Below are 121,896 nucleotides of genomic sequence, written 5' to 3' on the forward strand. Positions count from 1 at the left end.
GGGTCAAGAATGAATGGATGCGGAATGAATGTGGATTGCAGAATTTTTGGTGCTTTCTGAGCTTGGTTGTTTTCTTGCAGATGTTTCATTACCCAACTAAGTAACATCATCAGTGCTGATGATGTACTGATGATGTTACCTAGTTGAGTAATGAAACATCTTCAAGTTCAAAGAGCACTAAGAATTCCACAGTTCAACCTTGAGCTACCTATATATTGTCTTCTATGGAATGTGGATTGGACACAAAAATGAGTGACCAGTATAAAAGAATGATATATTGTGGTAGTTTGGTCAAAGATAGAATGAATGAAGATATAATCACCAAGGAAATCAGGGAAGGGTGAGTAGATCAAGAGGAAGAGGAAAATTGACAACTGTAGTATTAGAGGGACGTCATAAGCAGAGAAGAGAGAAACTAAAGAAAGAACTAAAGGCAGTGTATGAATTGGTCCATGGGCATATTGAAAGCAAGGATGGCTTACAAGGGTAGAGATATAAATAGCCTTGATGGAAAGAATAATTTATTTATACAGATTATCTACCTCTTGAAACTAACGGACTTTAGTCTTATTTCCTTTTGTCTTATTTCTTGTCATTTCTTTTGCTCACTATTACTTACTTTTTTCCTGGGCTTTGCTTTATGTTGTTTGCATCAAAAAGGAATGGTGTGAAGGAGATGGGTGGGTGGGTGGGTGGATGGATGGATGGATGGATGGATGTTTGTTTCATCCAAAACCCTGTAACTGGCCAATAAATGTTTAGGGCTGAGTGTGGACTTGAATTTGATCCTTGCCCAATACTGTGACCATTATACTGCAGCAGTTAATTGGGAACTATATTTTGATATAGACTTTTATAAAGATATCTTCCTATGGAAGCATATGGGGAGGAGGTGGATATATGCATTTGGTCAGAGTATCAAAACTTGCAAAACATCAGGGACTTCAACTTTTGCTATAAATTTTTCCTGTGGGTACCCATCAAAATTGGAGTTAATATACAAGAAGCACTGCTTGCTTATCACCTCCTAGAGATTTTTGGCTGCGGAATCCTGGAAGCTGAAATCCACAGTGCTAAAATTTGTCAAGATTGAGAAACTGAATTAACAGGTAAAATCCCCAAACGTCCAGTATGTCATCAATCGGCATGCATTCCTGGCTCGGAGACTGGATTTTTCAGAATTTCCTCCTCTTTATATGTCACAGTGAGACTGAAATAATTGGGTTCTTTATTAATTACTTAGTTACTGGCTACTCCAATTTTTTATTTGGCATTGGCTGTACCTTAATTTCACTGTGCCTTAATTTCATATAACTATATCCAATATGTATCATGTATTGCTTTTCTTCATTTCTTTTCAGCATTGAAATGTTTGCTGCTTAATACTCAGGCTGGCTACTTCCTTGTTCTACCTACCTAGGAAAGAAAGAATAAAGTAAGGCATTTGCATTTTTAAAAAGTTTTCTCACAGGAGCAGCATTTGGTAAATTGCAAATGCGCAGGAGGATTAGCTGTAAATGGATGAGAATATTGCAAGCACTGCTGGAAGATGTCTGATAATTATGTGTAAAAATGGATCAACATTTCAGCGTTGCTTGCTCTGAGTCAATTCCATGTCATTTCTTTGACATCACGAACAATGGAAGGAAATGTAAAAGAATGGAACCACCCACAAAGTAATGGCATGTCTGAATGTAAGATCTCAGAATAGGTGACACATATTTCAAATAAACATATTGGATTTCCTTTGCATTTTGTATTGCAGATGCCTGAGAGCTAAGACTGGTTTTATATTTGGATTATGAAATCATTGACGTTAATGGTGTTTCATGATGATGATAGCAGAGCTGATATATTTCAGACTTGATCGGGAACAACCAACTGATATCCTAGACAGTCTTCCTTAGTCCCTGATAACCGTATCAGATGTTTATTATGTAGGCTAGAAAGTTTGCCTAAAGTGTCACTCATATATGTGTATAATATTCTAAACCTTAAGGCAGTATCCTTTTATATTTTATGTCAACTAAATGTTAATAATGCTCAAAGATACCTCTACCACTATATTATTCTTTACATTATTCTTTAAGAGAGGTGGCAACACCTGTGACCACATGTACAAGTGTTTGCATCTTTTTTTTCACAATGCTTCCTCAGAATTATGGCAACGGTGATCAAGTTTACTCTGAATTTATTTCCTATGCCACCATATTGTTGAATGTAATAGACTTATGATTTCACACATCCTCATGCTGGATTTGTGACTTCTAAGTGATTGCTAATAATGATGACATGGAAACAGCAAGAGGTATTGAACAGATGCATAGGGTAACATAAATAAACAACAGTTGGAGAAGGTATTCAAGGATATTAGAAGAGATGAAAGGAAAACCCTATTTCAGATGCATGTACTGTTTATTTTCAAACATGCTTTATTTGGCTTTTTTTCCACATGTATTTTTTCCACATGTATTTCTGAGGACTGTCACTTTTTCTGGCCATTGATGTCAATCCACCAAGTGGATGTCTATTGAAAACATATATGAAAAGTGTACACACACACACACACACACACACACACACACACACACAATCATATACTTTGGATTATTACTGTTTTATCAGTTCCTCACTCAACTTTTAGAATAGAATAGAATTTTTATTGGCCAAGTGTGATTGGACACACAAGGAATTTGTCTTGGTGCATATGCTCTCAGTGTACATAAAAGAAAAGATACGTTCATCAAGGTACAACATTTACAACACAATTGATGATCAATATATCAATATAAATCATAAGGATTGCCAGCAACAAGTTATAGTCATACAGTCATAAGTGGAAAGAGATTGGTGATGGGAATTATGAAACGATTAATAGTAGTGCAGATTCAGTAAATACTCTGACAGTGTTGAGGGAATTATTTGTTTAGCAGAGTGATGGCCTTCGGGAAAAAACTGTTCTTGTGTCTAGTTGTTCTGGTGTGCAGTGCTCTATAGCGTCGTTTTGAGGGTAGGAGTTGAAACAGTTTATGTCCAGGATGCGAGGGATCTGCAAATATTTTCACGGCCCTCTTCTTGATTCGTGCAGTATACAGGTCCTCAATGGAAGGCAAGTTGGTAGCAATTATTTTTTCTGCAGTTCTAATTATTTTGAATAATAAATATTTTGAATGTGAATTTTTAAATTTGAACCTCTAATGTGAAATGTTAGTTAAAATCTGAAGAGCTAACCACTTTTTTTAGTTTAAAGATTTGCTTATGTGTCTTAGAAACACTGATTCTTATTTTTAGATAAACCAACAATTTATGATTATACCATAAGGCAAGTTCCTTTTCAATTGAAATTTTTTTTAGAGTTTAAGGACTCTAATGTTTAAATAATAGACTTAAGAATCCAACAGAGCATGTTCAAATGTTTAGGTACATACAGAATTTCTAAAGTAAATACTCCTGATGTTTGCTTTTAACTGGTACAGTAAAAGTATTAAGTTCATAGGTTGTCCGAGGTCAAATATTGATTTTCATTCCTGTAAGATAGAACGTCTTATTCTATGTAATACATGTGATCCATCTTGGCTAGAATCTGTACATTTAACTTCATCTAAATCCTATGCTTTCTTAGCATTTCACTCTCTAGAAATGGCAGTTTATGCATTTGAGATAAGAACAATCCAATATGCTATTCAATATTGGGCCTTAAAATATTACAGTTGCCTTCCCAAGATGATGTTCTCCAAATATATTGGGATTGTAATTCACAGAATTCCCACCAACATGGTCATCTGACACTGGGTGCCCAAAACAGGCTGGAGAAAAACATATCATGATGACAATAGCTTGCTATTTTTTCCCCCACATAAATATTTCTTCACCAGTGATTTTATTAGTTGCTTGATATGCAGACCACGGCACCAAGGGGTGATTCAAAATTTAACCACTTTGCATTCTGCACAAGGAGACTGGTTCTCTGGAGTCTTATTACTGTGTGCTTTGAATTAAATAAGTGCAAAGAATGTATTCTTCTATCTTGAGTGACTCAACTTCCACAAGCATCTGAGTTGACCTGTCATCTAAATATAGATAGAACACCAAAATTAGAGTTGACTCAATATCAATAAGCAAGGAGAACTGTCCAAAAACTAATTTTGTTTTGTCCAAACAGTCATATCAAATTTGTGTGTGTGTGTGTGTGTGTGTGTGTGTGTGTGATACATATACATATACATATATACATACACATCCATACATATATACATCCATACATATCTGAAATCTATTCCCTTTCCTTGCTTTTGAAGAATCTACCAGTATGATATAAAGGACTGTTTAATTTTTCAGATTCTATTTCTTTCTGTCATTATTATTTTTTGCATCTAGCCTGTCTCTCCTTAGCTGTAACAACACTATCATGGTCTGCCACACTTGCAGTAAGTATTGTAAGCAAGCTTGACTTTGCTTCTGGGCAGCTGTTGCTCCTCATCCGTCATCTCTGCATACCTGGCTGAGTTATGTTCAGCTTTTAAGCAGTTAAGTACCATTTGTTTATCTAACTGGAACACTTCAGGAGAAGAGGAAGGCTGTTGGTTATATGCATCTCAAGAGGGGAGCTATGGGTTACAGCTCGATCCGCAGAGAATGCAATGGCACACCTATTCTGGTCTTTGTTGTTATTTTATTCATTTTGAAATGAACCTGTTTCATGTGAGGTATCACATTTCCCCCAAACAGAAGGAAGACCAAGAAGCACCAATTTAATGATTGGATCCCTTTCTGGGGAGAGAATTGAGTACAGTGTTTTTGAGTTACCTTTTTATTTACATATCTACAAGCAGCAAGAAGAGGCCATGCCTAGGCAGATGAAAAAGAGCTGCTACCCTTCAAAACAAACAGAAGATCCTTGGAGAGTCCCTTCCATTCACCCCAACTCTTTGTTGCCTGCCATCTGCAAAGAACCCACTTTTGTTATTGTTGTGGTGCAGTTAAAAGTAGCCTTACTGATCACCAAAATGGAACCCAACTTCCTTCCTGAAGCACTTCCATTGTCAGATCAGCTGAAGGTTTACAAAACAATACAAGATCAGACTTTCCAAGAACTTCCTGAGCAAGATTGTTAAAAATGTGAGGAGGAAAGTAAAATGTGACTGAAGTTTGTTCCAAAAGCTCTTTCTGTCTAGCCATAAGCCTGGTACCTAAGTCATCAGGGGTTGAGGTCAGCCACAGATGTTAATTCAGGAAGCATACTTCTGGGCAACAAAGCCATTGGGCATATTTTTCATCTTTTCCATTTCCTAATTCTGCAAAAGAGGTTTAAGATGATCAGTTGGAATCTTTGCTTTTGTTGGCCTCAAAATCTTGAAAACGAGGAGTAAAGGGCAAGGTTTAAATAGTTTCTTGTCCCAAAGTGCTACAGGCCTTAGGAAATGGGCAAGCATGCAACTCCTTTTCCCAACATGTTACCGCTAGCTGATTTTAATGGCAAGGATAGTATTGTCATGCTTTAGATTTGTCATTTTGTTTTAAACGTTGTAAATTGCCTTAAGTGTTACAAAAGGAGAAAGTCGACATTTAATAAAAGTGGGGAAAAAATGAGTAATTTCCCAGCTGTGAAGTAAGCACCCTAATTCCTAAGTCATGCAGTTGTGAGGTCTCACTCTGGTATTAACAGCTATCCAGAGTCCTCTGGAGTGGGTGGCAGTATTAAATTTAATAAACAAGCAGTAGCCACTGAAAAAACTGCTTCTGCATGATAGCATGTGGTAGTGTCATGTCCCACTCCTCTGCTGACGGCCGGGTCAGGGAAATCCGAATCAGGCGTGCCTCTGCAGCTCTGCCAAAGTCCTAGCAAAGTCCTCAGGGCAGGCAGGAGACCAGAAAGTGACTTCAGCAATATAAGGTAGACTTTGCCTGACTCAGAGAATGCCAGAAAGCAGGTACTTTATATAGACCATGGGGTGTAGCTCCATGACTCAGCACTTATCCAGGCCTGCCCCTCCCTTCCTTCTGTTGCCTCCGTCTATCTTCTGACGCGAGGGTCACTCCAGTCTGCAGCTGTTGGCAATTGACCTCCCTCAGGCTCACATGCTGTGGAGGAGGGGGAGGGGTCCAGTTGCTCCGTTTGCCTGGGCATGGAGCCAGAGCTGGGGGCTGGAGATACTTCCTCCTCTTCAGCCTGTCTGGGCATGGAGCCAGGGCTGGGGCCGGGAGGCATACTAGGACATTCCTCCGTGTTCGGAAGCAGATAAGAAGGCCCCGGTTGTGGTGAGATCGGACGAGACACAACAGATAGGATACTGATCTACCATGAATGGTGTGCTGCTATATTTCTCAAGACCTTTCCTCCTTGGGCTGTGCCACCAGTTCTGTGGGTGTGGCTTAATAGGCATGGTGTGGCTTGATGGGCATGGCTTGGTGGGTGTAGCAGAGGAAGGATACTGCAAAATCTCCATTCCTTCCCCACACCTGGGGGAAGGATATTGCAAAATCTCCATTCCCACCCCACTCTGGGGCCAGCCAGAGGTGGTATTTGCCGGTTCTCCAAACTACTCAAAATTTCTGCTACTGGTTCTCCAGAAACTGTCAGAACCTGCTGGATTTCACCTCTGGCAGATACCCAGCTTCTGAAATCGCCTTTGTTTTATTAGGCTTTTCAGGTTTATTAGTGAAAGCCCAAGTCTATAAAAGTGGTACAGATGGCATGGGACACACTTGTCATAAGAAGACTACCAAATGGGGCTTCAGGTTCATGGCAACTTCCATTCACATAAAACCTTACCAATGCAATGTAAAAAGCCTGGGTGACTACCCTGTTTCCCCCAAAATAAGACATCCCCTGATAATACTGGCCTTATTGCCATGGGCTTTTGAGCGCATGGCAATAAGGCCAAGCGCTTATTTCAGGGTTCAAAAAAAATATAAGACAGGGTCTTATTTTCGGGAAAACACGGTATGAACATATGTTCAACTAGACATATGGGATCAGGGACACTCATGACTCTTCTCAACAAATAGCCACTCTATTTTTGCTTCAAATTTTCTTTTTCACACTTAGGGAGAATAAAGCTTCTGAGTTGTTAGGATTCTATTACATGAAGTTAAAATCTTGCTAAATCTATTGAAAAATAGACATAGATTTATTTATCAGTCTGGTGTATCTTCTGTGCTATGAGCCGTTACAGGCATTGCTGATTATTTGCATTCACTGCCACCTTTTATTTTCTTTCATCTTCCCATTTTTATTTTTGTCTACAAATGCATACCTTTCATTGCTCATCTATGCTCACCTATGGTTAAGTTCACTTGCAGGATTGCAAGGTTTTTAAAACAGTGTCAAAAAATCAATAAAAGAGGGATAATTATAATTGATAATTTTCTGGATCATAGCAGGAATGAAAATTACATGGGAATCACAGGAAATTCCCTCCTTTGAAGCTGTAATTTATATCAGGAAGTAATTCCCCACTGGTGTTACATTTGTAAGACACAGCAGCTCTTATACGCTGTCCATACATGCCTATCATTGATTCCTACACCTTTCCTTAGCTTATGTTGTATTTGTACCATAGTTGGATTAAACAGGAATGATGGAGGAATAAATATTGTTGTTTTCCGTGGGGAAACCAGTGGTTTTCAGTCATGCTGAACGTGGTCAGTGATTCATGTTGCTGCAAAGGTTCTCAAAATCTCTTGTTGATAAGTGGGATGGAGGTGGGAGCAATTTTGCTCACAAGCCAAACCAAGGTGTAGATTTACTTTAAAGAACTGCTGGAGATGATATGCTCTTTCTTTTTTTAAACAAAGCTGTGCTTTGATTTTGTCTCTTAGAAACACACAAAGCCACCTGTAATCAGGAGGAAAATGTGACAGGATCACAGGAAGGACTGGACTAAGGGAAAGATACTTGAAATTAGTGTTAGTGTACTATTAGTGTAATTAGTGTACTATTAATTGAAAATAGACAAGTGAATCCTGAACAACTTTTGTTGATGTAAGAGTTGACAAGACCCCTTCTGACATTCTTGTTTCTTCAGAACAATCAAAGGTTTACAGTAACAGAGTTGGCAGGGACCTGGGAGGTCATCTAGTCCAACCCCCTGCTACGTGGGAGACCTGTACTAGAGATTCGAACCGCCAAACTGCCAACCTTTCTGATCAACAAGCTCAGTGTTTTAGTCACTGAGCCACCTTTGCTTCTGGCCTTTTGCGTGCTCTTACTGTATATAACTCTGTATAGAGTTCTTCAATATGGGCAGCAAATAAATAAATATGCAAATGTAAATAGGTCTCTTTTATTGTTATAGAAACATTTACACATTTTATTTAGTGATCTGGGGATCTCCTCTCCAGAAAAAAAAGTGATGGATGATCCCTGCTAAATAGTATGAGTGTGTGTGTGTGTGCTTGTGTCTGTTCTATCTGTCGCTGTATTTATGATTGTTTGGTACGGCTGCTGTATTTTATGCCTTGTGTCTTATTAATACTATGCCAAAAAAAGCACATAGAACTTTTAAAAACTGATATAAGGTACAGTGGTATCTCACTACTCATTGTTAAGGTGCGATGAGTACCAAAAAGCAATTTTTTCCCATAAGGAATAAAGTAGGGAGTCACAATGCAGCTGGCACTGACAAGTTCTAACTCGTGCGTTGAGTACCAAACAAATGATGAGTAGCGGGACAAAATGTTCACATCGAAATGCACTGAGTATCAAATTCAATGAGTTTCAAAGTAGTTGAGTACCAAGGTACCACTATATTTGAGGCAGCTAGCTCAGCCCAGGAAAGGCCTATTAAATAAACAAATGTCCCCTATTTATTTTTAGTATTTTCCTCCAATGATGGAAGGCTGATCAAAGTGTACAAGCCATTTCCAAACAAAATAACTTTCCTGAAGTTAATCGACTTATGCTATCACCTATTTACATCCAGCCCTCTGCTGCAAGTAGGTTAGAACTGAAGTTAAATCAGATTATATTTGCTTTCCTTATCTAATGGTTTGCTGCCTTTTTTCTCTTTTACACAAGCTCGGAGTCAGTCATAAACCACATAGTTCGCATGATTATTTCTCAATATTGTTATATAGTCAATCATCTCTGGATCAATGTGACATCACAAATCCAATTAAGAGTAAAGACAATATTTGACTTTAGGCTAATGCCATGAACATTTTCCTCAAATACACACACACACACACACAGACACCAAATGAAACTAAGATCTTTAAAAAGCTGAACAGTGCCTTTTCAAGAAAACCTACTCAAAGGAACTCAGTAAAAAAAAAACAAATTTAAAAATCTGCTGCCTTCAGGGTTTACCATCCAATACACTCCCAATTTATTTATTCGTTTATATCTATTGTGTACATTGCTTTTTTCTGAAACATGAAAAAGGATAAAGGAGGGTGGTGGTGAAACAAAAAAACCAAACAGTTTAATAGAATAGAATAGAATAGAATTTTATTGGCCAAGTGTGATTGGACACACAAGGAATTTGTCTTGGTGCATATGCTCTCAGTGTACATAAAAGAAAAGATACGTTCATCAAGGTACAACATTTACAACACAATTGATGATCAATATATCAATATAAATCATAAGGATTGCCAGCAACAAGTTATAGTCATACAATCGTAAGTGGAAAGAGATTGGTGATGGGAACTATGAAACGATTAATAGTAGTGCAGATTCAGTAAATAGTCTGACAGTGTTGAGGGAATTATTTGTTTAGCAGAGTGATGGCCTTCGGGAAAAAACTGTTCTTGTGTCTAGTTGTTCTGGTGTGCAGTGCTCTATAGCGTCGTTTTGAGGGTAGGAGTTGAAACAGTTTATGTCCAGGATGCGAGGGATCTGCAAATATTTTCACGGCCCTCTTCTTGATTCGTGCAGTATACAGGTCCTCAATGGAAGGCAAGTTGGTAGCAATTATTTTTTCTGCAGTTCTAATTATCCTCTGAAGTCTGTGTTTTTCTTGTTGGGTTGCAGAACCGAACCAGACAGTTATAGAGGTGCAAATGACAGACTCAATAATTCCTCTGTAGAACTGGATCAGCAGCTCCTTGGGCAGTTTGAGCTTACTGAGTTGGCGCAGAAAGAACATTCTTTGTTGTCCTTTTTAATGATGTTTTGATGTTAGCTGTCCATTTGAGATCTTGCGATATGATAGAACCCAGAAATTTGAAGGTTTCTACTGTTGATACTGTGTTGTCAAGTATTGTGAGAGGTGGAAGTATGGAAGGGTTTTCCTAAAGTCTACCACCATTTCTACGGTTTTGAGTGTGTTCAGTTCCAGATTGTTTTGGTTGCACCACAAGGCTAGTCGTTCGACCTCTCGTCTATATGCGGATTCGTCATTGTCTCGAATGAGACCAATCACTGTTGTGTCATCTGCGAACTTCAGTAGCTTAACAAATGGATCATTGGAGATGCAGTCATTGGTATACAGAGAAGAGAGAAGATGGGGGAGCACACAGCCTTGGGGGCCCTATGCTAATTGTACAGGTATTTGATGTGATCTTGCTTAGCTTCACCTGCTGCTTCCTGTTTGTTAGGAAGCTTGTGATCCACTTACAAGTCTGTTCCGGTACCTGTAGCTGGTTTAGCTTAGTTAGAAGAATGTCTGGAATGATGGTATTGAATGCTGAACTAAAGTCTACAAAAGGACCCTTGCATAGGTCTTTGGAGACTCAAGATGTTGTAGGATGTAGTGCAGAGCCATATTAACAGCATCATCTGTTGATCTATTTGCTCGGTATGCAAATTGCAAGGGGTCTAAGCGGATTCGTGATGGTTTTCAGGTAGGAAAGCACTAGCCTTTCAAAGGTTTTCATGACTACAGATGTTAGAGCAACTGGTCTGTAGTCATTCAGTTCCTTGATGGTGGGCTTCTTGGCACTGGGATGATGGTAGGCGTTTGAAGCAAGAAGGAACATAACACATCTCTAGTGATTTATTGAAAATATGGGTGAAGATGGGGGCCAATTGGTCAGCACAGACTTTTAAGCAAGAAGGAGTTATCTTGTCTGGGCCTGGAGCTTTTCCTGGCTTTTGTCTGTGAAATAGGTCCTGCACTTCCTTTTCTGTGATCACTAGGGGTCGTGAACCCAATGAAATGGGGTCAGTTGTAGGAGGCTTGGCTGTTGTTGGTGTGTCTGAGATGGGGGTTGTGGAGATAGGTGGCTGTAGTTTCCTTTCAAACCTGCAGTAAAACTCATTCAGGTCATCTGCCAGTTGTTGATTACCTTCAGCCTGGGAAGGGGGCTTGCCATAGCCGGTGATATTTTTAAGAGTTTTCCACATGTTTGCTGGTTCATTTGCTGAAAATTGATTCTTTAGCTTTTCAGAGTAGCTTCTTTTTGCTGCTCTTATCTCCCTTGTTAGTGCATTTCTGGCCTGACTGTACAGCATTTTATCACCTTTTCTGTAGGCTTCCTCTTTGGAATGTCGTAGCTGCTTAAGTTTAGGTGTAAACCAAGGTTTGTTATTACTGTGTATTTACAAGTTCCTTGTAGGTACACATAGGTCTTCACAGAAGCTGACATATGATGTTACAGTATCTGTGAGTTCATCCAGGTCTGCAGAGGTATCTTTAAAAATATTCCAATCAGTGCAGTCAAAACATGCCTGTAGCTTTACTTCTGATTCCTCCGTCCAGGTTTTCACTGATTTAATTATTGGTTTTATGGCTTTAAGTCTTTGCCTGTAAGCAGGTACAAGGTGAATCATGCAATGATCAGAGTGTCCTACAGCTGCACGTGGTAAGACTGATAGGCATCTTTTAGTGTTGTGTAGCAGTGGTCTAGAGTATTCTTGCCTCTGGTGGGACAATTGACATGCTGAAAGTATTTTGGTAGTTCTTTCCTTAAGTTTGCCTTGTTTAGATCTCCCAAAACAATGGCCAGTGAATCAGGGTGTTTGGCTTCAGCCTCCATGATTTGGTCAGCTAGAGTTCGTAATGCCTCGTTTACACAGGCTTGTGGTGGGACATAAACAGCAATTAGAAGAAATGAGGAAAATTCACGAGGCGAATAGTAAGGTTTGCAGTTGATAATTAGAGTCTCTAAATTGTTGTCACAGAATTTGTAAATTATGTTAAAATCTTGACACCAGGTTGAATTAATATATAGGCATAAGCCTCCTCCTTTCTTTTTACCAGATGTTTCTGGAATCCTGTCTGATCGTTCAATTTGAAATCCTGGAATGTTCAGGCTGCTATTTTCAATTGATTCATTTAACCAGGTTTCAGAGAAGCATAGGACTGCTGAATTGCGAAAATCAGAATAGTATTTGTTTAAGAGGAGTATTTCATCCATCTTATTTGCAAGTGAGCGTATATTTGTTAGGAAAATTGAAGGCAGAGGAGTTTTAGTGTGAGTTCTTAGCTTGATTAAGATCCCAGATCGTTTACCTCGTTTCCTTCGTTTCCGTCGTTTGGTTTTTTTAGTAATCCATGGCTCCGTGGGAATTGCCTCCTCCTGTGTTAGAATCTCCTCCGTGTTTGTAAAGACAGGCGGGGGTGAGATTAAAGAAAGCTGCTCCTTAAAGAAATGTTCCTTAATTTTTAGCAGATGGTCTCGTGAGTAGGAAATCCGTAGTGAGTCACAAATTAGAAATAAAGAAACAATTAGAGAGCATTTCACCGAGGCAGCCTTCGTCGGCGCCATCTTTATGTGATACGTTACAGTTCTTACATAACCCCAAACTGAGATGAATATTGTTCATGTAGTCTGTGGTAGTAGCATGAGGAAAAGCTTCTTGGATTTAGGCAAACAATTGTCAGAAGCGCTGAAGGAATATCTGAATTTCTTTCACTGGTTGGAAACTTAAAGGAATGGCATTGAGAAGGCTTGATTCAGCCTCACTGCTGTCTTCTGATGGGGTTCATCCACTGGCATCAGCCATCTCCTCTCAGCTCCAACATGAACAACCCTGAGTATCCCAAGAGGGCCTACACAAGTGCTTAACTACAAATCAGAGCATTGGGGGGATGGTAAAACCCAGATTCTTAGGCACTTAAGGACTCTAATGAACTTGCCAGGCCTGTTGCAATGCACAACGGGAAAAACCACATTCGTTTATTCTTTCATCCATCCATCCATTTTTTAAAACTCCATTTCCAGCAGACGAAAAGTGAATCTTGTAATTGTATAGAAATACAGCAGTGAAATCCACTCCATTGTTTCCCTCCAAGTCAGAAAAGGTCACCTATTGTTGATCAGATAAAAGGTGTGCCTGGATTGGAGAAAATGCACTGACAAGGGCTAGACCGATCCAGAAAAGAGGCAGGACAACCCTCCTCTTTATCTACAAACAAAGAGGGAAAACTTGTGGAGCATCAGAGGTCTATAGCAAAAACAATCTGATTTTTTAAAAAAAATTTTTTTATTTTTTTTTGGGTAGCCCTGGTGTTCTTTTCCGTGATGTCGTGACAAAGTGCTGCAGTGAATAATCCTCCTAAAATGCCTGTGGCAGATGCATAATGCCTATGGCTTTGAATGGGCTGGGTTGGTTTCAAGGCCTTTGCTTAATCCGTTATGTACTGCACAGTCTCCAGTCCCTACTTGTTGCCAGGAACATGAGAGCAAGGCGTGGCTGTACTAGCCATCCATCGCTCCTCTCAGCTTTGGCACCTGGTGAAATCTGATCAAGGTCACTCCGCAACCCATAAGGATACCTTAAGTATAAAAATTGAACTCCCTGTCAAGTGAACATCAGCTGGCAGATGCTCTTGTCTTCATTCTTGCCTGAGGTCTCATGGCTTACTCTATGTATATGGTGTGTTCCGAGTTTATGACTTTCAGGACTGTCTGGCTAGTTTTTTGTTTGTTTGTTTGTTTGTTTGTTTGTGTTTCAACTCTGTGTATATGTTTCAGCTTCCCCTACCTCTAAGAGATCCTTGTAAAGTTTATTCCTACCTTTGCTTTCACCTGTAAAACTACTTTTTTGGATCTCTTTCCCCTTCCCTCCCCCTCCAAAATTTTCCTTCTAGGTCGCTGTGGATTCTGCTTTTTTTTTGTTTCAGGTCTTTATGGCAGCCATTCAGTGTTTTGAGATCAGGCCAACCAACTGCAAGGTTAGGACCAGTGGTGGGATTCAAATAATTTAACAACCAGTTCTCTGCCCTAATGATTTCTTCCAACAACCAGTTCACCGAACTGCTCAGAAAGTTAACAACCGGTTCTCCTGAAGTGGCGTGAACTGGCTGAATCCCAGCACTGGTTAGGACAAATTTTTTTAAAAAAGATGTGCTTTCAGTATTGACTGCCTAGGCAAGTTCCTGAAGTTTTCTTGGCAAGGTTTTCAGGTTTGCCAATGCCTGCTTTCTAGGGCTGAGAGAGAGGTCACCCAGCTAGCTTTGTGCATAAGGTGGGACTAGAATTTACCATTTCCCGGTTTCTAGCCTGATGCCATAACAACTACACCAAATTGGCTTTCCAGGACAATATGGAGAATGGCAAGTAGTGATATTTAGAATCACTGTATCGGTATAATTCAGCTAGGCCTGACAGATCATTCCCATACTAGTACAGAAGCTCATAATAAGGGGACAGTGAGGTGGGATTTTAAAATATTTGTGTACTGGAAGGTCACAATTTGTGCAAATATGAAAAGTTCAATACTCAGTTTAGTATAAATTGTAAACTGATATAAACTGTAAAATGAAACTGAAAAAATAAAAAAGGTAACAGATTTATTAGGTGTTTGTTTGAGAAGGATTTCAGTGTAAAAAAGATTGATTCTCAGCATTTGCATAATACTTTTTAAAGTTTGCAAGGTGTCTCCTTAGTCATTCTTTATACTACCTGGAAAGTAGCTGTGTTTGGCTGAATTTCTATTCCTAATGAAGGGCAGAATGGGTAGAGAAATCAACCTATTTAAAATGTGATAGTGAGTTGAGAACTGTGGATGAAAGATATTGATGGCTCCAAAATGCATTGATAAATTCTCCAGAGGTTTAATTTTGAATTAAAAGCAGGGACACTGTCCGAATACATTTCATATTCACAACCATAAATTGGATCTGGCAAACTATCAACAATCAACAAAACGTCTGAGGTGAAACACCAACCTCTAAATAAATAATATTAGCATAATCAACGCCTCTCTTATTTACCTGCAAATTACTCTGAGCACATAAAAATTAATCAATATTAGCCAGGCTTTGGCTCTCGAGAATTAGGAAGACTCTTTTCAAAGTGGTTTTAAAGTGATAGTTATTTAACTTTGATCATATTATTTATAGTCTCCTTTATGAGAGAGTTACCACTTAGAGGTTGGGAAGTAGAGGAGCAGCAACAAAGACAATTCTCTTGTCAAGGATAAGATAGGCTGAAATAAGGAAAGGAGAAAGGAAAAGCAACTTAAAAATCCTTTTCAAATTTATCTGTCTTCTTAGTATCCTTAGTGAATACTCCACTTTGCATGCAGAATTACATTTTTCTCCTAATTAGTGGAAATGAAAAGTATAGGTAGATCTCAACTTATAAACATTTTGTTTAGTGACCATTCGAAGTTACAATGGCACTGAAAAAAGTGACATGACCGTTTTTCACACTTATGACCACTGCAGCGTTCCCCATGGTCACTAGATCAAAATTCAGATGCTTGCAACTGACTCATCTGTATGACAGTTGCAGTGTCTCGGGGGTCATGTGATCACCTTTTGCGACCTTCTGACAAGCAAAGCAGTAGTGGGATTCAAATCCCGTGGCTACCGGTTCGCTCATGGGCGCGTGTGTGTTTATGCGTGCATGAGCAGAGATGTCCGGGTGGGTAGGCAGAGCCTCCTACCACCGCTGCTACTAGTTCGCCCTAACCAGGGAGAACCAGTCAAGAAACCAGTAAGAAACAGTGCACAGTGTGTGTAATGCTGAATGAGAGCTTACTAGGGGTAAAGCAGTGTAAGAGCTGTCTTCCATCAACCCAAATCAATAAGTAAGTCCAAAGAATGAGTGAGACCAAATTGAGGAGAACTTGCAATTTATTATCCAGCTGCATTCTTAGAAGCTTATTTTCTTGCTTGCCAATATCTACAAGTAGCACCCTTTTCTCTGTGAATTAGACCATCACTAATGATCATTTAGTACAGTGGAATGAATTGAATTTGGAGACCATTTTCACACAGACATTATTTCTAATGCCCCACTAAGCATCATATGACCTGACTGTAATTTTCCTAAGTTTTTCATCTTAGTTTTATATTTTGCAACATTTTTTGTATATTAAGAAATAGAAAAATAGTTTTTCTGATTGAGTTTTCCAATTAAGTAATAAAACAAGTGGCAATCAATTAAAACATATCAGAGCTTCAGGTCCAGGCCCTTGTCTGGTTTCTGCCACCAAAGGAATGTACTAAATTGGTTCATAGCTTGATTTTCACTACCATTCTGATAACTATCTCATTGTCTACAACAAAATACCTTCTGCTAATATCATTTTTAAAATAATTTTATTAAATGTTGCAATAAAACTAATAGAAATTTAAAAAGAGGAGGAAGAAAAAATAGAAAGTGCACAAAAGGAAGAGGAATAGAAAAAAATAAAAAGAAAAGAAAAATAAGAATACAATAAAGAAAAAGGTATATATGAAGAAATAACTTCCGCTTTCTTCAAACTCCTTGACTAAACTGAATGTTCATACATTACAACTGTGAGGTTACTTGGAATCTCTCAACTCTCAGTTCTTGGTAAGACAAATGCAAAAACTCAATCCCTGCAGTCTACTTCCAAAGAGCAAATGTCCAGAATATGTGCGGGTGATCCCATGATCTCTCCTTTCTCCAGAGAGATTTTGTCAGTCAGATTCGTCCATTGACCACCGATCTCCACTGTAATTACATCCTATTCTTTCAGGGATGACCAGCTCACTATGACCTCATCTGAAATCCAACTACCTTAAGCTGTATGTAGGTGTGTAGCTATTACTAAATTTCTCAAGTTCAGAAAGCACCAAGGAACCCACAGTTCAATTAATTAAATTAATCATTAAATGGCTCGTATGATGTGTTATTGCCAGGGCAGGGGATGGGAGTTATTTTATTGTATTATTATATTTATTATATGAGTTTCTTTGATTAGTTTTATTGTTTTTTATATGATGTTTTTATATTCTTGTAAGCTGCCTTGAGTCACCATGTGCGAATAAGCGGCAAAATAAATAAAATCCTGAACTACAAATATTCTCTTCCATTGAAACTCCTGCAGCTAGTACAGTGTTCATACTTTCAGTGCCTTCAAATCATCATCTTCTTCTGGGCATCTACACTGGTCAGACAAATCTCATGCCATGTCATAGCCTTCCTTGCATAGAAATTTCTACCCTGATTCCGTTTCACTGCTCTTGAATCATGCTGGAACCAGCATTTCTTCAGCAGTCCAAAACTGCCCAGTTCCATCTTCGCCTGCTGCCTATTTACTTCTGCAACACCATTACCTTCCTACCAGCTCCTTAACCCCATTTCATCTTCCCCTCCCCATAGAAGAGTCTCTGTGAACGTATCAGGTCTCGTGGGGTTATCTCTCACCTCTTTCCAAGTCTCAGGTTATGATCATAAATACAATTTATATGCCTGAGAAATCACATGACAGGATGGCAAACAGTATTTATATCCCTCTTCTGTCACAGTAGGATTTGAGTAGAAAAAGATCGTGGTAAAGACTTCCTTGAGCTGCGTTTGATACCTAGAGAAATTGTGGACACAGATCTGCCCATTTAGCTTTCTTGGTGACATTACTGAAATAGTTTGCCAATGCCATTTTGCAGATGTTTTTTTTAAAAAAAACTTCTTAGTCTAGTTTCAAGCCCTGGTTTTTCTAAGGATTCATAAGAAGTAACCTTTCCAATACTGCTTACAGTAGTATTTTCTCCAGATCAGCCAAGGTCAACTATATGCTGCCACCTGCTGTATTTTAAAAGCATTTAAGGCCAACCCAAATATTTGGGGCCTTTTCAAATATGCAAAACATTCTGGATGATGAAGTTGCAGTGTGCTTGAGACCTTCCTGATAGTCTCAAGAGAAAATGAAATGTCCTTTCTAGCAAGTTCTCTTCTTTAGGATTTCCTTTTGCATGTTAACATAGATTTGTCATGTGAATCAAAGGAAAGCGTGTTACTAGAGTTGATAAACACTAAAATTTCTTACCATTTCATTTCTTCTATTGCAGGTTCTATTGCAATATATCTTCTCTTCTCTTCTCTTCTCTTCTCTTCTCTTCTCTTCTCTTCTCTTCTCTTCTCTTCTCTTCTCTTCTCTTCTCACCTCACTTCACCTCACCTCACCTCACCTCACATCATATTATATTATATTATAAAAAATCTTCAGAGACTGAGTTAGGGATATATCAAGAATACCATACTGAAAGTCAGGTCCACAAGCCATTCACAGTATATTTTACAATTAATATTTTTTTTTGGAGAAAACGTTACTGTGCTTAGGAAAGTTCAGTGGTCGTGTTTCAAATGAGTAAAGAAGTATTTAGAAGAAAATGGTCACCAATTCAAACATTTTATGACTTTTGATACACCCTGTATACAGGTCCTTTGTTTAGTGATCTTTTGAAGTTATAATGGCACTGAAAAAAGGACATGATGATTTTTCACTTATTATCGTTGCAGCATCCCCATGGTTACATGATAAAAATTCAGATGCTTGGCAATTGACTCACATTTATGATGGTTGCAGTGTCTCAGGGTCATGTGAGCCACTTTGAGAACCTCTGAGAAGTAAAGTCTATAGGGAAGCCAGGTTCACTTAACAACCATGTTACTAGCATAACTACTGCAGTGATTCACTTAACAACTGTGAAAAGAAAGGTGCAAAGTAGGGCAAAATTCACTTAATAACTGTCTCGCTTAGCAACAAAAAATTTGGCCTTGGCTGTGGTGATGTTCTGTTTCCCTCCCCCAATACTCCCAACAAAGAGTCAGTCAAAGGCCTTCTTTTCTAATTTATTTACATAGATAAATGTTCTGGCCATGTCTACCCACGGGCCTGCCAAGTCTCTGGAGATAACGAGAAAATTATAGATAAGGCCAGAATTACTCACGAATATATTCTTCCCTCCATTGATACAGTTTGCCCGCGGAAATTCACTGCTTTGTCCAAGACAAAAAACCAGGAAGTTCCGCCTCCTTTTTATAGTCTCTGCAGATGTCACTGCATGACCATCATTCTTTGGCTTTGCCCCAACGCTTCCTCTGCTGCACGCGCCGGTCATATCTGCGCAGTCTTGCATCACTCCAAAACTGTTCTTGGGGCGTTGCCAAATCAGAAGAAGGCCCGGGAGAATCAGGCTTTGCTGGCCCCTCCTCCTCCCTTTGGGTGGGTGCCAGGGATGGAGAGGGCCCAAGAGAAGCAGGCCTTGACAGGTCTTCTCCCTCACTTTCTGAATCATCCGAGCCCAGGAGTCTGGGTCCAGGAACCTGGGTCACAACAGGTGATAAGTCGAGGATTACTTGTATTTCATTGGCTCTGTAAATGTTTTCCTTATTTTCATGGCTTACTGTTGGTGGTTCCAAACAATTGAATCCTAGAAGAACTGAGAAGCTTCAGTGTGACAAGACTCTTGAGAAGAATTCACCATCCTTGTGAACAGACTTGTCGCACGGATCTAGTGATTGTTTTTTTTAATGATTAGAACTAAATACTTGCTCTCTTTCTCAATGTGGAAAGTTAGGTTAGCATTTCTCAACCATAGCAAGATCTTTAAGACCTGTGGACTTCATCTCGCAGAATTCCCAGCACGCTGTCCACTCATCTTAAAGTCGCCAAGATTGAGAAACACTGAATTAGGTAACCTCGTTGGTATGCACATTTTATAACTGTTTCATTGATGAAAAATATTCCGCCTGGTAAAATTGTCTTTCATACTGGTAGTCCTTGACTTACAACCACAACTGAGACTTAAATTTCCACGGCTAAGCAAGACAATTCTCAAGTGAATTTTTACCCAGTTTTACGACCTTTCTTGCCACAGTGGTTAAGTGAAGCACTGAACTTGTTAAGCTAATAACATGGTGGTTAAGTGAATTTGCCTTCCCCATTGATTTTGCTTGCCAGAAGAACACAAAAGGTGATTGCATGATCATGTGACACCTTCATAAATACATGCCAGTTGTCAAGCACCCAGATTTAGATTGTGTGATCATGGGGATGCTGCAGCAGTTGTAAGTGCAGAAATGGGTCCTAAATCACTATTTTCAGCGCCACTGTAACTTTGAACAGTCACTAAAAGAACGGTTGTAAACAGTGGTAGGATTCACCAAGAGTATCAGTGTATGGAAGCCTCCGGCCTAGTATGGCTTCCAAAGCTGACAGCCAGTTTGTACCACTTCGGGAGAACCAATTGTTAACTTTCTGAGCAGTTTGGCAAACTGGTTGTTGGAAGATATCTTTAGGGCAGAGAACCGGTTGTTAAATGACTTGAATCCCATCACTGGTTGTACGTCAAGTACAGCTGTACACCATAAGCTCTGCATTCACTGCTCCATCATTCTGTTATATTGCTTGAACCAAGAGCTCATCCAGGCTTGGAGAGTTTTGAAGTTTCATTTTGTTTGAGATTTTGAGCTTGAATGCTCCTGACATTTTGAATTTCCTTGTACTTGCCAGTATCTATAGGCCTCCATGGTGAAATACTGAAGAGCCACAAGCCCATGTTTTAGAAAAAGTCTGTCCTTTTCAAGATAGCTTTACCATGTACAGGAGGAATTGAATGTAGTTGTTTACACACACTCTCTTCCCTCGCTCTTTCTTTCCCTGCTTCTCAAATATCCCCAAATCTTGGCCACATCACGATACCGTATATTTACATTTTATATATATTCTTGGACATAGAAGGCCGCCAAATCAAGACACAAAGCAGCGTAACAAATGTCGTATAAATACAGTTGTAAAACTCAATACACAAACACAAAGCATTGGAGAGAAAAATACACATAAAACACCAGTTTCAGCCACTGTCCAACAAATAAAATCACAAATTTCCCTAGGCTAGAGTTCCCAGTCAGAGATTTCAGGGACTTGTAGTCCTGAAGGATGCTCAATTTTTAGAGGAAGATGGGCTACTGTTTCCTAGAATCCTCTTCCCCATCCACCAATGTATTTTTAATACTCAAAGCAAAATACTACTTCACATTATTGGAGCAACATCTTCATAATTAATGCAGCACACTGAGCTTTCGATCTTTTGGATAAAGAGTTGGCAAGCTGAAATTACATTCCAGGGATTAAGAAATAAAACCAGTTTGATCAAATACTTGCAACAGAAGGCAGCGTTCCGAACCACTGCACTTGTTTGGAGACTTTACTAAGTACACAAAAATGTGTATCCTACATTTCAGCAGCTGAAAAGTATTGACTACAAAAACCTGTAAGTGCAGCCATTTTGTCCACAGTTCCCTCTAATTAAATATTTTCTTTCCCCTCCACCTAAAAAGGTCTCAGAAAAAAAAAAAACCTGAAGCTTTCTTCTACCAGTCATTACATGTATACTGGGAACTTAGAATCTGGTGAATTGCCATTTTCACACTCCTCTTTTTCTACTCACGTAATAACTGTGTTCAGTTAAATGAATTACAAATTCAGGAAGAACCGCAATGGATTAAATAACCTCCTCGTTTGAAGGTATTGCATTTAAAAGTAAGTCATTTTTTAAAAGCAAGGAATGACTAATAGAGCAGCATGATTGTTGACATCTTTCCCACTATCTTATAACCTCCCAGCCCCATAGTTTTTTAAAAGCTCATTAAAAAAAACTTCAAAGTGTTTCGTGACAATAGTACAAAAACATCTAGAATTAACTATAAACCTTTGAATAGCATTGCTGATTCTTTGGGGCACATCTCATATAGAAAGGCTCTCATTGGTCTTTTGGACAGCAAGGATGTGTATTCATTGCTCAGGGGGAGAAGTGGAGTCAAAAATGAAAGAGGCTGCAGCCATGATTATGGAGTGTCGTGTGGTTGCAGCTGCAATTTGATTTTTTGACACACACCCCTTCATGAATACTCTTGTTATTTGTTCTATAATCACACTCAATAAATACCCCAGCATTCTACATCCAGTGAAATGGATGTGATTGTGTTTTGAATGTGCTGTATTTGAATGTAGGAATAGAAATAGTACATAATTTGTCTGTTCCACTCCAAATATGTTGAATTCCTGTCATGTTGACTGGAATGGTGGGGCTTGTTCTCAGAGAAGGAAATGCAGGTAGTCCTCAACTTATAATCACAACTGAGTCCAAAATTTCTCAAAAAGTTACTTTTTTCAGTGCCATTGTAACTTTGGATGATCACTAAAACAAATTGAGACTACCTGTGATGCTTATGTGTTAGGGTTTTGCTCCCTATCTTTGGTAAATCTGTTTCCCAATTTGTCTGTCTTGGACCTCAAGTTCAATTCCCCATTCAACATGGAACCTTAGTGAGATAAAGCATTGCAGCAATAGCTGCCTCTCAAAAGGGCTTGCCTTTCAGATTATTGACCAAATAAAAATAGAGAGGGGGAGATAGATAGATAGATAGATAGATAGATAGATAGATAGATAGATAGATAGATAGATAGATATAGAGATATATAGATAGATATATACAATGTAGATATATATACAAATCACTTTTATTATTTTTATAAATAACTCAAGGTGGTGAACATATCCAACACACCTCTTATTTTCCCCACAGTAACAATCTTGTGAGGTGAGTTGGGTTGAGAGATGACAGTTACCCAACTTATATAGAAATGGGTGCAATATAGAGCTCATTCTTAAAGGGCCTTGGCCCATTTGTTACATCCTTTACTTCTCAACTTCAAGATGGGCACAAACTGCTTGCAAGAGAAAAAGGAAACTTTATCTCATAAAATTAAAGAACCACATCTAGATACCCACATTCATTTTGCAAGAAAGAGTGCATGTAAGTCAAAGGGTTCCATTGAAAATTGATTGATATGTCTCTCCCATTATTTTTGTCCGGGTGGAGGAGGGGAGAATGGAAGCAGACTTTCTCTTGAATGATGTTACCAGGTTTATTCAGGAGGTCCTACTGCAGCCCTGCTGGTCAGAGAGGTGCTCAGTTTTCCAACGGGAGGGACTTTTAGCCTTGCCTTGCCTCCCATCTCAAGACAGTCATTATTCAGCAGCTGCAATAAAAAGCTTCTCTACAGCCCTAACCCTGAGATTCAGCAAGTTCTAGACATATAGAACCGATCAAGCCCAAAGTGCTTACTATAATGGCAAAATAAATCAACAAATAATGAAGACAATCTGCATAATCTTAGGTTTAATCTGGATTTAGGAAAAACACCTTCAGTCTCTAACATTAGCAAAAGAAATGTTCTTGTCCCAGGGAAAATATCTTCTGTATTTCAACAGTGGGAAAAGGTTTGGGCAATTCTTCCAAGAGCACATCTGGATTTATGAGAGAATATAAATGAGTATGCTTATAAAAAAATAATAATTCCTCGGGCAGACAGGGTCAGCCACAAAACAGCTGTTTGGAAGAGGCCACTCCAGTATAAAAAAAGTCTTACAGAACTACAGCCACTCTAACTCTGTAGAGTCTTCTCTGTCCACCCAGTTTTTCAGCTTTCTTCTGGATTAATGTTTACATTCTCAGTTAAAGCCCAGAGTTACTAACCAACCATAATTTTTAATTCATAAGAATGCCTGTGGGCATATGCCCAGATACATGGTTAGGCACGCAGATAGTCCTTGACTTAACCATTCATTTAGTGACCATTCAAAATTACAAAGGCACTGGAAAAGTGCCTTACGACTTGTGCTCCCACTTACAACCACTGCAGCATCCTCACGGTCACATGATCAAAATTTCGGTGCCGGCAACCGGCATGCATTTATGATGGTGGCAGCATCCTGAAGTCACATGACTGGCATTTGCAACCTTCCCAGCCAGCTTCTGGCAGGCAAAGTCAATGGGGAAGCTGGATCACTCAATGACCATGTGATTCGCTTAGCAACTTCGGTGATTCACTTGACAACTGTCTTGCTTAGCGACGGAAATTCTGGTCCCAATTGTGGTTGTAACTCAAGGACTGCCTGTGAAGTGATGCTAGAGGCTGGCATGCCACCTATTTGTTTTTTACGGAAAAGAATTAAAAAATAGTCTAGGAAAGAAGCAAGAGAGAAAGTTGGGCCAGTTGCTCCCTCAGCCCAACTCACCTCAAAGGGTATTGTGGGGAAAATAAGAGGTATGTTAGATATGTTCACTGCCTTGAGTTATTTGTAAAAATAATAAAGGTTGGATACAAATCAATTAATTAATCAATAGGATCCTTATGACTTATGACTGTATGATTGTAACTTTGTTGCTTATATCCTTACAATTTTTATTGATATTGTTTCCTGATTGCTTATTTGTACTCTATGACTATCATTAAGTGTTGTAAGTGTTGTACCTTGATGAATGTATCTTTTCTTTTATGTATTCTGTTCTGTTCTATTCTATTCTATTCTATTCTATTCTATTCTATTCTATCAGTTCAAGTCAACACTATTTATTAATTCTATTTATAGTCAGCTTTTCCTCCCAAGAAATCCTCCCATGGTTCCCTGTCTCTATTTTTATTTGGTCAATAATCTGAAAGATAAACCCTTTGGAGAGGCAACTATTGCTGTAATGCTCTAACCTTCCACGTAGAATGGGGAATTGAACTTGAGGTCCAAGACAAGTAAGAAACAGATTTAGGGAGAAAAACACTAACAATTGCAGAGAGAGATCTGGATAATATGGAAGAGCAAATGGAAGACTGAGTGAAAGAAGGTATATAAAGCTCATCAAATTTAAATTAGAAGTGTTGGTTGCAGTAAGAAGACCTCCGGTGGGATAAGAATATTCTAAATAAATTTGGAAACGATGCTTGCTATCTTGCCTTTTCTTGAGGTGCTTCTGTTGCTTTTAAAAGATTGCAATCAAATGCATACAATGCTCAGAACAAATATGTAGTCAATAACCTGATCTTTTAAAAGTCAGGTAATTAAGTTGGCCTGCTTTTGTACGCCCAAGCTGCTCCCTCTTTTGGGATGAATGGTGCTGAAACGATGGGAGCCTCAGAGAGGACCACCCAGAGGCAGGAGAAGGAATGCTTTCACCCAGCTGACAGTCTCTGGGGTTGGGTTTTTTTTTTCCACCTTCTTTTCAATCTGTCATTCAGAAAACAATAGATCTCAGGTACTAGTGGCAAAGTTCACTTTTCTGCTTATTCATGCTGTTGACAAAAAAAAAGTGAAAAAGAAAGGAAGACAGAAAAGAAAAATCCTACCACCTGACAAAAGAAAAAAAAACCTTACATCAAGATTAGGGGAGGGGCATCTTTTGCATGGCGTCCGTGAATGGGATGAGATTAGCTAGTGACTAATTTATTTTCTGAAAGCAGTCCACAGCTGTCCTCTTCAGAAGAGCAAACAAAGGCCACACTTCAGCCAATGCAGGGAATGAGAGGTCTGCTCTTGACAATGATAGATATGTCAGAGAGGCCCCGAAGTTGTCAAGAAGATGTGACTCTGCCACCCTTCCCAATTCATATAAAACTACTCTCTCTCCTTGTCTTTCAGGCTCAATTTTTACAATATCATGGGGGATGGTTGATGCTCTTCAACAGATGATGCCAGGTTTGCATTAATTGTGTCTTAAGCTACAACAGGGAAGCTATGATACCCTTCCAGCTAAAATTGGGGGAACAGTAAAAATGTCTGAACTGGAGAATCTTCTTGGATGATGTCAGAAGGAAAAACCACCTGGTTCAGTTCCAAGCTGTGAGAGAGGCGCTGGAAACAAAATGGAGGCTGGAGGCGGATTGAAAAGAAAGTTTATTGATGAAGCAGAACCACCAGGGTTCTGGGGCAGCTGACAAAATGGAGTTTAGTGTGGGTTGGCTTCTATACCTTCTGGATTCCTATGGGGGGTCATGTAGAGGTTATGTAGGGATCATAGCTGGCTCTGTAGGCAAAAGAGGAAATGTAAATCCTAGGTGTTTGTCTGAGCTAATTTTGTCAATTTTTTGTTTCTTGCTTCTCTGAGTTTCTGTCTTGACCCAGTCTTTCTGGATGGATTACCAAATCTGCATTTCTAAAAGCTGGCCTCCTCAGTTTCTGCTTGGGCCAGGGAAACTTGGGCTGGTTTCTGCCGCCCTTAAGATTTTTTTCATTTCTCCTTTAGGGGGAATATTTTATCTTTCCTTTTTTAATATTTCCCAAAATATTTCATTCTTCTGAGGGTGGGGTTTTCCCCCCCACAATGAGAAGTGAAATGTCTTCAAAAGAAAACAAGAAAGTCCAGTTGCCTCTTGAAAAAGCACCTTTAGGTCCCCTTCACTCCTTTAGCATTTTATCCATACATGCTTGTAAAACATGCTCTATTTTAATTCAGAAAACAGTTTTCATATTTGTGAAAATGCATCAGGCTTGGAGGTTTCTACCATGTGTACCAGAATGTGCCAATAGTTGGGGGTTGGGTGGTGGCTATGGTCACAGCCTACTTGCCTTGTAGCCACTAGATTAGAAACAAGCATTAGAATATAGATTAAACTCCCAAGTGAATGAATGAAATAATGAAAAGAATATGCATGGAACACTCCAGCTTCAAAAGAGAGAAAGAAAAAATAGACTGCAAAGTGTCACAGAAGTATAGTGTTATGCTAATGAGAAGCTTGGAAAAGAATGCTTAATGGAATGGATTGAAGGAGGCTGTGGATGAGAGGAAAATACATATAAGAGAGTGACTGCAGTCAAAATTAAAATGAGAGAAAGATAGCGTATATTATGTAGATAAAGAAAAATGATAGTTGCAAATAACATAGTCAAAGACAATAAAGCATGATTAAGATTAAAGGTGAAACAAACTTGCAGAACAATTTTAATATAAATAAAAAAGGCTTTAAGAAAAGGGTGAAGAGGCCTAAACAGGAAGTCTTGAATGGGATTAAGAATAAAAGCAACAACATTATTTGGGGTGAAATTTTTAAATGCTGAAAGAAGCTTTGGTGAGGTTTTGCATGGGGATGATAGCAATATTTCAAAAAGTGGAATTAACATAAAAACTGTTGTTAAAAAAAGGATAATGAAAACAGAGTTATCGGTGCTGAAAGAATGTTAAAAAGGGCAAGGTTGCACATGTAGAACAGTTATGAGAAATTTTAAAATATGAATGCTTATGGAGTTGGTTAAAGTGGGCAAAGATGCATCCATGCCTGATGATTGGAAGAATTTCATTATTCCTTTGCACAAAAGAATGATAATAAGCAAGTATGCAAGAACTACAGGTGGTGGCTCAGTTTGTTAAGCATGACATGAAGGGTATTTCTGGAAAGCTATTTTATAGGTCTGATTGAAAGAGCACAAGAGGTTACAATAAACAGAATTTGGGAAGTGCAATACAGCTTTTTCCTGAATGAATATTTGCCGCCTATATTATGGTTCAAGGCAACTCAAGATTATTGCTTTTTAGGAAGTAACTGAGAAATGTATGAATGAGGAAAGATAATTGATTGCACATTTGTTGATTTAGAAGAAACATATAATGAAAGGAATAGTCTGAATCGTGGAATGTTTTGTGCTAATATAGACTGAAGGTTAGTTACTGAGTGTAATCAAAGCAGTGCGCTGAAGGAAGTAAAATGTCCATAAAAATAAATAAAATGCCTACTAAATGTTTGCTCCAAGAGACCAGCTAATGCCCATAGTCCTTTCAGGAAGATAATTATGACACTTTCATTTTATGTGGAGCATAAGTAAGTGTGAGCCGATATTTATTGGCTGGTCTGTTGTCATTAAATTTTTGTTGATTCTATTATTTATTTTTCTTTGTTTGTTTGTTTTAGCATATTTATTTAAAACCCTTGCTATTAGATTCTGAGTTGTAAGGAGTTAAGGATTGTTTTAGTTATCTTTACTGATAATAAACCTGATTAGGACAGGATATACTGGCAAGCATGGTAAAAAGATAATTAAATGAGTTACATACAGAGACATTAAGAAAAACACTACTAATGAATTTTCATTTCACAATGACTGGACTGGAAATGGCTAGAGACTGTCCAAATAAGCAGGGCCTCTACTGTAGGAATTATAGGCAAATGTTTTTGTAAGTTCCTGTATTTAGAAAAACAAAAACTGTGCTTTTAAATGGTTAAAATGTGGAATGCTTTTTTAAAATGGTGAATATGTGGTGTTTTGTCATCATGCCCAAAGATATAGGGTATAGGGAGTCTGAAAAATGATCTTTGGCAGCAGAAAAAGGGTTTGACCAGTAAATTATAGCTTTTTAACTTTCTGGGTTATAAACTGACAAAGAAAGAAAGAAAGAAAGAAAGAAAGAAAGAAAGAAAGAAAGAAAGAAAGAAAGACGGGAGGGGGAGGGGAGGGGAGGGAAAGGGGGAGGAGAGGGAAAGGGGAAGGAAGGGAGGAAGGGAGAAAGGAAAAAAGGAAGAGGGTGGCAGACAACAAAAATATGTAGGAAGCAAAAAAGAAGACAGGTCTAGTTTTTACCTTCTGCCAATTTCTTGTCTAAAAGATAGCTTATGAATTTCCTGATAGGGCAAAAGTGACTGCACTGTGTTGTAAAATTCTGTTGAATAAGAGCTATGAAAGCCAGGCAAGTATTCCTTTTTAAAAGAAAAAGAACAACGCCCCCTCCCCCCAAAAAATTCACATCCTGTCATATCCTCCGTCTTTTGTGAGAATAACAAAAATAACAAACATGCATTAAGATTGCCTTTTAGGGAAGGGTGCCAATTTTCCCTTATATATTTGCATTTCAGATCTGTTCACATACCTGTACTTTTCAGGTTTAGGGCAGCAGCTTTCAACACTTACCGGTATATGCTTTAATAGTCTATCTCAGACAATAGGAGGCAACAAATGAAGCAGAAAGACAGCATAAACTACCAAAAATGTGTCCCTCACCAGCTGGCAAGCCAATATGAAAATGGTTAACGTCAGTTTAATGCATTTGGTAGTTTCTAATCTATATAGCTTTGAAGTTTTTTTTTTTAAAAAGACTATTATTTTTATTATTATCATTAATAGTTTTTTATTAAAAAAAACCAATTTTTAACACACTCTCCCAGTTGCTAAACTACTAGAATTTAGCCACAGAAAATGTCCACCACATAAAAGACATGTATTGCCACTATTTAGATGTTATACTGAAAATATGGAACTCAATCAATGAAATCCCACATACTGTAGTGTTCTATTTCTACAGACCGCGACTGCAAAGCTTGAAACAAACATTTTATTTTTCTCTTTTGAAATCTGTCAGTTGACTCATCCATATGAAAGATGGCCTAGGCTGGTGTTTGTAGACCTCGGTCATGTTTCACATATTCGGTTTCGTATATATAAAAAATTAAATTTCACTAGCCAGTTGCAATGTCACCAAGGGAAGGTTTATTTATTTATTTTTATTTTTATTTTATTTATTTGTCACAACAGTATATATAAGCATAAGCATAAAATAACTAGAATAGAATAGAATAGAATAGAATTTTATTGGCCAAGTGTGATTGGACACACAAGGAATTTGTCTTGGTGCATATGCTCTCAGTGTACATAAAAGAAAAGATACGTTCATCAAGGTACAACATTTACAACACAATTGATGGTCATATATATATAGGCTTGGGGCCTGGGTACTTACGGGACCGCCTGCTGCTACCTCATGCCTCCCACCGACCCGTACGCTCACACAGAGAGGGACTTCTCAGGGTGCCGTCCGCCAAACAATGTCGGCTGGCGGCCCCCAGGGGAAGATCCTTCTCTGTGGGGGCTCCTACTCTTTGGAATGAACTTCCCCCTGGTTTACGCCAAATATCGGACCTTCGGACCTTTCGCCGCGAACTGAAAACATATTTGTTTGTTCGCGCGGGGCTCTCTTAAATTGTCCAGATTTTAAATTTAAATTTTTAAAGTTTTAAATTGGGGTTTTTTAGATTTTATATATTTTAAATTTCTTGGCCAAACTGTATAATAAGTTTTTTAATTTATTTTTAAGTGTACATTGTTTATTTTTATTATGGCTGTACACCGCCCTGAGTCCTTCGGGAGAAGGGCGGTCTAGAAATCTAATAAAATAAATAAATAAATAAAAATAAATAAATAAATAAATAAATATAAGCATATATATAAGCATAAGTATGTAATAACTATACGAAATTGGATACAATCAAAGGGAACATTAGGACAGGAACGATAGGCATGCTGGTGCTCTTATGCACGCCCCTTACAGATCTCTTAGGAATGGGGTGAGGTCAATAGTAGATAGTTTTTGGTTAAAGCTTTGGGGATTTTGGGAAGAGACCACAGAGTCTGGTACTGCATTCCAAGCATTAACAACTCTGTTTCTGAAGTCATATTTTCTGCAATCAAGATTGGAGCAGTTCACATTAAGCTTAAATCTATTGTGTGCTCGTGTATTGTTGCAATTGAAGGTTGATAATTCTCATTTCATTTTTCTCTCTCCATAATGCTTATTTCCCACTCTCATATGACTACCAAAGGATCTGTGTAGATACAGATTTTGCTACATGGTAAGCCAATGCAAGTGGCTAGTTAGAAACATTGGTTTCTAACATCTTCCTTTTCTTTAACACTCTGGTGTTCCAGAAAGATATGGGAGGCTATTCTAAACACTATCTTTATTTCTCCAGAAGGCCTTAAGCACCGACTGAAAGCTGAGATGCAATCATTTCTCCCAGAGTGCCAAACTATCCTCTATATATTGCCACATCATTTTTAAAAATAAGGTTTCTTAAATTAAGCATTTTAGAAAAGAATAGAAAACATAAAACAGGGAAGTTATATGAAAAGAATAAAAGACTAAAATACAACAATTGAAATACAAGTAAGTAAATGTGCAATCTAAAATGTTGTGGATGTTACAAATAACTAATAATCCCTTCGTTATTTATAAAATTACATCATGTATTACTTTTGAATTGAATTCTATGTTAGATTTACTTTTTAAATATGTTTATTTTGAATACTGAACATAGTCCCATACCTTGATTAGCCATTCATCCAAAAAAGGAATCAGACATAGTTTTCAAGAAGTATATAGTATCCATGGTGAAATTAACATATACAGAGTTTTTTGAAGGAATATATAGTTTAACAAAATTTAATTAAAATATCTCCAACTGTAAACAAATTTTGAAATTCAATTTCAAAATGTGTTTTATTCTAGTATGAATCTTTTTACAAATTGTTGAGTTTTATTGCATTGCCACCAATGTGAAAAAACAATCTAATTTTCTCATTATAGAAGCAATAGTATAGCGGATTATAACTTTTAGCAATCAAGACTGGAGTAACATACCAGTGATAGAACATCTAATACCAATTTTCTCTGAATATAAATATATGGAGTAAATGTAATATTTTTCTTCCATTCTCCTTGTTGAACCTCTTTTACCATACTCAAATTCTGCATCCATTTAATCACACAGTTCTTGACCTGCTCAGTACTGAATTTCAGAATAATTTATTCTGAATGTATAAATTTGAATAACTTATAAATTATAAACCAAATACATCTGTAAAATAATCTGTTACAGGTAATCCTCATTTTATAATGGCAATTGGGAACAGAATAAGGGTGTGATACCGTGGTTAAGCAATCCCTGCAATCCTGGTTGCCACTGTTAACCGAGTCCCATTGCTGTTATTTATTTATTTATTTATTTATTTAGTCACAACAATATATATAAGCATCACATAAAAAGATTATATAGTATATAAACATATATATGAGGTAATATAAGGAAGTATAAGCATATATATATAAGAAGAAAAAAAAGAAACAAGCAAACAATGGGACAGGAACGGTAGGCACGTTTGTGCTCTTATGCACGCCCCTTATGGTCCTCTTAGGAATGGGGTGAGGTCAATAGTAGAAAGTTTTTGGTTAAAACTTTTGGGATTATGGGAAGAGACCACAGAGTCAGGTAGTGTGTTCCAAGCACTGATAACTCTGTTACAGAAGTCATATTTTCTGCAATCTAGATTAAAGCGGTTAACATTAAGTTTGAATCTATTGGTTGCTCTTGTATTATTGCAATTGAAGCTGAAGTAGTCTTTAACAGGAAGGACATTACAATAGATGATTCTGTGAGTTAAACACAGGTCTTGTCGAAGGCAACGGAGTTCTAAGTTTTCTAATCCTAGGATTTCAAGTCTGGTGGCATAAGGTATTTTGTTATTTTCAGAGGAGTCGAGAACTCTTCTTGTAAAATATTTCTGGACACGTTCAATTGTATTGATGTCAGAAATGTGGTGTGGGTTCCAGACAGGCGAGCTGTCTGGTAAAGCAACTCTCTGTCAGCTTCCTACAACCAAGTCAGGAGAGAAGCTGGCAGGAAGTTACTATTTTGACTCTTTTAATCAACAATAGACCACTCACCTTGTATCAGCATTTACATTCCTAAATATTTGCCATTTGTTTTCCATTTTTAATTAACTTTCAATCAACATATGCAAATTTTATTGCCATTTATATACAATGTGTTAATGTTCATTCCACTTTCCATACTATTACTTTGTCTTTGATACATTAGTCTTCAAATATATACTTCATATTATATGATACAATCTGTCTAATATTTTCTGCAAATCAAGGTCTGAAACAATAAAACAGCATCATCTGCATACAGAAGACATATGCACATTTATGTTCTTATCCAACAGACCTATAGTGTTACCATAAGTATTCTTTACATATTTATCCATAAATGCATTAAAGAATCATGGAGATATCATACATCCCTGTTTTTCTCCCTGCTCAGTGCTAAACCATTTCCTAATTTTGTCATTTATTTAAACACTTCTTTCATTTAACGCCACACTTATCATATTCAGCAACAAGCCTTGAAATAGAATAGAATAGAATAGAATTTTTTTATTGGCCAAGTGTGATTGGACACACAAGGAATTTGTTTTGGTGCATATGCTCTCAGTGTACATAAAAGAAAAAAAAAGAAAAAAAATACCTTCATCAAAGGTATAACATTTACAACACAAATGATGGTCATAGGTTGCAATTTAACCCTTAATGATAGCAACAAAAAGTTACAGTCATACAGTCATGTGGAAAGAGATTGGTGACGGAAACGATGAGAAGATTAATAGTATTAAATACATAATAAATAAATAAATAAATAAATAAATAAATAAATAAATAAATAAATAAATATAAATATAAAATAAATAAATATTTTTTTCATAAATACATATTTATGAAAAACATTCCATGCAGCAATTTGTGCCCACACATTTTATCAATCATTTTCTCTAAATCAAAAAGCATTCTCACTTGTGGTACATGCAAGGGCTGTCCACATATTGAATACACTGTCTCAGAAATGTATTTGGGAAATTCATGTACTTATTAACTTTATATCCCACATTTTGTACTGAAGCTCAAAGTAACATACACAGAGCTTCTGTTGCTATTTTTTCCTACAACAGCTACCCAGTCAGCTAGGTTGGGCTAAGAAAGAACAGCTGACCAAAGTCACCCACTGAGCTTCTATAAATGACACGGGACTAGACCGTGGGTCTCCCTCAGTGGTGAAATTCAATTTTTTTTTACTACCGGTTCTGTAGGTGTGGCTTGGTGAGTGCGGTGTGGCTTGGTGGGCATGGCAGGGGAAGGATACTGCAAAATCATCATTCCCTCTCCACTCCTGGGGGAAGGAAATTGCAAAATCTCCATTCCCTCTCCACTCTGGGGCCAGCCAGAGGGGGTATTTGCCAATTCTCCGAACTACTCAAAATTTCTGCTACTTGTTCTCCAGAACCTGTCAGAACCTGTGAATAGCACCTCTGGTCTCCCTGCTCCTGGCCAATACCTTAATCATCACACCACATGCCTCTTGAGAAAGCTTTGGCAGTCTCATAGTCTTATCTATAGTTTATTTATTGATATATACAGTACATACATACTTACATATGTTTGTATAGGGCACAAACAGATCCTTGACTTAGGATCACAATTGATCCCCAAATTTCTGTTGCTAAGTGGGACATTTTTAAAGTGAGTTTTGCCCCATTTTGCAACCTTTCTTGCCACAATGGGTAAGTGAATCCCTGTAGTTGTTAATTTAGTAACACGGGTGTTAAGTGAATCTGGTTTTCCTATTAACTTTGCTTGTCAGAAGGTTGCAAAAATGGGATCACATGACCCCCAGGACACTGCAACCGTCATAAATATGAGTCAAGCATCCGAATGTAAATCACATGACGATGGGGATGCTGCAATGGTCATAAGTACGAAAAATGGTATTAACTCACTTTTTTTTCAGTGCCGTTGTAACTTTGAACAGTCACTAAGTGAACTGTTGTAAGTTGAGGACTACTTTAAATGGATTTTCTCTGCATTTGCTAGGGCTAAAAGACTGATTATGCAGCACTAAAAAAATAAATGTATGGCTCCATTTATTCAATAGATCAAAGACCTAATTGCACTTGTCACCTATATGAGGATTCCCTATAGATGTATACTTTGTATAGACAAGTAAAATGAAATATGAGACTCATTTGTAGAGAATACAGTAGGTTAAAACAAAAGACAGCTGTATAAATGTTTTGGAAATATAATATTTCCATTAGCAAGTATGTATGGTCTTGAGAAAGTGACTGGGCCAGTCCAACCAATCTCACAGAGTTGTTATTGTGGGGAAAAGAAGAGAAAAATATGCTAGATATGTTATTTGTAAAATAATAAAGGCAGGAGACATATAAATAAATAAAAATAAATGTATGGCTCCATTTATTCAATAGATCAAAGACCTAATTGCACTTGTCACCTATATGAGGATTCCCTATAGATGTATACTTTGTATAGACAAGTAAAATGAAATATGAGACTCATTTGTAGAGAATACAGTAGGTTAAAACAAAAGACAGCTGTATAAATGTTTTGGAAATATAATATTTCCATTAGCAAGTATGTATGGTCTTGAGAAAGTGACTGGGCCAGTCCAACCAATCTCACAGAGTTGTTATTGTGGGGAAAAGAAGAGAAAAATATGCTAGATATGTTATTTGTAAAATAATAAAGGCAGGAGACATATAAATAAATAAAAATAAAATGTATAGAATTATAAAGTCTAATAATGGCATGCTTTTTGTTGTATTTTTTCACTTTTTTATTAGAGCAATTTTTTTTCTTCCCCCCCACAACACATATATTATCATTGCTATTATTTTTATATTTTGCTCTTTTTTCTTTTGGGTTATTAATTAAAAAGTAACAGAAATAAGTAAGGAAAGAAGATTTCTGATTGCGAAAGTAACAGATACCATGATATTGCAACATCAAGGCTTCAAACATCATCTTCTGATTTTGAATATTTAGTTAAAATAGGATTTGTTGCAATCTGCAGGATTAATTTTTAAAAATCCTTCATATGAGTTTCTGTGGTCCGAGATGTCTCATTCCCCAGTAAAATATACAGTTGAGACTTTTGAGGCTGTTTCCTGTCTCTAATTCTACCAGACCATTCTGATGGTCTTGAGGGAGGCATTGTTTTCTTGTTTGGAAGTTTTAATTACCAGTTTGCAGTTCTTCTTCCCGGTCAGTAGTTGAATGCAATGAACTTTCAATCAAGTAGTATATATACAATCAAGTAGTATATGTACAAATAATATATATAATATATATAAATATATATAAATAATATATATAATACAAATTATATATATATATATATATACTTATAATATAATATATAATATAATATATATAATTATATAATAATATATAATATATATAATAATATATAATAAATAATTATATATAATTATATAATATAATATATAATATATAAATTATATATAAATACAAATAATATATATAATATATACAAAGTAGTAAATATACAAATAGGATGAGACTATTGCCTTACACAATGTAAGCCGCCCTGAGTCTTCGGAGAAGGGCGGGATATAAATGAAAAAAAAAAAAAAGTAGTGCTGGTTAGGAATACATCATTACTCTTGCCAAAGCACAAATCCCTGATGGCAGGGATGCTTCAGTGTTTGTCATTGTGAGAAGTCCTGCCTTCCATACATACCTCTGTGATATTCAGCTAGCACATAGGCAGAGTCACTCACATGTCTCTTCAAGACCAAACTTATGAAAAGAAGTACAACCAATCTTAGAGCTGACATGGAGTATATTGAAATGGTAGGCACCTTCCACCTTTTGGGATAGGCCACCAATAGCACAGTAAAAGAATAAGCAGTCAAGAAATATAACCCTGCAGAGTAGACCTCAACAGGGCAGCCACGAAGGCCTTAGAAAGATATCCAGAGGTCATGATGTGATTACACCTACAAAGATCAGAATTACGTAAGCCATGGTCTTCTCAGTGACACTCTTATTGAAGTGAAACTTATTGAAGTGAAACTTGGACTTTAAGAAACAGGACAGGAAGAATATTGATGCATTTGAACTCTGGTATGGGAGAAGAAAGGGATGTGGTGGTTCAGTAGCTAAGATGCTGAGCTTGTCGATCAGAAGGTTGGCAGTTCAGCGGTTCAAATCCCTAATGCCACGTAATGGAGTGAGCTCCCGTTACTTTGTCCCAGCTTCTGCCAACCTAGCAGTTCGGAAGCACGTAAAAATGCAAGTAGAAAAATAGGGACCACTTTGGTGGGAAAGTAACAGTGCTCCATGTGGCTTCAGTGTTTAGTCATGCTGGCCACATAACCATGGAGATGTCTTTGGACAGCGCTGGCTTTTTGGCTTAGAAACGGAGATGAGCACCGCTTCCTAGAGCCGGAAACGACTAGCACACATGTCCGGGGGAACCTTTATCTTTACCTATGGGAGAAGAGAATCTTATGGACAGCCAAGAAAACTAAGAAATCACCAAATAAATCAATCCAGTTCTCACTCCAGACACAAATGACCACTCTCAAATAATCCTATTTTGAAGAATGGCAAGATTTAGCTTTCTGAGAAAGACTGTAATGCTGGGAAAGTTGGAAGGAAAGAGAAAAGGGTCATGGAGGAGCTGAAAGGATTCAGTTACAATGTAATGGGTGCACCATTGGGGGGAAATCTATTGGACTTGATGGCATGTAATTAATTATTTCAATGTTAAAATAAAATCAAAAGATTGAAGGTTATATGTCTGTAATGCTTATACTACCATAAGTCTGTATGTTTACGCCAACTAAGCAAGTCGTATAAAAGTAGAAGGTATTAATTTGCAAAGGTTTCAGCGCACTCTGCTGTCGGTTGTCAAAAGCCCACGTGCAACTTTCTGGGTTGGGCAATTTATACACCTGATGTGGCCGAACTACAACTCCCAGCAGTCCAGGCGGCTCGCCTCCAAACACATATTGGACAGCAGAAAATTTGGAGTGCTTGGTCTTTCGAAGTCGTCCTTCGTTTTTTGCAAATTTGAAATTGCCTCAATTTTTGAAGACCGCGGAGAAAGTGTCTTCTACTGAGACCTAAGAGATTGGCTTTGAACTTGGTTACAACCTGAATCAGTTGTATCAGTTACTCTCTTAGCGCAGCTACGAGTTGCGCTTGAGATCATACAACACCAAACTTATCTTTCTCATCCCGACTTTATATTGCACACTATAAAGATAATTGCATAGGACTTTTTTTTTAAAAAAAAATTGGGAATAATTAGAAAAAACATCTTCCTGTCTCCTTGAAAAGCCATTTTAAATCTCGCTATCTACGGACGGATGGTATTTTCTTTATTTTTAAGTCTATGGTCAAAAGCTCCCTATTACACTTCGCTGGGTGGGTGGGTGAGAGGGTGCCTTTTCCAGCGCATGCGCTCTGTTCAAGAAGCCAACTATACTACCTGTAAGTACTGGTCGTGGCGTCGGAGGGTCTTCTCGGATTTTCCTGCTTTTCCAAGGCGGGATGCGCGAAGTGAAGACTAAACATACGTGGGGCAGGGAGCCCCGTGCCGTGAATAACTGGCAGATAGTGATGATGGTGGTCAGAGGAGAGGGAACCCATTTCTTGTCCCTGCTTGCATCTGTCATCCTGTTTGACAGGCTGCACGGGTTAACCTTCGCGGGGAGGCGAGTTGCTAAATCTCCCTGGCTGATGCCAGCAAGGCAAAACGACAAAGAGTTGTGTGACATTTTCAGACCTCGGATGATTGATTGGGCACAAACGTTTGTGCGCTGAAGCTCACTTTTATCAGTCGTGCCGCCTCTTGGGGGAGGGGGGGATGCATCTCTGAAGTTTTCTTGGCAGCGTTGCAAAATGGATTGGGGGGAGGAGTTTCGAGTTCCAATAAAACAGCCCAAGAATCACCTATCCAAGTATGAGGAGAAGAGAGTTGGAAGGGCCTTTGAAGGTCTTCTAGTCCAGGGGTCTCCAACCTTGGTCACTTTAAGACTTGTGGACTTCAACTCCCAGAATTCCTCAGCCAGCTTTGCTCTGGGAACTCTGGGAGTTGAACTCTGGGAGTTGAGTTGAAGTCCCCAAGTCTTAAAGTGACCAAGGTTGGAGACCCCTGTTCTAGTTCAACCCGCTGCTCAGGCAGGAAACCCTACACCACTTCAAATGGTTGTTCAATCTCTTCTTAAAAACTTCCGGTGTTGGAACATTCACAACTTCTGCAGGCAAGTTGTTCCACTGATCAATTGTTCTAACTGTCAGGAAATTTCTCCTTAGTTCTAAGATGCTTCTCTCCTTGATTGGTTTCCACCCATTGCTTCTTGTTCTACCCTCAGGTGCTTTGGAGAATTGTTTGACTCCCTCTTCTTTGTGGCAACCCCTGAGATATTGGAACACTGCTATCGTGTCTCCCCTAGTCCTTCTTTTCATTAAACTAGACATACCGAGTTCCTGCAACCGTTCTTCATATGTTTTAGCCTCCAGTCCCCTAATCATCTTTCGTTGCTCTTCTCTGCACTTTTTCTATCAATGCCATCCCACCTCACTCCACGTTTTATTAAATACGTTCAAATTGGTATTTAGTAGTCCTTCGACTATTTCTTTTTTTGTTCTTTTCCCGTTTTTAGATGAGTGATTCTGATTCTGAATCTGGTCATGGATCCAAGTGCTGCCCAAGGAGAAAAAAATACACTCTCTGAGACCATGAAGGCAAAGATTGAAAGGAACCGTCAGCGGGCTTTGATGCTCAGGCAAGCTAGACTGGCGAACTGGCCCTACCCTTCTTCTGGCGAAGGTTTGCCGTATCCTGTTATTGTGCCATATATGGGGGCAACATGACAGAGCTCCTGTTAGTTTGTGTTCTTTATAAGGAAGTCATATGATGAAGATGATGTAGGGAAGTTCTTAAGACTTTCCGTAATAAGTTGTACATTCTGGGAAATTAAACAAGTTTATTGTAAAAAGGGTCACCACCTTCTCTGCCTTAACTAGGCCTTTCATTGGACGTATATTCACTGCCTGCACTCATTCATAATAATAAGGAAGAATGTTTTTGGAACAAACTATGGTGAAGGATATTTTATTCAAATCTAAAGAAAAAATGTGCATTGACATTATTGGCTTATTGCTAGGTAATACCAAGCCAGTCTCATTCTGTATTGTATTATTAGCAGGATGGGCCAAACCAGCCACTTGTGCTTCATTCAGTGAAGTGTAATTATATAAACAGTGGCTTAGTGAATATATGAACTCACTCATATCTTCCCAGTTTGTTTTATAAATTAGATCTGTTGCATCACAGTTTGAAGTGGATACGAGATGTGTAAATGTACGTATTTCTAGACTATGGTCTAAAAGTGTTGAAGTGTTGAAGTCTCTTCAGTGACTGAAAGTAGTTTATATAATGAATGTTATGGAGTCATTCCAAAACAAAGTCATTTTATTTGTACAGGTGCACAATTAAATTGTTACTTTATCTTTCCAGGCAGTTCAAAAGTTAAAATACCTTCAAAGACAATAGATACAGGAGGAGGTTTTTTTCTGGAGGAGGAAGAGGAAGAAGAGACAAATCGACACCAAACTGACAAAATTGTGCATCTCCCTGGTAATTTGTGCTTTATTTTAATAAGTGCCTGAATAAGTAAGACACAGGAAATTTTGGTGGAAAAGAGCCGTATGTTCTTGTTGGACACAGTATGGACACAGTATGGACACATACTGATGTAGGCAGTATTTTAGGTTCAACGTTGGTTAAATAAGAATATAAATTTGCTAATTTAATCCAAAATTGTCTGAGAATGAAAGTGAATGCGGATGGAGACAACACATCTAGAGGTCACCAGACTGGAAAAAATTGCACTATTGAGTCAATAATTTGTTTAAAATGATTCTCGGCAGCATTCAAAGATTGAAATCAAAGTTACAGAACAATAACCCAAGTTATCCAAGGTAAAGAGTATTATAAAACCACATCAACAGCACAACTTGCCTAACCTGGAAAAGCAAGTTAGTTAGAATTTATTAGTTCTAATAAGCAGTGCTTATTTTTTCTCAAGGTTTAGAGACAATAAAACACAATGAAATGTCATTTCCAAGATTCCAAAACTTTTGTGTGTGTGTGTGTTTTTATTTCTTGCTATTGTTACTTTACTATTTTGGATAAATTTAAGAGCCTAAATTATTGTTATTGTGCTTCTGTTCTTATTTTAATAGGTCCAGTATTAGAATTTGATTATCTAATCTGTGAAGAATGTGGGAAGGAATTCATGGACTCATATCTCATGAACCATTTTGACCTGGCAACATGTGATAATTGCAGGTACGGCAATTTTGTTTTTGTACTTTCAAGTCAGTTCTGACTCCTGGCAACTGTGGATTAAGAATGACTAAGTAAGTGGATTTAGTGTTTAATAAATGGTTTTATTTTGTTTGTACTGCAAAAATTTCTAGCTCGACGTAAAAAATAAATATTATAAACTTAATTTAAGCCCAGAGTCATTTGGAGTTGGGCAGCATCAAATCAAATCAATCAATTAAAAAATACAATGACATTTAACAAGTTTATTTTTGGATAATCAAAAATATGTTTAAATGTGTACCAGCCTCCTAAATGTTGGTCATATGCGTATTATGCAAATGAATAATTTGAAAACCATACATTTTAACAGAAACTGAATGTATGTTATATCTCCTTTTGCAAGAATATATTCAATTGAACACGACATTTATTTTATAAATGTGCATGTAGAAAAAGACTAAAAGGCTGAAATGTCAAATACATTTAACAGATTACATTATATATATAATGTAATCCATAAATGTATTTGAGATTAGTATATTGTGTATATTGTGTTGTCTTTATATGTCATTGTGGACATTTCCAATATTAGTTAAGTACAGATACATATAAAAGTTTGAGCATAATAATCCTGTTAATTTCTGTGGGCCTAATTAAAATATTTGGAAAATATTCCCAGAGAATCTTACTTTCTAGAAGTGTGTTTAGGAATCCATTTTAAACTGTCAAATTTGTGCTTATTTCTAGCAAGTGGAATGCTTAAAGATAAAATTCAGGTTACATTGTGGTTGCATTGATACTTAGTATTAATATTGTGCATGCTTAAAAAATGATTTGGAAGAAGTGTTTGACCTTACCTGAGCATAGTTTTTAATGTTCATTTAATGCACTCCTTTTTACAGGCTTCCACACAAGCTTGAAAAAAGAGGTGATTTAAAAGGTGATTTAAATATTCTGTTCATTAAAGTTCTTTTTTTTTGTTCAGTTTCATGTGGAAGTCAGAAAAGAGAATTGTATTTTTATGAAGTTTGAAGCTCTTTTTCCAAATCATTTTCAAAGCTTTTGTTGTTGTTGTTGCTTAGACCAACTTGATATTTGGTGTGCTTATAATATGTACCACTGAACATAAAAATACAAAGTTAAGAATTAGTTTAGTTGGTGCTGTAACATATATATATATATTATTTGATATACGCAAATACATAGAATGCATTTTCAGGTTGAATTGGGATCTCATTTCAGAGATGTTGAAAACAAGCATAAACTCTTAACAAGGACTGAAGCAAAGCAAGAGTATCTTCTCAAAGACTGTGATTTAGACAAGAGAGAGCCAGTGCTTAGATTCATTCTGAAGAAAAATCCTCATAATCCACACTGGGGTGATATGAAACTTTATTTAAAACTACAGGTAATTGAATCTTCTCCTCTTAATATTTTTCTTCCAAAGATATGACTTCTTTGCATTCGAACAGCATTTCACTTTTTCTCATGGTGAACGTTTAACTATCTGATTCAACTGTCTCGATTTTTGTTGTGGTGATAAATAGGTTATGTGGGAGCTGAATTATATCAGAATGTGCCTTTCTACTGAGGGAAGGCTTTTTGATTCAGTGTAGTTTTCTCTCAAAAGAGAAGGGGAAGGGGAAGGGGAAGGGGAAGGGGAAGGAGAAGGAGAAGGGGAAGGGGAAGGGAAGGGGAAAGGAGAGGAGAGGGGGGAGGGGGAGGGGGGGGGAGAGGAGAGGAGAAGAGAAGAGAAGAGAAGAGAAGAGAAGAGAAGAGAAGAGAAGAGAAGAGAAGAGAAGAGAAGAGAAGAGAAGAGAAGAGAAGAGAAGAGAAGAGAAGGTCTTTTTGTAACCTGCAAAATCTGTTCTAAAAATTTGGGGAATCCTTTGGAACAATGTAGCAAATGGTGCAAGTTGAGAGACATCATTACAGATAATCCTCTGTAACTACTTATTTACCATTAAACTACCAGTATAGTTTAATATATAGTAGGGAGGGATTCATTTACTATTTCCTTAAAAAAAAACCACAACACCCTTCAGCCTCTGTGGAACTAATCTCATTGCTACTTCCAGAAACTTTCTGAATCTGTTGCATGATTGCCATGCTGCCTCCCACAAGCACTGATTTCTATTGTGGTATTGCCAGGAGGAGTAAACAGGACCGCTTCTTTGTATGAATTGCTATTCTTCCATAAAAATAATGGCTTCTTAAATAAAACAACCCTTTCCCCAAAGATACTGAATGAAAACAGTACTAAGTGAAGATAGCACTATATCAGTGATGGCTAACCTTTTTGCCATCGCGTGCCAGGAGGGGCGGCGGGGGGAGGTATGCATGCACACATAATTCGATGCGCCCTGCCCTCACGCATGTGACCTCCCTGCTCCGCCCGCTCCTGGCATGCGATGGCCCAGTAGGCCCATTTTTGGCCCAATGGGACCGGAAGTTGGCAAATGGGCTGTTTTCAGCCTCCAGAGGACCTCTGGGGAGGAGGGGGGAGAGAGAAAAATGGGCCTTCCCCACCCACCCCTGAGGCCCTCTGGAGGCAGGAAACAGCCTGAAAATTTTCAGTGACCTGAAAATCAGCTGGCAGAGCTGAGCTCACATGCCCACTGATATGGCTACGCGTGCCACCTGTGGCACGCATGCCATAGGTTCGCCATCATGCACTATATTCTTTGCTAAAGACAGCTAGCTGAGAACAAGAGCCCTTGCTTGTTGTACAGCAGCCAGCACAAAGATGGGGCTGGGACATTACTTTGTATAAGGTTTGTCCAGGAAAAGCCTGCCTCTCAGGGTCCTCCAGGAGACCAGATACAGAAAACCCTTTGTTACCAGCTAGTCTCCCCAGGCTTTTGTAGCCCAGATACAGTAGCCCTGCCTGATTTAACAATTTTGTTTCGTCCCCTTAATTTTACTCAAATGATGCTTGGCATTTACAGGTAATTAAACGTTCCCTTGAAGTTTGGGGTAGTGAGGAAGCATTAGAAGAAGCTAAAGAAAACCGCCAAGATAACAGAGAGAAGATGAAACAGAAAAAGTTTGATAAAAAAGTTAAAGGTAGGTTACATGTCGTAGTTGAGTGATACCAGTAAACCTCCCTGTCCCTCTACTTTTAAGATCGAAGGACAGTGTGCCAGTCTACACAAATTAGTTTAAAAAAACACCACACACTATTCGTGGATTCCACTTAGACCCAGTATATTTGACTCAAAAGTGAAAATGGTGGGTTGATACAACTGTTTATAGTGCAGCTTTTTTAGGTGGTTTCCCGTCAATGTTTGGCTCAAATATTTCAGAAGTGGTTTGCCATGATCTGTTTCCCTTGGCTGAATGAGAGTGACCCAGCTAACTTTGTGCAGAAGTCAGTTCTCTTATTAGTGCTAACCTTCCAAGAAAGAAAGGGAAAGCTAACTGGGGGTGGGGAGGAAGGATTGACAGAACTGTCAGGGAAATTGGAATTCTGCAAGTGGCCAACCCCTACTGATAGCCAGTTATACTGCACTCATCATACTCTTGGTGGCTGATGCCCCACTGGCTGAAAGATTAAGGGGGCTTACATGCTTTTGTGACTGATTTTTATGATCCCCATTTTCTAATGGACTTTAAAATGCACTCTAGATTCATTCCAATTCCATCTGCACATTCTCTTTCAAAAACAACATTAATGAAGGATTTAGGATTTAGACTCTCATTCAGAGCACATACAGACTGTCATTGGGGTTAATTAATTTTATTTGTGTGTGACTGTGTTTTAATGATTGTGGTCCTTCTATCATATTAGAATTACGGCGAGCTGTAAGAAGTAGTTTATGGAAAAAAGACACAAGTATCCATCAACATGAGTATGGAGCTGAAGAAATGATAGACAATGATACGTACAGAAAGATCTGCAGCACGTGTGGTCATGAATTAACCTATGAAAAGATGTAGTGTGGCTTGGATTTACATTCAACGCATTTTTATATTCAAGCATTTATGTAATGGATCACATTCTTTGTGTCCTATTTTGCATACCCAAACCATTATCCAGAAATAACTGAAAATCTGGTAGAAAAGAGGCATAATAATCATCTTTTTATTAAAAAAATGTTACATTTATTGAATAATAAAAATATTTAACTGTCTAATACTTACACAGTTAAATGCTTATCTGTATCACTGCATGCATTCTTAACATTTTTCATATATATATCTACAGTAATTTGTGGGTTAGAAAAAACAGTTTCCAATTTTGAAGGTCATACACACATACATTATAGAATATAGAGAAGAGAAAACACACCCTTGCACTTGGTTCTTGCATCTTTATCACTGTGGAGATAGTAGCTGCATCAGAGAACATAATATACCAAAGTGTGGTTTGTGTGGTTTTGATTTAGTGTTATTTCAACACAGTCACAGACCTGTAAGCCCCCAAACTTCAGATTGAGCTATGGATTGCCATGGAGAATGCTACTGGGAGGGTTGAAGAGTTAGTAGGAATGTACAGCTGACCAAGTTAGTTTGAGGCCCTGTAGGCTAGAGCAGTATGTAATCTCCCTACCTCAGGGGTCAGCAACCTGCGGCTCTGGAGCAGCATGTGGCTCTTTCACCGCTCTGCTGTGGCTCCCTGTCACTCAAAATATGCGTCACAACCGCCAATGTGTGACACCCGCTGGCATGCGATTTATTGAGCTTTTCAACCCCTGATAGGCCAACCATGGATAAATCCAAGAAAAGAAAAGTTTCAGAAGAAAACAGAACATTTAATTCAACTACATATGCTAGTTTTGTGGCCGCTCAAGAAATAGTCTGGCACGGGAAGGGTTTTGTGGCTCCCGGTGTTTTCTTTTCTGTGGGAAACGGGTCCAAATGGCTCTTTGAGTGTTTGACACTGCAGACCCCTGCCCTACCTAGTTCTTCTTAAAGGAACACATAATATTTTGAGGGAAAACATCTGGGCCTTGCATATGTTGGTAAATGAGTAGACTTTAGCAGTCTGTGAACTTGCTTTTCATTAACTGGCTGGATGATATTAGCTGTTCATTGGGCTGTTTTGCCTAGTAACGATAAATGGGACTACTAAGAGTCCAGCAATTCAACGCTGAGCTATATATATTTTCTACTATTAAGAATAGGCTCTTAAGTAACTCTCAAATGTCTTACTCGCAAGACGTTGATAACCATATTGGCAAAACCAGCCTTGATCTAATGACTGGGCTTATCAAATTTATGAGTAAACACAAATAAATAAAAAGGAGCACAATAGCCCTGGTTGTCTTCTTAGTCTAGGCCAGAAGTCTTCAAACTTGGCAGCTTTAAGCATAGCTGGATGGAGAATTCTGGGAGTTGAAGTCGACAAGTCTTAAAGCTGCCAAGTTTGAAGACCTCTGGTCTAGGCCGATGAAACAAAAATATGCTTTCTCCAGAGTAATCAGACAATCTTGAGCTATGGAAGGCAGATCAGGCTAGTTGATAGCTTTTATTAAGTCTCTTAATGCAACTTATATCTGCATTACAAATGAGCAGCAAGGATTGTTGCTTCAGTAATTATGTTTGTTTCTATTCTGTGTGACCCAAAATAAGCACAGTAGACCAATATAAAAAAACGTGTTATAATTTCCAATTATGTTTCACATAACCATGATAATTCATTCTGATAGCAAACATACCCAAAAGTTGTTCGCAGGCTTGGCCATTTAAACATTCATATATTTGAGGCTTCTGTTTCTTATGAGCTTTGAGCATTACCACCAGAAAGGCCATCCTCAGACACATTCATATGTTTTGAGACTTGTTTCACATTATTATGGAACCCATTGCATGGTATGCAAGAGGTAAACGAAGAGCCACATCTATTTATTGTCTTCTAATTTTAACTTTTATACCAACAATCAGAGGGCACAAAAGGGATGCTATGGCAGAGTCAACATTCAATCCATTTCAAATTTAGAAATCCACACATTATTCCATCCCAAACATCCCAGAATCATAACTAGCATAAGGCCCCTACTGCTGAAAATTTGAGCACTGTGTAGCTTATCTAGCACAGCACACTTTCAGATTATTATTATTTTTCTTTTCTTTCCCATTGAAGTCTTAAGTTTAACAAAATGAAATTAAGTCCTATACAAAAAATAAAAGTTATTCAAGCCTGGAGTGCACAGAACTGCTGAAATACAACCAGTATGTGATGATCCAATTCTGCTGTAAATAGAAGGTTCTCCAAGGTCACCATGTACTGTTGGATGATTTGATGATGCTGCAGACACAAAACAGCATTTCAGTTAAGCTTGAAATGACGTAGCATGTTAAATAAACCATCTTTTAAAAAATTTAGTATCTTGTTTGCACTTGTCAGCTGTGGCTTAATATTGCAAGTTTGATTTGTATGATAGGCACAACACAACTATACTATACACTATATGCAACTCAAGTCAACCTAACTAAAATCAGAACCTGGTCTGAAACAATAAAAAAAAACCAGAGTGGACAATCCTAATTATGAAATCCAGTGTCATATGAAGCAGTAGGTTTATAACATGCTAACTGCTTTTATACAGAAATATAGGTGGATAAATATTAAGTAGATAATATTTTACCATGAATATTTCATGGTAAAATATTATCTACTTAATATTTATCAGCCTATCAATTTCAGAGCACTGTAAAACGAAGGCAATAAAAACACCATATGAAATAAACAGAAATTAGAAACAGAAATCATAAGATTCATGAACTCTAATTCCAGAAATCCATCTCCAAGTACAAGCCTGTACAAATAAAACAAAAAGTCTTAATTTAATCCCATGTGAAACTTTATCAAAGAGAGCTTTCCTTAACCATGCCAGTGAGGGGACACTATAATAGACACAAATTCGAGGACAGGACTTAGGTCCCTTTCTTTAGCATCAATGTAATTTCAAACGGTGACTGAATGAATGGTCATAAGTCAAAGACTACATCCTGGACATAAACTGTTTCAACTCCTACCCTCAAAACGACGCTATCGAGCACTGCACACCAGAACAACTAGACACAAGAACAGTTTTTTCCCGAAGGCCATCACTCTGCTAAACAAATAATTCCCTCAACACTGTCAGACTATTTACTGAATCTGCACTACTATTAATCGTTTCATAGTTCCCATCACCAATCTCTTTCCACTTATGACTGTATGACTATAACTTGTTGCTGGCAATCCTTATGATTTATATTGATATATTGATCATCAATTGTGTTGTAAATGTTGTACCTTGATGAACGTATCTTTTCTTTTATGTACACTGAGAGCATATGCACCAAGACAAATTCCTTGTGTGTCCAATCACACTTGGCCAATAAAATTCTATTCTATTCTATTCTATTCTATTCTATTATTGGGTTTGCTCTTGGCTACTATCATAGGTTTCTGATGTCTTGTTCTTTGTACTGTGGTGTATACTGTTCTTTGTATTCTTTTTAATATGTTAGTTGCATAGAGTCACATCTGTGAGGTGGGCAGCCATATAAATTGATTAAATAAATCAATATCAGCAAAATAAGATAATAAAAAGGTCCCAAATAACAGATATATTTTGCATTGACTGAATTTCTAATGAAGAAAAAAAACTAGTCTGATCTTAAGTACTAATATTGATCTAGAAAGTGCTATGACTTAATTAGTAACTGCATGTCAATGATGCAAAACCAGCTGGACACATAATTATACAATATATTTGACACATTCATCTCAGACAGGTATTCACTGTCTTCTCCTCCATGTCTGTGCGCAGCAAATAAGACTACAAATGATTTGACACATACACATAGCTTTACCGAAGAAAACAACAAAAATAATATACCGTATATACTCGAATATAAGCCGATCCGAGTATAAGCCGAGGTCCCCAATTTTACCCCAAAAACTGGGGTAAACTGGGGACTCGAGTATAAGCCGAGGGTGGGAAATGAGGCACCTACCGGTTGGGGAAACCCTCCCTCCCTCAGCTGAGAAGGCTGGCGGCTCCCCCGCCCCGCCCTCTCACTGCACCGGCAGGGCTTCCCCGCGCTAATGCAAAAGCCCGCCAAGTTTGCGCCGTCCGGTAAAATGTGAAAAAAAGAAGAAAAAAAAAACTCGAGTATAAGCCGTATATACTCGAGTATAAGCCGTATAGACCCGAGTATAAGCCGAGGGGACGTTTTTCAGCACAAAAAACGTGCTGAAAAACTCGGCTTATACTCGAGTATATACGGTAGCTAAAATCTAAGCTCAATTTGGGCCAATAATGAACAAAACATTACAATATGACAATACCCTGTTCAGGCTTTTGAATCAAGCTGCTATGGCGAAATTGCTAATTAACGATGCAAAGACTAATTTCTAGATAATCTCACTTTCAATAATCACATGCATTCTGACATCTACCTGTAGGAAGATTTGCTGCAGCCTCTCTATACAGTTCTTGTACCAAGGTGTAATTACATCAATCCCTCCTGCTTCACTTCGTGCTAAATGCTCTGTTAGGATCATAATAAAACGCTGGAAGGAATAAAAACAGTGAAATTGTTGGCTTTGGATTCATGGGCAAGATTACTTTTCTTTTGAGTAGGAGTTAAAAGCATCTCTGAATTAAGTAGGGAATAGTTTAGTACAGAATGACAGCAAACATGGATTCAGTACAGATGGCCCTTGATTTACAACCACAGTTAAGCCCAAAATTTATTAAGTGAATTTTGCCCCATTTTATGAACTTTCTTGCCACAGTGGTAAAGTGAACTACTGCAGTTGTTAAATTAATAACACAGTTGTTAAATGAATCATGCTTCCCCATTGACTTTGCTTGTCAGAAGGTTGCAAAAAGTGATTACATGATCTCAGGACACCGCAGCCGTCATAAATATGAACCAGTTGCCAAGCATCCAAATTTTGATCACGTGACTATGGAGATGCTGCAATGGTTGTAAGTATGAAAAATGGTCACGCATCACTTTTTCCAGTGATATTGTTACTTCGGTCACTCAGTGAACTGCTATAAGTCAAGGACTACCTGCTTGAGGTTGACTACCTGTTATTTTTAAGAACTTACTCTCAAATGTACAGAATTTTAATTTAGAACCTTATGAAGCTGAAACACTTATTTTAGAATTTTGCAGCCACACTAACATTTTAAGATTGTTTTCTTCACCAGTCCATTAATATATCTGCTTTTACCTGAAATATTACAAGGAAGAGGTTTTTTTGTTCACTTTGAGCCGATTCAACTTTTTCTTGCAAACGTTCAATCTGTTCTTCAAGGGGCCAATTTCCCCGCTCATTGCTTCGAACATCATCACGCTGAAGGGAAAGGATTGAAATGTAAATAGTAACCACAAAAGTAGAGAAAGCAAAAGCAAAAATAATAATAATAATAATAAAATCAAGGGTAGGACTTTAAAGAACTATAAATCAATCATACTCAATTATATGGGGGAGTTAAGAGCAATAGCACTTAGACATATACTGCTTGAAAGTGCTTTTACAGCCCTCTCTAACTTACAGGGTCAGCATATTGCCCCCAATAATCTGGGTCCTCATTTTACCGACCTCGGAAGGGTGGAAGGCTGAGAGACTCGAACTGCCAAACTGCAGGCAGACAGCAGTAAGCGGAAGTAGCCTGCAGTACTACATCCTAACCACTGTGCCACCACGGCTCTTATCACTGTGGTTTTATCATAGCATGGGGATGCCAAAAAAAAATAATTAAATTATCCAATGAAAAGTATTCAAAAATAACAACACCTGAGCCATGGACACAATAGAATGATGACCATCACCAACTTTCTGTCCTGCTGCCCATCTCTGCTTAGCTCAGCAAAGCAAACCAAATCTTATGTTCTTGTAGCTGATGAAATACATTTCAAGCCATATTACTTAATACCGGCATGAAAAAGGTACTTACTCTTTTGTGTTGCTTGGCTAATTTTTCCTTAGCTGCTTCTAGCTCCTTTTGGATCATCATCACATGCTTGTTCATCTTACGAATGGTGGAGTGTAAGATCTCCCAAATATAAAATCTAGCAAGAAAAGAAGCAAAGAAAACCCTGATAGTTGGAGAAAACGTTCAGATTGTTGTCAGCAATAAGGCTGATACACACTTGTAAACCTGAGCTTTTCTCAGATAACTGAAGTGGCCCAAAACATAAAATATAACTGTACGACTTGCAGTTATGACCTCCTAATCTTCCCTCTGAACAGAAATTTCAGAATCATAATTCTCTAGTTCTGCAAAATATCAATAAGAAGCAAAATTTCAATAAGATACATAAGTGTGTTTACTTTCAGCAAATATTTTTAACTTAAGCAAAATCCCCTTTATCAAGGTCATTCACTATGAAAGATAATTCGAAGCATAATCTGAAGATTATTTTTTTAAAAAAGTTATGAGGGGCTTGACATTTATTTACCTTGTAAAATCATGAGACAGCTCTGGAGAAAAAATCCAGTTTGCCACTGCAGCACAATCCACAATTTGTGTTCGAATCATCTTATCCACCAGTACAGCAATCATCTGTGCAAATGCAGAAACTTTGCTCAGTTCATCAGTAGTGTGTGTTGCCATCTGGGCACAATTTCACTACAAAATCACAGACTAAAGTCCCAGTTTACTGAAACTACACAGGATCCCTCAAAGCACAGCCTGTCTATAAGATTCAGCGCCTAAGCTGTGCAGACCATAATCGTTTATGTTAGGAGGGCCACTTATCATAACTCCCCATCAAGAATTACAGATTCCATCACATACACATTTTCTGGGGAAATCTGAACAATGGAGGACCTTTAAATAATTTACTTTTTAACTTTTTCTCATGGCAAAGCAGAGAAGAGGTGATTCCATCAGCTCAGGACTGCATCTCTCTACCAACACATGAGCAGGAAGACCATTCCTAAAGACACAAAGGACACTCTGGAACATTGGAATGCAACCTCCATTCCTGCTAAAAGGAACAGAGATTTCTGTCCACTCTTCCCTTGACTGAGCCTAGAGAATGACTGTCCATGACTGAGCTAGCTTTGGAAGGAGATTAAGAACTGCCATATAGATAGATGTAAACAATCTCTCTGGTTTTAATCTTATGAAACAATAGATAACAAAAAGAAAAAAGTGTCAGGCCTTGTTCAACAACATAAAGTAAATCTAACTCAACAAAGGAGGTTTAAATTAACAAAAGAGAACACACCTTTCACCTACCTAAAGCAGAAATTGGGGAGGGAGGGAGGGAAGGAGGGAGGGAGGAAGGAAGGAAGGAAGGAAGGAAGGAAGGAAGGAAGGAAGGAAGGAAGGAAGGAAGGAAGGAAGGAAGGGACTCTATAAATATTTTTACCTGAGGATGATTTTTCCATACTTCATACATAACTCTGAGAACATGAAGCTTCCCTTCATCACTTTCAGCCAGAGTTTTGAGGATTTCTCGAAATCTTATTAGAACAAAAATAAATAACCCAAGAATGTTAAGGAATACATGTCATTCATTCTTACAGATCAGTTCTTACGTAACCTCGTAATAGCAACATGGATTGAAATGGCAAAAGTGAGCGAAAGAGAAGTAGGTTGGTCTAGTCTCCCAAGATCATTCTGAGCGCTGGATTTTTAGACTGAGAAAGGAGCAGTATCAACATGTTGACAAAGAGCTCTGTAACCCAGCAGTTCTTCCTGTTACCTTGACTAGCTACATATTTATTGGGGATAAGGGTTTTATGGAACCCACCTCGTCCGCAAAATAAATACCACCATTAAACCCCTCACTGCAGCTGAGTTAGAGATAAGAGAATTTCCCCCCACAAAGCAATGAGGTGAAAAATCTGGCTTAATGCCCAAGTCTCACAACCCGTTTGTTCCAGCCCTTTGAGGTAGCCAAGATTTGAATGCAAGGTCATGAATCTTAATACGACTTTTGTTATAGGGTTAAAGTAACAGGATCTTGCACCTCTGAGTGTGTCTTCCCCACCTCCCTGCCTTTATCCTAAAGAGAGCTAGACACAGTAAAGTCTTGAGACACCTCCCTCAGTCACTGGAGGCTAAAAGGCAGAGGAGGTAAAGCACAATCAGACTTCCAAGGTTCTGTTACTATAACATACCTTAACAAAAGTAGTTTGGTCTTCTGGTTGAGTTGATTTCTTGGTCAGGTTTACATGGGGCTGACATTCTCTCCTTGTATAATTGGACCGGTCATTGGCTTTTTCTTCAGAGAGGTTGTTTTTGATTTTGCCAATGTCCAGGTTGACTACACCACTGCAAAATCTAATGCACAAAAGGGTTCTTCTTCTCCAACAGTAACCTTTTGGATTTCTCCTGGGCCTCCATTGGTCGTTCTTGTTAGGCTGTGTCTTGGGACTTAAATGTATACAGGGATAATGTTGTGCTGCAGATCATAAGGAGGTGAGAAAGGACCGGTGAAATGTTTGTTGATGCTGAAGTTTAAGAGGAAACTCCTGATAATGCAAAACTAGGCAGAAGGACCCAAGGATCAGAGATTGTACAGAAATTTGCCTGTTTAAAATTGCAAGTCAAAGAGAAGTAGTCCCAAAGGTGCTTTTTCAAAAGGCGATTGAGCTTTCTTTGTTTTTCCTTCAAGACGTTTCGCTTCTCATCCAAGAAACATCTTCAGTTTCAATTGAACCAGTCAGAACTGAAGACGTTTCTTGACTGAAAATGGGGGAAAAAATCAAGAAAGTCCACTTGCCTTTTGAAAAAGCACCTTTGGGACAACCATGATCTGGATCAGGGGTCTCCAACCCTGGCAATTTTAAGAAAAGTCTTAAAGTTGCCAAGTTTGGAGACCCCTGATCTGGATAACTGAGAATCTTCATAGCCATTTAAAGAGAAGTAGACAATATAGCTAATTTTTAAAACACACATTAAATAAAAATCGTATTTGCTCCTGGCCTCTTTTGTGTTAACTTTACAAAACAAATAAAAATAAAATGGCAACAATATGAATACATTAACAGAGTAATGTACATAATGATAAGTACTTACTTTCCCAGAGCGCTGAAAGAATGACTGAATGACTTTGAGGCTAAGTGCAATAGTGCTTGGACAAAAACTTCTATTTTTAAAGGATTGAATGAGAGGCCTTCATCTGGAAAACAAAGTTACAAATAAATTTGAAGTAGCACTTACTGAAGGCTGAGAAAGACTGAGAATTTTTAGTTGACTTTTCTGAGGGCAAAAGTAAAGTGGCGAGGAAATTTCATGAATTTTCTTTTCAAATGCATTTCTAAACAAAATCCAAATATCCCCTATTAAGGTTTAAGCTGAAAATGTTTGGTTAGCACAGTACTAATAACTGACCAAACAATAAGCACATTAATCAATACTGGTTAAAGATCATATCCATACTTGGATCCATTATGCAAGGACCTAGTCTTCTAGTTAAGACTCTAAGGCTAAGGAAAGATGGAAGGAAAGAGATGGACAGAAGTAACATGGATAGACTCAATTATAATGGTGATGGATGCACCATTTGAAGACTCTTAGGGACAAATCATCCTGAATAAAATCTCTCTATAGTATGTGCTCATTAAGACCACACTGACCTGATGCCCCATAATAAAAAATCAGAGTAAGATATAAATTCTATGCATATGAAAAGTTTGGATGTGGAACAAATCCATGTATGAAACCATAATCCAAGAATGGTTTCCAACTATAATTAAATTCTTCATCAATTCTACATAAGATTTACTTTTCAAATATGAGATTATTCTGGACATCAAGGCATACCCTCATAATTTATTTAGTGGTGTTTCTGTACTTTTCCAATAAAAACATATCAGACCCATTCAGCTGTTCAGCTGATTCAATATTTTTTTTTGAAAGGATATATAGTTTAGTTCGATTTAATATTAAGTCGAATTATGACTTTCAAAAGATGTTCCATTCTATTATAAACCATTTCCCAGAATTGTTATGTTTTAAAAAATTTCCACATTAAAAAGTGATCCAATTTGTTCATTACTTTCCAGCAGTCTTTTATTTATTTATATATTAAATTTTGATTAAAAATTTTGATTAAATTTTATTAAATTTTGAAAAAGAATTACCGTATTTTTCAGACTATAAGACACACCAAGATTTTGAAGCAGTAAACAAGAAAAAGGGGGCCTGCAGAAGGTTTGGGAGGCCTGCAGAGTGCTCCTGGGGACTGGGGAGGGCAAAAATGGGCCTGTTTTTCGCAGAGGGTCTGGTGCGCCTGCTCTTAGGGGCTGGGGAAGGCAAAAACACCCCAGTTTTTGCAAAAAATGGGCCCATTTTCATGAAAAACAGGCCCGTTTTTGGCCTCCCCAAACCCCAATGTATTGTGTTTTTCCCCTCCCAGCCCCCAGGAGCACTCTGCAGGCCTCCCAAACCCTCTGCATGTCCCATTTTTGCCAAAAAGGGCCCGTTTTTACAAAAAAAAGGGCCTGTTTTTGGCCTCCCAAACCCTCCACGCGTCACATTTTTGCCCTCCCCAGCCCCCAGGAGCACTCTGCAGGCCTCCCAAACTGTCTGCAAGCCCTGTTTTTGGCAAAAACGGGATGCATGGGGCGGGGTTTCGGGAGGCCAAAAATGGCTGTATTCGGGTGTATAAGATGCACCAACATTTCCACCCTCTTTTGGGGAGGGGAAACTGTGCCTTATACTCCAAAAAGTACGGTACTCAATTTAGCAATTTAAAAAAAGGTAAAGGTTTCTCTGTCAGTCTTGTTCCACTCTAGGACATGGTGCTCATCTCAGTTTCTTGGCGAGATAGTCAGCGTTGTCCGAAGACATTTTCCATGGTCATGTGGCCTGCATGGCTATATGCCAAAGGCGCACAGAATGCTGTTCCTTTCCCACTGAAGTGGTACCTACATTTATCTACTCACATCTGCATGCTTTCGAACTGCTAGGTGGACAAGAGCTGGAACAAGTAACAGGAGCTCACACACTGTGCGGAGCTCGAGTCTCAAACCCAGGCTGTCAACTCTTCAGGTGACAAGCTCAGGGTCTTTAACTGCTGACCCATTGTATCCCCTGGTTTAGCAATTAAGTCTGGAATAATATCAATTATTGTTATTTTTAATATAATATATTGATATAATTAATATTAATAAAATAATATTAATATCACATTTTACTCAAAACATTATACTTATATATAGAATTTTGTAAGATGCTTTACTACTGGTGTATTAAGCCAGTCTGGAATAATAAACAGTAAAGCATCTTACAGAAATTCTATATATAAGTATAATGTTTGGAGTAAAATGTGATATTAATATTATTAATATTAATAGAAATTCTGTCTATAAGTATGATGTTTGGAGTAAATTTTATATTAACAATATCAACAATAATGCCATCTCATATATGCCTACAATTTAGCCATACTGTATACCATTTTTAAACTAAAAGAATATTTGCTTGTTGGCATAAATGGGGTAGAGGTAGATGCTAAAAGTCAGGGACAAAAGAAATTCCACTGAGCTACTACATATTCCATGTGTTTGCCCAACAATCAAAACCTTGTACCAGATATGCTTAAAAATAGCTGATTTCTCTGAGGTTTTGCAACGTTTTCATAAATGAAAATTAGGAATGGGACACAGTAACTATTAGACAGGCTTACCATCATTATCCTGATTAGGATTGGGCACATCCTTCAGAATGGTGAAAATCTCATCATTACTCACTTTATTTTTGATGGCAATGTTTAAGCAGAGTGCAACGTTGTATCCAGGAAGAGATTCTAGAAAGATAGGAGGAAGCAAACTTACCATCTTTGAAGATTGGACATTGCTATACAAAAGTCTGCATGCAACACATTAGAGGGTTTTACATATTTGAGGAACGTTTCAGAAGATAAGAGGCCACACATCTTGAAGCAATATGTCATCTTGCCCACTAGGGTATTGGATGGTCCTTGGGTGACACCATGTTTCTCAAAACCACACGTTTATAGCAGTTTTCTTTAAAGGGATTTATTATTGCCTCCCCACACACACATACCATTTGCCACCAACAGCAGCAAATGCTTCTTTTATATTTTAAAATGTAAATTATACACTCTCAACATACCGTTACTTTCTTCTCCATATTTATAAATACAGGTTGGATTTGCAGGAGTCAAGACTGAAAAACTAGCAGGAACAATATCTATTATTCGCTGGTGGTAGGAAAGTCTGAAAAAAGAAGACAAGAAAAAGAGTATGTTGAAAAAGGCTGTTCTTGCCATGAAATAGGGCTACAGACACAACCAACCAACCATTCTTAACTCGTTGTTCAGTAAAAGATACACACACTGGTAAAGTACTTCAAAGCCGATGTCTGTTCACTGAACCTGAACAACATTCAGAAAAAGTTCCTCAGAAGGACAAGGGCCGGGCCTATGCTATAATTTGACTTTATAATTCTTGTAATTGCTCAGTATTGGGTTATTGGCTTTAATATGGCTACTGCATTTTGGCAACCCCTTCTTTTGGCAAACTCAAATTCTATTGGTCAATCTACCAGAAACAACTCACGCTGACTTTTGAAAGTCAGGAATTAACCCTGGTATCCTCCAAATCTCTCTTAAATTCCCAAGAGGGTGCATAAATATTATCTGAGCTGCTAGCTGCTGTGCTATGGCTGGCTGAGGCAACTCTTGTCCTAAATTCCAGGTTAGTTGTATCATGGTATTGGGCAGCTCAGTTCATTGTAAATCCACTTGGTGATATTTCAACAAAGGTGTAGACAGCGGAGTGCCCTGAGAGTTAGATGCCATTACTAGAATCCTAGGTAGGACTCTGTTCTCTTTATAAAGAGAAATAAGTTTTCAAGCTGATGTTTTTTGAATTAAACCGAGTTAAGAAGCCAGTTCCACAAGTTTGATTGATTTATTGATACAGTATATGCCAATGTTTCTGAACCTTGGCTGCTTGAAAACAAGCAGACTTCAATTCCAGAATTCCCCAGTCAGCTATGGGAAGCTATTCTGGGAATTCCATGCTGGCTGGGGAATGAGGAGCTAAATTGCCAAGGTTGAAAAACACTGATATAAGCTATAGTAGCAAACAATTGAGTATGTTTTCTCTTCTTACATGCCAGTGAATTAGAGTGGAATTAGTCTGCGCTTTTTTCACAGACATTGTTTCCCATGTTTAATACATTCCTTTGTTTTTGTAACTATTTCAGCATATGTTCTCCAAAATCACAACTCTATAAGTTATCAAGACACATGCACATTTTTAAAATAAGACTACATTTGTGTCAGATAATATCAAAACCTGTTTCAATGGCTTTGGCCCATTCAGGAGAAGCATAAAAATAAGTTGAATGCAGTGGAAATTGATTGTACAAGAAGTGTGTACGTCACAAAACAAGAAAAGGGTCACCAACGGCCATACGCTGAAGGAATGCAGAGAGACTACAAGGCAGAAAGAACACAAAACTAGCGATTGCAAAATAAATGTGTGGAGAGGGTTTGGACAAATGGAATTAATGAGTGAGGTATGAACTGCAAAACAATATAGGAAAGAAAAGTGAATGTGTCAACAGGAACAGAAAGACTGAATGACTGCAACTGGGTGAGACAGAACAAGCTGGAAGACTGAAAGTGGTCTCTGCAACATAGTGAAAATGGGTGTAAATAAGTTTAGGAACCTTTCTTCTTTTTATTCCTCGATGTCTTTAATTTCTTTTTTGCTTACTCTTTTTTAAAATTCATTTTTGGTTCCTGCTTATCCCAATGGGCACAGAATGGTGGATACACATGTACACAAATTCTGATATCTCTCACTCACCTCATGCATTTTTCCAGTACTTCCCTTACAAACCTAGGCCTGGCTCTCTCAAGATCCTCAGAAACACAATCTGACCTATAAAAAAGAGATGGTGCTCAGACAAACAGATTGTTAACATAAACAATATCTTTCATATTCATCAAGATAGTTCTTTAAATTTTTATAGCACCAATTTTGACACTAGGATACTAAGAAAAGGTGTATGACTGGAATTTCATTTATAATTCACAATAATTGCTTTTAAAAGGCATCTTCAACTATTTAAATGGGTCAGATTCTGCAAGATGTTTCACCATTTTTGGTGTCACTATTCTTTCTGTCTACCAGACTATTTCTTTTTCTGTTCATTCATCAGTTCCTTTAATCATTTATCCAGCTACAGATCTGACCATTGTATGTCAAGATTTAGACAGGACAAGCCTGGGTTAAGAAGCGAATTTCTAACATGTGCCTAAAATAGGAGACTCTGGAGGATGGACTGCAATACTGAAGGGCACCCATGAACAATTGTCAGATGGCACTCTACAGCCCTCAATACATGTAGCAGGACCTTCCTGATGATCTCAGTGACCAACCACGTAGAGACTTGCCTTGTTCTACAACAACAGAACAACAAATGGAGATCATAACCAAAGCCTGTCACAGAAGTTAACTGGAACCAGTGTAGCTTCAGCAAAGGAGTAGGATGTGCATGGTCAGATGCCCCACATAGCAATCTGTCAGCTGCGTTTAGATCAATGGCGGCAACCAGATCAGCTGCAAGAGTAGCCTCACATAGAGCACAATCAAAGGACTTTAAATATGAGATTCCCAGAGCATGAACATCTATAACTAGTTGAATGTGGTAGACCTCTGGGCTTTTCCAACCCCACACCTGAAAGCATAAGTATTGGCAGCTCAATCAGGGAGAAAGCTGGGAGGCAGTATTAGATACCAAGATGCCTTACCAACGCTTACTAAATAACATTGGTAAGGCAGACCACATAGTAGCTTCCTGAGATCAGAGAGGGATTTTTGTTTATTTTATTTTAACAAGATATTTAATAGGCAAACCAACAGCAAGGTTAAACTTCACAGTCCTCTGTTAATCATCTATTATTATATATCAGTCAGAGAAAGTCCACAATGGCTTGAAATCTATCATCTACCACCACCACCGTTGTCCTCTCTGGTTCATAAGGATCAAATGTCATTGACTGATTCTTAACGATAAAACTTTTGCTTAAAAATTTAATTTAACCAAGATCCTTCCCAACAATTGAGTCTCATTCACTAAAAATTTAAGTCACTATTATAAATATTTCCACAGCCTTTGTTGTTAAAAAAAAACCATTTTTCCAGTTGTATATAAATGAATCTGTTCTTCAGTCTCCATCTTATTGAGAAAGTCTGATTCATCCCTCATCAGTTCTGTCCATTTTAAGCCTTGAAAATGCATGTCTTCTCCAAAAAGGATAGTTTCAAGCCAAACTACTTCTCCTTCAAATCCACCAGCAATAAGTTGGATTTAATTGTAAATCAGGTTTAGCACCTGTTGCTTAGACTTGAGTATCTACCTTGGCCTGATTTAAAACCATTGTCATTTTATCAATCTTTTTATCTAAGTTTCCAACTTGTAAGTTGAAAACCATTTTTTCTGAAGGCTTTGTTTTTAAACAAAAACAAAATGTGTTGGGATTTTTTGGTTTGGTCCAGGACAGCCTGTAACTGAGCTTTCACAACAAAGCATAAACAATTTTTCTCAAGGATGGGGGAATTAGATATAGTATACCAAAATAACTGCAGAACAGCTGATACTATTCAGAGATAGTGTTTCCCATAATACAAACGAATGGGAGGAAAGGAAAGATTCCATCAAATTTTTTCCCCCAAAAATTAAGATCAGTGCAGTTAAAAATTAACAAGATGCAAAATCCCTGTAGCGAAAATCCAACTGTAAATATCAATCAAATCAGTACCCAGAACCCATTGGTTTCTATACGGAGAAAGTGAAAGTGCTTTTCGACAGCAAAATAAAGCAGGACACACACTAAAAACCACGAATTAATGAGACCTTAATGTGAATTGTGATGGCATATAGCACTGATTATCACAAGGGTGAAAATCAGAAGCTATGCCATCCAGGACAGCAAGCACAAGTGCTTTAAAGACTTACAGAGTGCTATAACATACTGTATTTTTCAGTGTATAAGACGCACTTCCTCCCCAACAAAAGTGGGTGAAAAAGTCTGTGCGTCTTATACAGCGAATGTTGCCAAAGCCCCGCCCATACACCAGTCCCCGCCCTTCGGCCTCTGCCTCCCAGCAATTTACCTCCTTGCAGCAAACACCTTGGTCAGCTTCAACACAGCCCAATTTAGCACAAGCAGCTGATTGGCGGTTGGACCGGCCTCCCAGAATACTGCCTATCAGCTGTTCTAGGCTGCAGGGATTACCATCACCTGTCACTGCCACCGCCTTTTGCTGCCTCCGTGCACCTCATTTTCAGCCTCCAAGTATCCTGTTTTTGGCCCATTCGAGGCAATGGGGATAGGTGGAGGCGGCAGCAGCGGCAGCAGCGGCAGCAGCACACTTTGCTGCCTGGAATGGGCCAAAAACGGGATGCGCAGAGGCCGAAAATGGGGTTCCCTGGTGCAGCGATAGGTGGCAGCAGCAATGGGCAGCGGCAATCCCTACTGGAACAGCTGATATATGGTATTTTGGGAGGCCAATCCAACCGCCAATCAGCTGCTTGTGCTAAATCAGGCTGTGCTGAAGATGACCATACTATTTGCTGTTCGTTGCAAAGAGGTAAATTGCTGGGAGGCAGAGGCAGATTTTTTCCCCCTTGTTTTCCTCCCCAAAAGCTAGGTGTGTCTTATAGTCTGAAAAATACGGTAAGCACTGCAGAATACTCCACTGAACAGTCCTAATACAAGTGCAGATAGCTAGACAGTCCTTGACTTACAATCATTTGTTTAGTGACCGTTCAAAGTTACAACAGCACTGAAAAAAGTCATTTATGCCCGTTTCTCACACTTATGACATAACCCAGCATTCCCGTGGTCACATGATCAAAATCTGGACATTTGGCAACCAGCTCATATTTATAACCGGTGTTGCAGTGTCCTGGGGTCACGTGAACCCCTTTTGCAACCTTTTGAAAAGCAAAGTCAATGGGGAAGCCAAATTCACTTAACCATTGTGTGACTAACTTAACAACTGCAGTGATTCACTTAACAACTGTGGCAAGGAAGGTTGTAAAATGAGGCAAAACTCAACTAAACAACTGTCTCACGTAGCAAGAGAAATGTTGGGCTCAAATGTTGGGCGGTTGTAATTCGAGGACTACCTGTTCAGAGGATCAAATACTTACCAATCTTCCCAGCTCCAACGGAACTCAAAATTACTAAGATGGTGGGAAAACCAATTAATGAACCTTGGTGGGGGGAAAAAAAAATCTGTAAATTTTTTTATATTTAAAACCTTTCATTTTGCACTGCTAGAATTGACGTTATATACAAATGGACAGAAACAAGACGATATAGCGGAGTTGTAAACTCTTTAAAAGTGGAGGACAGAAAATATGCAATTATTCTGTAGTAATTCAATCTTTTGAAGAGCCATTCCTAAGGTAACTGCATGCTTTGCAAAAGCTTTGACATACAGTAGATGCTGCAAAAGATTTGGGACCTAACAGTGGTGTGGCTGATTAAAGGATTGCTGAACTGAGACTCAGCATATTTTAAAGCAGGGGTCTCCAACCTTGGTCCCTTTAAGACTTGTGGACTTCAACTCCCAGAGTTCCTCAGCCAGCTTTGCTGGCTGAGGGACTCTGGGAGTTGAAATCCACAAGTCTTAAAGGGACCAAGATTGGAGACTCCTGCTTTAAAGTACCATTTTTGAAACATTTTTGAAGAATTCACAGCCTTACATCCAATACAGGGAATCCTCCACTTACGGCAGTTCATTTAGTGATTGTTCAAAATTACAATGGCATTGAAAAAAGTGACTTATGACCGTTTTTCAGAGTTACAACCTTTGCAGCATCCCCATGATCATGTGATCAAAATTCAGATTCTTGCCAACTGGTTCATATTTATGACCGTTGCAACATCCTGGGGTCATGTGACCTCCTTTTGCGACCTTCTAACAAGCAAAGTCAATGGGGAAACCAGATTAATTTAACAACCAAGTTACTAACTTATCAAGGCCGGAATAGCTCAGGCTGTTAGAGCCTGTTATTAGAACACAGTAGCCTGCAATTACTGCAGGTTCAAGCCCGGCCCAAGGTTGACTCAGCCTTCCATCCTTTATAAAGTAGGTAAAATGAGGACCCAGATTGTTGGGGGGGCAATAAGTTGACTTTGTAAAAATATACAAATAGAATGAGACTATTGCCTTATACACTGTAAGCCGCCCTGAGTCTTCGGAGAAGGGCGGGATATAAATGTAAACAAAACAAAAAAAAAATTGGAGTAATTCAACAGGGGCAAGAAATGTCGTAAAATGGGGAAAAACTCACTTAACAAATGTCTGATTTAACAACAGTAATTTTGGGCTCAGTTGTGGTCATAAATCGAGGACTACCTGTAATTGAGTAGCTCTCTCCTAGATTTTAATATGAAAATCATATTTTTTATTAACAATCTAACACTGCGGTCAGCATTCACTGGTTGATTATGAATGCAATATAAGAAAGATCCAGAAAGATCTAACGGAAGAAATCATTTATTCCTATACTAATTAAATGAGAGGCGTAAGCTAAACTATGAAGGCCTGTAAAAGCAGGACTATTTACAACTATCATAGATTCTGTTGTGTGGAAACATCTCAAGTCATTAGATGAAAATGTCTTTACTCACCGATCTATGCAGATAGTATTCATTGTATCTAAGCGCATGTACAGCATTTCTGTAGCTTGTGCAAGCTGTCATTTTTCAATTAAGGTTTAAATTGTTTATATCATCGTGTTTAATTGCAACATGGTTGAAAACAGACCATTCCTTTTGTTATCAAAAGGTATCAACTGCAACCAGAGATTTCTGGGGAAAAAGGATACAACTTGAGGTAAAGATCCGGGCTGAAGTTTACAGAGTTCAATAAAAAGCGTTGTGTACATGATTTCCATGTGAGGAGGAACAGGAAGCTGAAACAACTCAGCAAAGATCACCTGGGGAAAATGTGAAAGCAATATGATGAAGCACATTTGCAACAATAAAAGTGCACAGAGTATTTCATTGTCAGGAAATTCCAGTGTTAAAATGGCCAATCCCAATCCCACAATGGTGTACCAAAAATGGTTCAAATTCAAAATGGGTCATTTCAAGCTCCATTCTGAGGTGAAGAACTACAGTATTAGCAGAGAGGAAGATCCCTGGCTCTAAAAAAGAAAAGGTGACCTGATAAATACAGCGTTTACCTCAACAATGTGATAATTCAGAGGGATCTTGTGGTTTCCTGGATAGCTTGTTAACTGGACAGCACTACAGAAAAAGAAAGGCATGTGATTTACAATTAAAAGGCCAAGCGGGAAGTGCAAAAAAACCCACTTTTTGTGATATGTGCCAGGATTCGCTCCTTCAAAGAACCTCTTTCCAGCTGAGAGCAAGTCTTGGAAGTAGCTGCCCAAGGCTCTATCACCATGCAGTCTCTTTGGACAGATTGACATAGAAATTAATATATGTCCCTACCATGTCATTCTCTCTTTCCAAAACGATCTGATGATGCAGTGAAGATTTTCTTCGATCACAAATCTTTCAACAGAGTGGCTCCCAGGCATAATTGGACCCTGACAAAACAAGCAACAGAGATTAATTTATGGGTAGAGTCCAAAACTCCATCTTCATCTCCAAAAGGCATAATGGGATTACATCCCTGGCATCACAGCATTTCTCAAGAGTTTTAATACAGTGATTTGTAGGTATTTAACGTTTATAATACTTTTCAGCACAAAGTTCAGCTTCCCCAGAAATGTTTTCTTTTAGAAGCAGCTTTTTCTGCTCTGGAGGAAAAAAAAAAAGCCCCCAAAAGCAGTGGTGCACAGGGCAGATGGAGCTATTAGATAGACAAAGCAAATCCTGAACCACATTAATCCTGCTAAAAAATGTGAAGCAAATTCACAACTATTTTCAGGCCCAGGAACGAGCCAAACCAAAAGGTCAGAAGGCAAAGGGACATATGATGTGGATCCCACCAAAGACGAAAACATTTCATTTCCCAACAGACAACGCACTCCAAGGATGTTGCCCCAAAACACTGACTTACCTCAGGATCATCAGTGTAGTCAAACATCCGGAAGGTGACTCTCGGCATCGGGTAAACGGAATCCGCTGTGTGGGGTGGGGCTGTAAAAGGAGGCAGGTTGTGCTGCAGCGCTTCACAAAGCACGCTGTCAAACGCCAGGTATGGCCTCGGGATGTGCCTCTCTTGCCAGTGGTCCTTCTTCATTTTCTGAATCTGAGCCCAAAGGCAATCTAAATACTGGAAGGCAACCGACATCCATCAGACATTTTCATATTCGGAATTCAAGGACGTTCCCAAACCGACTGATTCCCGTGCTATGGGAAATCACCCTACCCAATTTTTTTTTTTTTTTTTTATAAAAAAGTTTTATTTTTACAATCATATCAAATAATTCATCCAATGTACAGTTATATACAATTAGTCGGGCCTGCCCAGTCACCACCCCCCTTTTTAACCTTCTTCCCTCTTCTACCTTCTTTTACTTTCCAAACCTTCCTCTCCTTCTCTTATCTACCTCCTCTCCTCCCTCCACCCTCCACTCCTTCTCCCTCTTCTACCCCTCTTCCTTCCTCTTCTCCTCTTTCCTACCTCCTACTCTCTCTTTTTTCCCTCCCCACCGTTCTAAAATGGTAACTGGTCAGACCCGACCCTACATTAATTATATTTATACATCTTCAATAATCCCTGTACATTAACCATCACTCCATCACTAACCTCAACCCCCCAATTCCCTTCCCCTTTACCCCCCACCCCCCACCCCGACTTCCCAGAACAAAATGCAGGGTATCAAAACTAACAATCATAATCTAAAATAATTCCTAAATTATAATCTCTAGTCTCTCCACGCTTATTCACACTCTCAATTCCCCTCTCCTTCAAAAATATATCTAATACAAATTATTTCCTAAATTTACTCATATGCTATTTGATATTTTTTTATCTGATACTTATTTTGAATATAATCAATCCACATTTTCCATTCTAAAATATATTTTTCTTGTGTATAGTCTTTCAAGTAAGCAGAGATTTTTGCCATTTCTGCCAGATTTGATACTTTAAGAGTCCATTCTTCAATTCTTCTTTCTTCCAATATTGAGCAATCAAAAGTCTTGCGGCTGTTATTAAGTTCAGAATCAATTTAGTCTCTATAGCTGTACAATCCATAATTATTCCTAGTAAAAAGAACTGCGGGGTAAACTTAATCTTCTTTTTCAAAATATTCTGCATGATCCACCATACTTTAATCCAAAATGCTTTAACTTTTTTGCAAGTCCACCATATATGATAATAAGTAGCATCTTCACAATCACATCTCCAGCATTTAGCCTGTACATTAGGATACATACATGACAATTTTTGGGGTCTAAATGCCATCTATAAAACATCTTATAAAAATTTTCTCTCATATTTTGCGCTTGTGTAAATTTAACATTCCTCACCCAAATTCTTTCCCAAGTTTCCAACATTATTGGTTGCTGAAAATTTTGTGCCCACTTAATCATACAATCCTTAACCAAATCAGTCTCTGAATCTATTTCTACTAATACATTATACAACCTCTTAATATGCTGTTGACCTTGATCTCTCATTTGTTTTAACAAATTATCCTCAATTTGCTTAACACCTATTTTTTGATCTAATTTCCATCTAGCTTGTAGTTGTCCATATTGGAACCATGTATAATTTTTCCCTTCTTCCCCCATCTTTTCTCTAGATTTTAATTGTAACTCCCCCTTTTCCATACAAAGAAGTTCTTTATAAGTAACTACCTCCATCTTTTGATATATATTTATATTTTCTATCATGTGTCTCGGGTTTGCCCATATTGGAATCTTTCCATCTAATTTGTATTGATATTTCCTCCAAACCCTCAATAATGCATTTCTAATTATATTATTTTTAAATATTTTATCAACTTTCTTATCATATAATAAATAGGCATGCCACCCATATAACAAACCATAACCTTCTATATTCAGAACTCTTTCCTCAGTTAAATTAATCCAATCAGTAATTAATGATAAAACAACTGCTTCATAATACAATTTTAAATTAGGCATTTTAAGACCCCCTTTCCTTATATCCTGCATTACTTTTAATTTTATTCTTGGTTTTTGCCCATCCATACAAATTTACTAATCCTTTTGCCATTCCTGTAATTTAATATCATTCTTAAACACCGGTATCATTTGAAACAAAACAAAAACCTGGGCAAAACATTCATTTTATAGCCGCTATTCTTCCCAGCAAAGATAGTTGTAACTTCTTCCAACTCTCCATTTCTTTCCATACCTTCTGCCACAATACCTCATAATTATTTTTGTATAATTTAACATTTGAAGCTGTAATATATATTCCTAAATATTTAACCTTTTAACGATTTCAAAACCTGAAGTTCTTTCTAACTCTTCTTTTGTTGTATATTCATATTTTTAGTTATCATCTTTGTCTTTTGCTGATTCACCTTAAATCCAGATACTTTACCATACTGACCAATTATATCTTTTAAACCAGTTACTGAGTATATTGGTTGAGATACAGTAACAACCAGGTCATCTGCAAAAGCTCTTAATCTATAATCTTGATGTTTAACTCTAATTCCCTTTATTCGATTGGAACCACGTATATTCAGAACTCTTTCCTCAGTTAAATTAATCCAATCAGTAATTAATGATAAAACAACTGCTTCATAATACAATTTTAAATTAGGCATTTTAAGACCCCCCCTTTCCCTTATATCCTGCATTACTTTTAATTTTATTCTTGGTTTTTTGCCCATCCATACAAATTTACTAATCCCCTTTTGCCATTCCTGTAATTTAATATCATTCTTAAGCACCGGTATCATTTGAAACAAAAACAAAAACCTGGGCAAAACATTCATTTTTACAGCCGCTATTCTTCCCAGCAAAGATAGTTGTAACTTCTTCCAACTCTCCATTTCTTTCCATACCTTCTGCCACAATACCTCATAATTATTTTTGTATAATTTAACATTTGAAGCTGTAATATATATTCCTAAATATTTAACCTTTTTAACGATTTCAAAACCTGAAGTTCTTTCTAACTCTTTTTTTTGTTGTATATTCATATTTTTAGTTATCATCTTTGTCTTTTGCTGATTCACCTTAAATCCAGATACTTTACCATACTGACCAATTATATCTTTTAAACCAGTTACTGAGTATATTGGTTGAGATACAGTAACAACCAGGTCATCTGCAAAAGCTCTTAATCTATAATCTTGATGTTTAACTCTAATTCCCTTTATTCGATTGGAACCACGTATGTTATTCAGAAGAATTTCTAAAGTTAAAATAAAAAGTGCTGCAGCGCTTCACAAAGCACGCTGTCAAACGCCAGGTATGGCCTCGGGATGTGCCTCTCTTGCCAGTGGTCCTTCTTCATTTTCTGAATCTGAGCCCAAAGGCAATCTAAATACTGGAAGGCAACCGACATCCATCAGACATTTTCATATTCGGAATTCAAGGACGTTCCCAAACCGACTGATTCCCGTGCTATGGGAAATCACCCTACCCAATTTTCTTAAGAATCATTTCAGGGTCATTGAAATTGGGAAGCCATTGGGAAGACTTTCTCATTAGAACAGCATCAACTTCATGCAGCCAAAACTGGCATTACGCATTTGTCCCAACGTTTCTTCAGATGGACGTGAGAACAGGAATTCAAAGCCCCTAATCATACTCACCTCTTCTTGGGGATGTGGTTTATCAACGGACCAAACTTGTAGCATGGGCACATGAGTCTTCTGACGTCGTCTGCCAGAAAAGAACACAATCATTCTAAGGATTACTGAAAATTGGTTTGCACTTCAAATCAGAAAGACTCTGAAAGAAACAGCAGTTTATTCAAACCAGATGGTACATCTCAGTTGGCAGGAGGCATTGGGAAAAATAAACACTGGGCTGTAAAAGTATGTGCTTTCAATCACCTGAGTCTTAACTACTATAGGTTTTGAGGACAGTTGGCTCAGCTACCATGTAGAAAGATGCTTCTAGAATCATACAGCCAAAGACTCTCATCTGCCCTGTGATCATTTCAGATCCCTTTTTAAGCAGCAAACTTGCCTACTGCTTTCCAGGAATTCACAGTCATTTATTCTAATCCTGACTTCAGAGTCAATGGAAAACAATTATGAGCATGTGCCTTTCAGCCAAATTTTGGGACTATCATTTTTCTTCTGCAGCATCTCTCTCCATACTAAGAATTGTTAAGTCTTTCAATGCTGTAAAGTCAGGTGATTATGATTGAAAAAAAGGAACAAAATTAACTTGATTTAAGCCTTAAAGTCTGAAGTTATTTATTACCTCTACATTTAACAGTCAATGAGTCGCTTCTCTGCAAATTTATGAAGTCTACAAATTCTGCGTTCATGTGCTATTACATATAATGACGCAAAGTAATGTTTTCTCTCATTTTCTTACTTCAGATAGTTTTCAACAGTAGACAAAATGTGCTCCATTTCAGTATCCTTTTTCTCATAGAGCTCCTTCCCCACCCAAGGTAAAGATGACAGAAATGCATACACGTACCAGTCACATCGAACCTATTAAATCAAAATATGAACAATAGCATTCAGAAAATACTTTTGGTTCTTGCCATAAAAGCTAAATCAGGTAAAATACTTGAGTCGCACAGGAAGGACTGTTTATGATTCCACAACTCTTAACTCTACGTTATGATGCTTCAGGTGTAAACCTTCAAGGGCCCAGCCAGTTTCATATGTGCACATGAATGGTTGATTTTGATACTTCGAAAACAAAGGTGTGCAGGAGAGTAGGTACTAAATCTGCACAAACCAATGAAAAAATATATGACAAAAAAAGCCAAAATGTTACTTATATTATGCTGATGCTCTTATTATTTACATTTCCCCCCCAAGAGGCTATTTCACATGCTTCTTTTCTTTGTATTTAAGATGTTACACTTACTCTCTGGTGTAAATGAAATCAGCCAGGGCATGGCAAACTTCTGTAAGTCATCAACAGCAATTGGCATGAGTAAAAGGTTTTCTACAAATCTAGGTTTTAGAAATGTTTAAGGAGCTAAGTTGTGGATCTTTTGGACTGCAAACTTGCAACCTGAGTTAGGATACAATGGTAAGGCCCCCATTTGCCCTTATCATTATTTAGATACCAGTTTGTTTTGTTGTACTTACGTTCTGTCTGAAGGCCACAAGAGACAATGGCAAAAGCACCAGAGGGCACGTAGCCAAATCTTATAGCTAACTGTTTAGGCTTTTGGTATAATACTGAAGAGAGGCTTAGCACATTTACAAACACAACACACACACAAAAAATAAAACGATCACAGAAACACATTTTTCAGCAATTTATTTCTCTGTCTGTGAAGCAAATGTATTGTTGTTTACCTGAGGTACATCCTCCTCCTGTGTCACACTAGCGAAATTCTCAAACATGGCTACCATTGAGGGTGCAGCTATTACGTGACAATTCACAAGATCAGAAAGAAAGCGCACCTGCAGAAAGACAGCATTCAGCCATTTCAACGTCATGTGCTTCCCCAAAGCATGGATCAGCAAGAGATCTCATAAGGTCAGGCAAGGTCCCTGCAGAAGCCTAGGATGTATCTGCTTCAGCATTTTTTACAGGGGTAACGGGAATCCCAAGACCAATATCCAACTGAATAGATGCTGAAACCTGGTTTATTAGAAGCTGTGGTGGTGCAGCAGTTAAAATGCCGGACTGCAGGCAAACTCTGCCATCAGCCTAGAGTTCGATCCTGATGGGGCTCAAGGTTGACCACCTTCCAGCCTTCCGTGGTCAATAAAATAAGGACCCAGATTGTTGGGGGCAATATGCAAATAATGCTTACTTTGTAAATTGCTCAGAGTGCTGTAAAATGCTATGGGGCAATATATAAACCTAAATGCTATTGCTATCAAATCTAGATCACAAAACCTGGCACACCACTCATACTGCAGAGCAGCTATGACAAAGTCAGAAGAAATAAGCCAGTGAAAAGGTTTAGATGGGTGTATCAAATGATCACACGAAATTACATTTTTTATCTTCACAATCTGTGAGGTAAACTGTGAGCTCTTCAAATACACTGAAAACCAAACTAAATAAAATTTCTAAAGTATGAAAACAACTTACTAAATAAACAGCTTCATTGTACAGGTTGACTTTCAAACATTCTTTCAGCTGACGTATCATCGCTTCTACAAATTCGCCACCAAAATTGTAGTTCCTGGCATTCAGCAAGCCAACAAGAGTTGTGTAAAGGGTCATCTTTTGTGGTAGCAGACATGCACTGTTTTTTTTTTCATAAAGGAGAGAAAAAACAGCATCAATTATTAACTCAAATCACAAGTGCCATCTCATTACCCCATGTGTGATTTTCAAATTACCTAGAATGCCTAAATTTTGAAAAGCAGTGTCTTCTTTGACAAGTCTACTATATATTGGAAAAAAGATAACATGAGAGTCAATTAAGTCTTCATTTAACTGTTTAGGTACTGCAAATCCCAGTGGGAAATTACACAGAAATGTATATGAAACATTCTACTGTGTACGTAACAATATATCTTCCAATGTTTTGATCACAGCATTTACATTGCTTCAGATTCAGGTGTCAGTATGTTCTTTGCAAAGTTGAAAGGAGAAGATCTGATGAGCAACAGCTCAGGCAAAAATGTAATTCTTTCTTTGAGCTCTTATGAAAATTCCAGAGGAAGCTAACACTTGCGAATAAGCGTCTCAACGCACAGCTACAGAAAACAGGTTAAATTAAGAGGGCGCCACTGCAGTTACCAAGCCTGAACAAGCAGCAAGAGAGACCTATTTTGACACTGTCCTCCTCTCTACTCTCCTAATTAGTTACCTTGCTAATTATCCCATATTGTCTCCAAGTTTCAAACATTCTTTAAATGGGAAAATATGTAGCCATACAATATATCCAACAAAGAGCTTTGAAAAGAAACCTTTTTCAAAAGTAATTACTTAAAAGCCTTTAGTGTAGCTAATGTAGGAGATGACCAGGCTGAGCCTGAGGGAGGGGTCAAATGCATCATCAGTCTCGAGGACCTTCTCGCCCATAAGAGATCTATCTCCAGCCCATCTTGAGTTCTCATCTACCACCTATTGGCTTTGACCATTAGTGTTTCAGATTCTCTTGGGTAGCTTTAGTATTTAATAAACCTATATTCTGTTGAACTGCCTGGACTCTTGATTTCCTGCGCTTGACAGTTAATGCATCATCACCTAGATCCATAAATCTTTTGCATACATACACTGTACAAAGGAGTCTCAGTATTTTGCTTTTGAAGTTTGGCAGATGTGCCTCCAACACCTTAGTCACATAATCTACGTTACTTTCCAAAGGAGAAGAACTCTGAGGGGATAAGATATTAGAAAGTCATTATCTTATTGTTATATATATATATATATATATGTTACAAAGACACTTCTAATTAAAATGTCCTTTCAGTATGTCAGCTATAATAGCTCCAAAAGCTATCAATTAAAGGATACTCTACTGCTATTCTCTTTCGCTCCTTACCTAATTTCTTTATTGAAACACACACATAGAAAAAAATTGGGAAATGTAAGAAAGTTAAAAATAAATGTCTCTTCTTGATGATCCTATAACACTGTTCAATAACAGCCTCATCTGCAAACTGGTTTTATTTCTTCAATGACACAAACCATCATAATAATTCAGTCTTTACATAGATAAAGGAGGACTAAGTAGCGTTTCAGATAGGGTCAGCAGTGACAGGATTGCAAGTAAACAAGGCCACTGAGTAATAAAAATCCATAATCCTGATCTCTTGAGAGTTTTCTATCAAATCAATGAGGACAACTTGATCAGATCAGCAGTCATAGAACATTTCTTACTATTAAGTAAGTGGAATGGTATGCATGGAAAGCTGGTTAGCACAATATTATTACAAACTGTAAACGTAGTGTAATACTTTATTGCAGGTTCCATTTGTAATTGACTATATAAATTGTTAAGGTCCCATTATAGAATGACGGTGCAAACATTCCACTTAACTGCTAAGGAATATTTGTTTACGATCCTTGAAATTATTAAGGCAGATTCTCTGATGGATAGTATGTAAAGGAGAAAACTCTTTTTTAAAAAATACCAAAAATGACACAGTCACCTTATCCCATTTCTAAATATATATATATTTGTGATACCTCGTTTGTATTTGAGTGTTTATCTTATTTTCAGACAGGGAAACCTCAAAGATCTCAAAATGAAGCTGCTAGTCGTTTTACCTTGTCTCCCAATGTGCTAATTAAGTCTTCCAACATCTCTGCAACGTCAACTGTTTCAGATGTTCTTCTTCTCTTGTGCTCTTGTTCTATTTTAGCGAGACAAAACATCATGTGCCAAAATGAAAATCCCAATATGGTTGGAGATATTGTGAAATTGTAATAGTAAATATCAAAAATGTGACATCTATATGTACATTTTCAGAACTCATTCCAGGAAAATACCATAAGATACTGCACTGACATTTTTTGATCCTGATGTTAGAAAAAATATCTATCTACTCATAACAAAATTCCCCATCACATTCTGTTGATTTCGAACATGGCTAAAATATGTTGATTCTAACCATCCTTCCCTTCCATCTTTTTGAAGTCAAGGGGGGCCCTTCTTTTTTTTTTTTTAAACTGACCTTAGAGGCTAAACCACAATCCCCTCAACTGAAGAGATTAGAAAGGTTAAAAAAATAAAAGCACAAGGCATATTATTATTTTGGCTGAATCCAGTGGCAGAAAGAAAAAAGATGCCCATCATGATCTTTGCTTTTATTCCCACATTTCTGAAATGGGAGCTCAGTTCCTGGACTGGGCCAAAGCGGAGCAAAATTTTACAAAGGAATATACCAAAGACAAAACTAACACATTTTATGTCCAACTTATAACCTAATGTTGTTATCTGAGTAGAATCAAGTGGCAAAAATTTAAAAGATGTCTGTATGATCTTTCATCTCTTTACACTGGTCTGGTGTTCACTGACCAAGAATTCACAGATAATCAATAGACCAATATCTCTGTTTCACTTTTCCTAATATAAAAAGAAAACAACACCTTTATATAAAGATTTATAAGTATTTGTATATTTTTTTCTTCTTGGTTACATAGAATCAATAGAGGAAAAGACTTGTCTGCTCAAGGGCTATAATGTAACATACTGTACCTTTCATAGAGCAATAAAGACAGTGAGTTCAACTCTCGCCTTGGCCATGAAAGCCAGCTGAGTGACTTTGGGCCAGTCACTCTCTATTAGCCCAATTCATCCCTCAAAGTTGTTGTTGTGAGGAAAAAGAGGAGGAAGGTGTGTGGGATATGTTTGCGCTGCAAGTATACAGAGGCCCACCTGAATCTCAACCATTAAATGGGGAATGATAAACCAACTCTTTTTCTCAGCTTCGGGTTGGTTTTTTTTTGAAAAATCAGCTGTGCTAGCACATCAACAGAGAACTGAACAAAACAAAAAGCTGAGGTCCACCATTACAGAATGGTTTCATTCTTTTTCTAGTCCTGCAATTTGTTTCTATATCAGGTTGTGTGTGTGTGTGGAGGGGCAGATGCTAACCACAGGTTGATCACTGCCTACATTTACCTGAGAACAAAATTTAAATTCAGATATACTCCTACAATGTCCCTCATAAGTGGAAGTTTTCCCTCTTCCCAACCAAGGCCAGAAAAACCAAGTGTAGAGAAGGAAATGTGAAATCACAGTTCAAATACTGGGAAGAGCCCAATGTATGAAACATAACCTCTAAATGCCCAAATATATATGCTCAAAGTTATTCCTTTCTTCAATTCTCAAACCTAGAAAGAGTGTCTCTGTGTTCAGAGTTTTTAAAATAGGCAAAATTAAACTGTGGACAGTTACACCTGCGATGCTAACAATGTACATCATCTACCAAAAGGCGAAGCATCTTTCAGAATAGCGGGTTCCTTCTTTCCATTCATCTAAACAGATCCAAACTGATGGTGAAGAAAAGTACAAAATTCCTGCGTGTGAACAAAATCTGGGAATTTATAATAGGATCGTATTTTTAAAAATGTCAATTTTAAACATTGTTACAGGTTGGAAAACCTGTCAAACTCTATAGCTACAAGGCACAGCTCAACTTTCAGCAGAAGACAAAAGATCTGGAACATGGGGATGTTATTAACACTATCATTAAGTGCTGTACTTTAGAATTCTTGACGAACGTATCTTTTCTTTTATGTACACCGAGAGCGTATGCACCAAGACAAATTCTTTGTGTGTCCAATCACACTTGGCCAATAAAAAAATTCTATTCTATTCTACTCTATTCTATTCTAATGTGTGTTTGTATGGAAATGGCCATAGTTACTTTATTAGGCTTAATGTACAGATGCCACCTGCAAATACATTTAGTCAAGTTTTGTCTAGTCCACCTGAAACTAATGTTTTCAGACTATTCTCCCGATCACCCGGGAGAGAAATCGGGATCCTGATTAAAAACTGCCTTTCCAAAGAGCTCCGGCATCTCTAACGAGGAGGCGCAAGGGTGCGGATGCTGGTGCTGCTGGCGGTGAAGGCGGCCTGGCGGCGATCTCACCCTCCGCTTCCCTCCCGCTCTCACCGTCATTCTCGTCCCGGTGCCGCCTGCGCGACATGGCTCGATTCTCTCGGCGGACCGGCCGAAGGGCTCTCTCGGGGCGGGAAAGGGGCAGCCGGCGCCACGGCCAGATGACAGCAGCCACCGATGCTCGGAAGGGCGCTCGCCGGAAGCCGCCTGCTCAGACACAGCGAGAGGCGAGCGAACGAGCGGCAAAAGGCGCGTGTCTGCTCCTCTCGGCTCTTCGTTACCTTCCGGCCCGGCGGCTGGTCCTTCCGGTGGGCTCTGGTCGGGGTGGTGGTGGTGGTGGGAAAGACCAGAAGGGAGCTCTAGGAGTGGGACAGGATGCGAATGGAGCTGTTCCGGGGCAGGTCAAGGCTAAGGGACGGTCTATCAGGCGGGAGGTTTCGTGCATCTTTGTTGTTGTGCTTCTTTGGGCGCGGGGAGGTGCGGCAGTGCAAGGTGGGGAGAAAGCAAAACTCCGGTGATGCGGTTTTAAAAAGAAAGAACAAAGGGATAAACTATACCTATTAATGTCAACCGCTTTAATCTAGATTGCAGAAAATATGACTTCTGTAACAGAATCATCAGTGCTTGGAATACTTTACCTGACTCTGTGGTCTCTTCCCATAATCCTAAAAGCTTTATCCAAAAACTTTCTACTATTGACCTCACCCCATTCCTAAGAGGACCATAAGGAGCGTGCCTAAGCGCACAAACGTGCCTACCGTTCCTGTCATATTGTTTTTTCTTTTCTTCTTCCTATATATATGCTTATACCTCCTTATATTTACTCATATATGTGTTTATTTACTATATAATCTTTTTGTATGATACCTACATATATTGTTGTGACAAAATAAAATAAATAAATAAAAATAAATATACAAATGGGAACAAAACCCAGCGTCAATCCCCGATGCATCGCTCTGAGATTCCTTATTATGGGGAGATACCTGTTATGAGGGGCGGGGGGGGGGGGGAATAACTAAATCATGTAAGGTTATTTGGTTAATTTTTTCCCATGTACATTTTTTCCCATGTACATTGGACAGTGAATTCTGATTTGGAAGAAGCGTGAAATATAAACGTTGAAATACCTTCTTTGTAATTTAAAATACATAAACGATGTGGAGATGATTGAGATACTGGATTATGCATTGCTGAACAGTGGCAAGGTTAGAATATTTCAGTGATAGGTGGAGCTCATCTCATTCTCTGTGAATTTTTTCTTTTTCTTTTTTGCAGCATCCAGAAGTAAAATACTACATTAAAATCAGTTAGAAAAGAATGATTTTATCAAGGATTTATTGAATAATAAATATATTTAACTGTATAATACACAATCCTATCTATCATTGCATACATACTTGAAAGCTTTTCATATGTATCTGCAGTTGCTTGTAGGTTACAAAAACACCTTCCAATTTTCAAGTCATCCACATATATATTATAGGATATAATGTTGCTTCAATAGAGCCACAAACCTGTTGTCAGCTTTGGAAGCCATATTAACCTCGGAAGCTTCCACGCTGCCACCTTCTTGCGCTTGGGAAAGTAGGAGGGGGGATATGATAGAGGGTTTTGTTAGACATAATAGCATTCTTTTCGGTCATGGTACTCCTGCATCTGGAGGAGTGGTTCCCAGATGTGCCAGTATTCCTTTTCCAATAAATGAAGATTTAAGAGATGAAGCTTGTCTCAGAGTTTTTAATTGGAGTTGGGTTGTTCTGGAATGCTGACACCTTTAAGCTCCAAAATTTCAAAGGAATCTGATTAGGTGAAACAGGGCCATTAGGACTATCTCCTGATTTAGTAAGAGTGGAAAAGTAAGTATACTTTGCTGCCCTTATCAAAACAAGGTACATCCTAATGAAGGTGATCCATAATCAGAATGTGGATGAGGTGCGCTTTATTATAGGTCGACTTAGCATTAAGCAGCAGCAACTGAATCCAGAATCATCAAATCTCCAGAAACCAGGTCCCGGTATAAAGCGGTATACAGTTTAAATGATTATGGTGCTAGAAGTCTTTCTGCCCAATTATTCTTGAGGTTCAAGTCTTTGGCAGGGAATATTTGTATTACATTATCTGGTTTGGTGATGAAACATTTGCAAATGTTTCCCTCCTTATCAACCCAAAATACATCCTAACAAAAGCTCTTATGTCAATCAAAATGCTTGATTGACTTCATTCTTTGTCTTCCCCAAGCAGCATTCTAGACATCTCATGTCTATTCATTTTTTAGAGCTACTCAGTAAACCTCTATAAGATCTGCCTGCACAGAAAGTCTGAAGGGGTGCAGTTTGGTCCAGCATCCCTATTGCCTCATTAAAAGCAGCAATGAAAGCATCTGCTAAATTATATGAAACTACACTGGTTCCATGATGCACCTTGGGTTGGCTGATCTAATTGGCCCTGCCTCCCTGTGAGAGGTTGCTGTGGAGAACTTTAGGGCCAAAAGGAGTAACCTGTCCATGGCAAAAGACTATTAACGTCCCACAAATCCAGACACAAATGCCCTGAGGCAAACAGATCTACTGTGTGAACCCATTCCCCATGGGTTAGGTTATGAATGAGATGGACTAGGTGTGGCTGCCATGGTGGCCATGAAACTCTGTGCCTCAGACCCTAGGCCCAGAGATGGCAGGAGTCACCCACAACTATAAAGGCTGGAAAACTTCAACCCAGAGAGTTCAGGAGCTCAGACAGGGATGCTGCTATACTGCAGGGAGGTGAGTGAGCAGCAGTTCTCATTGATTCCAGCAGCCCAACCTCACAAAAAGGTTTTCACATCCAAGTGATGTCAGGACAGGGGCCCTGGAAGCCACTAGAGACAAACAATGCCAGCATCCTCTTGTTGCTGTCCTGGAATCATGACTGATACCATACCTGAAACTCAGGAGGGCACATTTCTGAGACAGGGGTCTTCCTTTCATTGCCCAATCGGGCCTTAGCGATGCAAGCCAGGTCAGCCCATCATACACAATCAGAATGCTAATGAGGTAACTTTATTACAGGTAAATCTGGCATTCAGTAGCAGCAACTGCTGTCCAGACCCATCAAAGCTCTGGAAACCAGGACTTAGGGCTATGATGCTGGAAGTCTTTCTGCCCAATTCTCCTTAGAGATACAAGTCTTTGGCAGGGAACATTTACATCATATCACCTAGCTTGGGAATGAAACATTTGCCAAAAAAAAAAAAAAAGCAAGATCAGAGCATCAAGGGCTCAGCCATTTTATCCCAAACTACAGATTCTCACAAAGTGATCTCCTACGGATTGATAGGTTTAGCTGGCGCCAACAACCTCTTTATATTAGAAACCCCTTCTCCACTTCAGCTGTTTGTCTGGATAGTTTTTAATAACCTTAATTGCTTAATTCAACTAAAATATAAAATGAGCAGTACAAATTATATGTTCAATTCCAGGTAGAATGTTTGATACATTTGATAAATTTCAAGAAGGACAGAACCAATGAAGTGTTGTTATATCCCCTTCTGTCATCTAGGCTGCTTTATAAATCTGATCATTTAAACATATAAACATTTTTATAGAATATGGAATATTAAGAAAAGTTAATCTGAATTCATATATATTGACATTTGTTTTACATTATGATAGAATTCGTTCATATGCAAAAAGCAAGCGAAGAGCCAATTATGTTTATTATCTATTTTTTTTTATTTTTATACAAACAATAGGAGGGAACAAAGCAGATGCTATGGCAGCATCAACATTCAAACCATTTCAAAATTAGAAATCCACGCATTATTCCATCCCAATCACCCAGCAATCATAACTAGCATAAGGCCCCTAAAGCCCCAAGTCATCCCATTCAAGCACTGCGTAGTTTATCTAGGACAGCACAGTTAATGTATTTTCAGATTAAAAGATTTTTTCCTTTCTTATCAAAGATTCCATCTTAAACTTAACAAGACGAAATTAAGTCCTATACAAAAAAAAAAAAAAAAAAAAAAAAGTTACTCAGGCCTGGAGTGCACAGAACTGCTGAAATACAGCCAGTATGTGATGATCCAATTCTGCTGTAAATAGAAGGTTCTCCAAGGTCACCATGTACTGTTGGATGATCTGATGATGCTATAGACACAAAAAAACATTTCAGTTAAGCTTGTAAATGATGTAGCACATTAAATATTATATGCCTAAAAATATAATATCTTTTTTATATTTTCCACCTCTTTGATAGCTATAGTATAAGTACACTATACACTACAGAGTAGGTGCAACTCAAGTCAATGAAGCTGAAAACAGCACCAGGATTTGAACTGCCAGAGGGTGGACAACCTTAATTATTAGAAGCAGGAGGTTTTCATCATGCCAACTGTTTTTCACAGATATGAAAGGTTTAAGAGTCATTGTCAAATATTATTTCCTTTATAACTATTAATGTGCAATTTTCAGAGCACTGGACAATTAAAGCCATCAAATCAATACAAGTACTGTATAAAATAAATAGAAATCATAAGATTCATAAACTTTTAATACCAACAGTTCATCTCCAGTTACAACCTTTACAAATAAATCAAAAGATCTCAACTTCGATCTCAGGCAAGCTTTTTTGAAAGGACTTTCCAGAAACAGCGCCAGCACCACTCTCTATTGACTATGTTATCTAATTTTAGATAAGAGGATTTAAATCTTATTCTTATTATTTAATTGTTTACTTAGAATCTTCAATGAAAAGACCAAGGATTGGGAGGCATATTTAATAAAAGGCAGTCCTGAGAATTAAAGGCTTTAGAGACAACAGTGGTCACATTAGTGCCCAAAATTCAATGGCAGAAAATCATGGCTGCTTAGATCATTAAGGTTTTAAGAAAGGAAAAATCTTCAAGTACCCAGATTCAATCCAGGAAGTGACTTAATTAGTAATACACAACATGCAAATTATGCAAACCCAGATGGATACCTAATTACCCTCTGAAAAATATGTAATAGATCTCAGGAAGGTATTTATTGGCTTGTCTTCTGTATCTGAATATGGCACATACTCAGATAGGCTGTTTCAGGATAATCTCACTTTCAATAACCACATGCAATCTGACATCTATAAGACTTACCTGTAGGAAGATTTGCTGCAGCCTCTCTATACAGTTCTTGTACCAAGGTGTAATTACATCAGTCCCTCCTGTTTCACATCGTACTAGATGCTCTGTTAGGATCATAATAAAACGCTGGAAGGAATAAAAACAGTGAAATTGTTGGCGTTAGATTTGTAGACAAGATAACTTTTTTTCTGAGCAGGGGTTAGAAGACTTATGGAAAACAGCCTCTCTGAATTAAGTACGATATAATTTAATATAGAACATCAACATTAGTAACAGTGGTACCAGTTACTATTTCCAGAATTCAAATGTACAGAATTTTAATTTAGATTAATTTATGAAGCTGAAACACTTTTTGTTTCAGACTTTTGAAGTCACGTTAAGATTCTAAGATTGCAAGGGGCCAGTATTTCAAGCCCTGGCACTGCATGACAGAGTGAGCTCCCATCACTTGCCTCAGCTCCTGTCAACCTAGCATTTTGAAAGCATAAAAATTCTAGTAGATAAAAATGGTATCAAAATGGTATCAAAAGCCGCTGAGAGATCTAATAGGACCAGGGCAGAGGAATAACCCCTGTCCCTGGCCCTCCAGAGATCATCCACCAACGCAACCAAAGCTGTCTCCGTGCTGTATCTGGGTCGGAAGCCGGACTGGAACGGGTCTAGATAGACAGCTTCATCCAGGTATTGGGGTAGCTGCCGCGCCACAGCACTCTCTACAACCTTCGCAACAAAGCGAAGGTTGGAGACTGGACGATAATTACCCAAAATAGCTGGGTCCAGGGAGGGCTTCTTGAGGAGGGGTCTCACCACCGCCTCTTTCAAGGCGGCAGGGAAAACCCCTTCCAACAGAGAAGCGTTGATAATCCCCTGGAGCCAGCCTCGTGTCACCTCTTGAGTGGCCAGTACCAGCCAGGAAGGACAAGGGTCCAGTAAACATGTGGTGGCGTGGAGCCTCCCCAACAACCTGTCCACGTCCTCGGGAGCCACAGGGTCAAACTCATCCCAAACAGACTCAACAAGATGTGCCTCCTCTCTCTCGCTTAGATCATCCAATTTCGGTCCAGACCATCCCGGAGCTGAGCAATTTTATCGTATAGATAACCACTAAACTCCTCGGCACGTCCCTGCAAAGGGTCATCCCGCACCTCCTGATGAAGGAGGGAGCGGGTCACCCGAAACAGGGCGGCCGGGCGGTTATCTGCCGACGTAATGAGGGTAGAGGCGTAGGAGCGCCTCGCCTCCCTCATTGCCACTAGGTAGGTCCTAGAATAGGACCTAACTAGTGTCCGATCAGCTTCGGAACGACTGGACCTCCAAGTACTCTCCAGCATTTCATCTCCCTCAGCCCCTTGGAAAACCAAGGGGCCGGACGAGACTTACGCCAGGTCAGAGGCCGCAGAGGCACGACATGGTCCAAGGCCCCAGCCGCGGCCTGTTCCCAGGCCACAACTAGTTCCTCAGTCGAGCCGTGGGCCACATTTATTTATTTTATTATTTATTTTATTTATTTGATTTTTATACCGCCCTTCTCCCGAAGGACTCAGGGCGGTGTACAGGCAAGATAAAACATACAATGTACAAATTAAAATGCAATTTAAAAAACTTATTTTAAAATTAGCCTAAATAAATTAAAATATGCCATGAACTAAAAACCCCGTTTAAAATTAATAAAATTTACAAATTTTAAAAATTAAAATTCAAATTCAAGCCAGCCCCGCGCAAATAAAAAGGTGTGTCTTCAGTTCGCGATGGAATGTCCGAAGGTCAGGTATTTGGCGTAAGCTCGGGGGAAGCTCGTTCCAGAGTGTGGGAGCCCCCACAGAGAAGGATCTTCCCCTGGGGAGCTAGCCGGCATTGTTTGGCGGACGGCACCCTGAGAAGTCCCTCTCTGTGAGAGCGTACGGGTCGGTGGGAGGCATGTGGTAACAGCAGGCGGTCCCGTAAGTACCCAGGCCCTAAGCCATGGAGCGCTTTAAAGGTCGTAACCAACACCTTAAAGCGCACTCGAAAGGCCACAGGTAGCCAGTGCAGTCTGCGCAGGAGCGGTGTTACGTGGGAGCTACGCGTAGCTCCCTCTATCACCCGCGCAGCTGCATTCTGGACTAACTGGAGCCTCCGAGTGCACTTCAAGGGGAGCCCCATGTAGAGAGCATTACAATAATCCTCAGGGAATGGCCCAAGCTCCGTCAGGAACCTCTCAGGGTCCATCAGGCGCCTGGGACGGAACCAACGTATAGGTTCCGTCTCCCTGCGATGGTGGGTGGCGGTTCGGAAGTCTAGGCGAAGGAGAAAATGATTTGACCATGACATTGGTTTTGTTACTAAATCATCTAATTCCAGATCATTTAACCACTGTCCAGAGATATAAATTAGATCCAGCATGCCTCCTCCCATGTGCATAGGGCCATCATTTACTCGAATCAGGTCCAAGGCCATCATGGAAGCCTGGAACTCCCGAGGTGCAGTCGATGACAAGCCAGCTGATGGCAGGTTGAAATCCCCCATGACTATAAGTCTGGGGGTCTCAACCGCCACATCGGCAAGTACCTCCAACAGCTCGGGCAGGGCTGTGGTCACGCAGCAAGGAGCCAGGTACACGATCAACAAGCCCAACTGATTCCTATGGCCCCACCTCACATAGAGGGATTCACAGCCGGCAATCTGAGGAACAGTGGCCTCCCTCGGCTCTAGATTTTCCTTAATGACAACCGCCACCCCCCCACCCCTACCTTGGGCCCTCGGTTGATGAAATGCTCGGAAACCCGGAGGGCACAGCTCAACAAGGGGAACCCCCCCCTCTGGACCCAACCAGGTGTCCGTAATGCCCATAAGGTCCGCGGACTCCCCCTGAATAAGATCGCAAATCAGGGGAGCTTTATTGACCACGGACTGGGCATTACATAACATCAACCGAAGATCCAAGCTCTGAGGATCATGGCCGCCCGAGGAACGGGTAGGGACTGAGGGGCCGGAGCACGTGATCGCTTTCAAACATCGAGCACGTGCTCCCAACACTCGATACGGCCCCCCCCTCCGCCATATCTGCCTCTCCCACTTACTGTACAGATTGAACCGCCCTCTAATCCTGGAACAGAACCCTCCCCCCCTGCCTCCAGACCAGATGTCATAATGCCGCGAACAGGCACAGGGGCTGGATCCCTCCCCAACGGGTTGTCTCCCCCACCCGTCATGTCCCTCCCCCCCCTTAAAAAACCCTTATTTAAAAATCTATTTAAAAATCCCCACAAATTCTTCTTGGCCGCATGCCACCTCTCTGGGTCCCAAGACCCTTCGTTAAGGTAAGCCCTCGATAACTTGGAGGGCCATTCCTGCGAGGCGGGGGAACCTCGCAGTCGAAGGAGATCAATAGGCGAATATCTCATAACCAAATAAAATGGCAGAAAAAGTCCGTCCCTAACCGGCATAGATATTACAATCATTCAGATAACCTGATCAAGACCCGCCATAGGATGATAAAAATTTGGGCAAGTTCAATCTCCCGTAGGACGATAAATATCATAATAAAAGGTCCCCGGGTAAATGCCACATCATGAGTCTTAAATCCTAAACCATCCACACCGTCCATGGTATCTTGCTGCGCCGGTTGTGGGGATTGGGAGTGGGAGGCACCGTGTATCGGTGGTTCTCCTCCTATCTCTCCGACCGGTCGCAGACGGTGTTGACAGGGGGGCAGAGGTCGGCCGCGAGGTGCCTCACTTGTGGGGTGCCGCAGGGGTCGATTCTCTTGCCCCTTTTGTTCAACATCTATATGAAGCCGTTGGGTGAGATCATCAGTGGCTTTGGGGTGAGATACCAGCTGTACGCTGATGATACTCAGCTGTACTTTTCCACCCCGGGCCACCCCAATGAAGCTGTTGAAGTGCTGTCCTGGTGTTTGGAAGCCGTACGGGTCTGGATGGGGAGAAACAGGCTCAAGCTTAATCCCTCCAAGACGGAGTGGCTGTGGATGCCGGCACCCCGATTCAGTCAGCTGCAGCGCAGCTGACTGTCGGAGGCGAGTTATTGGCCCCAAAGGATAGGGTGCGCAACTTAGGTGTCCTCCTGGATGAACGGCTGTCGTTTGAAGATCATTTGACGGCCGTCTCCAGGAGGGCCTTCCACCAGGTTCGCCTGGTTCGGCAGTTGCGCCCCTTCCTTGATCGGGATGCCTTGTGCACAGTCACTCATGCGCTCGTTACCTCTCGCTTGGATTATTGTAATGCTCTCTACATGGGGCTCCCCTTGAGGTGCACCCGGAGGCTTCAGTTAGTCCAGAATGCAGCTGCGCGGGTGATAGAGGGAGCTTCGCGTAGCTCCCGTGTAACACCGCTCCTGCGCAGACTGCACTGGCTACCTGTGGCCTTTCGGGTGCGCTTTAAGGTTTTGGTTACTACCTTTAAAGCGCTCCATGGCTTAGGGCCTGGGTATTTACGGGACTGCCTGCTGTTACCTCATGCCTCCCACCGACCCGTGCGCTCTCACAGAGAAGGACTTCTCAGGGTGCCGTCCGCCAAGCAATGTCGGCTGGCGCCCCCCAGGGGAAGATCCTTCTCTGTGGGGGCTCCCACCCTCTGGAACGAACTTCCCCCGGGTTTACGCCAAATACCTGACCTCCAGACCTTCCGCTGCGAATTGAAAACACATCTATTTATTCGCGCGGGGCTGGCCTAAATTTTATTGGTTTTAACTTTATTACTAATTTTAATGGGGTTTTTAGTCTTATATATTTTTAAAGTTTTTAGGCCAACTATATAATAAGTTTTTTAATTTGTATTTTAATTGTATATTTTTGTACCGTTTTGTTTTATCTTGGCTGTACACCGCCCTGAGTCCTTCGGGAGAAGGGCGGTATAAAAATTAAATAAATAAATAAAATAAATAAATAAATAGGTACCACTCAAATAGGTGGGAGGAAGCAAGAAATCAACTGTCGCTGGCTCGGTCCAAATGAGAAGCAAAAACCAGCAGGAAAAAAAGGCCGCTCCTGCAGAGCACGGTTAGCTACTCAGTTTACAGAAATAGTTTGCTCCCTGTGGTGCACCCTGGATAGCCCGCAAGTGTGAACTGAACAAACTAGCAATCTTAGGGAGCCAAAATACTACTCTGTATTAACATTGTAGACTTTTGGCTTTGATGTACTGATGCTATATGCTAAATAAATCTAAGTCTGCCTTTTTCACTGGTCTATCAATATGTCTGCTTTTACCTGGAATATTACAAGGAAAAGGTTTTTTTGTTCACTTTGAGCTGATTCAACTTTTTCTTGCAAGCGTTCGATCTGTTCTTCAATGGGCCAATTTTCCCTCTCATTCCTTCGAGAATCATCACGCTGGAGGGAGAGAGTTAAAATTGAAATGATTTTAAGATGTTTTATAAATAATCAAGATGAGGAAAAAAGGCAGTGTTGCAGATATTGTCAAAAAATTGCTTGAAAGCACGCAACACAGTTTTTTGCTGTAGGTTGAACTGGCAAATAAAGTCACATTTGTTCTAGATTGGTTTGGTGTCTCAGCTATTGTTTTAGTTTATGTGTATTGTTGTTCAAAAATATTGCAAGTCTATGAGGTAAAACTGATGATATAAATCATTTATATTCAATCAAATAGGGGAGTTGATCACATTTTATCAAGCAACTTGTCCATATCATGGGAATTCAAAAAATTAAAATTATCCAGCAATTAAAAGTATCCAAAGACAAGAATGCCTGAGCCATAGGCCCAGCAGAAGGATGACCATCTCTGACTTTCCATCCTGCTGCCCATCTCTGCCTAGCTCAGCAAATCAAATCAAATCAAATCTTATGTTTTTATAGCTGATGAAGTATCTTTTAAGTCTTATTTCTTCATACAGGAACAGAAAAAAAAAGTGACCTACTCTTTTCTGTTGCTTGGCTAATCTTTCTTTGGCTTCTTCTAGCTCCTTTTGGATCATCATCACATGCTTGTTCATCTTACGAATGGTAGAGTGTAAGATCTCCCAAATATAAAATCTAGCAATAAAAAAAGCAAAGAACACTCTCATATTCAGAGAACACATTCTGATTTTTCTCAGTAAAAAAATATACTTGTATATCTAAGCTTTTCTCAGGCAATGAGTGAAATGGATGAAAACACAAGGACAATGGTGAAACTTTCTCTCCATTTCTTCCCTCTGAGGAGAAATTTCAGTATCAGAATTCTCTAGGACTGTTTAAAAAAAAAGCATGCAAATTTTCAATCAGATATACAAAAGGTTGCTTACTTTCAGGAAATACTTTTAACTTAAGCAAAATTTCCCTTATCAAGGTCTATGAAAAATATTTAAAGCATAATCTGGAGATTTTTTTTAAAAAAATATTTGGTTTACAAGTATTTACCTTGTAAAATCATGAGATAGCTCTGGAGAAAAAATCCAGTTTGCCACTGCAGCACAATCCACAATCTGTGTTCGAATCATCTTATCCACCAGTACAGCAATCATCTGTGCAAATGCAGAAACTTTGCTCAGTTCATCAGTAGTGTGTGTTGCCATCTGGGCACAATTTTCAACACAAACTTACAGACTGAAATCCCAGTTAACTGAAACTACACAGGAGCCCTCAAAGCCCAGCCTCTCTAAAGATTCAGTGCCTAAGCTGTGCAGACCATAATTATGTATGTTAACAGAGCCTCTTATCATAACTTCCAAGGCAGGCAGGCAGGCAGGCAGGCAGGCAGGCAGGCAGGCAGGCAGGGAAGGAAGGAAGGAAGGAAGGAAGGAAGGAAGGAAGGAAGGAAGGAAGGAAGGAAGGAAAGATAAAAATGTTCATTCTTACCTGAGGATGATTCTTCCATACTTCATACATCACTCTAAGAACGTGAAGCTTCCCTTCATCACTTTCAGCCAAAGTTCTGAGGGCTTCTCGAAATCTTATAAAAACAAAAAGGACATAATCCAAGGATGTTAAGGAATAGAACATGTCGCTTATTCTTACAGATCAATTCTTATGGACCCCTGTGATTCAACTGAGATCAAAATGGCAAAACTGATTGGGAGGGGAGAGTGAAAGAGAAGTGGAATGGTCTCCCAAGATCATTCTGAACTCTGGATTTCTAGTTTGAGAGACTAGCAATATTGCCATGTTGACAAAGAGCTACTCTGTAACACAGCAGTTCTTCCTGCTACCTTGGTTAGCTACACATTACAGCACCCTGTGAATACTCAGCAAATGTATTATGGAATCCATCTCTTCCCCAAAATCAGTGCCAACATTAAACACACATACATACCCCCATAGGTAAGACAGAGGTAAGAGAAATTAGTTGCCAATGCAATGAGAGAAAACCATGGCTTTAATCCAAGTCATAGCAGAAAGTATGTGCCAACCCTTTAAAGTAGATGAGACTTGAATGCCAAGGAAATGAATGCTAATACTACTTTTGTCATAGAGTTACAGTAATAGAATCTTACCTCCCTGCCATTTTCTAAAGAGAACCAGGGAGGGTCAAGTTTGAGATGCTTTCTCAAATTTCATTCCTGATTTGGGCTGAGATTTTTCTTATCTGACCATGGCCTTGGCTGCAGCTCTCCCTCAAGATTATCCTCTCAGGACTACAGTATTGCAAAAATGTCTCAGACAGGACCATAAGAGGCAGAGGGCATAAAGCACAGCCAGACTTCCAACATTCTGTTATTATTGCCAACCTTAACAAAAGTAGTTTAGTCTTCCGGTTGAGTTGATTTCTTGGCTTGGTTTACATCATGGGGCTGACATTCTCTCATTATATAATGGGACCCAGACAGCTTTTTCTTCAGAGAGGCTGTTTTTAATTTTGCTTGTTCCCAAGCTCTACCCACCACTCTACAATCTAATGCAGGGAGCGGGTTCTTCTGGACAAGCAAGCTTTCTTACTTCCCTCCTCCTGCAGACCTTCTTTGGCCATTCTTATTAGCCTGTATCTTCGGCTTCAATATACACAGGGACAACGTTCTGCCGCAGATCACAAAGAGGTGAGAAAGAACTGATGAACTTTTTGTCTACACTGTAGTGTAGGAGAAAGCTGCTGAATGCAAGACTCATCCAGATAGACAGACATAAAGGTCCCAGGGATCAGAGACTATCCAGGAAACAATCCATTTGAAACAGTAGGTTAAAGAAAAGTAAATAAGATAGCTAATTCTTAAAAGAATAAAAAATAAAGAACAGGACAGAATGCACTTGCTTCTATCCTTTTTTTCATAAAGTTACAAGACAAATAAAAATAAAATGACAACAACATGAGCACACTGACAATTTAATGTACTTAATGATAAATACTTACTTTCCCAGAGCGCTGAAAGAGTGACTGAATGACTTTGAGGCTAAGTGCAATAGTGTCTGGACAAAAACCTCTATTTTTAAAGGATTGAATGAGAAGCCTTCATCTGGAAAACAAAGTTACAAATACATCTGAATACCTATAAGCAATGTGGCATTCACCAAAGGCTGAGAAGGACTGAATATTTTTAGTTTTTTTTGTTTTTTTTTAAATTGGTGAGGAAATTTCATAATAGGCTTTTCTTACAATTTCATTAAGACAAATTAAATCGTATATATCAATGAGTGAATTTCAGACATATGCTAAGGTAGATGATAAAACTGAACCGAAACTCCAAAATGTGACCATTTTCTTCCTCCTATCTGAATTGCAGCTCCTCCCTTTTCCCATGCTGAGTCTATAGTGTCATTCTGTTTTAAAAAAACCATAAATGCAAAGGCAAGTGTGCTTGTTTGTATGTATGGAGTGGTGCTGGATATCAACAGTCCCAGGTAAATACAATTCTACTTAGCTAATACAAATTGCTGTGTGAAAATAAGAACAGGAGACATTTCCTAGATTTAACTAAAACCTAACTAACTTTCCTGAGGTTTTGCAATGTTTCCATAAATGGAAATTAGCAATGGCACACAGTAAATATCAGGCGGCTTACCATCGTCTTCTTCCTGATTAAGATTGGGCACATCCTTCAGAATGGTGAAGAGTTCATCATTACTTGCTTTATTTTTAATGGCAATGCTTAAACAGAGTGCAACGTTATATCCAGGAAGAGATTCTACACCCGAAGATAGAAGAAGCAAAGTTACCATCTTTGAAAACTGGGCATTTTTTTTACAAGTGAGCTTTTCCAAGTTTACATTGTAAAAGCACGTTAAATTTTCTTGGAAGTCAACCATGTCAGACCATATGTAAGATTGAATAGCAACAGCAATAGCACTTATATGCTGCTTTACAGTCTTCTCTAAGCGGTTTACAGAGTCAGCATATTGCCCCCAACCATCTGAGTCCTCATTTTACTGACCTCGGAAGGATGGAAGGCTGAGTCAACCTTGAGCCAGTGACGTTCGAACTGCTGGCAGTCAGCAGTCAGCAGAAGTAGCCTACAGCATTGCATTTTAAAAACTGTGCCACCTCGGCTCTTATAAAAATTTAAAAAATAAAAATACTAGAGGGTTTTATATGTCATTCAAAAGAGAAGCCACCCATTTAAGCAATGTCCCTTCATGTCATCATGACCACTGGGCTTTGGAGGGTCCTTGATTGACACCATCTCATACCTGCCCATGGCTACAGCAACTTTCTTTAGATGGAGATACCTATTGCCTCCCCCATCCCCCACCTGTTTTAATAAGACAAAATACCATTTGCCTCCAACAGTAACAAATGCTCCTTGTCACAGTCCAAGTTTTTTTTTTTTTTTGGTAAAGTGTAAATTATATAAATATCATCTATTACATACTGTTACTTTCGTCTTCATATTTATAAATACATGTCGGATTTGCAGGAGTAAGAACGGAAAAACTAGCAGGAACGATATCTATTATTCGCTGATGGTAGGAAAGCCTGGGGGAAAAAAGATTTTGCAGAAGGTTGATAAGAAGATGTTCTTGCCGCAATTATGTCACATGATTATGATTATACTCCAGATATAACCAAACAATCACTCATAATTTGGCATACATACATGCACTGGTAAAGCACCCCAAAGCTAATATCTACATCCTGATCCTGAGTGCAGAGAAAAAGTTCCTCACAGAACTAGGACTGTGCCTGAACTATAATTTGTCAGAAACAGGGAAATGATAAGTTTCCTTGAAGATTTTGATGCTACTTTCTTTCCTTTCCTTTGTTTGAAGAAAGCTTGTTGCCAATCTCTCTGCTTAAAAAGGGAAAGACAACTCTCAGAAGTGGAAGAGAATGTCTAGCAGTTAAGATATTTTAATTAGTAGCAAAATACATTTTGTAAATGTGGGTGCTCAAATAAGGGTGCTAGAAAAAGTTAGGGGGGAAAAATCTTCCTGATATTGTCTTGCTATTAACTTGATTAACTGGAAGGGCAACCCTCTAACTATTCAAACCTCTAAAATGCTGGAAATTATTTTAACTATCTTAAGAGCATTTAGTCTTCTGCAATTTCAATTTTATTTTTTTGCTAATTAAGTTAGTCCTCAAATGAATCATTTTTTCCAAACTCCTAGAACCAATGATGATGCTTAGAAACTAACTTTAAAGAGGAATGTTTTCAGTAAACTATAATTCAGGAACCTTTCTTCTTTTTATTCCTCCATGTTTTTAATTTCTTTACTTATTCTATTTTACTTCTTTTTGGCACTTGCATAACACTGCTTATAGTGATGGAAATAGCATGGTGAATACGTAGGTATACAAATGCTGCTATCTCTCACTCACCTCATGCATTTTTCCAGTACTTCTCTTACAAACTTAGGCCTCGGTCTGTCAAGATCCTCAGAAACAGAATCTGACCTACATATTAAAAAAAAGACAGTAATCAGAAAAGGAAAGACTTATAAGTCTATATGGCAACTAGATACTTTCATGTTCATAAGATAGTTTTCTAGATTTTTATAACATCAAAATTTCTAATATACTAAGTATATGCAGGACTGGAGTTTGACTTATAATCCACAATAACTATTTAAAAAAAATTGTATCTTCAATTATTTAAAGGATCAGAAAATATATTTTTGTAATGAAACTATTTTGTAGGGTTTTCTGCCACTTGGGATAACAGTATTCCTGTCTACCACCCTATCTATTTTTCTACTTGTCCATCAATTCATCCAACCATCTATCTATGTGTCTTTTTACTATGAGCCAAAATATTGCACAATTTACAATACAAACCGTAATAAAATATATAAAAAAAATATGCTAAAATCAAACAATATACTAAATCAAACTGTCATTTAAAGATCAGGGAAGAAAAAGAAAATACATTTATATAGACCAAGCCTGGGTAAAAAACTGAATTTCAATCTCATCCAAAATACGACATTCTGGAGCAGGGACAGGAATACACTGAAGGACATTATGAACGGCTGCCAGGTGGCATTTTGCAGCCCTCAGTACATGTAGTAGGATCTCCCTGATGATCCCGGTGACCAACCACACAGAGATTACTTCATTCTACAACAGTTGAAGTGACACTTTTTTATATATACTTACTTAATGTAAGTATAATGTTTATACTTACTTTATGTTTTTAGATATATGTATGTATGTACTGTGTGTATATTTAAAATGTGTATTAAGTTTGTATATTTTATAATTTTTAGCTTTTAAAATTATTAATTGTTTGTATTCCACTCTTCCTATCCTGTTTCATGTCTGTAATAAAGATTTGCTTTGTTTTGTCAGTGCAGGCACTTGTACAGGTATTAGGATCCCAAATTGCTAAAGGCCTTGGAGGTCATACCATTGTAGCTTCAGCAAAGGAGAATGGTCAGATGTCCCATATAGCAATCTGTCAGCTGCATTTAGATCAATTGTGGCAACCAGATCAAGTGCAAGGATAGCCCCATACAGAACATATCAGAGCAATTTAAACATGACGACCATGAACATCTATAAATAGTTAAAAGTGGTGGACCTCTGGGCTTTTCCAACTCCATACCTGAGAGCATTTCTGGCAGCTCAAAGACAAAGCTGAGCAGCAGAATTAGATAGCAAGATGTAGTCTATCTTACTAAATAGTGCTCAGGAAAAAAACAACACCTCATGGCTTCCTGAGATCAGAGAGGTTTTCTGAAGACTGATATGATATCCCTATGGATCGAAGAAAGGCTCAATTCCAGAGCCTGTCTTGATGCTGCACGGAAATGAGGTTAGCATAGCTAAGTCCATACCATCCAGCACGGCCACCTATTTTTTTAATAATGCAAGCCAAGTTGGCTCTTTCATCCAGGAATTAATGAAGTTTTAGGGTGAACACTCATTATCACAAAATCATATATATATATATATATATATATATATATATATATATATATATATATATATATATATATATATATATATATATATATATATATATATATATATATATATATATGGAATCAAACACTTACCAATCTTCCCAGCTCCAACGGAATTCAAAATTACTAAGATGATGTGAAAACCAATTAATAAACCTTGATGGGAGGGAAAAAAAATCTGTAAATTTCTTATATATCTTATATCAAAACCTTTTCATTTTGTAGTGCTATTACTGGCATTATATTAAAATATGTAAAATTATTGGTGGACAAGTCTGAGTAGATGCAAATTCTTAAAAACCAAAGGATAGAAAATTTCCAATCATTTACATAATCATTTGAAGAGTTATCTCAGAGGCATCTGCATTCTTTGCAAATGCTTTGATAGTGCTGCAGTTCTAAAGCAGGGTCCCCAACCTCTAGTCCGTGGACCAGCACTGGGTCTCAGCATGTCAGAAACTGGGCCACACAAGCAAGCGAAACCACATCTACGGGATGCAGGCAGCACAGGAAACCATGCCCCTTCTGGTCCACGGAAAAACCTCTCTCCACAGAACTGGTCCCTGGTGCCCAAAAGGTTCAGGGTCGCTGTTCTAAAGTATCTTTTTTGAATCATTTTCAAACAATTAGCCTTACATCCAATAATAATTGTGTACTTCCCTTCTAGATTTTAATATGACTGTCCTATTCTTATTAGCAATCTAACTTTGCAGTGAGGTCTAACTAATTGATTATGAATGCCATATACTGTAAGTCAGAACTGAAGAAGATTCTTGGATGAGAAGTGAAAAGTCTTCAATGAAAAACAAAGTCCAGTTGCCTTTTGAAAAAGATATTAGGGCCATATAAGAAAGTTTCAGAAGAACGTAATAAAAGAAATCCTTTATTGCAATACTAATTCAATGAGAGGAATGACCTAAAATATGAAAGCCTGTAAAAGCAGAGGCATTTTATAGCTATCACAGATTTTGTTGTGCTAAAGAAACCCAAGTCACTAAGTCATCAAAAAATTTAGATGAGAATGTCTTTACTCACCGATCTATGCAGATAGTATTCATTGTATCTAAGCGCATGTACAGCATTTCTGTAGCTTGTGCAAGCTGTCATTTTTAAATTAAGGTTTAAATTGTTTATGTTATCGTGTTTAATTGCAATATGGTTGAAAACAGACCATTCCTTTTGTTATCAAAAGGTATTAACTGCAACCAGAGATTTCTGGGGGAAAAGGATACAACTTGAGGTAAAGATCCAGGCTGAAGTTTACAAAGTTCAATAAAAAGCGTTGTGTACATGATTTCAGTGTGAGGCGGAACAGGAAGCTGAAACAACTCAGCAAAAATTACCTGGGGAAAATATGAAAGCAATATGATGAAGCACACTTGCAACAATAAAAGTGCACAGAATATTTCATTGTCAATGTTAAAATGTCCCATTCCAATCCCACAATGGGCTTTCTAAGTGAATCAGAAATGGTTTGAACTCAAAATAGGTCATTTCAAGCTCCATTCTGAGATGAGGAACTATTAGCAGAGAGGAAGATCATTGGCACTAAATAAGAAAAAGTGACCTGATAAATATAGCGTTTACCTCAACAATGTGGTAATTCAGAGGGATCTTGTTGTTTCCTGGATAGCTTGTTAATTGGGCAGCACTACAGAAAAAGATAGGTGTATAATTTAGAATAAAAAAGGCAAGCAGAAAGCAAAAACCTACTATGTGCCGGGATCCATTCCTTCAAAGAACCTCTTTTCCTGCAGAAAGTAAGTCTTAGAAATAGTTGCCAAAGGTTCTGTCACCATGCAGTGTCAGTCCCTCTTTGGATAGACTGATCTAGAAACAGATATGACAGCTCCAGATGCCATTAATAACCAGGGAAAGAGCTCCTTCAAAATCGCTATTCACAGTTAACAAACATGATGTAAATCTACATTTTAAAAACATTAATTTAATACAAAAAGTTTTAAAGAACGCTTCTCAATGTAGGCAAAACAGATCAATATCACTTTTCTTGGCTGTTCTCCAAAAATACTCAAATTTTATATTAATGGCTAATGCCAGTTCAATTGGATCCATTTAATTTCCATCTCTCTCTCTCTCTCCCTCCCTCCCTCCCTCCCTTCCTTCCTGACAACAGTGCAACACAGCCAGTTATGAATGCAGACTTCCTACTAAACAACTTTGCTTGGACAAAACTGTAACTGATTTTTGTGAAAATACTTTTTAGCATATTGCAAAATATTTTGAATTTTAACACTTTTGGCACTGTATCCAATCTGATTGAAAATGTGGACAATGATTTACACAAGGAGGGCATCCTATGGAGAGGCTGAATTAAATATACATGGAAGCAAAGAGCCCTACCATGTCTTTCTCTCTTTCCAAAATGATCTGATGATGCAGTGGAGGTTTTCCTCGATCACAAATCTTTCAACAGAGTGGCTCCCAGGCATAACTGGTCCCTGACAAAAGAAACAACAGAGGTTAATTTATTGGCACAGCCCAAAAATCTATCTTCATCCCAAAAGGCATGATATGTGATGACATATTGGCATTATAACATTTTCCTAACTGTTTTAATAAAGTAGTTTGTGGGGATGTAATCTTTATAATGTACTTTTCAGCATACAGAAAGTTCAGTTGCCCCATTTTAGTTTTTGAGGAAGTGAGGGGAGGGGAGGGGAGGAGAGGAGAGGATGTATAGATGGTATTTATGCCCGGTAATTGACTAAAATGTATAAATGATACCCAAATAGTTGCTGGAAATGCAAGACTCAAATAGGAACCTTTTATCACCTATGGTGGACTTGTAAAAAGTTAGACAATACTGAAGAGAAACAGTAACATAATTTTAAAAAATATGAAAATTAGTGTAAAATTTAGATGAGAAACTTTTTTGTTGGGATATATGGATAAAAAGTGGAAAAATCAGACGGTGTTATATTGTTTTATATCAGGGCTCTCCAAATTTGCGGACTTCAACTTCAGCATGACTGGCTGAGGAATTCTGGGAGCTGAAGTCCACAAGTCTTAAAGTTGCCAAGTTTTGAGACCTCTGTTTTATATGATAATAGCAGCACAACTTTTATAGGCTCAGCATTGGAAAGATCCTACAATACCCATAATAAGAGGAATGTTTAATATAGATAGCTAAGTTAACCGTGGCTAAGTTAATGGCCCTAATGAGAGAAAAATCACTGAAGAAATTCATCTATAATGGAAGCCTTTTGTGGACTTTTTACATGCAGAAAAAAACAAAAATTGACATATAAATTTGATACTTGTTAAAATTTAAAAAGGCATATTTTTATTTCACCTTTTCTTTTGGGGGGAAATGGACATTTTATTATAGTCTTAAAGTAAAAGTTGAAAGTAAGTGTTTTTTATATCCTTGAAAGAAGTCAGAAATCGTTCTTTGTATATTGTGTCTTTTTTTTTCTTTATACTTTTTCACACTTCTATCTCTATTCTCCTTTTATTCTTTATTGTTTCTTTTGTTTGTTACATGTTGTTTGATTGTATATGTTGTTTTTAATGTGCATGCTTTATTTTTTTTATTGAAAAAGTTTTACAAGATTTTTCCCCATACATCCCCCCTCCCCCCAACCCTAACCCCTCCCCTCCCTCCTCCGCCATCCCCCCCCCCCCCCCCGATTTCCCAGAGCAAATACAGGGTATCGTATCTAACAATCATAAACTAAAATATGCTAATTAACATAAACTCCCATCCCTCTTCTTGAACCTCAACTCCCCTTTTCCATAAAAAAAGAAAAAAAGGAAAATAGTAATAGTAATACAATTACCTTCTATTCATTTAAAAACTATTTAGTATTTTGTTATTTCAATCTCCATTATATCTATCTTTCAAACATCTTACTTAATAATAAACATCATCTTTCCTTATATGAATTTAACATTTACCTCATATTCTTCCCCATATTCCCCATACCATAACTTTCTAAACAATTTACACCCCATTTATCATACAATCCATAACTTTTTACTTTTTCTATTCAGAAATATCGCTTATAATTTACCCTATCCCATGAAAGGAAAGTCTTTTCATTTGAAAATATTACTTCTTTACTCCTTGCTGTTTACGTTTAGTAGTTACAATCATACTTTGATCCTTCCCTATGGCTTTCTGTGTTTCTTCTCCCAAATTTACAGCCCCAATTTTAAGTTGTATTTACTTTGCTTCCTTTTCCCCCTTTTTAAGCGTTCCCACCTCTCCTTTCATCTTAACTTCTAACAATGGAAAACTTCCAACCTTCAGTACTTTAGTATAAAAATCCCTTGCTTTAAAAACTGTATTAAGACAATATCTCCCTCCCTTATAGTTTACTGTTAATCCAGCTGGTACGTTCCATCTATACTGTATCTGGAGCTTTCTAAGCTGATCCACCAAAAAAGCATATTCTTTTCTATTTCTTAACATTTTAGGAGGAATTTCTTTCAGAACCAATACCAATAAAATTATTTGGTAAGAGAAGTCAGTGAGCTGAAAAGTACTTTTATAAGCACAAGGATACCTAGTATTTTCATTTAGAAGCACCGTTTTCCTGCTCTGATCAACAAAATGGGCAGAACCTCAAAAACCAGTGATACGTGGAGTAAAGTGAGCAATTAGAAAGACAAAGCAAACCCTGAACCACATCAACCCTGCTAAAGAATGTGAAGCAAATTCACAACTATTTTCAGGCCCAGGAACAAGCCAAACCAAAAGGTCAGAAGGCAAAGGGACATATGATGTGGATCCCACCAAAGACGAAAACATTTCATTTCCCAACAGACAACGCACTCCAAGGATGTTGCCCCAAAACACTGACTTACCTCAGGATCATCAGTGTAGTCAAACATCCGGAAGGTGACTCTCGGCATCGGGTAAACGGAATCCGCTGTGTGGGGTGGGGCTGTAAAAGGAGGCAGGTTGTGCTGCAGCGCTTCACAAAGCACGCTGTCAAACGCCAAGTATGGCCTCGAGACGTGCCTCTCTTGCCAGTGGTCCTTCTTCATTTTCTGAATCTGAGCCCAAAGGCAATCTAAGTACTGGAAGGCAACAGACATCCATCAGACATTTTCATATTCAGATTTCAAGGTCATTCCCAAACCCAGACTGATTTCCGTGCTATAGGAAATCACCCTACCCAAATGGCATTATGCATTTGCCCTAACATTTCTTCAGATGGATGTGAACACAGGAATTCAAAGCCCCTAATCATACTCACCTCTTCTTGGGGATGTGGTTTATCAGCAGACCAAACTTGTAGCATGGGCACATGAGTCTTCTGACGCCGTCTGCCAGAAAAGAACACAATCATTTTAAGGATTACTGATACTTGGTTTGCACTTCAAGTCAGAAAGACTCTGAAAAAAACAGATAGTACAACTCAATTGACAGGAAGCATTGGGAAAAGCATTTGGCTATAAAAGGGTGTATAAATACTCTTTGACCTACGCCAGTAATGCAGCCTACCCATCATGGTCCTAAGTTGTGACGGTTGTAATTTGAATCAGCTATGCGACTGATCTGATATTATGACTTCTTTTGTGGTGGACATTAAAAGTAGATGCTAGTTTTCAGCAAAACTGCGGTCATATGAGTATGGGACACTGCAAATGGCCATAAATGCGGACTAGTTGCCGGATGCCCAACATGCAGTCATATGACCGTGGGGGTGGGAATAGGAACTTTGGAACTGGGTTGTAAGTTCCTCCAGAGAGGCCCGTCATAACAATGAACAGTCGCTAAATGCTCAGTCCTATATCAAAGGCAATCTGTATGCACTGTCAATGACCTGGTTCCTAACTAATGTAGGTTTTTGGGAGAGTTGGGTTAGGGACCACATAGAAAGATGCTTGTAGAATCACAGAGCCCAAGACATACAAAAATTCTCATGTCAGCCCTGTGATCACTTCAGATCTCTTTTTAAGTATCAACACCTGCTTACTGCTTTCCAGGAATTCCCACACATTGGTTTTAGTTCTATCTTCAGGGTCAATGGAAAACAATTATATTTTCTGCAGAGAGCATGTGTTTTTCACAAAATTGGGAATTTTATCATTATTCTTCTTGAGCATCTTTCTCCATACTAAGAATAGAGAATCATTTTTAATATGCTGTTCAGGGTGAATAAAAATCGATAATTTAAAAAAAAAATCAGATTTTTTAAATTTAAATTGGATTTTTATTTAAATAAGATTTTTTTTATTTTTATCAAATTTATTTTAATAAAATGCTTTTGGAGTAAAAATCTATCTAAATATATTTTTCTATTTAAGATACATTTAGTTTATTCAGCATGAGATGGAGCTTAATTATTTAGCATGAGGCTGTATATTCTGCAATATTGGAACTGCCAGTGAGTCAACAGCGGGTCAGAGGAGGAGTCGCTGTGGGACAGAGATTACAGTTGCTCTTTAAAAATGATGATTTAAATTGAGTTGATTTAAATCAAGCCTTTTTACTAGTGATTTAAATTGTGATTTAAATCGCCTTGATTTAAATCAAATCAAACCCTGGTGCTTTTGTTTGAAAAAGAAACAAAACTAACTTGGTTTCCACTGAAAAGCCTGAAGTTATTTATTACCTCTAGATTTAAGTCAAGAAATAGGATTCCCTGCAAATTTATGAAGTCTACAAGTTCTGTGTTCATGCTCTATTAAGGCATAATGATGCAAAGTTACATTTTCTCTCATTTTCTTTTCTTATTATTATTATTATTATTTATTGGATTTCTAGACCGCCCTTCTCCCGAAGGACTCAGGGTGGTGTACAGCCAAGATAAAACACAAACCATGTACAATTAAAAATGAATTAAGAAACTTATTATACAATTGGCCGAAAAATTAAAATATTTAAAATCTAAAAACCCCAATTTAAAACATAAATAGAATTTAAAATTTAAAATCTAGACAGTTGAAGAGAAAAGCCTTAAGCCAGCCCCACGCAAATGAACAGGTGTGTTTTCAATTCGCGGCGAAAGGTCCGAAGGTTTCTTACTTCAGATAGGTTTCAACAGTGGACAAGATGTGCTCCATTTCAGTATCCTTTTTCTCATAGAGCTCCTTCCCCACCCAAGGTAAGGATGACAGAAACGCATACACGTACCAGTCACATCGCACCTGTTAATAAAAAATACAGACAAAACACAATCAGAAAATATTTCTAGTTCTTGCCATTAAAGGAAAATCAAGTCAAGACTTACAGGAAGCATGATTTATGATTCCACAACTCTAACTCTATGTTATGATGATTCAGGTACAAAGCTTCAAGGGCCCAGGTTCATATGTTTACAAGTCTCTGCACATCAATGGTTGATTTTGATAATTCTAAAACATCCCGCACAAAGGTGCACAGGAGAGTACACACTGAATCTACACAAAGTAATGAAAAAAAACCCCGCAAATTTTTCTTATGTCATGCTGATGCTTTAAAATTTACATAAGCATTTTCAAGGAGCTATTTCACATTGAATTTAAGATGTACACTTACTCTCCGGAGTAAATGAAATCAAGCCGGTCCAGGCAAACATCTGTCAGGCATCAACCCAATAGATATGATTAAAAGGTTTTCTACAAATCTAGATTTTAGAAACGTTTAAAGAGCTACATTGCAAATCTTTTGAACTGCAGACTTCAAATTGAGATAGGATACAATGTTAAGGACCCCGTTTGCCTGTCTAAATCATGGGCACGTACCATTTTTATTTTGTTGTACTTATGTTGCCCATGAAGGTCACAGAAGACTGTGACAACGGCACCAGAGGGCACATTACAGCTTACAGTTTAGGTTTGTGTTGCAATACAAGTTGAGGAGAGGCTTACCACATGTACAAATACATTACAAAAAATGTCTCAGTCATCCAGGTCATAGTTGCCCCAAAGGTGCTTTTTTTTTTCTTCCCCAAAAAGCAACTCATTTCTGACTGAAGAAGCTTCTTGGATGAGAAGCAAAATGTCTTCAAGGAAAAATAAAACCGAGTTGCCTTTTGAAGGAAAAAAAAGCAATTTTGAAAGGACACATTACAAAAAAGTAAAACAATCACAGTAACAAATTTCAGCAAATAATTTCTCTGTCTATGAAACAAATGTATTGTTGTTTACCTGAGGTACATCCTCCTCCTGTGTCACATTAACAAAATTTTCAAACATGGCTACCATTGAGGGTGCAGCTATTACGTGACAATTCACAAGATCAGAAAGAAAGCGCACCTGCAGAAAGAGAGCATTCAGCCATTTCAACATCATGTGCTTTCCCAAAGCATGGATCAGCAAGAGACCTCAGAAGGCCAGGCAAGATCCCTGCAGAAGCTTAGACTGTATCTGCTTCAGCATCTTTTACTGGTGTAACAGGAATCCCAGGACCAATATCCAACTGAATAGACACTTAAACCTGGTTTATTATCAAAATACCAGAAGTCTAGATCACAAAAACTGGCAAGGTTCGCATTACAGAGTGCTATGACAAAGTCAGAAGAAATAAGCCAGTGAAAAGGTTTGGATGGGTGTACAATATTATACAATCACACAAAATTACATTTTTTTATCTTTACAGCCCATAAGGTAAATGGTGAGCTCTTCAAATTCACTGAAAACCAATTCAGACCAATTTAAATAGGTTCTAATTGTTTAACGATGGTTTAAAGTTATGATGGCCTTGGAAAAATCAATGTTTCTCTTATCCTCACGCTGACCACTGTCATACCATCCACACGGTCATGTAAAATTTCAATTGGGGCACTTGACAACCAGCTCACATTTTTAACCAGCTGCAACATCTTGCAGTCATGTGATCGCAAATTGGAACCTTCCCAGCCAAATCTGGATTCAATTAACCACATAATTTGCTTAAAGAGCATGTGATTTGCTTAATAGCTATGGTAAAAATGACTATAAAGTCAGATTCAGCCATGTGATGATTCTCTTAATGTCTTAATCAAACATCACAGCAAATGATTCACTTGAAAATGTGATGAGTGAAATTCAAGTCTCAATTGTGGGTATGTCGAAGATAACCTGCAAAGTCTCTAAAACAGGGTTGTCAAACTGGGAGTCCGCAGGCCGGGTGCATCACGCACAGGCCATACCCACCCCAGCTCTGCAAAGGCAAAAAATGTCACGATACATCACGTGACATGATCAAGTTTGACATTCGTGAGAGCACCTTAATGAAAACAACTTACTAAATAGACAGCTTCATTGTACAGATTGGCTTTCAAACATTCTTTCAGTTGACGTATCATTGCTTCTACAAACTCTCCACCAAAATTGTAGTTTCTGGCATTCAGCAAGCCAACGAGAGTTGTGTAAATAGTCATCTTCTGTGGTAATAGACGTGCACTGATGTTTTTTTCATAAAAGAGAGAGAAAGTAGCATCAAACAATAACTCTGATCAAAACTGTGATCTCATTACTCCTATTTATAGTTAATTCAAGCTATTTGGGATGCATACCTTTTGAGAAGCAGCAGCATATCACATTAAAAATAAAGATACTGCTAGAGCCAATTCAGTTTTCATCCAATGTTAATACTGCAATTCCAACTGGGAAATCAAACTCAATTGTATGTAATTATTCATAGTCCTCCATTGTGTTGGTGTTGTCCCCCAATCCCAAATTTAATTTAGTTTCAGACTGAGAAGGCAATATGTTCCTTGCAAAGAGGTCATTAGTTGAAAGGAGATGTAATGAGCAACAAATCAGACAAAAATGTAATCCTTTCTTTAAACTCTCATGAAAATTCCAGAGTAAACTTGCAAATCGCGTCTCAATGTATTGCTGTAGAAAACAAGAGAATTATATTGCTGTTACTGAGCCTGACACTTCTGCTCCTCTCTGCTCCCCTTCCTAATTATCCCATATTGCTTCCAAGTTTCAAAAATTCTTTAAACAGGATAAAATATGCAGGCATACAATATATACAATAAATGCTTCGGAAAGGTGACCGGTTTCAAAAATAGTTATTTAAAAACCTTTGCTGTAAGTAATGTATTATCACCTAGATCCATAAATCTTTTGCATACATACACTGTGCAAAGGAGTTTCAGTATTTTGCTTTTGTAGTTTGGTAGATCTGCCTCCAAAACTCCAGCCAAGCCTTCTATTCTGCTTTCCAAAGAGAAAAGACTCTGAAATGGAATAACATATTTTTCAAAATCATTATTATTACATCAAATTTCCTTTCCCTCCATGGACTTCAGGGAGTATGGCAGTGATTCTGCCATGTCACCAGAAGGTTTTGGAATTCTCCTTCTCACATTTAAAGAGATGAAGGTTTTCTTAGCAAAAGGAATGCATCAAGTTCTTGGGAGACTTCTTTTAAAAAAAAAAAAAGAAGTAGAATCTCATTAAAATGTAATATTGGAAAGGCTCTGAACCTATGAAGTAGGTCTGCATGACGCCTGAGGATCAGCCCATCACACCTTAAGTTTGTGAAGCTATTGCCTCAGTTGGAGAAGCTTCTTTCAAGGAGAGTTAAAGAAAAGGAAGCATATCCCTTCAACTTGATATATTGCGCTTTAGCGAATATGCCATTTGACTAGTGAATAAATACAAATTTGCTCATGCCTAATATAGGCAAATTAGGTCCCCTCTGTTCTTATAGAAATTGGCTTCATGTTTAATATTTCTGAAGGCCGCTCCATAGAGGTGCTGGCTCTGAATGATGAGTAATAAAGATTCTTTTTAGTTGGTGTATGATAAGCTGATCAGCAAACTTTGATGAACTCAAGTTACCCTTATTCATGGTTAAAAATGATACAAGTGTAACTTGTTAAATTCCGTATGTTAAAATAAAATTCCTTTATCAAGGGAATGTAAAGATATTAATACAATTAGCACAGATTTTAACAACAGTGATGATAAATAATAGGTGCAGTGCCATGGAATTAAATACCTAATATTCATACAATTATAGCCTTATACATTATTTTTACATGTTTCAGAAACAGCAATTCCTCTGTGTAGCAAAAATGAAATTTCATAACTGTAATTTCATTTAAACGCTTTTAATTTGGTCTTGTAGTTTAATGTTATTTATTTAAGGAATGAGTTCATTGTGTTTCATGAAAATGATCTCACAGCAGTTTCAATAAATACAAAATTTTAATTGCACTAAATAAAATAGCATATTGGGATTTAATTTGCCTTGCTGATATTACATTTCATTTTTTGTCTAGTGGAAATGCATAGTATTTAGACACTATTTTCATTTTCTTACTCTCACTAGTAAATTCTAGGACAATGCTTGTCATATTCTGTTTCTTTTTCTTTTTATGGGCTATTTTAAGTCACTATTTTTTCCTCTACTGAAGCAAAACTGTATTTTTATTGAGATTTTACATGGATAAAGTGCATAATTAACAGAAATTCAGATATAGTGAGCACTGACAGGACTGCAGTCCAAGAAGGGCACAGAGTAATAAATATCTATATGGTTGAGAGTTTCTAATATAAAAATACTATAAAACTCTAATCAGTCCACCAGGAACAGCTGATCAACTTAGCAGGCACATACAGTGATAACTTGGTACTCAACTGCTTTGAAACTCATCAAATTTGGTACTCAACACATTTTGATGTGAAAATTTTATCCCAGTACTCTTTGTTTGTTTGGTACTCAATGACAAACTAGAACTTGTCAATGTCAGCTGCCTTGTGACTCACTAGATTACTCCTTATGGAAAAATTTTGTTTGGTACTCATCGTGCCTCCTGGAACCAATTAATGCTGAGTATTGAGGTATCACTATAATGTTTCTTACTATTAATTAGAAATTGAAATATCAAGTAGAGTGGAATTGACTGCTGAAACAGAACATCATCCATCCATCCATCCATCTATCCATCCATCCATCCAAAACTTCAATATTTGCATTATGCTCACACAAAGAAACCACAAAAATGTGTGCTAGTCTTTCATACCTTTTCTCCCACTTTGCATATTAGAGATTCCAATCGTTCCGCAATAGATACTTTCCTTTTCTTGTAGGGTTGTTCTATTTCAGTGAGACAAAACAGAAACACACTGTTTCAGGAGCAAAAATGAGGTGCCAATAAGGTATGAGATGCTGTCTCAATTATAGTACAGTAGTAAGATTCAAACAGGCTGCACTTATACATGTTTCCACAATTTATTCCAGTACAATGACATACTGTATTATATGATGGTACATTGCAATGATCCCATTGTTTACCTAGAAAAAAAGATTTTTTTTATTCACAGTTCAGTTCCACAGTTTTGTCCTTTTAAATTATTTTTATTTGAAATCTGACCAGAATAATTTGTTAATTAATAATAACAGAAATCTGTTTTTTCCTCTTTTTATCTTTTTTTTTTTACAATACTAGCTGAAAACAAGAACCACTTGTTCCTTTATTTTTTTTAACTGACTTATATGCTGCACCAGAATTCTTTCAACTGAAGAAGAGGTAAGAAATAAGCACAAGTCACATTATTATTATTATTTAAAATGCAATGGCAAAAGGTAGATGGGTGCCCACCATGATGCCCCCTTCTAATTCTATGTATTCTGTATTTTTGAAGGGGGAATCAAATCCCAGACTGGGAAAACAAAAAAACCACATTTTACAAAAGGAGTCATTCACAGGAAAGGATTCCCAAAAGCCCAAAAGGACTCCCAAGTCAAGCTAATTTTTTTAAAAATGTAAAACCAAAGTAAAAAGCTACATGTTTTGTACCAGCCATATAAACTAACACACTCCAAAGAAAAAAAGGATTCCGGAGAGGGAAAATTGGGGGAGTGGGGGGGAATTAAGCAAGCAAATACAAACTAAAAAACCATTCACATCTACTCATCATTTGTTTTAATGCTAGGAGAAAAGAAGCCCAAAGCCAATCAAACTAATATGAAAATGGAAGAATATCTAAACCTATATAACACATTTTAAAGTTCTCTGTTTACAAGAAAGCATCAGGGAATATGCAAACCTTCACATGACTTTTCAAGGTCCAGTAGCTAAGTAGGGCATGTACAATTTTAATCAATCTAGTCACTTGGAAATGAAAACATTAGCTGCCAAGATCTCTTAGTCTTCCACGCTATATGTAACGTCTGTGAAGCCCATGTAGATCACAAGAATTCTATCCACATTTCATCTACAGTCTAACAGTGAAAAAAAAATAGGTTTTTCTTCCATCCAATCATGTATGATTCTCAGAGATTACCTAGACTAATTCTTGAAGTTTTCTTGGCAAGATTTTTTTTTTCAGAATAGTTTGCCATTGTTTCCTTCTTAGGGCAGAGAGAAAGTGACTGTCCCAAGCTCACCCAGCTGATTTTACACCTAAGGCAGGACTACAGGTAGTCCTCGAGTTACGAATGTAATGGAGCCTGCCTATTGCCTGCCTATTACATTCGTAACCCAAGGATTTGTAGGAGTGAATCACATAACTTGACTGCGGTCACTCCCTTTCGCCCACGCATTTGCTAATTGAATGCGCTAGTCGTTAAGGGCACATGAGGTATCTCAGGGTGGAGAAGGCAATAGGGGCTTCAGACCACCCAAGGCCTCCTCCAACCCACGGAGATACCTCATCCTCCGTCCCCTCGGGTTCCCACAATTGCTCCCCACTAGTGTCCTGCCATGCAGGGTGATTTATCTTGTGAAGATCTGTCTTCTCTCCAGTCTCTTGCCCATGGTTTCTTTGTCTGCTTGCAGTCTCGGCACGAAGAGCGCTTGCAAGCCAACAAGATTTTGGGGCAGCGAAATCGCCTTGCTTCAAGCCTCCCACTGGCTTGTAAATGCTCTTCGCACTGAGACAAGAACAGTGTGAAAGGCGTTTGCAAGGCGATGGGAGGCTTGAAGCAAGGTGATTTCGCTGCCCCAAAGTCTTGTTGGCTTGCAAGTGCTCTTCAGCCAAATCTGGTACAGGCCTCAGTTCACAGAGAACAGAGGCTTAAATTACTGTAGCACAAGATCACGCGAGATCAGTAGCATGATATTTAGGCCTCTGTTTTCTGCAAATGCCCAGAAGCAGGCAAAGGAACCAACGGCTCGCTAGATTGTCACTAGGTAAGTGAGTCTCCACAGGCCCAATGGCTGTGGAGACCCAGCTGGGGGGAATAGGCAGGGCGAATGTCGCAGCACCTCTGCTGTCATTCATAAGTGTAAACAATGGCTGTGATGTTGCAATATTCATAACTTCAGGATTGGGTCTAAGTATTCGGGGGGGCTCTCAGTCATAACTTCGAATGGTCACTAAGTGAACTGTCGTAACTCAGGGATTACCTGTACTGTACAATTCATAGTCTTCCAGTTTCTAACCTGATGCCTTCATCACTATATTAAACTGGCTCTAATATTAATAGTTTAATATGTTGTTATAAAATATTAAGTTATTTTATGATTTAAAAAGAATAAGAGAAACACAATAGCTTTCTTACAGCCATATATAATCTTGTATAAATAAGGAATTACTGATTATAAATGCCCTACATTTGCAGAAATCTTGAGCAGCACAGCCCAGAAAATGATCTTGTCTTTACTAAGGCTAAAAAAGCATTTTGGGATATCTTCCCAGAAGGAAATTTTGCAGTAGGTTGGCTACTGGGAAAGCTCACTTATATTCAACTCTGCCCCCAAGCAAATGAAATTTGCCCAAGAAGGATTTAGCATTAACATTGTATTCGTTGTCACTATTCCTCCAAAAAGCGTATGATTTGCATTTATTAAACTGATTGTTAAAATCATTACAATAGGCTCAAGAATCTCTCAAATAGAATGTTCATCTCTTTGCAACAGAGCAAGCATTCACACTCAATAGACAAATCTCTCTGCTGTTATAAAAGGGAAACAACACTTTTATGCACAGATTTATAAACTTCTTACATTTCTGTCTCTTGATTGAAAAGAATGAATAGAGGAAAAAGCTTTTTGGCACAAGGGTTGTAGCTTAAATTTCTCAGAAAGCAACAAAGATATTTTCCCTTCATTTTGGCAACATCACCATAGGCTGAAAAACCTGCAATAATTTACTGTCTGGCTCTATGGTCAGAAGCTAGGTTTATTTATGAGTAATATGCCCAGGTTATATACTACATGATATATATTAGGCATTACCTCCCTACAAAAGGAGGTACCTTACTTTTGGCCAAATAAAGTTGAACTTAGTATTAATTTGTCCATGAGATGACCTGAAGGTATCTATATAAAAATCTGCTCTGTTTATAGAATCTGCTGCCTTTACATGGCTGGTTAAGTGGGAGAAGATTTGACCAAACTTGTGATTTTGCCAACCTTTTTTGCACTTATTTGCATGTACACAAGGGCCTTCCTGGATCTCAACCATAAAACTGAATGGGAAATCAAGCTCTTTCCCACAGCTCATTTGTTTTGAAAAATCAGCTATGCCACCCACCAGAGCTACCCAGAGAGAACTGAACAAAACAAAAAAGTTCTGCAATTCATTTCCATATCAGGTTGTATGTACGTGTGTGGGTGAAGGGAATGCTAACAATTGAACACAGGTAACACAAAGCACCAACACACAGTTGCAAAAAGGGCAAACAACAAATTATGGCTGTACTTACCTGGGAATGAATGTTAAATTTAGATATAATCCTAAAATGTGCTCAGAAATGGGAGTGTCTGTTCTACTCTTCATAACTAATGCCAGAAAATCAAGTGTATGTGAAATCATGGTCCAAGTGCCGGGAAGAACCCACTGTATGAAATATGGCCTTTGAATGCCATGATATGCTAAAGGTTATTCCTTTCTTTGATTCTCAAACCTAGAAAGAGTGTGATACTAATATTCTTATTGTTGCAACAGTGTACAACTGTGTAAAGGGGCACATCAGTTGGGAGAGAAATTTATATATAGTTGATCAGAAAATTGTGCAATAATTTTTTTATTTCTCTTAAGCAATTTTTCTCTCCGGTTCAATTTTTCCCAGAATATCCACATTATAAATCCCAGGCTCAAAAGTGTGTAATAATAACAACCAATCTAAACATCTGGCTGAGTGTGCGACCAACCATAATAACTGCCATACAACATCCCAGACTTAACAACTGTTGATAAGACAAAAAAAGTCTGGATAGTGGACATTACAATACCTGGAGAAACTGAGAAAACATATAAAAAATTAAGACCTGCAAATAGAAATAGAGTGAGTGTGGCAAAAGAAAACAGAGCTGGTACCAACAATAGGAACCTTGGATGCAATTTTAAAATATCTGAAGCACCACCTGAAAACCATCAATATTGACAAAGTCATTATCAGTCAACTACAAAAAGCAGTTTTACATGGAATAGCTTATATCCTGTGATGATACCTTTAATATTATTAAACAAACGGGTCCTTGGGAAGACTCAGTAAGAGGACAAAAATGGCAAAACCAGTCTAAGCACCTCTCTGATTATGTGACTAATCATAATTGTTTTTGTTCCTAATTTCATATGGAATGGATTCTCTACATTGGAACACTGACATCTATTTGCACATATAAACAAACATTCCAACTGAAACTGAAATGTTATAAGATAGAAGTTTCAGATCGCAAACGTAAAGAGGGCCTCTAAGCCATTCGAAGTCTTCCATATCCACTCAAGACGCTGCCACCTTGTTTTATTCTGGCATTCATCTCTGTTTCTGATGTTACTGGTGATGGTAATCTAGCTATTTTTTAAACTGTATAAAAATAGAACCCTGGGTGAAAATAATCTTCTCTTCAGTAGATATTCTTCAACTTACAACAGTTCTTTTAGTGACTGTTCGAAGTTACAGCAGCACTGCAAAAAGTGACTTATGACCATTTTTCACACTTACAACCTCTGCAGCATCCCCTATGGTCACGCGATCAAAATCCAGATGCTTGGCAACCGGCTCGTACTTGTGACGGCTGCAGTGTCCCAACGTCACGCGATCCCTTTTTGCGATCTTCTGCCAGGCAAAGTCAAGGGGGAAGCCAGATTCACTTAACAACCGCGTTACTAATTTAACAACCCACAGCGATTCGCTTAACGAACGTGGCAAGGGAAGTCGTAAAATGGGGGCAAGACTCATTTAACCCATGTCTCATTTAGCAACAGAAATTTCGGACTCAATTCTGGTCGTTCAGTAGAGGACTACATGGTAACGTAACCCACATATGAAGCCTAAACAGAACACAAGACGTTTTGCCCAGGGCAAAATCTTGCAGGCACTGAAAACTCCCGACTGAAGAGTGCTGGCATCTCTACTTCAGAGCTCAGACACAACGAGCAGAGCGGGGGTTTCCCCCACCCACCCACAGCGACTTGTCCGATCCAAACACAGGAGATCAAATGGCCCGACCGCCACTCCGGCTGCTTTCTGACTCTTTCAAACGGCTCGGACTGAGGCGATGGGGATGCCACCATGATTGACCGCGCTTTCTTCCCCAGAAGCGCCTCCGGGAGAGCGCCCAGGTGTTCCGGGGCAGCAACGGCGCGGACTCAAGGAGAAGAATCGGCCTCGCAAGCTTTTCACCCTCCGCTTCCCTCCCCTCCCGCTCACCGTCATTCTCGTCCCTGTGCCGCCTGCGCGACATGGCTCGATTCTCCCTCCGGCTCGGCGGACGACCTTAGGGCGCTCTGACGGGGGGGTCGGACGGACGGACGGAAAGGATGAGAGCAGCAACCGACACTCGGCAGCGTTCGCCGGAAGTCGCCGTCGCCGCGCAAACGCCCCCACGAGAAAGACAGCGAGCGAGCCACTGAGCGCGGACCTCCACTTCTCTCCGCCCTTGCTTGCTTCCGGCCCGCCGGCAGGTTCTTCCGGTGGCGTCTAGCGGGGGAACCAGCGAGGAGTTCTAGAATGGGACGAAATACGAAGGAAGCTCTTCCGGGGCAGGTCAAGGCTAAGGGACGGTCTACCACTTAGGAGACTTCCTGAGAAACGCAAACAAACAAATGCCTATGGAGATTTCTCGGTCATGCGAGTCACGGTTGTCCCAAAGGTGCTTTTTCAAGCGGCAACTGGACTTTTCTTTATTTTTCCTTGAAAAGGTTTCGCTTCTCATCTTGGATGAGAACGTCTTCAAGGAAAAAAGAGAAAGTCTAGTTGCCTCTTGAAACAGCATCTTTGGAGCAAACGAACAAAACACCTCCGTCTTCTTTCCCTCCCGTAGTGTGGACTGTTAAAATACTACGGCATCTCCGGACCCCTCCATAAACAGACAACAAGTGGTCAAAATAGGCAGTGCCCTATCAAATCCTGTTCCTGTCAATAGCGGCGTCCCCCAAGGCAGCGTTCTTGAACCAACACTCTTCATATTATACATTAATGATCTCTGTGACCATATTATAAGCAATTGTGTTCTCTTTGCTGACGATGTTAAACTATTTAACACTACCAACAATATGGCTACCCTTCAAAAAGACCTTGACTTTGTGTCGGAATGGTCAAAAACTTGGCAACTCCAAATCTCAACCAGCAAATGCTCTGTCTTACACATTGGAAAAAAGAATCAGAACACTAAATACAAGCTCGATGGACATTACCTTGTAGATGACCCCCACCCCGTTAAAGACCTTGGAGTTTTCATATCAAATGATCTAAGTGCCAAAGCCCACTGCAACTACATCGCAAAAAAGGCTTTAAGAGTTGTAAATTTAAACTTGCGTAGCTTCTTCTCTGGAAACACTACATTACTAACCAGAGCATATAAAACATTTGCTAGACCAATTCTTAATACAGCTCGCCTGTCTGGAACCCATACCTGATTTCGGACATTAATACAATTGAGCGTGTCCAGAAATATTTTACAAGAAGAGTTCTCCACTCCTCTGATTACAACAAAATACCTTATGCCACCAGACTTAAAATTCTGGGTTTAGCAAATTTAGAACTCCGCCGCCTTTGACATGACCTGAGTTTAACTCATAGAATCATCTGTTACAACATCCTTCCTGTTGAAGACTACTTCAGCTTCAATCACAACAATACATGAGCACACAATAGATTTAAGCTTAATGTGAACCACTCCAATCTTGATTGCAACGATTTGTAAAAAGATTCATACTAGAACAAAACACATTTTGAAATTGAATTTCAAAATTTCTTTACAGTTGGAGATATTTTAATTAAATTTTGTTAAACTATATATTCCTTCAAAAAATTCTGTATATGTTAATTTCACCATGGATACTATATACTTCTTGAAAACTATGTCTGATTCCTTTTTTGAATGAATGGCTAATCAAGGTATGGGACTATGTTCAGTATTCAAAATAAACATATTTAAAAAGTAAATCTAATGTAGAATTCAATTCAAAAGTAATACATGATGTAATTTTATAAATAACTAAGGGTTTATTAGTTATTTGTAACATCCACAACATTTTAGATTGCACATTTACTTACTTGTATTTCAATTGTTGTATTTTAGTCTTTTATTCTTTCCATATAACTTCTCTGTTTTATGTTTTCTATTCTTTTCTAAAATGCTTAATTTAAGAAACCTTATTTTTAAAAATGATGTGGCAATATATAGAGGATAGTCTGGCACTTTGGGAGAAATGATTGCATCTCAGCTTTCAGTCGGTGCTTAAGGCCTTCTGGAGAAATAAAGATAGTGTTTAGAATAGCCTCCCATATCCTTCTGGAATACCAGAATGTTAAAGAAAAGGAAGATGTTAGAAACCAATGTTTCTAACTAGCCACTTGCATTGGCTTACCATGTAGCAAAATCTTTATCTACACAGATCCTTTGGTAGTCATATGAGAGTGGGAAATAAGCATTATGGAGAGAGAAAAATGAAATGAGAATTATTAACCTTCAATCGCGAACAATACACGAGCACACAAGAGATTTAAGCTTAATGTGAACCGCTCCAATCTTGATTGCAGAAAATATGACTTCAGAAACAGAGTTGTTAATGCCTGGAATGCACTGGAATCCTACAACATCTTGAGTCTCCAAAGACCTATGCAAGGGTCCTTTTTGTAGACTTTAGTTCAGCATTCAATACCATCATTCCAGACATTCTTCTAACTAAGCTAAACCAGCTACAGGTACCGGAACAGACTTGTAAGTGGATCACAAGCTTCCTAACAAACAGGAAGCAGCAGGTGAAGCTAAGCAAGATCACATCAAATACCTGTACAATTAGCACAGGGGCCCCCCAAGGCTGTGTGCTCTCCCACTTCTTCTCTCTGTATACCAATGACTGCATCTCCAATGATCCATCAGTTAAGCTACTGAAGTTCGCAGATGACACAACAGTGATTGGTCTCATTCGAGACAATGACGAATCCGCATATAGACGAGAGGTCGAACGACTAGCCTTGTGGTGCAACCAAAACAATCTGGAACTGAACACACTCAAAACCGTAGAAATGGTGGTAGACTTTAGGAAAACCCTTCCATACTTCCACCTCTCACAATACTTGACAACACAGTATCAACAGTAGAAACCTTCAAATTTCTGGGTTCTATCATATCGCAAGATCTCAAATGGACAGCTAACATCAAAAACATCATTAAAAAAGGACAACAAAGAATGTTCTTTCTGCGCCAACTCAGTAAGCTCAAACTGCCCAAGGAGCTGCTGATCCAATTCTACAGAGGAATTATTGAGTCTGTCATTTGCACCTCTATAACTGTCTGGTTCGGTTCTGCACCCCAACAAGAAAAACACAGACTTCAGAGGATAATTAGAACTGCAGAAAAAATAATTGCTACCAACCTGCCTTCCATTGAGGACCTGTATACTGCACGAATCAAGAAGAGGGCCGTGAAAATATTTGCAGATCCCTCGCATCCTGGACATAAACTGTTTCAACTCCTACCCTCAAAACGACGCTATAGAGCACTGCACACCAGAACAACTAGACACAAGAACAGTTTTTTCCCGAAGGCCATCACTCTGCTAAACAAATAATTCCCTCAACACTGTCAGACTATTTACTGAATCTGCACTACTATTAATCGTTTCATAGTTCCCATCACCAATCTCTTTCCACTTATGACTGTATGACTATAACTTGTTGCTGGCAATCCTTATGATTATATTGATATATTGATCATCAATTGTGTTGTAAATGTTGTACCTTGATGAACGTATCTTTTCTTTTATGTACACTGAGAGCATATGCACCAAGACAAATTCCTTGTGTGTCCAATCACACTTGGCCAATAAAATTCTATTCTATTCTATTCTACCAGACTCTGTGGTCTCTTCCCAAAATCCCCAAAGCTTTAACCAAAAACTATCTACTATTGACCTCACCCCATTCCTAAGAGGTCTGTAAGGGGCGTGCATAAGAGCACCAATGTGCCTACCGTTCCTGTCCTAATGTTCCCTTTGATTGTATACAATTTCATATAGTTATTACATACTTATGATTATATTTATGCTTATATATCGTATAGTTATTTCATGCTTATGCTTATATATACTGTTGTGACAAATAAATAAATAAATAAATGCATCTTTGTTGTGCTTCTTTAGGGGAAAAGAAAGAGAACTTCCCTGATAATGTAGGCTTCTGTTGTTTTAGTGGTTAAAAGAGAGGATGTGGGGATGGCTATACAAACTGAAACAAATTCAGAGTCAATCTCCAATATATCACTCTCATGTTCCTTATTATGGGGGCAATAATTAAATTCTGTAAGGTTGTTTCGTTAATTTTTCCATAGAGAATCTCGTGATCTTTATGACTCGATATACATTCCTAGAGTGAAAATCTGGTTTCGAGAAAGGGCAGTATATAAGTCTTAAATATATTCTTTGTAGTTAAAAATACAGAGACAGTTGTGGGCATGACTGGGATACTGAATTACAGGTTGCATTACTTCATATTTTTTTATCTTTTCCAAAAACCATTACAAAAAAAAAACAACCCCAAAATAGACAAAACATTTAAAATGTGCATTAAAAAGGATAAATGACAAAATAATATATATTTTAGCTTTCTGAATAAAATAATAATTTTTTTTGATCTTATGTGTTTTGAATATTGTAGGAAGTTAGCACCCACTGGTCTCCTAGAAAAATGAAATATTCTAGAAAATATTAAAAAGGCAGAATATACCTCCCTGAATGAGAAGTGAAGAAACATGTTTTTAGCCAGGAAGCAGATTCACTTAATATCCCCCAAGGCGCACACTCTCAATAGCCCACATCAGATGTCAGCACTTAAGAGATAAAGAGATAGCTGGTCTATTCATAAGCAAATGCCCTCACCCAAGATTGAACAAAGGTAAGATTAGCCCTCTACCCATCTAGCAGCAGAATTTACCACATGGCACCTGGGGAGATTGCATAACCCAACAAGGCTCAACCAAGCCTGGGACTCAAAAGACAACCTACAAAGTTACCCCTGCATGGCCCCATGGGAGTCTGACAACCAATCAGAATACAAGCTCAAAATCAAAGCCCAACAGAGGGTATAAAGTTCTCTCTCTCATGTGCCTTTTTGCCCAGGACCTCAAAACTATGTGTCCTGTCCACCATTAAGCCATCTTTTCAAGCAGTCTCCATGTTTCCAGTGTCTTTTCTCCTCACTTGGAACTGAACCCAGATGGACATTTCTTCCAACAATACGTTTTATCTCTTTTAACTATGTGTCAGTGGAGTGGAATGTCCGTGCTTTATTTATTTTATTTATTTATTTTGTCACAACAGTATATATAAGCATAAGCATGAAATAACTATACGATATATAAGCATATATATAATAACTATATGAAATTGGATACAATCAAAGGGAACATTAGGACAGGAACAGTAGGCACGTTGGTGCTCTTATGCACGCCCCTTACAGACCTCTTAGGAATGGGGTGAGGTCAATAGTTTTTGGTTAAAACTTTGGGGATTTTGGGAAGAGACCAGAGTCTGGTAGTGCATTCCAGGCATTAACAACTCTGTTACTGAAGTCATATTTTCTGCAATCAAGATTGGAGCGGTTCACATTAAGCTTAAATCTATTGTGTGCTCGTGTGTTGTTGCAATTGAAGCTGAAGTAGTCTTCGACAGGAAGGACATTATAGCAGATGATTTTATGAGTTAAACTCAGATCATGTCGAAGGCGGCAGAATTCTAAATTTTCTAAGCCCAGGATTTCAAGTCTGGTGGCATAAGGTATTTTGTTGTGATCAGAGGAGTGGAGAACTCTTCTTGTAAAATATTTCTGGACACGGTCAATTGTATTAATGTCCAGAATGAGGTATGGGTTCCAGACAAGCGAGCTGTATTCAAGAATTGGTCTAGCAAATGTTTTATATGCTCTGGTTAGTAGTGTAGTGTTTCTGGAGAAGAAGCTACGCAAGATTAAGTTTACAACTCTTAAAGCCTTTTTTGCGATGTAGTTGCAGTGGGCTTTGGCACTTAGATCATTTGATATGAAAACTCCAAGGTCTTTAACGGGGTGGGGGTCATCTACAAGGTAATGTCCATCGAGCTTGTATTTAGTGTTCTGATTCTTTTTTCCAATGTGTAAGACAGAGCATTTGCTGGTTGAGATTTGGAGTTGCCAAGTTTTTGACCATTCCGACACAAAGTCAAGGTCTTTTTGAAGGGTAGCTGTATTGTTGATAGTGTTGAATAGTTTAACATTGTCAGCAAAGAGAACACAATTATACAATCTATGCTTTAAATTTGTTGGATAAACACATGCTATTGTAGCTTATTTGGAAAATGGTGGTTTAGCATTAATAGGTCAAAATAAAGAACTTTATGGTTGCAATCATGAGCATGCTTCTTTGAAGAGTCATTTGATGCAAATGCTGGGATTACATGCCAACCCAAAAAATGCTGCCACCATAACATATTCCTCCATTTGTACGCTACAGTTTCTTTCACCTGCTATTTGAGTTTTCTGAGAATGGAATTTATACATTAAACTTGTCATAGTTATAAGCTCTATGCAATTTTTCCCATTCTCTGTTCAATCGTGTCCAATTCTCTCAGAGACCAGCTAAGCAAGTTCCACAGTTTCCTTGGCAAGGTTATTTAGAAGTCCTTTGCCATTGTGTAGGACTGAGAAATTAAAGCTTTCTGAACATTTTATTTGTCTCTCAACCACGAGTTCTTTTGTTTCTCTTTCTCCCCTATATATTTTGGGAATTTACCAGATTCATAGCCCTAATTATTTCTGCTACCTTTTCCATCTCCTTATTACAGCCATAGTATCTCTTTTAACTATGTGTCAGTGGAGTGGAATGTCCGTGCTTTATTTATTTTATTTATTTATTTTGTCACAACAGTATATATAAGCATAAGCATGAAATAACTATACGATATATAAGCATATATATAATAACTATATGAAATTGGATACAATCAAAGGGAACATTAGGACAGGAACAGTAGGCACGTTGGTGCTCTTATGCACGCCCCTTACAGACCTCTTAGGAATGGGGTGAGGTCAATAGTTTTTGGTTAAAACTTTGGGGATTTTGGGAAGAGACCAGAGTCTGGTAGTGCATTCCAGGCATTAACAACTCTGTTACTGAAGTCATATTTTCTGCAATCAAGATTGGAGCGGTTCACATTAAGCTTAAATCTATTGTGTGCTCGTGTGTTGTTGCAATTGAAGCTGAAGTAGTCTTCGACAGGAAGGACATTATAGCAGATGATTTTATGAGTTAAACTCAGATCATGTCGAAGGCGGCAGAATTCTAAATTTTCTAAGCCCAGGATTTCAAGTCTGGTGGCATAAGGTATTTTGTTGTGATCAGAGGAGTGGAGAACTCTTCTTGTAAAATATTTCTGGACACGGTCAATTGTATTAATGTCCAGAATGAGGTATGGGTTCCAGACAAGCGAGCTGTATTCAAGAATTGGTCTAGCAAATCTAGAGCTATATGCTCTGGTTAGTAGTGTAGTGTTTCTGGAGAAGAAGCTACGCAAGATTAAGTTTACAACTCTTAAAGCCTTTTTTGCGATGTAGTTGCAGTGGGCTTTGGCACTTAGATCATTTGATATGAAAACTCCAAGGTCTTTAACGGGGTGGGGGTCATCTACAAGGTAATGTCCATCGAGCTTGTATTTAGTGTTCTGATTCTTTTTTCCAATGTGTAAGACAGAGCATTTGCTGGTTGAGATTTGGAGTTGCCAAGTTTTTGACCATTCCGACACAAAGTCAAGGTCTTTTTGAAGGGTAGCTGTATTGTTGATAGTGTTGAATAGTTTAACATTGTCAGCAAAGAGAACACAATTATACAATCTATGCTTTAAATTTGTTGGATAAACACATGCTATTGTAGCTTATTTGGAAAATGGTGGTTTAGCATTAATAGGTCAAAATAAAGAACTTTATGGTTGCAATCATGAGCATGCTTCTTTGAAGAGTCATTTGATGCAAATGCTGGGATTACATGCCAACCCAAAAAATGCTGCCACCATAACATATTCCTCCATTTGTACGCTACAGTTTCTTTCACCTGCTATTTGAGTTTTCTGAGAATGGAATTTATACATTAAACTTGTCATAGTTATAAGCTCTATGCAATTTTTCCCATTCTCTGTTCAATCGTGTCCAATTCTCTCAGAGACCAGCTAAGCAAGTTCCCACAGTTTCCTTGGCAAGGTTATTTAGAAGTCCTTTGCCATTGTGTAGGACTGAGAAATTAAAGCTTTCTGAACATTTTATTTGTCTCTCAACCACCGAGTTCTTTTTGTTTCTCTTTCTCCCCCTATATATTTTGGGAATTTACCAGATTCATAGCCCTAATTATTTCTGCTACCTTTTCCATCTCCTTATTACAGCCATAGTATCTCTCTTTTAGGAGTTCAAAGGTAATTTTTTGTGTTACAGTGCAGGTAGCTTTGCAGATCATCCAAAAATCTGTTCATTTCTTGAAGAGTAGAAATTATTTTCTTTCCTTGAGGCCTTAAGGCCCAAATAAATAAATTGAATACGGACACACCATCTCCAATTATTTTATTCCTTGTTTAGTCAGTTGCTCAATGTGAGATTTGAACATTCTTTTTGATGAAGTAGCTTGGCTGATATTCTGATATAATACCATTTTATTTCCTTTCCAATTTGTTCCTTCCAGCAAATGTGCCTTTTGAATAATGTTGTCTTTCATGGGAGCCTGAAAAATGTTTTTCTGGTGTCTCTGAGTGTATCTTTAGTAGTAGTAGTAGTAGTAGTAGTAGTAATTATTATTATTATTATTGTTGTTGTTGTTGTTGTTGTTATTGTTATTATTTAATTTGTATACCGCCCTTCTCCCGAAGGACTCAGGGCGGTTTACAGCCAAGATAAAATACAATGGAAACACATACAATACTAAAAACAGACGTTAAAAAACTTATTAAATTTGGCCCAATTTTAAAATACAATCAAACCCTATAAAATTAATAAAAATTAAAACCCATAAAATCAACTACAAAATTAAAATTCAAGCCAGTCCTGCGAGACGGAATAGATAAGTCTTAAGTTCGCGGCGAAAGGTCTGAAGGTCTGGTAGTTGTCGAAGTCCAGGGGGAAGTTCGTTCCACAGGGTAGGAGCCCCCACAGAGAAGGCCCTTCCCCTGGGGACCGCCAGTCGACATTGCTTGGCTGACGGCACCCTAAGGAGTCCCTCTCTGTGAGAACGCACAGATCGATGGGAGGTACAAGATGGCAGTAGACGGTCCCGTAAGTATCCCGGTCCTAAGCCATGGAACGCTTTAAAGGTGGTAACCAATACCTTGAAGCGCACCCGGAAGACAACAGGCGGCCAATGCAGTCTGTGCAGGATGGGTGTTACATGGGAGCTCCGAACTGCTCCCTCTATCACTCGTGCAGCTGCATTCTGGACTAACTGGAGCCTCCGGGTGCTCTTCAAGGGGAGCCCCATATAGAGAGCATTGCAGTAATCCAAGCGAGAGGTAACAAGATCATGAGTGACCGTGCATAGGGCATCCTGGTCAAGGAAGGGGCGCAACTGGTGGATCAGGCGGACCTGATAAAAAGCTCTCCTGGAGACGGTCGTCAAGTGATCTTCAAAAGACAACTGCCCATCCAGGAGAACGTCCAAGTTGCGCACCCTTTCCATCGCCCCCAACAGTCAGCCGCGGCTGCAGCTGACTGTACCGGGGTGCCAGCATCCACAGCCACTCTGTCTTGGAGGGATTGAGCCTATTTCTCCCCATCCAGACCCGTACGGCTTCCAGACACCAGGACAGTACTTCGATAGCTTCGTTGGGGTGGCCTGGGGTGGAAAACATGCGTATCATCAGAGTACAGTTGGTACCTCACCCCAAAACCACTGATTATCTCACCCAGCGGCTTCCTATAGATGTTGAACAGGAGAGGCGAGAGAATCGACCCCTGCGGCACCCCACACGTGAGGCGCCTCGGGGTCGATCTCTGCCCCCCTGTCAACACTGTCTGTGACCGGTCAGAGAGATAGGAGGAGAACCACCGATAAACGGTGCCTCCCACTCCCAAACTCTCCAGCCGGTGCAGCAAGATACCATGGTCGATGGTATCGAAAGCCGCTGAGAGATCTAATAGGACCAGGGCAGAGGAATAACCTCTGTCCCTGGCCCTCCAGAGATCATCAACCAACGCGACCAAAGCCGTCTCCGTACTGTATCCGGGTCGAAAGCCGGACTGGAACGGGTCTAGATAGACAGTTTCATCCAGGTATCGGGGTAATTGATGTGCCACCACACTCTCTACAACCTTCGCCACAAAGCGAAGGTTGGAGACCGGACGATAATTTCCTAAAACAGCTGGGTCCAGGGAAGGCTTCTTGAGGAGGGGTCTCACCACCGCCTCTTTCAAGGCAGCAGGAAAGACCCCCTCCAACAAAGAAGCATTTATAATCCCCCGGAGCCAGCCTCGTGTCACCTCCTGCGTGGCCAGTACCAACCAGGAGGGGCACGGGTCCAGTAAACATGTGGTGGCATTCAACCTCCCCAACAACCTGTCCATGTCCTCAGGAGTCACAGGGTCAAAACTATTTGTCACTTAGATGAGACAGGCTGTATAGAAATGCGATGAATTAATACACAAATAAATATAATTTACCTTAGGTATTTTATTTAATAAATTTTATTTTATTTTATTAAATAAATTTTATTTTATTTTATTAAATTTTATTATTAAATTTTATTTAATAATCAATATAATTATTGATTATTTAATCCTCATTGCTGGAGGAGTGCTAAGGCTTGTGTATTAATACAAATACAAATGTACTATGAAGGATATTAAAAGAAGCATAATCCTGTATATTTCCAATCTTATCTACATCTACTGAGATATACTGTAGCTCTGTGGGAGACTTATTACTGGGCAGAAGGATTGTGTCTTATATTTTCTCTGCGCATATTAATATGATACCCCAATAGTTTCCTAATGTCCTAATACCCCAATGGTTTCCTAATGTCACACAAAAACCTTAGACCACAGCAAGCTAGATTAAACAAGAGGGGAAGGTAATGACTCCTAAACATTCAGCTCAACTCCTTGGACTACATGGACATGTTCATGGAGTTTTTCTGAAGAATATACTCAGATAATTCTGGATTTCTTTGTCCTGAGGGAACAGTTAGTGTTGTTAAATATATATAAATATCATCAGTATATTGGTGATATTCAGCTATACAGTATATCTCTGACCTGGGCCAACCAGATGATGCTGTGGAAATGCTTCCCCAGTGCCTGGAAGCTGTCTGAACCTGAATAGGAAGATTTGGCTTTTGTTCATTCTGACAAGACTGAGTGCTGTGGGTTTTAAAGTACCTGTATCTGGTGATCTGAGATCTTTAATTCTGGCCAGGGTGATACTTCCCTAGTCACAGCTGGTGTGCAATCTGGCATTCTCTGGATTTATTGGGTCTTGATCAAAGAACAAGTGCTCAAAGGCAGGAGGGCCTTTGTACATCATGTGCTCCAGTTGCACCCTTTCCTATATAGGGGCTCAATCACTCATGCCTTAGTCATCTCCCAACTGAACCATTTCAATGAATTCTACATGGGACTCCCTTGAATAGTTAGAAGCTACATTTAGTCCAAAAGGTAGCAGCAGCATGGCAGCAGCGGGCACACTTTGTACATCTGTGTAAAACCCATTATTGCATGGGTAGCACTGGCTCCAGGTAGGCGTCTGGCTAAGGGGGTGCAGGTTTGACCATCTTTCCAGAAATTGGGGGCAGCCACAGAAAAAGCCCCTTCCTAGTCTCCATAAAATGAGAAAATGTAAAAGACAGGACCTGAAGCAAGCCCTCTCTATGGGGGCGTGTGGGAGGTACAGATGCACTTGGTAGAAAATCATCCCGCAACGGATCCTGGCCCTGTGGAGACCTAAAGGGTGACAACAGGCACCATGAATTGTGTTCTGACTTAGGC

At 38.6% G+C, this 121,896-nt stretch overlaps 3 protein-coding genes across 6 annotated transcripts; 1 reads left to right on the forward strand and 2 right to left on the reverse strand.

Moving 5' to 3' along the window:
* Positions 1-37,794: 37,794 nt before the first annotated feature.
* On the forward strand, positions 37,795-44,823 carry XPA (XPA, DNA damage recognition and repair factor). Its single transcript, XM_058169046.1, has 7 exons — positions 37,795-37,842; positions 39,018-39,184; positions 39,875-39,994; positions 40,603-40,708; positions 41,930-42,095; positions 43,636-43,753; positions 44,478-44,823. Exons 2-7 carry the CDS (start codon positions 39,046-39,048, stop codon positions 44,624-44,626), a joined length of 798 nt encoding a protein of 265 aa, XP_058025029.1. The 5' UTR covers positions 37,795-37,842; positions 39,018-39,045; the 3' UTR covers positions 44,627-44,823.
* On the reverse strand, positions 44,746-75,607 carry LOC131191182 (nuclear cap-binding protein subunit 1-like). The gene is made up of 23 exons (XM_058169047.1): positions 75,298-75,607; positions 72,941-73,026; positions 71,944-72,044; positions 70,808-70,964; positions 70,060-70,167; positions 69,113-69,234; positions 68,377-68,446; positions 64,689-64,904; positions 64,115-64,212; positions 63,844-63,907; positions 63,484-63,594; positions 63,287-63,351; positions 61,798-61,860; positions 58,443-58,517; positions 56,737-56,840; positions 56,288-56,407; positions 53,674-53,776; positions 52,019-52,112; positions 51,101-51,204; positions 50,596-50,710; positions 49,869-49,991; positions 49,083-49,196; positions 44,746-46,937 (listed from the first exon to the last, which is right to left on the reverse strand). Exons 1-23 carry the CDS (start codon positions 75,329-75,331, stop codon positions 46,824-46,826), a joined length of 2,361 nt encoding a protein of 786 aa, XP_058025030.1. The 5' UTR covers positions 75,332-75,607; the 3' UTR covers positions 44,746-46,823.
* Positions 75,608-78,940: 3,333 nt separating this feature from the next.
* Positions 78,941-110,373, reverse strand: LOC131192048 (nuclear cap-binding protein subunit 1). Of its 4 annotated transcripts, none has more exons than XM_058170819.1 (23): positions 110,116-110,373; positions 104,537-104,610; positions 102,642-102,742; positions 101,798-101,954; positions 100,719-100,826; positions 99,616-99,737; positions 97,841-97,910; positions 97,446-97,661; positions 94,977-95,074; positions 94,203-94,266; positions 93,848-93,958; positions 93,651-93,715; positions 92,709-92,771; positions 91,030-91,104; positions 90,080-90,183; positions 89,273-89,395; positions 88,624-88,726; positions 87,138-87,231; positions 86,700-86,803; positions 86,219-86,333; positions 85,551-85,673; positions 80,357-80,470; positions 78,941-79,373 (listed from the first exon to the last, which is right to left on the reverse strand). In XM_058170819.1, exons 1-23 carry the CDS (start codon positions 110,147-110,149, stop codon positions 79,260-79,262), a joined length of 2,352 nt encoding a protein of 783 aa, XP_058026802.1. In that variant the 5' UTR covers positions 110,150-110,373; the 3' UTR covers positions 78,941-79,259. The 4 variants fall into 4 exon arrangements, with proteins under 4 accessions (XP_058026802.1, XP_058026804.1, XP_058026803.1 ...); XM_058170821.1 differs by lacking the exon at positions 110,116-110,373 and adding an exon at positions 102,068-102,392 and having other exon boundaries at positions 104,537-104,557; XM_058170820.1 differs by lacking the exon at positions 100,719-100,826 and having other exon boundaries at positions 110,116-110,372.
* Between the last annotated feature and the right edge of the window lie 11,523 nt (positions 110,374-121,896).

Source organism: Ahaetulla prasina, chromosome 2 (assembly GCF_028640845.1).
Source record: "Ahaetulla prasina isolate Xishuangbanna chromosome 2, ASM2864084v1, whole genome shotgun sequence".
In the NCBI taxonomy this organism is placed as follows: domain Eukaryota; kingdom Metazoa; phylum Chordata; class Lepidosauria; order Squamata; family Colubridae; genus Ahaetulla; species Ahaetulla prasina.

Bases quoted from the DNA above. Each gene is read 5' to 3' on its own strand.
- XPA (XM_058169046.1), top strand. From the start codon at position 39,046: ATGGATCCAAGTGCTGCCCAAGGAGAAAAAAATACACTCTCTGAGACC. The intron at 39,995-40,602 runs GTAATTTGTGCT...TTATTTTAATAG, and splicing joins CAAAATTGTGCATCTCCCTG to GTCCAGTATTAGAATTTGAT. The intron at 40,709-41,929 runs GTACGGCAATTT...ATCTCATTTCAG, and splicing joins GCAACATGTGATAATTGCAG to AGATGTTGAAAACAAGCATA.
- LOC131191182 (XM_058169047.1), bottom strand. From the start codon at position 75,331: ATGTCGCGCAGGCGGCACCGGGACGAGAATGACG. The intron at 72,045-72,940 runs GTAAAACGACTA...TTATCCCCTCAG, and splicing joins TTAGCACATTGGGAGACAAG to AGTTCTTCTCCTTTGGAAAG. The intron at 70,965-71,943 runs GTATGTATGCAA...AAAAAAAAACAG, and splicing joins CTGAGACTCCTTTGTACAGT to TGCATGTCTGCTACCACAAA.
- LOC131192048 (XM_058170819.1), bottom strand. From the start codon at position 110,149: ATGTCGCGCAGGCGGCACAGGGACGAGAATGACG. The intron at 104,611-110,115 runs GTGAGCGGGAGG...TCACTGAAATAG, and splicing joins GCACAGGGACGAGAATGACG to AACAACCCTACAAGAAAAGG. The intron at 85,674-86,218 runs GTAGGTCACTTT...CTCTCCCTCCAG, and splicing joins TAGCCAAGCAACAGAAAAGA to CGTGATGATTCTCGAAGGAA.